The sequence below is a fragment of the Stenella coeruleoalba genome (genome assembly GCF_951394435.1).
Source record: "Stenella coeruleoalba genome assembly, chromosome: 3".
In the NCBI taxonomy this organism is placed as follows: Eukaryota; Metazoa; Chordata; class Mammalia; order Artiodactyla; family Delphinidae; genus Stenella; species Stenella coeruleoalba.
The window spans coordinates 155,986,182-156,130,360 of record NC_137148.1 but is presented as its reverse complement, the minus strand read 5'-3'; the positions used below and the strand labels follow the sequence as shown (position 1 = coordinate 156,130,360).

Genomic DNA, 144,179 nt, shown 5'->3' with positions numbered 1-144,179 from the left:
CTTGGCGAGATCCCTTGTTTATAAGGCAGGAATTCACCAATTAGGATGATCCCTGGTGCCAGGACTGAAAGGCCTTTAACTGACAACACTGGAGCCTGTGTTAGCTTTACTCAAAAATAATAAAATGAAGGTGACACCCCCCACCCCAAGTTCATGGACCTTTCACAGGTTAGTCCATAAGACTCTTCCTGGCTAAGTTTATGTGGTTTGGCAGTTTGGGGTATACCTGGTGGTGCCTGGGGTAGTATGACCCTAAGGAAATCACGGAGATGACGTGACACACACGAGAGGGCTCCTTTCTACAGGCCCCGGCCCCAGGGAGCTCTGCAGGGCAAAGGAGGGTCAGGCCACTTTTCGTCATCATTACCAAAAGTGAGGGATGCATGCTGGGTCACCAGGAACGGAAGGGAATAAGCACAGAGTGGATGCCTCTTTTGCACCAGGCACCGGCATTATGGGCCCCATTTGGTGTTTGAAATCCAAAGTGATCCTCGGAGTGTAAGAGCAGTCACCCAGTGAGGAAGCAGTGGGTTCAAACCCCAGTCTCTGTGACCTGGGTGCCTTGTGCTATCTCTGGTTCCCTCGGGAATCTTTGGGGGCCCTGCATGAAAGGGGCATGGTGGGGCACCTTTGCAGAAAAAGAGAACCCTCTGAGGTAGAGCCAGGCCCACAGGGCCAGGCCCAAAGGCCAAGGGTGTATTGACAGTAACAGGAAGGAGACTGGGAATGATGCCTGAAGGATGGGAAGGGAAATGGAGGCCAGAGCCTAAAATTTCCAGAGGATGCCTGACGAAAGCCTTCAGCCCCAGGTTCCTCAGCCTCTCCCCGCAAAACCCCTCCCCTCATGCTCCTGGCAGATGCCCTGGCCTCCAGGAGGGCACAGGACACACAGTCCGAAGGTGACATGCATCACAGTTGGTAATTTTAAAGCAATTTCAACCCAAAACAGTTAACCTGAATCAAGTTTTGAGAAAGGAGTCCAATAAACCCAGGTTATCAGAGAAAATTCATGTAGATCCTTCAAAACAACACAGGAAATATCAACCAAAAAATATGAAGAAACCATTGTGGATTAAACAGACTCTAACAGACACGACAAACAAGGGCAATACCTGATCACTGATTGGATCTTGGATATAAAAATAAGACCCATAAAACATCACTGGGGCAACTGTTGAAAGCTGACTATGGACTGTTTATGAGAAACGTGTTAATGTTAAGTTTCTTGAGTGTGATACCTGAATAGAGGTTTTGTAGGAGAACATCCTTGTTCTAAGGGGATGCTGATGTCTTTAGGCAAAGGGCATGATTCCAGTAACTAACTCTTCAATGGTTCAGCAAAAGTAATGAGCAATGAGATAAAGCACATGCTCCAAGATATTAACAAGTGAGGTATTTAGGTGAAGAGTACATCATTCTTTATGAAGCTTTCCAAGTAAAAAGTTTGGGGACATCTCTGGGCCCCCATAGTTAACAGCAATCAGCTAAATCCAAACCTCTCCATAAAGATGAACCAAAAGAGCAAATAAAAGCACCCACACCCAGGCCTGGAACATGATCAGGAGGCAGGCTGCTGCCTACCTGAAATTGGTATGAAAGAGACCCAACTTGCAGAGCCTGCTCCAGAGCCCGCTGGTATTGAGGGTCAGGCAGAGACCACGTGGGAAAGAGGAGCAGGGAGCTAGGTCCAAGACCTTAGAAAAAATAACACCAGAAGGAGAAAGTCCCACCTGCATGGGGAAATTCTGAGAGCAGGTCTGAGACCAGGGGGGATCAAGGCACTGAATACTAGGGAATTGAAAGGGGACAAAGTGTGTGGGACCAGAGGCGGCTGTCTTGGAACTGTCCTGCTTCTAGGAGATGTGGCTCTGAAGTAGAGGCCCTTGGAGGTTTGGTGATAGTAGATAGGAAGAAGTAGCATGGAAATTCAAGGACCTACAGAAGCAAAAGTAAACACAGAAGACACATAACCATCCCAAAGCCTTAAAGACACCAAGTAGGGATACTGCGCTTCTCTAAACCAACAGAAGAGGGAATTCTTGAACTAAGAAACCTGATGTTATCCATATGACCAACTCCTGCCTACATTCATTTTATTATTACCAGTCCCAGGTAACCTAAAGACATTTCTAAGTTAACAGAAGGTAACAGACAATACCCATACAAACCAATTTAAGGTTGACAACCATTTAAGAATGACAATCATTCTCCCCACAAATCAATTCACAGGGGAACAATTTAATAATGCCCCAACTTGAACTGCCTTAAGAAAAGATTCATATATGAAAAATAACATCTGAAGTATAAATTTGATACGGACCAAAAAATAGGTAAACGTGAAACTAGAGTTTCCCAAACTCAGGAAAGAAAATGAAAGACAAAATCAACTCAGAACTGAACACTAAATTAGAAGCTCTCTTAGGGAGAATAGATTTGACTGAAAATTTTTTAAATGCTCATTGAGGAAATGAATGAAAACAACCACAAAACAGCAGTGAAGAGAACCATAAAGAAAGTGATAGATATAGAAGACAGGCAAAAAAAAAAAAAAAGATCTAGCATACAGACATATTACTGGAAGAAAAAAATTTTAACATTTAAAATTATTATCCAAGAAAACTTTCTGGAAATGAAAGAAGACTTGACTCTGCATAGTCAAAGCCCCCACTTATACTTGAGAAAACATCTCAAATGCTCAACTCCAAGACTTTTCCTAGTAAAATGATTAGACGTTAAAGGTAAAGAAAAAAATAATCCTTTGGAGCTCTAAGAAAAATGATCAAGTCACTCACAAAGGGAAGGAAGGCATGTTTATTTCAGACTTCTTGTCAACAACATGTAAGAAATACCATCCAGAGCAGCATTTTAACAAACTCAAGGAAAGAAAGTGTAGGTCAGGATCCTATAACCAGCCAAGCTATCATTCAAGTATCAGGGTTACAGAAAACATATTGAACATGAAAGAAATCAGGGACTATTGAACTCATGAGCCCTTCCTGGAAAACCCATTAGAAGCTAAGCTTTATCAAACCAAGAGATGACTGGGGAAACTTTAGCAAAAAGAAATATTAGCAAACAGAATCCAACACCATTGTGGTGGACAGACTCTAGGGTGACCATGATTCCTATATCTCCTGGTATTCATGCCTTGGGTGCGGATGGAACCTTTGACATTCCTCTAGCCAACAGAATATAGAAAAAGTGATGGGATATCACCTCCTGATTCCCCTGCACAGGACTCTGTCTAGCAAATTTACTCTAGAGGCTCTCTTTGCTGGCCTGATAAAGAGGCCATGCTGGGGAAGCCCATGTGGCAAGAACCACAGGTGGTCCCCAGGAACTGTGGGTGGCCTCCAGAAGCTGAGAGCAGACTCCAACCACCAGCAAACACTTAAGCTGTCAGTCCTGCAACCACAAAGAACTGAAGTTGGCTAACAACCATATGAGTGGAAAAGCTAATCCATTCCTAGTTAAGCCTCTGGATGAAAACCCAGTCCTGGCTAACACCAGCAGGAACCCAGCTAAGCCACGCCTGGACTTCAAATCTACAGAAACTATGAGATGATATATGTGTGTTATTTTAAGCCACTACATTTATGGTAATGCATTACACAGCCATAGAGCAATAGATAGCTAATCCAACCATATCAAAATATATCATGCCTAGTGGTTTCTATTCCATGAATGCAAAGATGGCTTAATATTGATATTAATAAATTTTGTGTCTTATTGTTTGCCTCACTCTCATCCCAGACCTGATATTAGGAAATCCATTAATATCATTCATCTTATTAATTATGCTAAGGAGAAATATCATAATTGTCTCCACAGATGTCTTCAACAAAAATCTATACCCATTCCTTACTTTAAGAAACCACCCAATAAAATAGAAATTAATGGATACTCCATATATATATATATATACATATATATATATTCGTACCCTAAAGTCAGCATCCTTCTTAGTGGAATAAGTATTAGAGGTCTTTTTACTAAGGTCAAGAGCAAGGTAAGAGTCCCTATTATATCCAATATTTAATACTGAATTAGAGGGTTTTAGCTAATTTAATTAGATAAGAGAAAGCAATTAGATGCATAAAAATCAGTAAAGAAGTAAAACTATTTCAATTTTCACATGACAGAATATATGAACTATCTAACAGAGTCTAACAACAAAATAAATTTAATGAGGTAGATAGATATAAAATAATATACACGTAGACAATAAGAAGTTACAAGATATAATGGAAAAAAACCTTTTATAATAGCAACAAACAAGGTAAAATACTCATGAATAAACCTGACAAAGAATGTGAAGAAAACTTCTAAATGCTCCTGAAAGTGGTCTTGAACAAGTAAAAGGTTAAATAGTCTTGAACACAAAGGAAGACATTCCTTGTTTTTGGATAAGATGACTCAACTTCATAAAAACATCAATTATCCTGAAGTTATACATAAATTTAATACGATCCTAACAAGAGATACCAGCAACATGTTGGAATAGCTAGGAAATTCCTGAAATTAAAAGCAGTGGAAGGAGGATTAGCCCTACCAGATATCAAAACACAATAATGGGTATTGAGTTCAATCTCTTTCCTCTGTTGCAATAGTTGTAGATAGTCTTCCTTGCTGTTCATACACACACACACACACACACACACACTGTAATTCCTACGTGTGAGACCAGCATATGATGGGACAGAGGTGTGAGACAGACTAGAAAGCCCAGAAATAGGTCCAACTGCATTTGGATGTTTAGTATATGATACAGGTGTATTTCAGATCACTTGGAGAAAAGATGGCCTTTTAAATAAATCGTGTTGGGATAGAGGGATAGACATTTGGAAAAAGATTACATTGGATCTGTAAACTAAGTACAAAACCAAACGAGTATTGGAAAACATAGGTGAATTCCATTACAACCGAGTGTGAGAAAAGCCTTTCTAACTAGGATTCAAAATCTAGATGCAATAAATGAAGGATGATTAAATCAACTATCTAAAAATAGAAAGCTTTTAATGGCAAAACCCACCATAAACAAGTTAAAAAAAACCTGGGAGAAATAGTTGCAATATAACAAAGATAAAGCACTAAATAAATATCTCTAATATGTATTTTGAACAAATTTTTAAATCCAAGTTAAAGAATCTCCCCAAATGCAAAAGGAAATGGACAAAATATATGGACAGGCAATTCGCAGAAAAAGGTACTCAGATGACTCGTAAACAAATGAAAAGCTGTCTAATTTCACTCATAATAATAGGAATGTAAATTAAGATGCACTGAAATACTATTTACTGGCTCTTAGATCCACGAGGGTGTGGGAGAAATAGACACTGTGATACCTTGCTGGTAGGAGTGCAAAATTTGGGAAGAGGGGAATCGAGAATAGTTAACAAAATAAATATTTATTTACTCTTCCTTCTTGGAATTAATAATATGCTTCCACAAACACAAGCAACCTATAGGCAAGGTTATCCATTACTCCACTATTTTTAATAGCAAAGGCCTGAAAAAAACCAAATGCCCATCCATAAGACAGTTGAATAAGTAGGGAACAGCCTCAGAATGGAGTACTATGTGGCTCTACAAAAGAATGAGGGAAGTCTCTGTGAACTGGTAAAAAGATATTTTTAACTGAAAAAACCAAGGCACAAAAAAGATGTACATGCTAACTTTTGTAATAATGCATGAGTGGCTTATTTTGCAAAAGAGACCCAGCAAGAATAAACCAGAAATGATTTCAAATGATTACCCATGGTATGGGAACAAGAAGGAAGAAACAGGGATGGGATTGAGACTTCTAAGTACAGCTTTTCTTCTTTTCTTTTTCTTTTTTTTAGTTTTGACCTTTGGACCATGTAAAACAAATGTTTTACATATTCAAAAAATAAAAGTATATCATAAAGACTAAAGGGAAAAAAACCCACCAAACTGTGTGCAAACACAAACAGATGAAACTAATGGTATATCAAATTGAGAACATACTCACATAGTGATGACTTTAACAGCCAAAGAAATCCTGAACTTGACCTGGTAGATTTTGATTGGTAGTGGTTTGGATGTAGTGATTCTGAAACTATTCTGGGTGTATTCTAGGATTAAGCAAATTATTACATATATTTATATTCTGTGGGAACCAGGTTCTTACTGTGGGAGAAAGGACATGGAAACATTAACTTTTAGTTTTAAAGAAAGAGCTCTTGGCTCAGTCCACTGAGAAGGCCTAGAGCCAATGACGCCAAGGTAGCAATGAGCACATCTAATGCCCAGATACTGGTTTCTAACCCCACTCCCAAGCCCCACTGAAAGACACCAAGGCTTCTTGAGAAATGGCTGACTCTAGGTCTGAGTCAAAGTACAAGTGAGAGCTGGAATAATATTCAAAAACTTATGGGAACATGTCAAAGGATGCAGAGACCAACCTGAACACCCAGCCCAAACAGCCAGCATCTCTTCTCTACAAATTCGGGGCAGGCAGGTACTCCTTCCCCTGCCGGGTGCAGGGAGATCTGAGATTGGCGCCCAGAAGGATGCAGGAAGTGGGGCAGTGCTTGAGACCAAACCAGGCTCTCTTGTCCACCGCAGCTAACAACTCCACCACCTGCCGAAGACCCTGCCCTTCTCATGCCCCTGGCCTTGCCAGGATGGCAGACTCCACATCCAGCAGCCAGTTGTCTCATCCTTGAAAACCCCTGCTCCCTCTCCTGCCCCCTGCAGTCCTCTCCACCCACCTCAGGGAAGTCCTTTCAATACTCACAACTTTAAACCCTCCAGGGTCTGCCCACTGCACCCAGAGGAAAATTCAAACTCCACAGCTCACATAACTGGCTCTGTTCCAGCTCCTCCCACCCACCACCTGTGCCTGCTTCAGGGGTCTTGCACCCTCAGATCTTTTTGTGGGAGTTCACATCACAGCCAGTGGTCACTGCTCAGAGACACAGTCCCTGACCAGGATAAGGCTCCCCACCCCCCTCCCCCAGTCCCTACCCTAATTACCCGGTTTTATTTTCTTCCTACCACTTACCTTCTGCCATGACCTTGGTTTTTCCCTTGATTACTTGTTCAGCTTCCTTCTCCCACACCTGCTTGTAAGCACTCACTGGGGCCAGGAGCAGATACCATACAGTAGGAGCTCCACGGATGCTCTAGGCGAGTGAGCCAACAACCCCAGCCACTCCCCTGACTCAGTGGCTGGAGTATGGCTTTTGGAACCAGTCCTACCACCGTTGAAACCCCCGCTTTGCCACTTCATGGTCCTGAGACCTTGAATAAGTCCTGTCACCTCTCTAAGCCTCGGTTACTTCAACTCTAAGATGGGGACACAGCACCTGCCCTGCAGGAAAATCTTCCCAGGACACTTCTCTGACTCCTAAGGCTCAGCAGAACACCTGCCTCAGGGGCCCAGGAGGCAGGGGCGGGGGAGCAGGGGTGAGCCTCTCCACCACCCCAAGCTGGCTTGTCTGTCTTTTCAACATTTCTCCCCACGCTGAGCCTGGGGCAGGGTCGGGAGCCTCCCCTTGCCTCTTCCCCTCCCCGCCTCCCTTTCCCCACCTGAACACAGAGAGGAGTGGACTACGGGTTCCCTGGCCCTGCCTGCCTTCACTGAGTGAGGGACACACCCAGAACCCGGAGCTGACCCCACTGTCCCTGCAGGCTCTCTGGCGGCAGCATTGATCCTTTCCTCAATCCGATCCCAGCTTCAGAGACAACACCACCCTCTTCTCCCACAGACAAGGCCCTTTCCCTTCTTCGCAACCACTCGGCAGGTCAGCCTTACTGTTCCTATTTCGCAGCTCGGGAAACTGAGGTCTAGTGTTGGGGAGGCCTTGGGTCCAGGCTGGCTTTTCTTTCCTGACACCCGAACAACTGAGGAAGCTTGCTGCTCGCGCCGAGTCAAGTGGAGGGGCGCGCGCGGCACAGCCGGGTCTCTAGCCACGGCGGCTGGGGGTGTGCCCTCCGCCGGTCCCCTCCCGGTCGCCACCCCTGCCCACGCACCCGCGCCCCTCGGGGCACACTCCCCGCGCGCCTCGCAGCCCCTCCCATCTTCCACCACCACTGCCGCGAGGGCTGCACACTCCCGCGCGCCGTGGCTTCACGGCCGGCCGGCCGGCCGGCCACGCGCACTGTCACCCGCGCGTCCACTTGTGCCCCAGGTCAACCCTGCGCGTCCCCGCGCAGCGGCCCGGACACCCGCCGTCCCGTCAGGCTCGCAGCCCCGCACCTCCGCGTCGCGACCTACCAGGCACTCGCGCCCCGCCGCCGCCGCAGCCCCTCCCAGAGCCCCTGCCCGCAGCGCCCGTGTCCCGCCCGGCCGTGCCCCAACTCACCGGCTCCCGGTGCGCCCAACCCCGGAGCCCGACCCATGGGCAGCGCCCGCCGCGCCCGCTGCCAGCCGCGGCGCTGCGGACCCGGGCCGCTGCCCGCTGCCTGCCGCCCGCGCGGCTCCTGGGCGCAGCCCGCCTTGCGCTGGCGGCCGGCCCTGTAGCAGCGCGGCGCGGCGGCCCCTCGCGGCAGCAAGGGGAAGCGCAGGGCGGGCAGGGCGAGGGGAGGGGCTGCGGGAGCCCCTGCCGGGCGGTCCCATTCCCATTCCCTCCTGAGGCCTCCCATACCCGAGGTGTCCCTGCTCACCAGGCCTCTCCTCTGCTGCAGGCCTCAGGGTCAAGGCAACACGTCCAGACTTGCATTCAGAACCCTCAGCTGTGACTCGCCTCCCACCCCCGTGGAGGGGGACCCACTACAAGCATCAGATGCCAACCCCCTCTGCCACAGCATGGCTCCTGCTGGACTCTGCACCTGAACTGCCCCCCCACCGACTCCCTCACCTGGAAAACCCCTGACACCCTAAAATCTGGTTCATCTCTTTTCCTCAAGGCTAGGCTCTGGCCACCCCTCTGGACTCTGCTCCTGAGGTGGCTACTGAACTGTGGTTTGTCTGTGCCCCTGTGTCTGGTGGGCACAGGGTGGGCATCAAAGGGTGGGGAAGAGTGCTCATCAACCCCCAAGCGGCTTCTGTAGGGGAGGTGGTCCCGGGAACTGGCCCACTGGGAGGGTGGGTCACCACTGTGAAGACACTGGGCTACTAAGAGGATAACTAAGAGGATAACCGGTGTGCTATTTCACTTTTAGAATGGAGGAGGGCGCCTGAACAAGATCCAGTGACCTTTCTCAGCTGGCTCCACCTGGACATTAAATGTGTCCTGGTTTGCCCCAGTGTAGAGGTCAGGATAGCTGTCTTCTGCTTTAGTCAGGACCTGCCTGAGGAGATGTGGCAGGTCACCCAACCCAACTAGCTTTAGCAAAAATAATTTATTGGCTCATGAAGCATTAAAAGTCCAGGTATTCTGCTTTCAGGAATAGTTAGACGCAGACGCTTAAACATTATGAATAGGAATCCACCTCTCCCATCTCCCAGAGCTTCTATGGCAGAATGGCCCCTAGCAGCCCTGGGTTGACACCCTCAGAAAGAGCACACGTGCCTGATATTCCCAAGAGAGCCCAGAGCTGCCACACGGGCTCTGAGGAGGCCAGTTCTGGCTATTTCCAAAGACCTGAAGAATGAGGGTTACAGGCCTGGGTGTTGCTTCCCTGGAGCTGAGGGTGAAGTAGCCCTTGTGCTAAGCCTGATGATGGAGCAGGGCTCTGTTCTAGCATGCCCCAAGGGCTGTTTCCAGGAGACTGGACAAATGAAAACAACAGAGTCCAGCCAGTATCTTGCACAGTTGGCAAAACTGAGGCCTGGAGACAGCAGGCATCTGCCTGGGGCTCATAGATGTATTAGGGCAGGTGGGTTGGTTGGGCTGGGCAGGGAAGCAGCAGGGCCTTGTGACAAGGCTAGGGCCAGAGGCTGGTCCCAGTGAGGGTCATGCCTGAAACCAGTGCTGATGACCAGGCTGTGGTGCAGGGGAAGAAGAAACAGAGGCAGGTTGGGGGAGGTTCCCAGCACAAAGATTCACCTCAGGGCTTAGGCGCTAAGGCCAGTCCTGAGGCCAGTGGGTCTTCTCTGATTCTCACCCCATGCCCCAAACCCTCAGGTCAGGCCTCAGAGACATGCTGGGGTTCTAGGGAGAGAGGGCTGCATGAGAGGACTCAGAAGAGCTGGCCCACTCACCCGTGACACGCTGAGGCCCGAGCAGCACTTCAGGGCCCCCTCACAGACTGTAGCTCAGAGGAGGAGGGCCAGTCTCTCCCTATCCCACCCCACCCCTCTCTGTGAGCAAAGGCTTGGGGACCACTGAGGCACTGCTGTCATGCTGGGTGCAGGGTTGGGGCTGCTTGGAGTTGGGGCAGTGCTTGGTGTGGTGGAGGAACTGAAACCTGTGAACTTGCTTGTGGCCACAGCACATGTTCCAACTGCCTGAGTGAGGCAGGGCTATGCCTGGGACAGGGAAGAAGGCCATGTCTCCTGAGGTCTCCTGCATCCTGTCTCGCTGCTCCGGAGGTCAGGTATGTGTTGAGAGTACAGCATGTGCTGCAGTCACCACCTCCCAGCAGCTCCTTCAGCCGAGCCTCAAGGCCAGCAGGGAGTTCTGCTCTGAGCTGTCCCCAGCTTGGCGGACACTGGCTGCAGGTGCCGTGGCTAGACCCTGGGAGAGGTCTGGCCCCATGCAGGCACCACATTTTCCCGGGCCCCTCCCCAGCCTACCTGCATCCATCAAGTCCCTTTGGCCTGTGCTGCCCCAGCCTACCTTCCCACTCCAGAATATGCCCAGGGACTAGTCCCCGGAGTGTCCGGTGTTGGGACAGAGGGTGAGCAATCCCGAGAGCTATCATCTCAGTCTACTCTGCCCCAGCCCCGCCTGGGACACACCTCTGGTGGATATTTCCTGAGGGCCTATGTGTGCTCTGCACCATGCCGGACACTAGGATACCACAGCGAGCAGGACATGGGGTTCTTGCCACTTCAGAGCCCACAGTTTAGGGAGAGGAGACTGAAAACTAACCACACAAACAAAAGAATAATAAAAATGATAATTTCAGAGAATCCTAAGTGCCATGAAGTCACCAATACAGGGTGAGGTCTTTGAGTGTGTCCGGGGCTACTTTACATGGAAGGGCTCAGGTAAGGTCCCTCTTGACACATGGGGTTTGGGCTGAGACCCTAAGGAGGAGTCAGCCCTACAAGGTCTGTGGGAACATTGTTCTTAGCAGAGAGGATAGCAGGAGCAAAGACCCTGTGGCCAGCTTACACTCCTCTTTTGTGAGAAAGACAGGAGGCAGTTGTGCCTGGAGAGTAGGAGAGGGTGCGGGAGAGTACAGAAGCCCAGGCGGAAGGGGCCAGGGTCAGGTCGGGGCCTCCTGGGGGTAAGGAGCTGGGACTCTGTTCTCTGCGTGTGGCCCAGGGGCGGGCTCCACCTCAAATCTGTCAGCAGCCCCTCTAGCCGGAGGTGTACTGGTCGTGACGCCCATGAGACCTTTCCCAGCAGCCCCAGTCACTGCCTTGGTTGCCCATGGTCCAGATGGCACCTCCCACCCACATACGGCTCTGGGACCACCTGAATTTGTCCCACCAGCCCAACACTGGGATGGCGGGGCTGGGGTCCTTGTCCACTGAGGAGGCCACTGCTGGAGCTGCTGCACTGAAGTACACATGAGGGAGGGAGGCAGGCAGGGGACATCTGAGAAGCACAGACCCGGGGCAGGGGCAGGGGGCTGGGGGACTGGGTGATGGGAAGATGAGGAGAAAGTATGAGAAATCAGAGGCAGCTGGGGTCTGGCCAGGGTGGATGGGGGATTTGCTGAGACTACGGGGCCAGGGAGCTATTAGGGGACATCTGGAGGCAGCTGGATCTGTGGGTGCAGTCTGAGGTAGGCCCTCATAGGTGAAGGAAGGAGATCCTGTGGTCCCAGCTGCTGTAGACACTCAGGCAGTAGCCAGAGCCTGTGAGGGCCTCTGCAACATGTCGGCCCCAACTCTTGGCCCAGCTGGAGCAGGTGACTCAGGAACGAGCCTGACACCAAGCGGGCTGCCAAGCACCGGCACCAATAATCAGAGAACAGTGAGGACAATTTTGGCCTCTGGGCAGTGCATTTTATTAGTGAAACCCACAACTCATCCATTCTTGGATCTGGTGAAAACTCATCCTGTCTCGCTGCCCCGGAGGTCAGATCTGTGTTGAGGGTACAGCATGTGCTGCAGTCATCACCTCCCAGCAGCTCCTTGAGCCGAGCTGGCTCTGGTGAAAACTCTGCAAACTTACTATGAGGGCAAATCTCCAGGGGAAAGTCATCACATGGCCAGCCACTGGTGGGGGGTAACCGTTATGGACTGAACGTGTCCCACTCAAATTCATATGTTGATTGTGAATCTCTATATTGTACACCTGCAACTTATATAATATTGTACATCAACTATACTTCAATTAAAAAATCTACTATGGGGCTTCCCTGGTGGCGCAGTGGTTGAGAGTCCGCCTGCCGATGCAGGGGACACGGGTTCGTGCCCTGGTTCGGGAAGATCCCACATGCCGCGGAGTGGCTGGGCCCGTGAGCCATGGCCGCTGAGCCTGCGCGTCCGGAGCCTGTGCTCCACAACGGGATAGGCCACAACAGTGAGAGGCCCACGTACCGCAAAAAAAAAAAAAAAAAAAAAATCTACTATGTATCATATAAATGAACTGCAAGGATATATCGTACAGTACAGGGAATATAACCAATACTTTATAATAACTTTAAATGAAGTATAATCTATAAAAATTTGGAATCACTATGTTGTACACCTGAAACTAATATAATATTGTAAATCAACTATACCTCAATTAAAACACAGTTCATATGTTGAAATCCTAAGCCCCAAGGTATTTGGCGGTGGGGCCTTTGGGAGGTGAACAGGTCATGAAGGTAGAGCCCTCATGAATGGGATTATCACCCTTATAAAAGGGACCCCACAGAGCTCCCTTGCTCCCTCTGCCATGTGAGAACACAGTGAGAAGGTGGCCATCTGCAACCTGAAAGAGGGCTCTCACCAGAACCTGACCATGCTGGTACCCTGATCTCAGACTTCCAGCCTGCAGAAATGTCAGAGAGAAATTTCTGTTATTTATAAGCCTTCTGGTCTGTGGTACTTTGTACAGCAGCCTGAGTGGACTAAGACAGTCACATTTAATGACTGTGTATAGACCAGGGCCCTGACCATCCACTGAGTCTGGGCAGGGATCAGGGAGGAGAGAGAGAGTGTGTATGCATGTATGCGTGTGCTTGTAATATGTGAGTGTGTGTGGCATGTGTGGTGCATGTGTGTGGGAGGTGAGTGTAGGTCTGGTCCCCATCACAAAGCTCCAGGCTTGGCTGGCTGAGGACAAAGGCTGGCATTACAGATGGGGGGGGGGTCCCTGGAAGCGGGGCGGGAGATGAGGTGCAGGTGGTTCATGTAGGAGAGGATCCCAGGGAGCTGGGGAAAAGAGGGAGGGTGAGATAGGGAAGGGTGGACAGCCCATAAAGGGTGCATTGTTCAGATGGTTACTGTCATGGCTGATAAAGGCCTAGACCCTTTAAGGAACTGTACAGGAAGTGTCTCAGCATTCTCCTGCTGGGCAGAGAATTTATCCATGTCCCCTCTACTTCCAGGTTGCTCCTGCATGAAGGCTGAGTGTACAAGCAAAATTCCTGAGGCAGAAAAGCATGAGCTTGAGGCTGGCCACCCCAGCACACGCACAGTGCCATCCACCCACCTGTGCTGAATGCAAGCAGGTGAGACTGAGTCTCGGAGTACAAAACTTGCCTGCTACAGGTCCCCGTGGGACACTCAGATTCCCTCAGGTCACCCCCTTTCCCACCCCTCCCAGAGTCCCCTTGCCTGCAGGCAGCACTTCTGCCAGCTAGGTGGCATAGCTGGGGGTGGCCACCCCTGCTGACTCCTTTCACTGCCTACTGGTTCAGTGGCATGAGGAGCCCAAAGTGGCCCAAAGGAGAGACTGAGGTTCGGAGGAGGCATTATTGGGTCCTGGGGGCAGTGTCCAGCAGAGCCTAAATCTGCAGGCCTGGAAAACACCTCCTGAGGGTCCTCAGCTCCCAAGCTTAGGGGAAAGTATGTGACATGATGGGCCCACCAGGTTCTTGTCAGGGGACTGATGGCATAAACCTCCCCTTCCGTCCTAAGTGCCCTTGGCACCTGCCACAACTTGAGATCTCATTTATCCAAGATGTCAAATGTCACTGTGCTTAGGAATCACCTGGAGCACATGAGGAGAGGCAGCGCCCCAAGACCCCCATCAAGACTCAGGTTTAGGGGTCTAGGTGGCCCCACAGTCTGTGCTTGTAACAAGAGCCCCAGGTGATGCTGATGCAGGCAGAAGATGGGTCACACTTCAAGAAATGCTTATTAAAAAGGGTACAGAGTGGGGGCTTCCCTGGTGGCGCAGTGGTTGAGAGTCCGCCGGCCGGTGCAGGGGATGTGGGTTCGTGCTCCGGTCTGGGAAGATCCCACACGCCGTGGAGCGGCTGGGCCCGTGAGCCATGGCCGCTGAGCCTGCGTGTCCGGAGCCTATGCTCTGCAATGGGAGAGGCCACAACAGTGAGAGGCCCGCGTACCGCAAAAATAAACCAAAGGGTAGGGCTTCCCTGGTGGCGCAGTGGTTGGGGGTCCGCCTGCCGATGCAGGCGACGCGGGTTCGTGCCCCGGTCCGGGAGGATCCCACGTGCCGCGGAGCGGCTGGGCCCGTGGGCCATGGCCGCTGGGCCTGCGCGTCCGGAGCCTGTGCTCCGCGGCGGGAGAGGCCACAACAGTGAGAGGCCCGCGTACCGCAAAAACAACAACAACAACAACAACAACAAAAAAAAACCAAAGGGTACAGGATGATCCCTCCCATTTTTGGTGGGCAGAATAATGGCCCCCACAGATGCCCAAGTCCTAATCCCCAGAACCAGTGAATGTGTGACCTTACACGGTAAAAGGAACTTTGCAGGTGTGACTTAGTTAGGACTTTGAGATGGGGACGTTATCTTGGATTATCAGGGTGAGCCCCATATAATCAATGGGTGCTTAAAGGCAGAAGAGGGAGACAGAAGAAGAGTCAGAGAAAGATGTGAGTATGGAAGCAGGGTCAGATGCTACTCTGCTGGTTTTGAAGATGGAGCAAGGGGCCAAGAGCCAAGGAATGTGGGTGGCCTCTAGAGGCTGGAAAAGGCAAGGAAACGAATTCTCCCCTAGAACCTGTAGGAGGAACCAGCCTTTCTGACACCTGCTTTAAGCTCAGTGAGACCCATGTGAGACTTCTGATCTACAGAACTGTAAGAAAATAGACTTGCACTGTTTTGAGCCACTATTTGTGGTAATTTGCAATAGTGGTAAGGGGAAACTCGGACACCATTCCGCAAGAGAGGCATGGAGAAGGCAGGCAACTTATGCAGGTGGCACAACAGGGCGGGGGCCCAAACCCTGCATGCTTCCCATTAACTGCCCTGGGGGCGGGGTGGGAGGCAGGCAGGTCAGGATCAAGCTGCTGCCCGCCGAAGGGCCCACAACTGGGCAGAGTGGATGTGTTATGGACCCTCCCTGGGAGCTCATTTACAACACAGATGCCCAAGACCTTGGACTCAGAGGATCTGTGTGGGGCCCAGGAATCTGCATCACAGCATCAAAATGGTTTACCGACCTTCAATTGTTTAGAATTTATCAGCAGAAAAAGCACAGAAGGTGGTTTTAGGACATCCAAATATCCCAAATGTGACGCTGGCAACCTTGATCATGTAAAAGTGTGTGTGAGCAATGTGGCAGTGGAGCCCAGGTTTAACACCCATCTGGTCAAGTGGGACCCACAGAGGCTGCCACAGAGGCAGTGACGTGTGGTTACAGCTGCATTGTAGCAGGCTCACTCCAGTGTGGGGTAAAGGCCGGGCTGTGGCTGGACAAGAGTGGAAGCCAGAAGCCCCTCTAGGCCATCACAGCCACTGCTGAGCTATCTGTTGGAGATGGAGCCAAAAGGATTGGAGCCTCCTTTACCCAGGCAACTTCTTGTCCTTAGTTGTCAGCTCAGCTGGATTAAGTATTTGTGTCTTATTAATGGGACACGGGAGCCTCTCAGCAGGCGTTTGCTGAAAATGAAGGAGTTGCATGAGGGGAAGAGGGGACAGGAGGGGTCCTGGAAGTGGGGACCCCTGGGAAGCATCCTGGCCCAGCTGAGGAGTCCCGACATAGTCCTGTAGAAGGATGCATTTTGATTTTGTGCAGAGGCGGCAGTGTGTCCATGGGGAGTGGGGCTTTCTGCCTCCAGCTAGGCTGCTGGGCTGTTTCTAGACCAGTGGGTTTGGGAAGAGCCTCGGCCAGGCTGTCTGCCTATGCTCAGCAGGGCTCAGCCTCGTTCCACAGGCCCACAGCACACACAAGCCCCAAGTCCTCTCACTGCCACCACCACACTGCCTTAGTCTTTCCTGGTCTGATGGGTCCAAGGTGGCCCCTCACGGCTGTCACACCCTGAACTTCTCTGCTAGCTCACCCTCATGCGTTTGAAATTTGCTGCCTCCTGCTCTTCCCAGAATAAGCCCTGCCACTACCCAAAGGAAGCTCTTTTCTATTTAGTTTTCTGAGAGTAGTCCCTTAAAACCCAAACAAAAATATGTTATTTATTGAAACAGTTTCAATAAACACCCTGGCATTCGTGAATAAACAATACAATCTTGGATTCAGTTAGCATCTATGAAAAGGGCATAATCTTGATCTGTCTTTATTCAATTTTGGAATCAAGATTAATCCAGCCTCCTAAACTGAGTTGGGTGGCTTTTAAAATCTTGGATAAGTTAGTTTGTTTCTTGAAAATGAGTAAAAATTGATCTGTAAGATTATTTTTTTCTGGAGAGTATTTGGGGGTGGGAGGGTACCCTTTGATTACCATTTCACTTTCTCTGACAGCCACTGATCCACTCAAGTTTTCTGGAGGCCACCCAGAGCACACCCGCTCCTCTGGCCTCAGACCCCGTTTTTGCATGCTCTCTGGCTGTGGGAGCTTATGTTTTCTTCCTGCCTCCATTTCCCTGACTTTAAGATGGAGATGATACTGACCTCATGGAACTGTTGAGAAGATTAAATAAGCTCGTATGTGTGATGTGCATAGTACCATCATTCCTTGAGACAATTTCAGTGCTTTATATATCTATAGAAATTTGTCTACTTCTTGTAGATGATCACATTTATTAGAATACTGTATATTTTCTGTCTATAATAACTTCCCTTTTCCACTTTGTCACTTGCATATTATTTCTTGATCATATTTCTAGAAGTTTATCTAGCTTATTAAGCTTTCAGATTTGCTGATTTTTTTCTCTCATTTTTATTTTCTAGTTTCTTGTCCCTGTCCTTATCTTTATTATTACTCCTTTTCCGTCTTTAGGCTTGCTCTGTTGCTCTTTTGTCAATCTCCTGACTTGAACATTGAACTCATTAAAAAAAAACTGTCCTGTTTTTCATAAATGTATTTAAGCCTTAGCTGGGTCAAATTTGGCATGCAGTGTTTTTCTGAGGTCATGCACTTTTAGGAATTTCATGATTTTTCTTATGATTTCCTCTTTCACCTAGATTGCTTTTAGAGTATTGTTTAGTTCCCAGATATGTGAGATCTTTTCAAATTTATTTTGAAATTTATTGCACTATCACAGAAAAAGTTGTGTATTTTTAACTTTGGAATTTATTGAGGCGTCCTCTGTGGCCTGGTATATAGTCAATTTCCTTTAAATTCTATGTGTGATCAAAAGGAATTTGCCTATTGGGTATAATATTCCCTATGAGTCCAAGTTTAATAACTGTGGCATTCCAGTCTTCTAGATCTCTGCTAATTTTTCACTTACTTGACCTGTCAATTTCTGAGAGGAGTGCATTCAAATTTCCACTACATTTTATAAGTTATTTCTCCCCAGGGTACTGTCAATCATTACACACACAAACACACACACACACACACACACACACACACACACAGATTCTTTAGTAGGTTTCTCTGATGTCATGTGGACACATTTATCCACACGAATGCTGCCTATTATAAACACTACTAACATATCCACATTTAATAAAGTATTTATGTATATGTCTATGTATACTTCTTTGTCTTTAAAGTACATGCATATACCTCATTATACACGAGTTTACAGACACTAAAAAAATCTAGGGGACTTCCCTCGTGGCGCAGTGGTTAAGAATCTGCCTGCCAATGCAGGGCACACAGGTTTGAGCCCTGGTCTGGGAAGATCCCACATGCTGTGAAGCCACTAAGCCCATGCGCCACAACTACTGAGCATGTGCTCTAGAGCCACGAGCCACAACTACTGAGCCCATGCGCCTAGAGCCCGTGCTCTGCAACAAGAGAAGCCACCGCAGTGAGAAGACTGCACTGCAATGAAGAGTAGCCTCTACTCACCGCAACTAGGGAAAGGCCACGCACAGCAACAAAGACCCAATGCAGCCATAAATAAATAAATTTGTTAAAAAAAAAATCTGGTTGCATGTAAAAACAATCAATGGGGGGAAATTAGTGACTATATGCCAGCATAAATGTGTGTATACAGGAACATATGCATCTATATAAGCAAATGTGCATGCATGCATGTATAGCTGTATGTATGCAGAGAAGGTTCAAGCACATGTGGTAAGATGTTAACCTTTGGGGAACTGGGGTGAGGAAAGGTATACAAGAACCCTTTGGACTATTTTTGCAACTTTTCTGTCAGTCTGAAATTATTTCAAAATAAAAAGTTAAAAACTTAATGAAGTCAGTAGAAAGGACTGGAAGGAATCAGCTTTAAGGAACTTCCCTGGCCACAGTTACAGCAATTTAAGTCTCCAAAAGAATGACTGGAAATACTCAAAGAAAGAGAAAGTCAGAAATATAAACCTTCTTGTGATACCATTTGAGGTAGGGATTGAACCCACACCTTACTCTGAGCATGGTTGCTGAAGGTAAGGAACAACACATGGAGCCTGCCTTTCAGCCAGAGCTGATCTGGGAAGCTCTCCCTGAGAGCAGAGTGACAGCGAATGATGTCAGTGGGATGGCTGAACTAAGCCCTTGTAAAATTCCTGCTCATGGCAAGGATTATCATCTGGGGTTAACTGCACGAGATATATGGTGGATGGGGCCCCTGCCAAAGTAAGCCCACGTGGATGACTTTCTAGTCATGAGAAAAACACGACTGTGTGACAGAGGATTGGACTGGCATCATCCGAACCAGAGGTCAATTTTAGCATCGGTGACAGCGGGTCAAAAAGATATGAAATGTCTTCTGGTGTGAGTTCATATAAAGAACACACTATCACTTAAATGTATTATAACCAAAAGATGTGGGTGTATCTATCAAACCTTTGGATATGCATTCCAGATCCAAGAAATACTGGAGATGGACAGCATGGTCAATGCAACCCCGTGGAAGCAGCCACACAGAGCTAGAGAGTACACATCCTGCAGGCCAACCTGCCTGACAATCCTGGTGTCACGGAGGATTAAAAGATTCTTAAGAACATGACAACCAGAAACCAGATACCAGGAATGCAAGAGCTTCAACTAGATCCTGGCAGGACACACTAGTAAAAGGACTTTGGGGACACTAGGGAAATCCCAAGGCCCTGGGTATTAAACCAGATGAAAACTTACCGACATGGACAGCTGGAGACCATTAACTGAAAAATGTAGGTTATAAAATGCATGTACAGTGTGACCTCATTTGGGCAAAAAGCAAAACAAAAAATCATCTAGATATGTATGTGTCCATAGAAAACTATCTGACAGATATACAATAAAGTATCAAGTGGTCACCTCTGGATGGGGGAATATGTTGTGTTTAGTTTCTCATTCTTGATTGTGTTTTCACACATATCTTTTTTTATTTAAAAAAGGGAGCAGATGGGATGAGAGGAGGTGGAGAGAATGAGTATAGACTGCTCTTCATTTCTGTTGTGAAGGGGAGCAACTCAAGTTAAGCAGCTTTTTCTTTTTAACACAGGTGACATAAAGGTAGGAAGTGATGGAGCAGAGGTGGGGAGAGTGACGACACAGGACAGAGATGATTGTAGGAGTGAAGTTCCTGAAAGGGGCTGGGGGTCAGTTCCTGTGGGAGCAGGGAGGGTGGGTGAGGGGAGGAAGAGGCAGGCCTTCACTTGCTGCATTCTATTCCTTTGTCAAGTACCATTAGGGAGCCATCTTTGAGAATATCTGAGAACAAACACGTACAGCTGAGTGTTCTGGTCAAGTAGTTATTTTTTTAAATAGCATCTTTAGTATGATAATTTGCTGCTTAAAAACACCCAAGAAATCAACTTTAATGTGGAGAGGTGGACAAACTTAACTATTAGTGAAATTCTGTATGCAACTCTAGCCCAGATTAAAATCAAAAATAAAAACAAAGTAGCCTGACTGCTATTAGCTGAAAAAAGGCAAGGTATGTTCAAGGTGATAAACTGTGCTGGATGGACACAATTCTGTAATCAACAGGCTACTGGAGGGCAGCTTGGCCCCTTGTGGAATCACAGTTGCGTGCACTTCAAAACATCACTTCTTTATTCACGTGGAAAGAAAATAAGGCCAACAATTGTTTCTACCCTGCTCCCCTGCCCACTCACTCACTTGTGGACACTGAGACAGCAACTGGTCGCATTTCTAAGTGGCCACAAGATCTCAAAGGTGTAGACATGAAGGGGAAGATGGAGCTCACCACCTTCTCCTCCCAAGAGAAAATAAAAGAACGAACTCTGAGAACCAGTGCCCGGTGCCAAACTCACTTCTTTTCTTGAAGTAAGTACATCAGAGACACCTGCTGAAGTGTCTTCATGATTTCTTTGAGGTGTCCATTAAGATTCTTCTTCCTGACCTCATGGCAAGGTAACACTCCACATGAGCTGAATGACAAGCCATTGGGCTGAGAACCCTACAGAGGAGGCTGGCAAAGCGCTGGCCACATGGCTCCTGTCACTGTGACTGCTGGGTCTGCCTAAAGGCTCCATCCTGCCGCTCAAGGTTATTAGTCACCTTGTGGATAAATTTTCAGAAGGCCTGTTCATGCTCATAAAACTGACGGATGTCACAAGCTGGCAGACAGAATGCTTATGAAGAATGACAGAATCAGGATTAACTGCAACATCACAAAATCCAGTAATTTTGCTGGATTACAGGCTGTGAGTGTGATGTGGCTGTTAAAGCTAAGGCCACCTGAGACGGTGTTCATTAGTGGGGCCTTGTTTGGAGGGCGTGTGCTCAGGCTGTATCTGAAATACTACGTTCACTTCTGGGCCCATGTTCTTAGGGTGCACTGAGGTGGTGATGCTCTGGGGGCTTTTTCATATGAAAGAGGGTTGGGAGAACTTTGAGTTTAAGCTAGAGAAGGGAAGTCTTGGAGCTCACTTTTCCAACTAATGTATTAAAGCCTGTCTCATAAAGGTGGATCAGACTCACTCTATTTCACCAGAAGGAAAGACGTGGGACCAATGGGTGGAAGTTGTGGGAACCAGGTTTTGGTTCAGTTAAAGAAAGAACTTTCTAACAGTCAAAACTACAAAAAATTCAGTGGGAGGAGCATTCTCTTCACTAAAACCATCTGAGCAGAGGCTGGATAACCTCTTCAGGTTGATTCCTACCCTGAATGGCAGTATGAACTAGAGAACCTCTTCATCCATTCCCACTCTCTATGAAATCTAAGTGTGTAGACAAAATAAAGCCAAGAATTTATTTCAAAGCTCAGCACAGAACTACTTCTTTAAAATGAAGAGATTCATTTAATCACATCTGTGTTTCTATGAAGTCTGTATTATAAGCCTATAGTTCCTACCCTGCACCTAAGTTCCATGTGGAAGGAATACTGTAAATGATCCATTTCACTGAACTGAGACTCTATATGCTCTTTTTGACAGAACAAGAACACTGACTTGTGCTGGGGCTCAGAGTAAAAATGTCCCTATTTATACCCAAGATCTGTATGTAAAAGTGTCAGAACCACTAAGAGCAGAAAAGGCCAGCAGAACTCTCCTTCAGGCTCTGCTTCCCTCTAAGACCACAAAGCATCTAGAAGCTGCTTCTAGAAAGGGGCTCTTAACATGGTATCCACCAGGGTTCAGGATTCCTCAGAAAGTTTGGCAAAATTTTGTGCTCATGGCCTTTTTCTAAGGAGAGGATCACAGTTTTCATCAGACTCTCAAAGGTGTTCACGACTATAAGAGTAAGATCTGCACGAGTGTGACAGCGCTCTGAGGGCAATTCTGCTGCTCCCTTCCTGATGTGGGTCAGGGGCTGCAGCTTCCTCACTGTTGTGCAGGGGGTTAGAGAACTGATTCTGGATTTCCCTTCCAACACTAAAACCCCACAGCACAGAAATAGCACAGCAAACACCCTTGTTCACAAGGACCCCTGAGCCCTGAGGACACAGCAAATGAAAGGTTCCCAATGGCCATGACAGGCACATCCCTCTTAAATCATGGTCACATTTGGCTTCAAAGAGATGTCACTGGCCAATCTGTCACTGTTATTATGGATTTTATTACCACCTTTCCTGATTAAAGACCAAAAATATCAAATAACCACCTTATTGTCAAAGGTAAGCTTACACTTAAATTCACACAAGTAGCTACAGAATCTTCAGGAAAGTATATCCTAAGTTATTCTGAAATACTACCCCTTCTCCCACCAAAAAAAAATCCCACCCACCTACATGTACCATTTAAGTCAATAAATTAAAAGTATTTTAGTACTATCTACTCTGAAAGTAGGAAGGGGGTAAGAGAGAGAAATGGAACCTAGATCATTTTCAAGAGAAATGTTTTCCTTTTCTAGAAACCTTTAAAATTAAGATTGATACTCATCCATCTGGAATGATTCTAGTCCTTAAAGCAGTGAAGAGAGTGAGCCATTGTGGGCCCTTCTATTCCTATGGTTTTAAGTAGTAAACATCCTAAAGTGCCTCAAAACCAGAAGCAAAATGAAAGAGGCTCATCCATGCACAAAACCACAAGCACAATGCTGGAGAGGGTGTGGAGAAAAGGGAACACTCTTGCACTGCTGGTGGGAATGTGAATTGGTACAGCCACTATGGAGAACAGTATGAAGGTTCCTTAAAAAAAACTATAACTAGAACTACCATATGACCCAGCAATCCCACTACTGGGCATATACCCCGAGAAAACCACAATTCAAAAAGAGTCATGTACCAAAATGTTCACTGCAGCTCTATTTACAATAGCCCGGAGATGGAAACAACGTAAGTGTCCATCATTGGATGAATGGATAAAGAAGATGTGGCACATATATACAATGGAATATTACTCAGCCATAAAAAGAAACGAAATTGAGCTATTTGTAATGAGGTGGATGGACCTAGAGTCTGTCATACAGAGTGAAGTAAGTCAGAAGGAGAAAGACAAATACCGTATGCTAACACATATATATGGAATTTAAGAAAAAAAATTGTCATGAAGAACCTAGGGGTAAGATGGGAATAAAGACACAGACCTACTAGAGAATGGACTTGAGGATATGGGGAGGGGTAAGGGTAAGCTGTGACAAAGCAAGAGAGTGGCATGGACATATATACACTACCAAACGTAAAATAGATAGCTAGTGGGAAGCATAAGCATGGCACAGGGAGATCAGCTTGGTGCTTTGTGACCACCTAGAGGGATGGGATAGGGTGGGAGGGAGGGAGATGCAAGAGGGAAGAGATATGGGAACATATGTATATGTATAACTGATTCACTTTGTTATAAAGCAGAAACTAACACACCACTGTAAAGCAATTATACTCCAATAAAGATGTAAAAAAAAACAAAACCCACAAGCACACAAGCACCATTAACGATTTGAAGTAATACAAGGAAAGACTGACGGATTGGTGGATTCTTCTGGCCACAGCTTGTGAGAAAACAATTACTCCGAATACTCGATTTTGCACTGCATGTTTTTGAAAACTCAGATTCAGGAATCTGCAGAATATTTTCAGTAAGAGATCTAACAGAAATGTTTTGCTTTTCAATTTAAAAACATTTGCTAATATTGATTGAAATGATGACACTCCAATATCTACCTGTGTTCATGTTAAATCTGTAATCAGAGATGGTGATGTAGAAATACACAGTCAACTGTCACTTAAAAACACACCACAAAAATTGGACATGCTATACACTTCTCTTTTAAAATGTATTTGTATTATTTTCACCAATCAAAACACACATAATATATTTTATTATAAAACATTAGGCAATGTTACTTTTGAGATATGCAATCTGAAAGGTCACACCTGTGTTTACTACCAGTGTGAAACACCAGAGGAGTTACATTAGAAATCAACCAGACAAATTCATCATACATCATTACCATGACTTACACAGCATCAAATCTGGATTAAACCAGTATCCCATTCAGTGTTTCAACTATGGACTCTGGGTGTCAGTAAGGGGCCCTGCCAAGGGTTTTCTCCTTTCAGCACTGCGGCTCTGAGTTTCAGGGTGCAGAGATAAACACAGAGCCCTGTTTCCATCTCCTGTTTCCACAGCTGATCAACACTGAGCAGGATGTGTTTTGAGAATGCTCTCCTACTCTGACAGACTCTGTCTGCTCTCTGGAACCTGTACTTGAAATCAAGACCTGACATAGGGGAGGCAGTCACTTCCTTTTTAACAAAAAACTAAGTCAACAAACAAAACGAACCTAGTCCAAATTCCAGGCTAATAATAAATTACCTGGTTTATAAAAATATGTGTCCAAAATAGTTACTTCAGGGTTGTGTACAATATAAATTACAAAAATAAAATAGAAAAGATGAAAAATTGAGCATAATTTTTCAGTTCTTTATCCAACATCAGCATTTATCTATGGAGAGCAGTTTGAAACCATCTGCACTGCACCAGGGCCCTGGCACATCTCGGCTCAGGAGGGAGGACCCTGAAGTGGGGTGAGGTATTTCTATGGAGCTCGGCTGTCTGCAGCCCTGTGGCCTGTCCTAGGTGCACTCACTGATCTCTGATGGAAGGTGGTCTTGGCAGGAAACCCGTCCACACCATCACGGACTCCATCCGTGAACACACAGAGGAATGAGTGAGCAGAAAGCCAATCTGTGCGGCACCTAGCTCCACTTACAAATGACGCCTGGCTGAATGTACAATCACCCAGCGAAACCTTGATGCGCCCTCAGCATCCCTGTGCTGCATATACATAAGCCTAGGACAGATAATGTATTTTTAAAACTCTCACCTTTGTTTTTCTCTTTAAAGATAGATTTAGTAAAGCCTTTTTAAAGAATGTGTATTAGAGAGGAGGCCATTTTAAGATGTTTATATATGTATAGTGATAACTTGCTTCACAATACCATCAGGCCTCCAAAACCAAAATAATCCTAAGCCATGTAATAGGTGTTTCTGCCTCAATTCAAGTTAGTATTTCCATCTTATAGTTGAATGTGTCTAAACCTCACAATATAAAACTATTTATTACTTCAATATTAATTTTGTTCATCAAGGGTTCCAGTTTCCAGTGATAAGACCAATAAGATACAACTGGTGTAGAGATAATCATATATTTTAGATAATATTTATAATAAACTTTCTTATCAAAGTTCCTCCTCAGAACACATTCTAAAGAATGTGAACAATGTTGATTCAATAGCTTCCAAAATAATTAAACACAAGATATGAATTTGTAACAGAATAAGCTCAAGGGAAAAGCATTATGAGCACAGGTAGCCGTATGTGACCATCGTAACTCCATTTCTGCAATGACACTTCAATACCCAGTATTTTACTGAACTTTGAATGATTTCCATATGAGTCTGAAAGTATCAATTTCAGGTGAGCAGTTTAAAAATCAGAAAATGTTCAATAGTTAATTATTACCCTTTAGGGTATTTCCTCCATATCCCTCAGAAGTTTTTCCAGAACATTCATGGATTTCCCTTAGGAAAAGGAAATGCCTCCACAAAGTGGAAAACAAACCATAAACAGGCATTCTGAATCAGTCTGCTTCCTAAAACAGACCAAAGGGGGATTTATGTGGTTTCTTTCAGAGAAGAAAGTCAAGTAAGAATGCTGTGTTGGAAGAGGGAAACTCTGCCTTGTGAAATCACGTATCTCACCTTGAGTGACAGAAGGTAAGAAAGGACCCAGTCCAGGCTCAAGCAAAGCAAGCACTTAGTAAGTGACTGCAATCATCTTCAGTGATCACTTCATAAAATTCTACTCTAACAGCAGGTGATGGGTTCAAGAATCTATTTGCCATCATATTATTGACATAGGTATTAGGTGGCTAATAAAGAAGGTGAAGTTCTAGGTAGCATTTTAAATTAATAAGTCCAGAAGACCAAGAAAAAAGAGATAGGGAAGATAGGATTTTAAAGGTATATATGTTTTAAGCAGCACAAAACAAAACTTAAAATTTTATCATGCAGTAAAGCTGAATGTACAGTCACCTAGACTAAGACAATTTAGAGAAAACAAAGTGTCCTGGTCTTAGCAGTGGTAATTCTCAGCCCCAAACATGACAAATTTAAGAAAAGTTACATTTTAAATTTATAGATTTAATTATATTCCTTCTGAAATACGAAAGAAAATAACTCATACCCTAAAAGAAGGTAATATATGATAATATGATGGTGGCCAATTAATACACATAAATCTATTTTTCTGGACAGACACCAAATTACTTAAGAGGATTAAGAGACAATTCTAGAAGCAGCACTACCTTGAAGATTATTTGGCTTTATAAATACTGATTTCCAAAGTGCTAGAGGGCAAGTCTGAGCAAGCATTTGTGGTCACATGCATATAAGTCCCAACGGTTACTGAGGATGAGAAACTGTCACTATTACTGTACAACTTAAGAAAAAATTCATCTATTCTAATTGCTCACCTGAAATGACCTTGAACAAAATCTCTAAAAGTGTGGTTTGCACTTTTTTTCTTTAGACATAATCTGCTTCATTTTATAATCTAAGCAAGGCAAGCCTAGTACGACTGAGTAGGGGCAAGGCATCGTGTTTCTTACATGCAGAACATGGAGTTTTTCTATTTGGTTCCATCAACTCCCAAGTATTTCAGGCCCATGGAAGCGAGAGTTCCTTCACTGATGACAAGCTTGCTATTTCTAACTTATCATCGACAACCTTCAAGGGGTCCTGTTGAGGCATCCAGACTGCTGTCTGTGTCTGAGGCCAGCGTCTGCTCAGTGGACATGGATGAAATGTCATTGATAGACGACGACTGAGAAGGAGTGGCGTTGCTACTTACTGCTGCATCTGTGCTAAGAAAACCAAATATAATAAAATCTGAGGCACGACATTGCTGCAAATCCAGGCAACGAGACTTCAGGTCATTTCTCAGCTCTGTCCTTTTGTAGTTTCCTATACTATTAGTATAAGCAAGAAGTTACTTGACTATATATTTTGAACTTTTCCTGGAGTCTTTCTTTAGGCTCAAAATCCCAATTATTCCTCCGTCTTTCCCTGCAATATTCTCTTTCTTCCCAGTGGCTAAACATCATACATGTACTCATGTATAATCATGTTATTAACTTCTTTAAAAATACCTGCTGGTTTTAAAAAGATATTAAAAGAAAATTGCTGAATTTATCCTAAAACTATCAGTATCACAAAAGGCTTAAGCCCAAGTAGGATTCAAGTGTCATCAGACATTTCAATTATAATCATAAACACTTAGTCCAAGGAAAAAAGCATCAACCTTTGAAAAATTCTTTTGCAATAAAAATACCTTCTAAAAGAAGGATTACATGCAAATTAAAAAAGGAAAAAAAATTAGTGGACTCTTGTTCATTTTATTTTTGCTTTCTAAATCCCCAAAGCTGACATGTTAAGGCAAATGAAACTATCCTATTTCCTACTATCTATATTTTAGTCTGGTTTGAACAAAAACAAAACATCCAGGTTCCCAGAGGTAAGTCTTAAATTTGTGCTGAGTTAACAACGAGCACCTAAATTCGTATTGAAGTTATATAATCTCTAGACACTTGACACATTTGTCATGCTGAATATAAAATTCAAGAATAAGAAGCAGTCCAACATGTACTTACGTGTGTGTGTGTGCATGCACTTTCCAGTGGGAGTGGAGTGAGAAAATAAATATAACTAAAGAGTTTTGTTTAAGTAGAACCCTACAGGACACCATATATACTATGTCTTTAATACTCATACAATTACCTAATTGTCAGACTTCTACCACTAAGTAAAACATGTAGAAAGATGAGAGAATTATATGAACAATTTTCTCAAAAGAAAACCCAATTCCATTTTATCTAGATTCACATTAATTTTCGTTTTTAACTGGTTAGGGGCAGTACAACGAGGGTCATGCACATTGAAAAGGCTTTAAATTCAATTTCCTTATCTATTAACAAAACTGACAGCAGCTGTTACAAGGATGAAACAAGAATGTTTATAATATAGTTGGTTCGCTGCCTGGCACAACAGTAAAATGTTAGCTGCCACCACCAGGACAAACCGAAAAGGAGAAGACTATTTCACATAAGGAGTTTTCAAATCCAATGCTGGTCAAGCTGGCACTTAACACACTGTTGCCACTTATAAAAAATGAATAGGGAAAGAAAAATATTATGCAGTCAAACTATTAAAGCAATCACTAACCTGAAGGTTGATCTTTCACAACACCATTCTTGCTTCTTTCTTCCCAATCCATTACTTCTTTGTAAATTAGCTCTTCAAATAGAAATGCAAGTTAAAATGCTTCATCAGTTTCTTTGCATCTCAAAATACTGCTTCCAAATCAATTGGAACCACTCCAAGGGCACTGTGATGTGCTATTTTTAATTGTGATAGACAATTAAGTAATATAGTTTACCTAGACCAAAATATAATTTGATCCATTATATCTCTTCAACCCAGCTATTAAGACAGCCAGGGACTTCCCTGGTGGCGCAATGGTTAACAATCTGCCTGCCAATGCAGGGGACATGGGTTCGATCCCTGGTCCGGGATCCCACATGCTGCAGAGCAGCTAAGCCCATGTGCCACAACTACTGAGCCTGTGCTCTAGACCCCGCAAGCCATAACTACTGAGCCCGCGTGCCACAACTACGGAAGCTTGGACATCTAGAGCCCGTGCTCCACAAGAGAAGCCACCGCCTGTGCGCTGCAGCAAAGAGTAGCCCCCACTCGCCGCAACTAGAGAAAGCCCGCACGCAATCAAGACCCAACACAGCCAAAAAAAAAAAGACAGCCAAAAATGTATGGCAGCTCTGGATCCATGATGGGGGTTTTACAAAGTGGGGGTGAGGGAGAGAGAATGAGAGAGACACACAGAGGGAGAGAGGTGGGGAGAGAGGGAGGGAAAGTACTAGCAAAGTGGCTCTAACAGAACAGTTTAAGTACTGGATACTCTCACATCTTTTTGCACATGTTTTCCTCCATCTTTACTGTGGTTCTCCAAATATAACCCCTCCAGATTGGTCAGAAATTAATCTAATTACCTAAGTTTTTTCTTGGCTTCAATCTCAGTTTTCCTCAATTTTCATTTGTAAGAAAAACTAATTACCTATTAACTAAGCAGCTTCCTAAAATTTTGCTATTCATGAAATAAAATTAGCATATTGCAAGCAGTTAGTGAGGCCTATGGGTGTGTGCACATGCAGGTTGTTGGTATCCCTATATCCCGGGGAGGGGCTCTTGGGAAGGACACATCACCATGTTTGACTTGCGCTGACCATAGTTCTCAATTACTACTGATTCTTCTTTTTAATGAAAAATTTTTAGTTCAGCCTCTTTTTTACTGGTTTAGTTTGCTGTGGGTTGTTTGGTTAATCTTAGAGTGGTAATAATAACTATCTGCATATTTTTGATCTGCAATTTTCCCCAAACTCTTATTTTAAAACACATATATAACTACATGGCTTACAAATACAGCAGAAGTTCACATGACCCCAGTGGGGTCTCCCACGTCTGCTTTACAGAGACCTGTGAATTGGGGTTACTCAACAATTTGCAACATGTTGTCAAGGTAAGTGTGATACAATCACTGAGTTTAGTTTACAAACCAAGATTTGATAATGTAAGATTGTGTGAAAATGCCTTTATTTTTCTCTTTTGAAGCAAATAATATGCAATTCATACACGTTCCTCTCTAATTCTGTTATCTTCAAGTTCTTTTTCTACTGGGAAATAGGAAGAGAGAGGATAAATGGGCTTCAGGGTTTCTCAACCCTCTCTTAGAAAGGCTATTGTCAAAAAGTGCAGGCATGAAGCAGAGGCAAGTGTTTTTTCTTGATGCCACATCGAAGTGAAATTAGAACAGACTAAGCCACACAATGATTTCATATTTGCACAGTATAGAACACTTCACAGATACCTCTGCTTTGCCTACCTGTATACAATGTTGGCAACATACACTTTTTTAAAAATCTTGCCCCATTGCAAGAAATGTCATAAGTAACAATCAAAATAAGTTCCGTCTTTACCTTTCCATTCTTCAATTGCATGTTCTCTTTCTTCCAACTGGGCATCATAAATTTGAGGTGGTGGCTAAAAGTTAAATTACAGCTAAAGTCAATAGTTAAAAAAATAATGAGGCATGAAGAAAAAGAATCACTTTGTAAGACTTCTAAAATATTTATAATATGGATGTAGTTTCATTAAATACTTGGCTTATTAAAGATTTCTTTATAAGTATGATTTCCATCAGTTTCAGAATCAAAATAATTGAGGAAAAGTTAACCAAAAAAATAGAGCATTATAGTCCTCTTAATAATCACACTCTAAAGACATCTGCCCAAATGTAATTATAAAATTAGTAATCACAGGCTGCTTCTTAGAGATCCACCCTGGACAAGGTACTGTGCTATGAAATACAGAAGCTGCAAAACACATTTCAGGTTTATATTTCTTCCTGTTAGAACTCCCAAACTCAACCCCCAATTCATAAATGGACTGCTTCAAAAATTTGCTTAAAATCATGTGTTTATAAATCAAATTCTTTTCATATAAAACAATGTTTAAAATGGTGGTTAAATGCATAGGCCAAGACATAATAATGAGCATGCCACTATGTGGTTATTTCACTTCCAACTAAAGACCATCCATACCAATGCTGCTACAGAAAAATGCACATGAGCACCAAACTCAGAAGTGGAACCCCCCTAGCAGGTACCTCTGGGGAAGGATGAACAAACTTGTGATTTTCAGGAAGTTTCTTAGCCTGACTGGGTGCCTAAACAAGATGATGTAAAGCAAAGCCCAAGGCACAGTGCCAGGTACACAAATGGATGCCTAAAAAAGGTGATATTATGATCACACATCAGCATCTGCATAAATGAAGATAATTATATCACCACAGCATAAGCATGTTCACTCCTGAGGTATTCTGAGTAGAGCCCCACTAACAAGAGTCCCAAAAGGGGTTGTGAGCCATGTTACATGGCCTCGTTGTAATCAGGAGTCCTTTTAAATCTAGGACTTTATGTACCCATTCCAGACTAACAGACAGAAGGTCCAAGGAAATGTATGCCCTGCCTTTACACATAAGTCTTTTCAAAATAGATGCTTACCGCTTCTGCTTCAGCAGGGTCATACCAAACAGTGATATAAGGGTGACGCAAAGCTTCATCTACAGAGATTCGCTTGTCGGGATCTATCACTAACATTTTTGATAGTAAGTCTCTGGCTTGACTTGCTAGGGTAAAAACAAATATTAGATTAATAAAGTAATACCGTTAACCTGAAAATCACACAATAAAGAACTAAATGTGATAGCAGAGACAGAACAAAAATATATTAACTTTGAGAAATTGTTGATAGCTTCAAGATTATTAGAGTCTTTTTCTTTAACAGTAAGTCAAGCAGCCACTTCCACTACAAACCAGGCTTTCAAATGTGCTTTCAGCTTCTGAATTTGGAAGGGAGAAGGACAGGGCACAAGGCTGAGAAGCCACATCCAGGGAGGGTGCAGGAGCTAAGCTAAGGGTGTCACTGCCAAGAATGCAGGCATGAAGCAGAGGCAAGTGTTTTTTCTTGATGCCACATCGAAGTGAAATTAGAACAGACTAAGCCACACAATGATTTCATATTTGCACAGTATAGAACACTTCACAGATACCTCTGCTTTGCCTACCTCTATACAATGTTGGCAACATACACTTTTTTTTAAAATCTAGAGATTAGTAGTTAGAAAAAAATCCAACAACTTCGATAACTTGGTTAAATATAAGGCTCACCTAGGTTTTAGCAATTAAAATTCACTAGTATAGGCAAAGAAGAGATGGGGCTTTTCTGAATGAGGCACAGTTTATCTTGATGTAGAGAGAAACAAATCTATTCTTTCCCTTAAAACACTTAGTGATAAGCACAGGAGAAGGGGAGAAGGAGCCTTTTAAAATTTCTGACTGTTCAACTGGGCTAGAATCTGTATTCAAGTATTCTTTATACCTGAAAACTGTTTGAATTCCATTTGCTGTAATTAACATAAGAGTCTTTCAGACTGATGTAAATATTTTGACCACAGGCTTCAGTTACGTCACTTTATTGAGGACAAAACTTCTAGGTCTTTAAGCTTTCTTTCTGAAATGCCTTCATCTTACCTGTAAATGACTTTGAGGGTTTCAACTATTTTGTCTCTCAATGTTCACAGGTTTTAGAATGCAAACATAAAGTGAAAGCTTCACCCAGTATAAGAAAAAATGATATCTTACTTTTAATTTTGTCTCGTTCAGATTCTGATGGGAATATCCAATCTGGAAAGAGTTCTTCAAATTTGATTCCAGGATACTTTGGTCTGTTTTCTACGTAATTCCTCACAGTTGGCTGAAGTTTCTTCATGAAATCTGCAGATGGTGTTCCTAGCTGCTCAATAACTTTATTCCACTGATCAATATCTAAGGAGTCTCTTGAGGAAAATACAACTGAAATGCCTTATATTCATATTACATAAAGTAGCATCATTCAAAGAAAAACTTAAATTATATTTATACTTATCAACAAGTAATTAACCAGGCCACCTCACTGGGTCAGCAGAAGCATTCTGAAATAATATTCGAAAAAGGTTTGGGCTCCAAGTTAAGACTATTTAAAAAAAACTCTGCATCTTTATAAACTCTGATCACAGTTTATTAAATCAACACGATGAAGTCTATATGCCTTCCCATTCTAGATCAAAATAAAGTTATCTTGTAACTGAAGAATACCTATGACTGAAAGGCTTAAACATGAAATTAGGTAGTAATTATATAGGCAAATTGAAATCAGTTCTCATAATAAAACTATGTTAGATCTAAAGCTCCCTAAAGTAGAGAGACCTATCTGATTGCTCAATTTACAGCTGGAAGCCACCCCTGCGAGGCAGGCCTGGAGGGATGGGGTGCATGAGGGGGTGGGCAGGAGCCAAGGCTCTGGACTTTCTGAGCTCTCACCATGTGTTTTCCCACTGTAGCTGTGCTTACATTGAGCAGTGACAGCTTTGAGAGGTCATTCTGTTTTACTTGGCACTGACCCGGACCATCACTGCAATACAAAGGAGTGTGTTTCATTTCCTTTCAAAGTATATGACCTGGGTTTCAGACTCCATTGTGTATTAGACACTCACTAGGTGTCAGGCAGTCAATCTCCCTTGGGTCTCACCTTCCTATTTGTAAAATGCAGACAATACCAGCTTTGCCTCTTTCACTTGGGGCTTGAGATAACTGGCAAGATGAATGTGGAAAGGGATTCTATTGATAAAACCATAAAAATTATACAAGAGAACGCAAGCCAGAGGAATCAAATAAACAGCATCTTTAAAAAGTGACTAATTGAGGTATGTCTTAGAAAAATAAAATGACATCACTGTGAAAGAACCTAGGGAACAGACACATGTTCTTTAAAGAACAAAGGAGGAGGCCCTCTCGCTTCCTGTAATGTCTTTCTTCTTGCTGGTACACCATCCACTGGAGGATTCCATCACCAATCAAACAATTTTTTTTCTCCCTTCTTAAAGCAACAGCCACTCTCCTTTGGCTGAACATCGTAGCTTAGCTACCATTCCCATTTGCAGCAAAACAGAGTTGTCTATACTTGTAACTCTAACTCCCAGTCTCTCATATTCTCTCTTAAACATCCTCTCATCAGGCTTTTCCCCCATCACTTCATGAAAACTGCGCCCATCAAAGTTGCAGGTGACCATCCCTCAATTCTCAGTCCTCACCTTTTTGACAGTGTCAGTGAGCCTCCCTCAGTAACCTGCTTCCTGGCCTCCAGGGTCCCTTGCTCTCTGGGAGGTGCCTGCCTAAAGCTTTCTCTTTCTCTTAGGCCATGTTGGGACAGGAGTTCCTTTTCTACCTCAGGTTACGAATCTAAAACAAATCTCTGAGAACTGCAATCTGGTTTCTGGAATCTTTTTCTATCTAATGTTGGAAAAAGTTAGCAAAATTGTCTTTGGAAAATGATGTAATCTCTGTGTATGTTCTGAGAATGACAGTAGGTGACGTTATACATAAAATTATTATTACTGACATTGCAAGATGTTAATATGTAAATAAAGAATTTTAAATTACTTAATAGTGTACCAAAGAGTTCCTACACTTTTCATTTCTGTACTTTCTGAAGAAAACCTTTAATTAATTAAAGAAAGGAAAGTCACAAAATGAATTAAAAATTGAGACAAACTGAATGTTAAGTAGATACTTCTAATTATGTATCTTTAGGGCATTCCCTGGCAGTCTGGTGGTTAGGACTCTGCGCTTTCACTGCTGTGGGTCCAGGTTCAATCCCTGGTGGGGGAACTAAGATCCCACAAGACTTGTGGCATGGCCATCTATCAATCAATCAATCAATCAACCAATCTTTAGAATACATCAACTTTTCCCTTTTTAAATGAATTTATTTGCAAATTAAAGATCTCCTTTCTTACATATTGAAACAACTGAATCTAAGGTAAGGCTATGGAAAATTGCTAGAAAATTTATTATAACAAAATAAAATGCTGTATTTAACTTCACATAAAATCTGTGATGTGAAAAATGTCAAGGAAGGTAAATAAAATGATAGGAATAAAATCTTTTCATTCCAGGTCTGTGTTGTGAAGAATTTATATTACAAATAAACCAACCTCATAAAACTATAAAAAACTAAAATTACTTTAATAAAATACATATAAAACATGACTATATAACTTAATTTCTTTTAAAGATAACCATCAATCTGCCAGCAGAGACCACTTTCATAACAAAAAACAAAATCAAAAGACTAATGAAAATTTTAGGTGGTTAGAACACAAATGAAAAAGGGTATACGTGAAAAACCATGTTAGAGCAAAAAATATTGAAGATGGAAGAATATGAGGAATATGAGAAAAGAAAGCTATTGAAACTATCATATATCTATTCTCTTTTATGCTATATATCATTAATATGATTTGCTGACCACAGTATAAGTTAACCTTTTGCATTTTATATTTATTTAAATGTCTGTTAAACTTCCCCAGTGTGTCACAAAATAACCTAAGTGGATCTTCTAAAATTTTCTACAAAATGTCAGAAGAGTAACAAAACAAAAAAATGTAGCAAATATTGTTTCTCACAAACTTTTTACTTTAATCTTTTTCATTTAGGTCTTTATGTAGTGTGCTTCAGTTCTTACTTTGGAGGAAAATATTTTAATTCATCTTGGTAACTAATGAAATAGTATATTAAACAAATTAAACAAATTACAAATTATTGGCCTATTAAATTTAGACAACAACTTTCTAGATAGCTAAATTAACTGAATTAACTAAACAGAATTTTCATTTAAATATCAGAATACATTTGTCAAAGAGTAAATACATTTCTTATAAGCTATTTTTAATAAAATTAAGAACTAATATAAATTGGTTTAACTTAATTCTATGCCTCAATAAAATTGTTACAGGTAGTCAAGCAAAAAAGAAACATAAAATTGAACCATTTGGTGTGTGACACTAATTTAACAAACATAATCAAGACCCCCTTAGAATACAGTCTAGAATTATGACATTTTCCTTTTGACCTCCTGCTGCCCTTGGTATTTATGGAAAACATGGCCGGGAAGGTCCCCCGGGAAGGATACGATCAGTGCCTTGGAATATCACACAACCTTTCACCAGCTCTCCCATGATGCAACCCACTGACCAGATATCAACTGAAAATAAAGTGAAATGACAAAATTATGAAGTGCCATGAACAAAACAAAGGTGAGGAAAAGGATTCTAACAGTGTACTAAACACACAAACAAGGAAAATAAATTGCTAGTAACGGGTGAACTTTTTTACACAGTATGAAATATTGCTGACCTCTATTTTGGCCTTCGGTTTGCAGCAATCTGGGCTTTTAGTGCCAAAGAGTGCAATACTTTACAGCTTCAGAAACAAACAAAGTCCCAGAAACAAGAAGTGCCTGTCCCCACAAAGCTGTTTCCAGGCACATGCCCACCCGTGCCCCCAGCCTTCGTGGTTAGTGCTGGGTCTCTCCCTGTGAAGGATACAGTCTCTTCCTGGGAACAGGACTTTATGGAGGACCATTTCTGCCATGATGCACCCGACAGACCAGATGTCCACTACCAAATACCAGGTGATTAAAACCAGCCAGAGACCCTCCAACACATGTCCTTTCTCAAACCCCCTCCCAAACAAAGACAAACCCAGCTTGTCAGCAGGACTTTTGTAAAATATGAACACCACGCCTCCAGAATGATCCTTTTTAAACTGTCAAGTCAGCAGGGCCTCACAGGGACAGGCTTGTCTGGGCTCCAGGTGAGGGCCAGAGGTGCCCCAGCTTCTGGCTGTTCACCATCTTCTGTGGGGGCCCAGCTGAATTACAGGCCTCAGGTGACCAGGCAGAGGGCTATTTATTGCCCCTGCTGCTGGGGGTGGGGTGAGAGAACTAACAGGGGACCTAATTTTCTCTCATGTCCACAGAGGACTGGAAGCCCACAGAGCTGTGTCTCTCAGAATGGGAGCACAGGTTATAAAACATCTGAATAAACTTGAAGCACAACTCATTTCAGATGACTTAGGCAAACTTTCAGATTCTTTTTTTTAACACGTGAATGTGATTTAGTTCTTTTTGACAAATTTTTCAAAAGTTAAGCTTCAAAGAGCTCTGATATTGCTTGAATAAGTTTTGCTGTGAAAAAAATACCAATTTTACACACAAAAAGCACATGTTGTATTATTCCATTTATATCAAGTTCAAAAATAAGCAAAATCAATCTCTGCTGCTGGAAATCAGGATAATGGCTTCCTTTGGGGATTGAGACCCAGAGCGGGGCTGGGGAGGCCTTGGGTGCTGCTCGTTATGTGGGTGTGCTCCCATTGAGCTGCACACTCGGGATTTGCATACGTTTCTGTAAGTATGTTATACTTTGATAAACATTCAAAAATATTAACTTTAAAAGTGAATTTTTAAAGTGGATAATTTTAGCCAATGGAAATATAAAATTAATTATTTCTCATCTGTGAACTATGATAACCTATGTATAACACAGCCTCCACATTATACTTCATACAGTTCACAGGAAAGAGAAAAAAACTAGTGATGACGAACAGCACTATTTTTACACATCTCGGCCTCTTCCAGTTCTGTCTGTACTCACCGTTCTCTTTGTAGCCCATGCCCAGGATGACTTCAGGTGCCCGATAATACCGCGTTACCACGTAGGGGGTCATCATAAAGTTGGTGCATGCTGTGCGAGCCAGGCCAAAGTCAAGGATCTTAAGGGTACAGTCTGACTTTACTACAATGTTGCTAGGTTTCAAATCCTAGGGCAGAAATGATTTAAATTAATAAAAGGAACCAAAGCATGCTAAGTAAACAATCTCACATTGGTAAGGATTTGTGAGGTATGTGAGAGTGCTGGGAGAAGGAGGAAAGTTAGAATTGAACCCTGGGATTTTGGAACCATTTTGGAAAATCCTACTCTCATATTGAAACTAATACAAATCAGCCTAGAGAGGCCATATGGTTGCCCTTACCCCTGTGTGGAAACCTTCATGACACTCCTTTGCTTAAAACCTTCTGAGAACTTCCACAACGCCCTCTCCTCCCTCACTCCACGTCTGGTCATCCTTCAGTTCCCAACACTCTGGCTCTTCCCTGCTGTCCAATACAAATATAACTCAACCCACATGTGTAATTTACATTTTCTAACAGCCACCTTAAAAAAAGTGACTAGAAAAGGTAAAATTAATTTTAATAATATTTTCCTTTACTCCAATACAGTATATTTCCAGAATATTCATTTTAAAATGTAACCAACATATAAAAATTATTAATGAGATATTTTACATTCTTTTTGTTTGGTACTGTCTTTGAAATCCAGTGTTTATTTATAATTATAGCCACATTCTGAGTACTTAATAGCCTCAGGTGGCTAGTGGCTATAATACTGGACAGCACATGGCTAGAATTCTCTGACCCTGGAATCTTCCAAAGGCTTCTTCTTTCCTTGGAAGAAGAATCCCATGATTACCAACCCCAACTTCCCACCCTTCCCTGGGACCTACCACTCCCCACCACACATACTACCCTCAAAGTCCCTCCTCTGCCCCTCCCAGCATGGGCTCTGTAAGAGGAGGCCTCAAGGGTCTCTCTGTGCTTTCAGCTCTTAGCCCGGAGTTTGGCACAGCAAACTCTCAGAAAATGTTTGCTGAGTGAATGTACACATCATACTCCACCACACTCTCAACACAACCTATCACTTCTGCAGTTTTTTCCGTCATAACTCTAGGGACTTTCTCCACGGTCATCCCCCACATCCCAGACCCCTCCTCAGGCCACAGGAATTTGACTCTTGCCTTGGACTCCAGCCTGCAAACTCACCCTAGAAACTATGACTTTTAAACAATCCACATCTATTCTTTTCACAAGTGCTTTCCAATGTGTAGCTACAACGTCAAACTGCCAAGTCACACCACACAGTAAGACCGTCACTTTTAGTGACGTTTCAGGCCCAGCACCTGGCTGAAACTTTCCAATCGATGTGTCACCAACGGGCATAGGTGTGTCTTGAGTGATGGCTGCCAGGTGTTATTGGGATAAGCAGAAAAACACTTAAAAATTACATCAGCTAAAATTATGTTTCATTACTGCTAAGCACTCTCTTTCTAAACATCCGGAATTCAGTAAAATATAACTTATAAATATATATCGCTTAAAAACATAATTAAAATTCCCACCAAGCCCATGCAGATGCACTGGTCCCTGGCTGGCCCCAGAGCACTTCCGCTGTGCATGTCCCGATGTGGAGATGTGCTGTGGGGAGCACTGCCAACTCACCCACAGCTGCTATTCTGCACAAAGGAAAGCAAGCGAAGAATCAGCCCCACGCTCAAACCAGTGACCCCTTCCTGTGAGAAAGCAGTAATACAGCTAACGTAAAACAAACCAATCTGTTTCTAGATTCCTTTTTTAAAACCAAAGAGTATGGCAAGAACAGGCATTTCATAATACAAATTACTAACACATAAAATAATGCTCAACTTCATGAAAATTAAAAACCCAAATGACAAGGAACAATTTTTAGCCTCTCTTCTGGCAATGAGGAAAAGAATGGCAATATCCAGTGCTGGAGGAAGAAGCAGAAACAGACCCTTCCTTACACTGTTGGTGGGGACGTCAATAGGTGCTTTCTTTTTAGGAGACTGATGTTTTTAAAAATTTGAGACGTCTATACTTTACCACCAGCAGCCCCTGAAATCCAACCTGGCCCTGAACTAACACAGCGCCACATGAACAAGGATGATTAGAGTAGTGCCACCGGCCAGTCTGATGAACTGCTGTGTGATTAGTAGACATGCCCATTCCAGCCACCTCCACCTGTCAGAAAATTGTCCTCTTGCACTGATTTTGTTGGAACAATGCACTTTACTGCCATCTGCTGGAAAACTGTGATAATAAAATGCAAACCAAGCTGTCAAAGGTGTGGCTTGTTGTCCTGGCAGGACTGGGAGAGGCAGCCCCGCCTCCCAACGCTTGCGGATGGGAAGGTGCTTAAAGAGGTCTCAGGGCGCCTGAGGGCTCCCCACATGCACAGCCGCTCTCCCACCAGTCTCCACACACAACCAGAAGAAGCTTTCCACAAACGAACTGGACTTGTAGTTTGAAGATGGCAGAGTAAAGACAGTTCTGCCCCTTCAAATCTTGAAAACCACTCCAAACAAGAAACACACATTAAAATAAAAATGACACCTAAATTTGGGGGCTTGACCCAGAGTGCGGGGATGGCATCACTGGGGCAGCCAATAAGGGTGCACAAAATATCTGCAACCAAAAAAGGGCAAGAGCAGAGGAGTGGAAGGTTGAGGCCGTTGCTATTCCTGGTCAGTTCTCGGTATAGAACCCACTGACTGAAGAGGTGTCCCTGCACATTGTAACAAGCGTCCACTGCCTTGATTTCCCCACAGGTACCTATGACCCCTTACTCAGGTGACTGTACCTGGGAACAGCAGTCATTTGGAGAAGTGTTAGACACAAGTTCTAAGTGGATACTGAAAGTCAAAGACCCAAAGCAACATCATGCCTCCTCTAGCTGGTGGTGGGGGGTGAGTTGTGGAGGCCAGGTAATAAATGGAGACTGGTCCAGATCTCTTCCAGCTATATTATGACACAGGCCTAGGGCAAAACTGTGAAAGAATATTGCTGTTCACCTCACATGAGTGTGAATGGTTTCTGATCGTCTTTTCTAATCAGTATGGAAGAATGCATCTGCCCAGTCAAAGGCTACATGCCACACCTGAGGCCTTATTAATCTGCTCTAGCAACGACACCGTGTCCAGCACAAGCAGCTGCAATCAGGACTACTGATCAGCTAAGGCTCGATGGTCTACATTCTCTAGCATCCATCTAGTTTCTTCAAGGGCTGGACTAGTGAATTAAACTGAGCTATGAGGGACCACCATCCTCGCATTCTTTGGGTTTTAATGGCAGCATTAATCTCCTCCATTCTCCCCCACCTCCCAGAGTTCAATAATGTTTTTGATGTACTATCTTGAGGGGGGCAGTTTCAGGTTTCCACTTGGCCTTCCCCATCATAACTCTTACCTCACAGACCAGAGAACCAATGTAGGGGTCACTCTGCTAAGAGTACCAACTGCCAACTGTATCAGTTCCAATCACACACTTGAGGACTGGGGAGATGACTGTTGGGTGGGTCCATGGACCCTGTGGCCCATTGTGAGCCACCAGACTTAGACCCCTCAGGAATGAAGGTCTGGGTCACACTCAGGTAAGGCACAGAGACCTGCCAAGGTGATGGCTGAGGGTATGAATAATGGAGAATGGAGAGAATGAGTACCTGTTGTGGCTCCAAGGTCAACTGTAGTGAAAGGGGCTATAGTTGGTCCCTTCCCCTCAGGAAGGGAGGCCCACAGGGAGCCTGAGGGGGCTGGTCCTGACCTGTGTGGAGAAGCAGAGCTGAGGGGGGCAAGGGTGGATGGTGGTAGCCATGAAAATGCGTACCTGGCTCTCTGCTGTGGGACTGCAACTGACAGACACCCCACTGAGGTACCCTGACCCTCCCCTTTGCTTATGACAAGGCCACACACCCCACAGTGGCTCTTGGCTAATGACTGCATGGGGAAGGAGGTCCATTCTTATGAGACACCAGATTCCTCGGACGGGCAGCTCCCAACCCTCCTTCGTGCCCTCTCTACTCCAAGGGGTCAGACTGGGCTGACCCCTGTCAGCTTCCCCACCTCCACTGACTCACTCCCTCTGTTCTTCCTCACAGGCCTTCTCCCCATGCATCTCTTGCATGTCTAATGCCATCGTGCTACACTAATGCCTTCAATGAAAAACCCCACATGCTCTATGGGGAGGGAAGGCAGCAGAAAGGAATAAATGACTTGGCTGAGTAGAGTAAATTCCAACCTCAGTGAGTGGCCCACAGTGAAATAATGTGGACCACAACACCTGGGAAGGGCTTAGGAATTGAACGACAAGTACTGTGGAAGGCAGGATGGGGCAGGGAGCAGGACACTGAGGGATCTGGGGTGGGGGAAGGTTCACAGAAAGGTAAAGGTAGACCTCCCAGATCCACACAGAGGTGTTGGTTCCTCCTTTACTCCTACTGGCCTATTATCTAGAAAAACTGAAACCAAGTTTCCAGACTCAGGCCTCAAGCACAATACCAACAGATCTGCTGGTATGAGGCACAGGAAGGGCATGGGTGAGGGGCTCAGCCTGAAGACAGGGTGCTGTAGCGAAGGTCTGCATTTTGCCACATGAGAACTTCAGCCCCACCCCACACAGCCTTTCATACCAGCAGCCAGACTGCTCTCCCTCAGTCAAGAGACCGGAGCCTTTTCTAGAGAAACTAAATGATGTCCAGAGAAAAGACCTGCAAACAGAGACACCTGTGGCTATGTGTTGCTCTAAAGAAAAACCCCTCATTCAACAATCCCAACCCATGCACTTCCACTTGGCCTTCTAATCCTTCAGTCTTAAATAGGACCAGTGACAAAAGGTCACCAGACGTTTGAGGAAAACCTCACACGTGACAGCGAGAGACCAAATGCACTAAAACAAACAAACAAAACAAAACAAAACAAAACCTCAGGGGAAAGGAAAACACTGCAGGCAGCAATAAGAAAACTTCAAAGGGACTTCCCTGGCAGACCAGTGGTTAAGAATCCCAATGCAGGGTGCATGGGTTCAATCCCTGGTCGGGGAACTAAGATTCCGCATGCCACACAGTGTGCCTAAAAACAAACAAGAAAAACCCAGAAAACAAACTTCAAAGAAATTCTAGCCCTGTAGAGATGATAGTGTCTCCATGCAAGAAGAATAAAATGCTATTTACCACAGCCAAGACATGGAAGCAACTTAAGTGCTTATCAACAGACGACTGAATAAGAAGATGTGGTATGTGTGTGTGTATATGGAATTACTCAGCCATAAAAAAAGGAATGAAATACTGCCATTTGCAGCAACATAAATGGACCTAGAGAATATTATACTTAGTGAAATAAGTCAGAGAAAGACAAATACTATATGATATCACTTGGAAGCTAAAAACTGATACAAATTAATATATATACAAAACAGAAACAGACTCACAGATATAGAAAACAAATTTGTGGTTAACAAAAGGGAGAGGGGGGGCTTCCCTGGTGGCGCAGTGGTTGAGAATCCGCTGGCCGATGCAGGGGACACGGGTTCGTGCCCCGGTCCAGGAAGATCCCACATGCCGCGGAGCAGCTGGGCCCATGAGCCATGGCTGCTGAGCCTGCGCGTCCGGAGCCTGTGCTCCGCAATGGGAGAGGCCACAACAGTGAGAGGCCTGCGTACCGCAAAAAAAAAAAAACAAAAACAAAAACAAAAGGGAGAGGGAAGAGGGGTATGGGATTAACAGATACAAATTAACAGATACAAATTAGGGGTATGGGATTAATAGATACAAACTACCATATATAAAGTAGGTAAGCAACAGGGAAATACTGTATAGCACAGGGAATTACACCCATTATCTGGTAATATGGAATGTAATCTGAAAAAATACTGAATCACTATGCTGTACACCTGAAACTAACACAATATTGTAAATTAGCCATACTCCAATAAAAAAAAGAACAAAATGCTATAAAAAGGAACTTTTAAAAATAAAAAAGAGCTCCAACTAACTCGTACTTCAGAGAAAGACAGAATAAAGAACACAGTAAAGAAGGCATTCTGAAAGAAATAATAAAAAATTTTCCAGAACTCTATGGCATGTTCTTCCAGACTGAAGTGCCCACCACAATTAACGAAAAAAATTTCCATATCAAGGCATATCATCCTAACATTTCAGAATACAAGAAATAAAGAAACTTTAAAAAATATTTCCAGAGATAAAACAAAACCCAAAACAGGGCACTTGCAAAGGATCAGTAATAAGAATGGCATTAGAAAGTTCAAAAGCCATACAACACTACACAACAGGGTACTGTATTTACACCTTAGAGGGGAACTGATTTGTAACTAAGAATTTTCTATCCAACTGAATTATTAATCATGTGAGAGGGCAGAATAAAGAGTTTCAGCTATCTGAGGCCTCAAAAATTTTACTTCCCATGCATCACTTCTGGGGAAGCTATTGGAGGATGTGTCCCACCAAAACAAAGGAGAGATAGGGATCAGGAAGTGGGCTCCAACTCCAGAGAGAGGTGAAGGAAATCCCCAGGAAAACGCTGGAGCGAGGTCCAGGATAAGGTCTCTGCATCAGGTATGGGGGCAGCCAGTCCAGATGTGAGCAGGGCTGAGGCGCCAGGAGACAATCAAGGTGATGGAACAGCTAAGACATTTGGATACAGTGAGAGAAGACTTAGATACCTGGCAGAAACCTTAGGGTTTAATTAGCAATAAGGATGTGGAAAACTGCTCCCTCCTTAAAACAAACAACAAAGACCAAAACTCTAACAAATAAAAGACAAGTGTTGTTAACTCTAGGGACAAAAAGTTGAAAGGAAAAGAAATATAATCATGGTGTAAATATAGGCTTAGCTGTGAAAAGCGTTTATAGGGTCATGATGACGTAAAACACACTATGGACACTGATCCAAACCAATTACATTGTAACTATACTGGGAGGACAGGGGGACAGGAAAGGTGGCAGGTGAGGGGCACGATTGGTGAAAAAGAGCTAAGTCAGTACCTTATGTCCCAAACTGAAGAAAGATCAACAAATAGAGATCTCATCATATTATTTCAAGATATGGAGATAAACACCAAAATAACAGCTAAAAGAACTGAAAGAATTTGTTCTGGGGAGAGAGAAATAACAGGGAGGAGGTGGGGGCTCTTTTTTAGTAAGTATTTGTAAAACTATTTGATCCTTGATAAAAATACAAAATTCAGCAAGTTGCAGAACAATATATGTACAAGATGATCCTGTTTTTGAAAAATATAAGTTAAAAAGGACGTTAGTGTAGACAGATATGTTGGTATTAGCATCAGTAAGAAAATGTGTCAGTGTAAAGTTAGGAAGGAAACACACCCAACTGCCATCACTGGCCTCCTCCAGGTGACAGTGGTGGGCTGGGGACTTCCATTCAATTTTTTGAATTATACAAGGTAAAAATTGGTGGGATTACAGGTGTTTTATTTTTCAAGTAATTAAATTTTATGTTTAGAACGAAACCATCTTAGTAAGCAAAACCGAATGTGTGTATTTATGCCTATCGTATAGTATACAGAAAAAAGGACAGGAAAAGTTCACAGAAAACCGTTAACAGGCTTAAAGGGATAACTGCGGTTCATCACCTCTTGGGACCTGGAGGGGTGGTGGGTGTGCAAACAGGTGCCTTCTCTACCTTTCCCACAATGACCACGTGGTACTTTCACAGCAGACACAAAGTCTGGCAGACCCACAAATGTGTGAACAGGAGGGCATAAGACAAGGGGAGGGAGACCCAGTGGGGAGGTAAATGGGATGGAGAGGTGGCTGGCAGAATCATGCTGGGCAAACCAAAACTTTCTTGGACCTTCTGGTCCACAGGTATGGGCCTAAACCGCAGGGACGGAACATCGCCTAACACAGGCACGTGCATGCTGCAGCTCTTACAAGACCCCCTAAAATGGGAGGATATTGCTGCCCCATGTATATCTGGGCCCAAGAGGGGAGATACAAGCAAGACAAACTGTTTCCTTTTACAAAATTAATAAGGCCTAACATAATGAAGCCTAATAATCTGGGAACTTATTCTCAGTTAAGACTTTAATACAAAATGTATTTAAGAGAAATTAGGAGTGCCTTAATTTATATAAAGGTCTGTAAATATTTTTGAAGAGAAATAGAATGTTATGCTGGGAAATCTTTATTTTTAATTAAAAAGACCAATGTTACTATTTTTAAAGCAAGTTTGTCAACAGTATTTATATAATTTAAACTGAACACTTGGCGGCAGCAAAGGCTGTATTTTAAATGACTGAAGCCTGGTCAGGACTCTTTGTGCCAGGCACCCAACAGGCACTGGGAGGGCCAGGACTGGCCTCAGGCTACAGACCTCACTCAGGCCTCAGGCCTCATGCTCACAAGGGGCAAGAGTTTGGCCCTCTCTGGATTGGTGGGCTCTGCTACTGTGTTACGTCTCTGATCAGTGGCTGTGATGGAAACAGTCTTTCCTGGCACCCAACAGATCCAAAAGAATTACTACTACTACACCATCAAAAATCTCTCTATTCTTTTTTGTATGAAAAGGCTTCATTGTTTTTGTCTCACTATCTTCTTCCCCCCACAGATTTCAGTTCAGAGAAAATACAACTTCTTGCTGTTGAAACATAATATTGAAAGACAGTCTGTCAACAAAATTAGTATAGTAATAATTTAAGGAATGCTAAGAATGTTTTCAATAAAACTATCTCTGCCTCTAGTCTCACTCAACATTATAGTTGCTAAAAAAACAAACAAACAAAAAACCAAACAAAAAAACACAACTCTATCATAATCTGCCCACACAGCAGTACAAGTGAAGAAAATAACAAAAACTCATAAAACCAGCTTAGAGAATATCTCTCTGGTTTTTAAATATGTACCCCCTGACAGGCAACACCATCATTCAAATTCCAGCCTTGGCCTATTCAAAAGATCTGCCTGGAACCTTTCCGAAAGCTCCCACCAGTATGGCTGGGATGCTGGAGTGGTAGAATTTTACGATGTAAGCAATGAACACTTGGGCCATAATTCACATAAGACTTCTCAAGCAACTGTATCATATACTACTTGGCCTCTAACTTTCCCCCACCCCAAATCCAAATTCCTTGCTCACTAAAAATGGGATTTCAAATATGGAAAAACTATTAACACCAGGTAAATCTGGGTAAAGAGTAAAGTTCTTTGTCCTATTCTTGCAATTTTTCTCTAAGTTTTAAGTTACTTTCAAATAAAAACTTAAAAAAAAAAGAAGTATTTTTCTGCAGCACTAGTCTGAACAGCTGGCTCATGCCTGCATCCAGGGTGGCTCACATGGGCCCAGGCAAACCAGGCATTCCACAAATGTCTTCTAATCTCAACTATATTTGGAAGAGTAACATGATCCCATAGTTTATTTGGATTTTCGACATTGACAAATTTTTAAAAAATATTATGTTCTTTTGTAACTGGAGATTATGACAACGAAATGATTGTGATTAAAAAACAAAACTAAACAATATGGTATCACTACTTACTCTATGAATTATACCAGCTGAATGTAGATGTTTAATACCACAGAGCATCTGGTAAAGAAGGTAGGACATTCTTTCATGGTCCAACTCCATATGAATAACCTGACATAAGTTAGCATCCATTAATTCCATAACCAAATACCTGGGGAAATAAATGATCAGCCATGTACACATGAAAATTATCCAAAATTCCTTTATGGTTATTAAACTAGAATTTTTATGAAATAGTAATAACTTACCACCTAGTCACTGCACTGGCTAAAGTAAAAAGATAACTTGTTTTCCCTAAACATTTATAAGGTATCTTGAAAAGAAGCAAATGTATGATGAAAGTTTGTAAAAGTTTTCAAAAAATGAAAACAACTAACAACAAAATGCCTTTCAAGTTAAATACAAAACAATTTTTATATCATAGTAAATAGAATCTCAAACATTCAAATTCTCCTATATTTAAACATTTTTGCTATTGGATCATTCTTACCAATATAGAAACCATGCTGTTATTGCTCTCATCTTAAGAAAACTTTGACCTTACTTCCCCCACCAGCTACCATCCTATATTTTTGCTCCCTATGCAAACAAAACTCCCCAAAGAGGTGTCTATACTTATCATCTCCAATTTTTTCTCCCATTTTTCCTTAATCCCACTTTAATCAGGCTTTTGCCCCCACCACTTTGCTGAAACTGTCCTCAAGGCTCCATGTCGGCCTTCCGTGTTGCTAAATCCAGTGGCCAGTCCTACAATCCTGGCTGACTGTGCCCTTTTCCTATCCCCAGCTTCTTACTGTTGAAGTGCCAGCACTCGGTCCTTGGTCTTCTTTTCTCTAACTGTACTTACAATCTTGGTGATCTCTGGTCTCTGGTCTCAAGACTTTAAATACCATCTATAGACTGACAACTACCAAATTAATACCTTCAACCCAGACCCCCTTGCTGAACTCCAGGCTCATTTATCTAACTGCCTATTTCACAGTTCCACTTGGGTGTCCAACAGACATCTTGAACTAAAACTGAGTTCCTTCTACCCTGCCTCGCAATCTGTTCTGACTGTAGCCTTCCACATCTCAGTTGAGAGCACTTTTATCCTTCTGGTGCTCAGGCCAAAACTCCAAGTGTTGCTCTCAGCTCCTCTTTCTCTCATACCACACATCCTCTCTAGGAGCAAACACTGGGGTTCTACCTTCAAAACAGTGTCAGCATCCTATCTCTTGCCTTTACCATCACTATCACCCCTCTGGTCTAAATGCAGCCATCATAATCTCACCTGAATTGCTGCAATAGCCTCCTGACTGGTCTTCTGTGTCCTACTTCTAACAGTGGGTCCTCGACCCAGAAACCAAAGTTATTCTTTTAAAACATAAGTCAGATAAGCTTACTCTTCCTGCTGAAAGTCTTACTGACTTGTAAAGGAAAATCCTTACAGTGGCCTAGAGGCCCAGCAGTGTCTGGCCCTGTCACTTCTTTGAACCCACCTCTTCAACTTTCCTCTGCTTCTTCTGATCCAGCCACACTGGCTCTTGCTGTTCTTATAACACACCAGGCACACTCCCTCTTCTGCTCCTTTACACTGCCTGTTCCTTCTATCTTGATACTACCTTCCCCCAAATATCTGTAGGACTAACCTCCTCACTTCCTTGAAGGCTTTCTTCACATGTCACCAATCCAGTGAGGTCCTTCCCTAATTACTCTACTTAAAGTTGCAACCTGACTCCTAACGCCCAGCACTTCTGAACCCCCTTACCCAGCTCCATTTCTTCTACAACATTTGCCACACATCCTAATGAATGACATCATTTCCTTATTTGTTATGTTGACTGTCTATCTTCCCTGGCTTTCCTGCAAGCTCTAGGAAGAAATATGACCACCTGCGATTCTTAAAAAATGAAAGGGATTTTTGCTGTTTTGGTCACTAAAGTATGCCAAGTTCAAGAGACTGTCTAGCACACAGTTGGCAATCAAATATTTGTTTGGTTTTTTTTTTGGCCTCACCGTGTGGCTTGCGGGCTGAAAGCATGGCGTCCTAACCACCACACTGCCAGGGAATTCCTGGCAATCAAATATTTGTTGAATGAATGAATGAATACATGAATAAATTTAGGATAAAGTTGTGTATTATATCTCAATAATAAATTAATATCTCATTTCATCATTACTAAGATAATTCTATTTCACATTTTGGAAGTTTAATGACTTACCCATTTCAAATAATAATTATAAACACCTAAACCCTACAATCTTGGGGACTAGAGAAAAACATGTTATATTTTATATTTCAGTAAAGGAAATCAGCAGCATTAATGGCACTGTCTGCTCTGAAGAATTATTTTCAGTCATCCTTTATCTGTTGTAGAAATGATAACCATCTAGGCACAAATAGTTGAATACTATTATTCATTTTCCTTAATATTTCTCTTCCACAGAGAAAAGTGGCTAGGATATCATTTAAAAATGTGTTCTCACCTATATTTCCTAAGTAAAAAAAGGAGTTACTTTCTTTTCTAAATTTTCACTCTTTGATGAGCAGTGTATTACTGAATAAAAATTATACTTACACATCTTGAAATTCTTCTAGAGTTTTCTGTGGTGTAAACACATTTAACAAACTAATTATCTGAAAAGAGAAAATTATATCTCAGCATGTCAAATGACTCTACTTGATTATAAAAATTAAGTTTAACATTAAAGTGTGTTAAAACTAGAAAAAAAATCACAGCAGAGCTTTGTATTTATTATTATTGTTATTGCTTTTACCAAAACATTCTATTACACAGCATTTGAAAAAAGCTAAATGATTAGGATTCTCAACTTGGAAATAATATGCACTTTTAATCAAATCACTTTTATGTGTCCCCAGTAACTTATTACTATAGAATTTTAACACATAATGTCTTTCTAGCTCTGAACATAAAAAAGTAGCAATTACAAGTAGAAAAACACTAAATAAAGCAATATGTTAACTCTGAAAACTTAAATACAATATCCAAATTTCTAAAAAGTTTTGAAATGTAAAGGCTAAGCTTATATTTTTGGTATGATAAAGATGAAATGCCTCATAGCATTACCTATTAACATTACCTTTATGTAAGGAGGATTCAAGAACGGACCCCACCACAGGCCTTGGTCCTGGCACCCCAATGGTTAAACAATGAATTCTGCTGCTTGAGCATCAAACACACGTCCTCAATCATTTCAAATGACTGAGGGAAAGATGAATTATTCAGTATATAGGATTGGAGTGGCTGGCTAGCCAAGGGGGAAAAAACTAGATTCATACTTCAATCTTTACACCAAGATAAACTCAAAATGGAACAAAAATTTAAATCTAAAACATGAAACCATGAAACATTAAAATATGAATAAACATTTATACAATTCTGGTGTAGAAAAGCCTTTTCTAAGCATGACAGGAAACCTAGGAGATTTGATTATGTTAAACACAACAACAAAAATCAGTATGACAAAAACAACCTAAATTAGGTCAGATGGAAAAGTGAGGGTTGACAGCTTTAATATACAAAGATCTTCTATAAATGCATAAGAAAGAAACCAACAGTCCTAGAGAAAAATGGACAAAGGCCATGAAAAACAAACTCTCAAGAAATAAAAATAAATGGCTAATAGAGATATGGAAAGAAAATCAACCTCACAAATAAAAATAAGGTATCATTTGTCATCTATCAGTTTGGTAAGGTAAAACAAATCAACAGTATGTAGCTCTGGGGTATTTTGAAATAAAAGACATACTCAGATACTCAATAAAAGTGTAAAATTGACAGTCTTCCTTGAGGTTAATTTGTCAGTATATATTATTAAAACCAAAAGTGTGCATAGTCTTTGACCCAGCTATCTTGGCCAAGGAATTCACCTGGACAAGAGTGCAAAGATGCAACGTATAAGGATGTTCACTGCAGCACTGCTTATAATAGCAAAAAACTGGAAACAATCTAAATATCTGATAATAGGTGATTGGTTAAATGAATAACTGTGCATCTGTACTATGTAGCCATTTAAAAAATGGTTTATATCTATGTTCATTAATGTATATGAGATCTAGCAACATTCCACTAGGGAAAAAGCAGGATGTGTAATAACATAACTGAGCTTATTTATGTATGTGTGTATATATATGCATAAGAATGCTCACCAAAATGTTAATGATAGTGGGTGGTGGGATTCAAGGATTTTTCTTTCTTGTTTATACTGTTTGAATTAAAAATAATAATAAACATTTTTTTGTAACCTGAAAAAAAAACTTTTTTACTTTTTGTTTTAAACCTGTAAAATAAAGCATGCATTGGAGAATTTAAAAACAAACTCAAACCACAGACTCAAAAGATTGAACCTATCTTAGTTTTGTGTTTAATGTCCCTACACCAGAAAAATCCAGCATAAATGTTACAACAAAAGGAGCCATATAGAGTTGAGTGTACTTTTAAATACTTATCCCCCCCACCCCGTAACAAAAAGAGGTCACATGGGAGGGGATCTCCAAAGCCCCTGCCAGACTTAACATTTTATAATTTTATAACATGGCAAGGTTATCAAAATCATGTTCAAAATAATGCTCAGGCATCAGTAGTAGAACATAAAATGGGCCTGAGTACCTCATTTTCTAGAGATATACTGTTTTTCCTTAAAATTTACAATGCTTTGATTTCTGTAGAGATGCCAAGTACAACTATCTTGAATATAACATCATCTAATAACATTTATTTAAATAAATGTGAATATGTAAAAGCTACTTATAGAACAACGTTTTTCTAAAAAGTATTTGGATATTTCTCAATTTGCCAGGTCAATACTGTTGCCATTTTATACACAGGGAAACAGTGAAAATCAAATGGTTACAAGGTTAATTGACATTCCCATCTGTGTTGAGTGACCTAAATTCCTATGGACAATGATGCCTCTTGCTGACTTCAATATCTCCAATGTTGATTGAAAATTCTGTCAATAAAATATAACCATTTAAATAGTATTTTTATCACTAGTTTACCCTAGGTCTAAACTCATTGTATCTCCAAAGACCCAGATGATTATGGCAGCATTGACAACATTAAAGTATTAGAGGAAATATAGACATAACTTACATTTTTATGATTGACACATTTTAAGAGGACAAGTTCACGATAAGCTCTCTTTGCATGAGTCTGATTCTGAAAAGGACGGCTTAGTTTCTTGACTGCAACATTTATCCCAAGAACTGTATCAAAAGCAGCACTATAATTAAGAAATATAATAGGCAACCCATTAGGATGATTTTGGAATATACAGCAATGCAGAATGTACATTCAATGTATTATCTTTTTAAATGAATAACAAATAAGGAAAAATCTGCTTGCTTCCACTCTGGTACTTCTGCACATTAAGAGCAAGGTGACTTGGCTAAGCGTGCAGGACGAACGGACTCCTCTGCAGAGGCGCCACCATGGCAGCTGAAGCTAGGATGGGATTCAGCAATCTTTGCACATGGACGTCTCATTATATTAGTTGAGATTATTATGTTCAGAACCAAGTAATTTAATACAGAGCATGTAAGACTGCCCAGAAAACAAAATCTTCAGTTTAAATATGCCAATAAGTTGAAAAAAAGTCACTGGTATCACAGAATGAAATATAAGTATATTTTGGAGTATCACAGTGGAGAAAATGGTTTGAACTCATGAGACGGATATAATAAATCTAGATTTTGATTGATTGTGTTTTTCCCAGATGTAAGAATCTAAAAGGAAAACAGAAGCCAAAATCTCAGTTCATGGTAAATCCCCAAGATACAAAATCCCTAACATAAGCAATTGCTATACATAAAATTCTGCTAGAAATACCTCCTCATACTACTATGGTTAAGAAATAAAATCTTCTAGGATCTTTGTTTCCAGAATCTCAAGTTCCCAGCTGAAATTTATGATTAATTTTCCTCCAGAAAATAGACAGGAAAAATTGAGTACCTTCTGTACTAGTTTCAAGCTAGCACTAACAGTATGATTGCTGTCACTGTTACCTTTTGGCTCCTCATCAGGGGTTAAAAGCTGCTAAAGATCATCTGAGAACCTAAGCACCATTTAAAATACTGTTTCTATTTATTTATTCTATTCAGTTTATAACACTGTTTACACTTATTCACTTCTATTAATTTTTTTTTGCCAAAAAACCCAAACTTAATTCAATTTTAACTTTTTAAAATTAAAGGCTGTCTGCTGTAGCATTTGGTTAAGAATTATTAGAAGCTTCCTGTTACTTTGGAATTACTTTTTCTTTAATTCACATTATGTGTTCATGTATACACAGATGTAAAATCACATGCCCAGGGACTTCCCTGGTGGTCCAGTGGTAAAGAATCCGCCTTCCAATTCAGGGGACTTGGGTTCAATCCCTGGTTGGGGAACTAAGATCCCACATGCTGTGGGGCAACTAAGCCCGTGTGCCACAACTACTGAGCTCACATGCCGCAAACTGCAGAGTCCATGTGCTCTGGAGCCTATGGGCCACAAGTAGAGAGAAGCCCGCATGCCACAAGGAAAGATCCCACACGCCTCAATGAAGACCCTGCGTGCCACAACTAGGGCCTGACGCAGCCAAAAAAAATAATAAAGAAAATTAATTAATTAATTAAAATCACATGCCCATATGCAAATGTAATATTCATATGGATTATAAAATGTCAAAAATAAATCTATTTGTGAAACAAATCATTAATTAATACATGCACATGTGATTTGTACATATATATATATATATCTATATATCTATATATCTATATCTCTGTCTTGAGAATTTAAAAACAGACACACCTTTTTTGGTCTCAAAAGTTTTTGTCCAATGAGCCAAATGGACCAATTCTGAATATCTGAGCAGACTCATGCTTCCCCATTCCTAGTTCCAACTCCAGGAGGAGCTACCTTCAGTTATTCCTGGCTTTACTTCTTTTAGTAATATCTCAACTCCAAAGAATATACTTTTATCACTATTTCCTCATTTATCAACTTCAGAAATTAGCTATTTACTCCCCATTACGAACACTGAGGATTTAGTCACTTCATTGAAACCCCCAACTCCTCCTAGTTTTTTGTTCTCATGTTATTGTTATTATTATTATTATTTGTTGTTGTTGTTGGTACGCGGGCCTATCACTGTTGTGGCCTCTCCCGTTGCGGAGCACAGGCTCCGGACGCGCACGCTCAGCGGCCATGGCTCACGGGCCCAGCCGCTCCGCGGCATGTGGGATCTTCCCAGACCAGGGCATGAACCCGTGTCCCCTGCATTGGCAGGCGGACTCTCAACCACTGCGCCACTAGGGAAGACCTCTCATGTTATTTTTAACTTTTCCCTTGGTCACCCTTGTAACTTTAAATAACATGCCTAAACTTGCTGCATCAACTTTCAAAGGAACCTCTTGCTCCCCACTATGTAAAATGAGAATATTACACTTCATCTCCTTTTTCCTCCAGCTCTCTAATCTCTTTTCCTCCAATTTCTGTCTTAAATGGTCAAGTTTAATAACACATCTTTCAATCCCTATAATTAAATCTTCTGTGTTTCTTCCTTAGGATGTGTCTAAAAGTTGAAAATCGACTTACAGAGTGTATGTATGTATGTGCACACATGTAAACATTACTAATTTCAGAGCGAGGATTACATTTCATTTCTAAAGATCACATGACCCTTGCCACTCATAAGAGAATGTGATTGTTTCCAGCATTAAGGTTAAATGGATTCTCTTCTAACATTCCGTAAGTTCTCAAACATCATGCTGCTTTAAATTTGTTTTATTCTTAGATCGTGACTTTTTCTAACTTTTCTACCACAAGTTTCTAATAAACTTTTTTTTTCTTATTAAGAGAAGACAAATATACCTCTTTAGAGCTGTCACTAGTACTTCTTACCTCCTTACTCACATTATCTATTGTTTGGAATCTATTCCATTTTTCAGAAAGACATTTTTCTTGAGGTTTCAAGGCCTGATGTGTACCTATCGCCCTGGGATTTCTTTTCTCTGGCTTCCACTGTTTCTGGTGTTACACGTTCTTGTATTCTTTCTTGTTGGAGTACACTCTCAAGGAATTTCCTCAGAAAAAAAGGGCATGGAAGATAAATTATCTTACTCTTCCTTTATCCTTGATTGATAGTTTGTCTTCTAAGCTCGAAATCAATTTTCTCTCAGAGCTCCAATGATTTCCAAAGTTGAGTGCTGTTGGTGAGAAGGCGTATGCCTGTCTGGTATTCATTCTTTTGCTTCCTTTTTTGTTCCTCGTCTTAATGATTTATTACAAAGAACCATGTTTTGTCAACAACCCCAAAGTGCTCCCCCCCACTAATCACTATCCTTCCTGCCCCCCAAAGACAATAACTACTTCTGACTTTATTTTTATACTATAATTAAATATATTTATTTGGCTGTGCTGGGTCTTAGCTGCTGCACGCAGGATCTTCAATCTTCATTGCGGCATGCAGGATCTTTTAGTTGTGGCATGTGGGATCTAGCTCCCTGACCAGGGATGGAACCTGAGCCCCCTCCATTGGGAGCATGGAGTCTTAGCCACTGGACTACCAGGGAAGTCCCCTACTTCTGACTTTTATCATAATCACTTCCTTGCTTTTACCAGCTAAACATGTATCTTCAAGCCCCTGCATCATTTATTTTTGCCTGGTTTTTGAAACTGTCTATGTCTGACTTCTTTCACTCAACATTATATTTGTGAGGTACATCCGTTGTTGTGTGAAGCTATAACTCATTCTGTGTCATCGCTATAATACTCCTTTGTTATGATTATATGACATAATGTTGATAGATACATTGGTTGTTTTCAGTTTACAAGCAAAAAACATGGTCATAAACATTCTTGTACATGGTTCTGGGCATGCATTTCTGATGAGTAGATAGCTAAAAGTGGTATTACATATAGTTTATTTTAGTAGATAATGCCAAACTGTTTTCTGAAGTGGTTTGTTCTATCAATTTCTAGGCATTTGATTTTTTTGTTGTATATTGACCCTGTGTCCTGCAAGAGGGCCAAGTTTAACAAAAGGGAGATGACAAGGGAAGGGGTGGGGGGGCACTAATCCAATCACGAGAACCCTTTAGAAGCAGAGTTTGTTTTGGTTGGTGGGAAGAGGGGAAAGTCAGAGAGATCTGAATCCTGAGAAGGACTAGACATGTTGTTGCCTTTAAGATGGAAGGGGGGTCACGTGAGAAGGAATGTGGGAGCCTCTAGGAGCAGAGTGGCCCCTGGCTGATAGAGAGCAAGGGAATGGAATGGAGACCTCTGACCTACAGCTGCAAGGAACTGGGTTCTGCGAAGAATCTGAACGCACTTGAAAGCAAATTCTTCCCCAGAGCCTCCAGATAAGAGCCCAGTCCAGTGACACCTTGATTTCAGCCTTGTGAAATGCCAAGCAGAGAACCCAGGGAAGCCCACCCAGATTTCTGGCCTACAGAACTATGAAATTATAAATGGTTGTTGTTCTGCTTTAAACCACTAAGTTTATGGTAATTTGTTACGCAGCAATAGAAAACAAATACATCCTCTCTTCCATATTTTTCTACCCTTTTGTCTCCCCAGGCTTCATTCTGGATACTTTTTTCCTCACCTATCTTTCAGATCACAATTCTCTCTTCAGTTATATTTAATATGCTTTTAAACCCACCCATTAACTTCATAATTCAATTACTATGTCTTATAGTTCTATAATTTCTATTTAGTTGTTTTAAGTTTTCATTTTCCACCAAAACTTTTTCATACTGTCTTTTATCATCCTGAACATAACATCATAACTCTTTGGAAGTCTGGATCCAATAATGCCAATAACCCCTGTGGATCTGTTTCTTTTCTCTGTTGTTTGTGCTGGATTTTGTGAATGTTGTCCAATCTCCTTGTGTGACTAGTTATTTCTGATTACGTCTTGCACCTTGAACTTGCAAAACTGTTTGCTATCTAGAAATAATTTGATATCCAGTATGATCTATCTTCCTCCAGGTAGAATTTACATTTATTTCTGCAGGGTACCTGGGGGCACTAGCAATTTGGGCTCACCTCACTTTGGGTTCAGCAAATGAGATGATGTGAAGTTAAGTGGCAGTTCCTGCAAGGGCCAGTTTCTTTTTGGTTCATCCTTACTTCTAGGATGCAGCCCTTTATCGGACCCAGTTAAAGCAAAGGAAGTTCACTAAGCCCCTTTAGAGGGCCCTGGACGCCAAACCCTGTCTCCTATAGCCCCACAAGGCAGTCCAAAGGACTCTAAGTCTCTCAGCTGCCCACTCCAGAATTTTCAAATGCCCTCAAGGGAAGGAACACCCCAAATCCTGGGCTCCTCTTACTAGGCTTCTCCTTCTCCAGATACTGGCCTAATAATTCTTCATTTACTTACTCGCTCTCTAGGGGCAAATGCTGAGCATGGGGGTAGGGGTGGGAATGTTGGGAGCCAACTAGCAAAACTGTTTCATAGACACACTTTTAATTAACATCCCTACTTCTAGCCACCCGTTTCATCTTCGTTTTTTGTATCTGGCATCTGTATACTCACAACCTCTTTGGAGTTCTACTATAGATAGGTTCTCTTCTTTGTGGCAAATGTCTTACCTACTTATTCTCACTTCCTCTGCAGAAACTTGTTAAATGCTCTCATATCCACTGATTACTGCTCTCCTGTCTCTTTGTTTAGGTGTCTGATCTTAAATTAGAAGTTCCAAACTATACATTTTAGAGGTGTAACTATAAAGACACAATGATTTGCCCAAGGTCACTAAGAACTACTGCTATGAGGATCTGAGCTGGACTTAGAACTCAGTTCTCCTGAATCATAGCCTTCCTATGCCTTATAGCATATATCTTCTTTATCACAAAAATTTTGTTGTGGACATTATGTTTATTTATATATACTAACAGAAAACAAAACAGTATAAGAACAGGCCAACATTCATGCTTGTACAGAACTAGAGGAAGCAAAAAGGGATAAGAGCTATACAACCATTTCATGTTAAGGTTGTAACTGTCACTTCTAAGCATTGTCAGATCTAATATTACACTTTTTTTTTAAACACTTCATAAAAGATGCTCAACATTGTTGATTATTAGAGAAATGCAAATCAAAGCTACAATGAGGTACCACCTCATAGCAGTCAGAATGGCCACCATTAAAAAGTCTACAAGGGACTTCCCTGGTGGCACAGTGGTTAGGAATCTGCCTGCCAATGCAGGGGACACGAGTTCGAGCCCTGGTCTGGGAAGATCCCACATGCCGCGGAGCAACTAAGCCCGTGCGCCACAACTACTAAGCCTGCGCTCTAGAGCCCGCAAACCCCAACTACTGAGCCCACCCGCCTACAGCCCATGCTCCACAACAACAGAAGCCACCACAATGAGAAGCCCACACACCACAATGAAGAGCAGCCCCTGCTCGCTGCAACTAGAGAAAGCCCGCACGCAGCAATGAAGACCCAATGCAGCCATAAATAAATAAATAAATTTATATATATATAAAAAGTCTACAAATAACAAATGCTGGAGAGGGTGTGGAGAAAGGGAACCCTCCTACACTGTTGGTGGGAATGTAAGCTGGTACAGCCACTATGGAGAACAGTATGGAGGTTCCTCAAAAAACTAAAAATAGAGCTACCATATGATCCAGCAATCCCACTCCTGGGTATATATAAAGACAAAACTATAATTCAAAAAGATACATGCACCCCTATATTCATAGCAGCACTATTCACAATAGCCAATACATGGAAACAAAGTAAATGTCCATCTACAGATGAAAGGATAAAGAAGATGTGGGACATATATACAATGGAATACTACTCAGCCATAAAAAAGAACGAAATAATGTCATTTGCAGCAACATGGATGGAACGAGATTATCATACTAAGTGAAGTAAGTCAAAAAGAGAAAGACAAATACCATATGATATCACTTATATATGGAATCTAAAATATGACACAAATGAACCTTTATGAAACAGAAACAGACTCACAGACATAGAGAACAGACTTGCGGTTGCCAAGGGGGAGAGAGGTGGGAGAGGGATGGATTGGGAATTTGGGGTTAGCAGATGCAAACTATTATATGTTAGAATGGATAAATGACAAGATCCTACTGTATAGCACAGGGAACTATATTCAATATTCTACGATAAACCATAATGGAAAAGAATATTTTAAAAAAAGAATGCATATATACATATAACTGAACCATTTTGCTGTACAGCAAAAATTAACAACATTGTAAATCAACTATATTTCAATTAAAAATTTTTTTAATAAAAGCAGAAAAAAAAAGTTAAGCACTTCGTAGAACTGTTTCATAAAACAAATAGTCCTTACTACTTTGGTTAAACAGCTTGACATTTTAGAAGGAGAGAGAAAAAGTGAATATATATATATATGAAAGAAATGTACACATATTTTCCCCGTAGAGCTTTAAAACCTTGAATTACTTAATTCTACTAATAACTTAATTTTATAAATACTTCAAATGATAAACATTTTAAAACTTACTTCCTAATTATTTTACTAACAGTTTTAATGAACAACAAAAACATAGAAACAAATAAATCAGATAACTGTAAAAACAATTCAAAATTAGGAGTCAGAATATTTTATTTGGACCCCAGCTCCTCCTTTTAATCCTGTATCAATACCTGCACTTTGGTTTACCTGCACACCTGTCCCTATATCTTTATCAAGCTCTAGTTTAAATAGATGATTAACAAGTTTTGTAAACCATTCATTATTGCTACTATGATATTTTACTTCTCAAAAATGTAAAAACACATGTATATTAGTTTCCTATTGTTGCTATAACAAATAAGCACAGATTTACTGATTTAAGACACAAATTTATTATCTTACAGTTCTGGAGTGTGTGTGTGTGTGTGCACACATGTGCACGTGTGCATCAATCAAACCAATCACATACTCCTTGGTTCGATCAGAGAGAAGGCTCTATTCCAAGCATGAGGTAAGATTATCTGAAGTTCCACAGGTAAGTCTCAAAAGATCAGGGATAGTGTCAGGACAGGGACAGAAGAGCAGGGTTTCAGAGGAGACTCCAACCAGGAGATGCAGTGGGGACAAAAGTGATGGGCGTGGGAAAGAACCTGTCATATTTGCAGAGAAGGGACCATTGGAGATAAGAAGTTATCTAAAAGTTAGGGCTTGATGGTGGGTATACTCAAGCCCTTCCATCACTGATGAGGAAGAAAGGAGTCTAACTGGCACCATTCATAGTTTCTTGCTCTATCTACACAGCAGAACAAGGTAAAAGATCCTCTCCTTGAACCGTGTATAAAAAGAACACTCTTCTTTTAAGGACCTTAAAGCATAATGCCAATATCCAAGACTCTGTGCAAAACAGAGCCAGGAAAAAATCCTCTGAAGACATGTGGGGGAAGTATCACAGGAAACGTTTCTCTCTTGTCAGTCTGGGACTACCATTGCCTGCACCACCACTGCTGCAGTTCAATGGTACCACAAAGCCTCAAGCCTAGAAGGAAGGTGAGGAGTAGTCACCCACCTTCCCGGCTGAGAGGAAGCCAGCACAGGCTCTGGTAGAAAGTAGCAGTAAAGTAATAATGGAAACCAGGTCTCCAACCATCTAGGCCCAGCTCTCGTGATGGCACCTCCTCTAAAAGCCAAAAGAAAACATCCCAGAAGTCTAAGAATAATTTTCATAATTGCACAAACACTTCTAAAAGAAAGTATCAATAATTTGAATCAAGTTAACTAACCTCTTTTCCATGCATCAGTAAAGTTAACCCAACTAAAAGGTTTTGATCTGGTAATGAATAACTGGCTTGGGTTACAAAGTTAAGTGACTAATTACATCAAAGATCACAAAATAAACTCTAGCTGTGCAAAAGGCTCATTAAGAGCTATTTTAATCAGTTCAAAGACTTCTTTCTTGAGCAGAAAAGCGTGAAACCCAGTTTTTGATCCTTCCTTAAAATCAAAATTCAGGCTATGGAAGTGGGAATTTGCAAGACGTGAAATTTAGGATGGTGTTAAAATTTTAGCCTCTACATGTATGTGAGGTGAAAGTTGCTCATACAAATGTTAATAAAATTGTCATAAAATTATTTAAATGAAAATACTAAGAGTTAAGTGAAAGTACAGTTAAGGCTATATCAATATGTAACGTAAGTTACAAGAAAATGACAACATATTTTAATGCATAATATAACATGAAAATATTACATATAATACTATAGTATCAGGGGTTAAATATCCATTAAAAATGACAAATATCCTTAAGTTAAGGCACCTTTCAGTTTACATTTTTTTTCAAAAAAAATTTTTTTAAGGGGGGATTCACATAAACATAAAATGAACCATTTTAAAGTGAACAATTCAGTAGCATTTAGCACATTCACAGTGTTGTGCAATCACCACCTTTAAGTAACCCCAAAAGATTTTCATCACCCCAAAAGGAAACTCCATACCCATTATGAAGTTGCTCCCCATTCCTCTCTCCCCCTTGCCCTTGTTACCACCAATCTGCATCTTTCTCTACGGATTTACCTACTTTGGATATTTCACATAAATGGACTCATATAATAATACTACCTTTTATGTTTGGCTTCTTTCACTTAGCATGTTTCTGAGGATCATCTATGTTGTAGCATATATCAGTGCTTCATTTTTTTTATGAATAATATTCCATGTATGTATATAACACAGCTTGTGTATCCATTCATTTATTGATGGACATTTGGGCTGTTTCCACCTTTTGGCTATTGAGAATAGTGCTGCTATGAACATTTGTATACAAGTCTTTTTTGAACATCTGTTTTTAATTCTTTTGGGAATATATCTAGGGATATTTACTGGGTCATGTAATAATTCTATGTTTAACTTGTTGAGGAACCGTCAAACTGTTTTCCACAAGTGGCTGCACCATTTTACATTCTCGCTGGCAGTGTATGAGGGTTGTAATTTCTTCACATCCCCGCCAATCTTTGTTATTTTCCATTTTGTTGATTATGACCACCTAGTGGGTATGAAGTAGTACCTCACTGTGGTTTTGATTTGCATTTCCCAAATGGCTAACAATGCGCATCTTTTCATGTGTTTATTGGCCATAAATCTTCTTTGGGGAAATGTCTATTCAAGTCCTTTGCCTGTTTTTTTTTTTTTTTTTTAATTGGGTTGTTTGATGAGAACCTACTGTATAGCACAGGGAACTCTACTCAGTGCTCTGTGGTGACCTAAATGAGAAGGAAATCCAAAAAGGAGGGGATATATGTATACGTATAGCTGATTCACTTTGTTATACAGCAGAAACTAACACAACATTGTAAAGCAACTATACTCCAATTAAAAAAAAAAAAGATGCTTTTACCTAAAAATAAATAAATTGGGTTGTTTGTCTGTTTGCTGTTGAGTTGTAGGAGTTCTGTATATTCTGAATATTAGACTCTTACCAGATACACGATTTGCAAATATTTTCCCATTTGTGGGTTGTTTTTTCACTCTCTTGACAGTGTTCTTTGATACACAAAAATTTTTAATTTTGATAAAGTCCAATTTCTTCTTTTGTTGCTCATGCTTTTGGTGTCATTTCTAAGAATTCAAAGTCATGACGCTTCCCCCTTTGTTTTCTTCTAAGAGTTTTATGGTTTTAACTCTTACATTTAGGTCATCGATCAATTTTGAGTTAACCTTTTACATGATGTGAAGTAGGAGTCCAACTTCATTCTTTTGTATGTGGGTATCCAGTTGTCCCAGCACCATTTGTTGAAGAGACTGTTCTTTCCCCACTGAATAATCTTGGCATCCTTTTTGAAAATCAACTGGCCACAGATGTATGGGTTTATTTCTGGACTCTTAGTCTTTAAAATTCTTTAAAAATTCAGAACTTCCCATCTTATAATTCTACCACTGCTTTTACCAGAGGAGGTTTAGCTTATAACTGTTTATTTGGGAACTTTCATTTCAAAACTAGAATTTTTTTAATGAAAAATATACACCCATAATGAGTAAATTCATTATTAAACATTTCTTTAAAAAACAAAGATAGGAAGTAGGATATGAAAACTGGAAATCAAAACTAATCTCTGAAAAACAGTATTTTTTAAAGTAGCATGTAATTTTATTGTCATTTACCATGCTGTAATGAAGTCATTAATTTTAACTGCAAAACCCTTGTAAAGCTCTCCATTATACAATTAATTATGAATTTCTAGTCAAGCTCTTAATGTGGTTATTACATTAAATGTCCTTGATATCAGTCTTGCTTAATTCCCTATGTCAAATTACCATCCAGTTCCAAATAAGAGATGGGTTATAAATCAAAAGAATATTTTACTGTCTAGAACTTTTTATTAACATCAAAGTATCCTAATATGAACCATCCATTCACTTTAAAACTTTCCTGGCACACTGGATTTAAGTACCAATATAGCATGTTATCAATTGGAAGTTAAGATCACCACTATTTTAGATGCAAGCCAGGCATTCCTTCCAAACAGCCCCTTCCCCCTCATTAGTTTTTCTGGGAATCTCTGAACTACCACCTCCTCTCAGCTTCCAGGGCCTCTAACTACCTAAGCCAAAGAAAACAACTAACTTCCCTGATCACATATCTCTACAACAGAGGATCAATTACTAACCACTGATGCAGATTCTCTAAACTCAACATCTCTAATAAAAATATAAACTCTCCTACCAGACCATCCAAGAGTTCTCTTTTATCTTGAATCCCCTTTACCTACAAGCTGTAATCATTGGGTGTTTAGCTTTACCACAGTTCCTTTTAGATGCAAAGACAATCTTGTTTTTACTAACCAAAAAAAGAAGAAAAGATTTGCCAAAAAACTAAGGGATAAAAAGCTTGGGAAGTGCTGATAACTGTAGTCTAGAAAACATGTGAAAAACTTTACCTTTAGCTGGCCAGTGATGTCGCGGCAGCTGACTGTCTTACCAAGCAAGAGACTAAGGTTCAGGGTCAGACCAACGGTTCTGACGTTCTGGGCTGGACACATAGTTGAAGTGAGACACCAAGGAAGAGACGGCCAGCCCAACCCCTCATACGGCATCCCTTCCTGGTTAATCCATGGGGTGATAATGACACTGACTGGCCTCATCCTGCCAATGAAGGGCAAGGCACTGCAATGACGGCGCCTAGAAATGAATAGGAGTGATTGGGAATAAAAGGGGGAGGGGGGAAAGGTGGCCAGGATGAAGAAATGAATAAAACTCCAAATTTCTGTTACAACTCACTGTCATACCTATTACTCTAATATCATAATGACAGGGGGAATGGAAAAGAAAAAAAAGAGAAAAGAAACAAAGAAAAAAGAAAAATTGCTACCTATTTAAATTTACGCAGCATTCTAAGAATTTGAGTTTGTATCCTACAATCTGACTATATGTAACTAAAGCAAGAGGTTGATTCAATTTAGCTTATAAACCTATAGCAAAGAAAAGGGTATTTTTATCATCAGTTTTTCTAAATTCTGACGACTTAGATCTATTAAGTTTTTATTACAACAAAAACTCAATCTACACTACTGAAACAGACCATACTTACCAGACAATTCCTTGGGCTCCAGAACCAATTGGTTTCAACTGCTGGTAACGTTTTAGGACAGTGAAAGTTGAATCTGCCACTTGTACACTGTAAAACTGACTATCACATTTACTGTCACTCATGATGTAGTGTCATATAATATTCCGAAGAGCTGGTACAGTCGTCAGATTCCTTGAAAGAGAAACAGAATGAACATGGATTCTTACTGAAATTATACATGCATAGCTCACTTAATAGTGTTTCAAATTCATTGGTATATAAGACAATGTGGCTGTAAGTTGGTAAACTGAGTTAGACCAAGTTCTGAACTTAAGCAACATGCAAAAAATGCAAAGACATTTTAATGGTACAAGATTATCATGAAAGGAAGGAATTCTGAGACCCTGCATGACCACATCTTAAGGGATTGGATTAGGAAATAACCACCTTTGGAGAAAAGAATTTGTACATTTTTATTAGCCATGACAAGACTACATCACTATGTGATTCCCATCAGCTTGCTTCCTGTGGGACCAGATTACACCGTGCTGTCTCAACCAGATATGGAGGCACTCTGGAGATGCTGCAAAATGAACGTCTACAATTCATTCATGCAGAAAAACAAATGGACCAGTCTTCTGCTGTGTCCACAAATTCAGGTTAAAGTGACGAACTAGAAAGCAAGTCCGATGCCAAAGTGATTGTAAAAGTGGTAAGTTAAAGAACAACGGGGTGTTGGAGGCCTGGTGACACCTGTGTGTGCCGTGGATGCTCGTGAGTGCGCTCCTACCTTGTGAGGTGGTCCCGGAGCCGGCCTACATTCCCTAAACCCTACATCACTAGTGGGCTTCAATACAGACAGCCATAGACGGAGAACTCTGTCATAAGCTACAGTCAATAACATGGACACTATGTTATCCACGAGGCATGAATATAAACTGGAAGCCCCAGAGCAGCCTTTCTGTGGTTTAGATAGTAGGCTGAGATTCCTACGCTGCAGGAGCCTGTATGATTTTATATAGAAAACAAAGCAAACAGAAATCGGCAGGCAGCTACCTTTACTCCGTTCCCTGGCTCTTGTCTGATAATGTTTATTCAAAAGTTAGCAAGCTATTTATATTGGTCATTTCTTAAAAATTAAAAAGCCAACAATAAAATCATTTAGGTAAATATTCTACACTGCTTACAAACACAGAATTTAAATTTTATTCTACAGCTTCCCCAAATTCCTGCTTGTTTGCTCTAACACCTAATATTTAATATCTACCCACTGAGTTTTTGGAGTTATGATATGTGTTTCAACACAATGATGTCTAGGACTTCCATTAAACATGGAAATTGATTAACAACAAGACTGAACAAAGAATTTAAATCAAATGAATAGTTTCTCCAACTGACTGTTGCTTCATGTTTTACCATTCTCAGGGCAGTGGCTGAGGCACAGCTGGTAGGCACAGCAGCCATTTTGACCAAGAGCCATTGCACACTGGCTGGGGATTGTGTCTGGGAGGCCAGCGTTGCACTAGATAAACTAACACACTGCTCACAACAACCGACAGAAATTATCAGCCCTGTGTTACACTGGAGTGACCCAAGGCTTAGTGAGCTGGCCAAGCCATGCTGCTGTGAGAAGGGGGCCCTAAGCTCTAGGAGGGGAGGCATAGGTCTGTCTTGTTCATGGTGGCACCCTGTACTCCCAGGATAGGAGGACAGGGAGGGCCTGGACCCTGGGACAGAGTGACCATTCAATATACCTCTGCTGATCAGACCCATAACACTGCAGCTAATGATTCCCTCACGATGCTGCTCTATTTTACTGACATCTGAAGGAGCATCTTTTTCTTAATTTATTTATAGTTTTTAAGAGGCCGAGACAATTCATCTCAACATTTACGGGGTACCTTTGTACAAGAAAGTGATAAATAATATAGAAGACATATATCAAGATCAAACAGGTATTGGTCTTGAAGCAGCCCCTACTTCACTATTTGGGGGAGAAGTGTGAAGAATGAGTCTATTATCTACATTGTAATATAAGTTATAAAGAGGTAAGGGCCATAATCAAAATAGAAACAAAGCTGAAAGGCAAAAGAGGTCCTACCCACAAGCAGGGGTGCAGAAAACAAGAAGAGCTTCATGGAGGAGGTGGCATTTGCCCTGGATAGTTTTGCCAGAGACAGAGTAGAAGCACAGAACTCAAACTGACTGTGCTCAGACATGGTGAATTGCTCAGCTTGACTAGTGGAGTAAAAATGCAAAGGATCAGAGACAGACTCAGCGAGAAGGCAGGAGCCACTACAACCTGCTATTTCTTGGCCATGTTGTAATGCACCAGCAATACTGGTCATTCATAAAGCATTTCTTGAGCACCACTGTGGACCAGGTCCTTTGCCAGAACCTGCCTTCTGCGTTTCAAGCTTACAGAGAGCGTACACTGCGGGTATACTCAGAAGAGATCGGATGCAAGGAGAGCCCTAAACCCAGAAGAATGGAGGTTTAGGGTGAAGGGATAGGAAGTAGCATGTGCAGAGAGCTGGAGGTGCCTTCTAAGCATGACAAATCATTTGAGATTTGATTCTGCTGGGTCATGGGGGGAAAAAACTGGAGAGAAAACAAGGCCAGATCACCCCAGGCCCTGGAAGCCGCTCAGAGCCATCTGGGCCTGGGCCTGAGGGCTGTAGAGCCATCAAAGCACGAGAGGCATGGGTTCACACTTGCTTTTCAGAGAGGTCATTCGGGAAGCTGAGAAAGGGTTGGATTCGAATGGGTAGGACTCAAAACAGGCAGACCTGACAAAAATGGCAGGATTGTGGCAGGTGGGGAAAAGAAGGAAATGCACGGCTTGGAGGAAGAATGTACGTGACTTGTTGCCCTGCAGGAGATGGGGAGAAACAAAGGTGAAACAGCTGGAGGTAAGCAAGAGATAGCTGAGTTGGAAAGTACGGCTTGTTAAGTTAAGTCTGAAGTGGCCAAGGGACAGTATGACAGGCCTAGGCTGCTGACCTACTCCAGGATCCACTCCTCCCTTCATTTTAGTAACAGAAGCCACCCTGTTCCAGCTGGACAAATGGCTACCCAACTAGAGATGACATCTGGTCACTTTCCTGGCAGCCAGCTGTGGCCAGATGACTAACCTTTAGCTAATGAGATGTGAGCAGAAGTGATGTATGCTACTCCCAGATCATTTTTTTAAACAGAAAGCTGCTTGCCTTTCAATCTATCTTTCTCCCTTGCTGTTGGCTGAGGGATCAGCAGTCATAGATCCAGAGATGGAAGTCACATGCTGAAGATGCTAGAGTCACCCACCAGCCTGAGTCTGGAATGACCTTGTGGCACTGAGGTGGGCCCCATTCTGGTCCACCTGCCCACATTGAGATTGGCACAAATTAATCTCAACCTTGTTGAGCAACTCTGGAACTCTCTCTGCTACAGCTGTTGTAACCTGTACTCAGACTGGTGCAGTATTAGGTTAGCTTTTGTGAATTTGGGGAGTACATTACATTATTAGGTCAATAATTAACATAATTTCATCTCAAGATTTTAAATAATTTTAAAATTAAAATAAGTTTCCCTTATTAGGCAGAAAAAAAAAATCACCTAAGACAGAATCTGTCAAAGCCACCTCCTCTGTCAATCTTGGGCTTCATGGGCTTCATGAGAGCAAGAGAAAGAACCCCAAACCAAACTAAGAAAGCATGTAATTTAGCTATTAATGAAATCAACTCTCTCTTGAGATTGTATTTCAACAAAATGGACCTCAACCTGGTTTCAGAAGACAATTTACAAATTGAGAGGTGTTAAGAATTCTTCATGCAACCACATTACCAACACATTAAGAATTCTTCATGCAACCACATTACCAACACACTGAAGGTGCAGTCCCTGCCTTAACTTCCCTCACCAGAAGATGCTGGTTCCTCACCTCGGTTCCCAGCAGTGGGACCCAGTGCCTACCGTGTTCACTGTCACTCGGCTTCTGCAGGTCTGCCTCTGCCTCCCTCTGCCAAGTCAGAAGCTCCTCAAAAGCAGGGAGGGCCTGTCTTCCCTCTCATAAGACATTGTTCAATGCCCACCATTTTTCCACTGAAAAAGCTCCTAGAAGAACACACTCTGCTCCTACAGACCTAACTGTGGTGAGTGGGTGCCTTGAGGTTAGGAATTGGCAAAGCCTTTGCTAAAGGCATCTGGCTCATGTCCACACTCTCCCCACTTACCATACTGCTTTGATGAATGCTTGTTTAATGAAATGCTCTAATCGAAAATCTCTATTTCTCCAAGACTGGAGACCTGTAAAATCTACCCACTCTATAAATAAACATTGGGCAGGAGAAACCTTCCTACCTGTTTAGAGCCTAGAATAAGAAATGCTTTAAAAAATTTTTTCTCTACCTCTCGTATTCTAAATATAAGCAATTCAGGTACTATAAATATTAAATCTGATTAACTTTTCTAAATAGAAAAATTAGCTCTAACTACAGCTTTACATAGTTATAAAATTTTAAAGTGGGAAAGAACAGTGGAGAGCATACAGTCTGAGTCTTGTGGAGATGACAGCTACCATTTACTGAGTTCTCCTAACAAACTCCTGACGGCCTCCTGTGTGCCAAGCATGAGGTACCAGCTGTCAATGGAGTACTAATTGGACAGTCCCTTCCCTCAAACCACCAACTGCATATTTATCACACCACGTAGGAGGTGTCCTAGGGGAATGCACAGGCTGCATGGCAGAAGCCCAGCAGAGTAGTGTCCAGAGGGCAGAGTGAGAGAACAAGTGGAATGTGTGAGTGAGAGACGGATGTAAAGGAAGGCTTCCTGGAGGAGGCAAGACCTGCGTGCAAGTTAAGTATCAACCTAGGTGTGATGAAACAGGTACTTTCACACATGATGGTGAGAACTATAAATTAGTAAAACATTTTTTGGAAGCAAAATAGGTAATACCTAAGGAAAAATTTAAATGCACAAGACTCCTAACCTGGCAACTACAATTCTATAAATGTATCTGACAAATACATGTGTACAAATATTCAAAGATATTTGTGCAAGGATGTTTGTTGCACTGCTTGTAACAGGCAAAAAACTAGAAATAACCTAAAAAGTACCCTTGGAATGACTGAATAAATTACGGCACAAAAGTATAATAAAGCCATTAAAAACAATGCAGGGACTTTATGCATTGATATGGAAAGATGTCTAAGATATATAAGGAAATAAAGCAAGTTAAAGAAGACTGCATACAGTAAATTCCAATGTATGGAAAAATACACAAACACATGCACACACACACACACACACAATATGCTAGCAAGTGCAGAGAAACAGTGGGAAATGAGACTTTCATTCTTGCCATTATAACTTCCTGTTCTTTTTTTTTTAAACTATGCACATATTTCACATTTTAAAAACTAAACAAACATTTTTAAATGAAAAGTTGCAAAATGGTAACTCTGACACCTTTACAGAGAATGGATTTGAGGCAGATGAGACTGGAGGCAGGAAGGCAAGTGGGCCAGGCTCTGAGTACACAGTTATACACCTTCTCCTAACAGCCTGTGAGGTGCGTGGTACTGTCCTCACTCTGCAAATGAGGAAACAAAACTGAGACAGTAAGGAACTTGCCCAAATTCTCAGCTGGAAAGTGGCACGGCCTGGATTTGAATTGAGGTGTATTTGACTACTATATCCATGTTTTTCCCAATATACTACTGTAATATCTCTAATTTTACTTAGAAAGTAAAGTGACTGTCCAAGGCCTGGTCAAGACCAGGCCAGAATAACGCAGATCTTCACATCTCATCTTGTTGTCTTCACCCCACTAAGACACTTTCTTCTGATGATGAAGATAATTCAGTGATCCATAGACTCAAACCTTTAATCACACTAATGTTTCAGAATACCCAGGACATTCAATATTTAAATTAACTGACTGCTGTGATTAAAAGCAGATTTTCACAATCACCCTCTTTGTTTCAATGCTTGCTGCTGAAAGTTTTAATCAAATTGTTTTTTCCTACTTTAATTCATATTAAAAATAGCATAGCACAACAACTTAATCTTTCTTGGATAACCAAAATTTTCACAGCACCGCAGGGCCATTCTTCTGAACATCAGTTCTTAAGTTACAGTACATACTATGATAGAGAATTGGTTATTATGTCACTCACAGGGACGTGAGTGACTCCAGCAAGGATTCTTCCTGCCAGCTCCTTGTAGTCGTCAGTCTCCCCATCTCCAGGCCCAATGCCCGATACCCAGTGTTGTGAGTAAAGGCCTCATTGCTCCCCAGACATACCAATAGCCAAAGTGCTCTCCCAGCCTCCATTCCTGATACCTCCAAACCACTGTATATATACCACATTAGAAAGAAAGATCTGTCCACTTGAAAACCTTTACATGAATGCTTATAGCAGCTATATTTGTAATAGTTCAAAACTGGAAACAATCCAGATGTCCTTCAGTGGGTGGGTGGTTAAACAAATTGCTGTATGTCAATACCATGGACCATCACCCAGCAATAAAAATGATCGAACTACTGATATACATTACAACTTGGGTGGGTCATAAGGGTATTATGAAATTTTAGTGACAATTTTTAGTGATAAAAGCCAATTTCACAAGGTCCATAGGACATAATTCCATTTATACAACATTCTTGCAATGAAAATTACCTATATTATAGAGATATAGAACAGGTTAGTGGTCACCAGGGGTTATGGATGGTGGGGGGCAAGGCAGGTGGTGTGGTTATAAACGGGTAGTACAAGGGAGATCTTTGGGATGATGAAATAGTTCTGTATCTTGATGGCAAAGGTGGTGATTATATGAACCTCCACATGTGATAAAATGACATAGAACTGTACAAGCATTGTACCAATGCTAACTGCCTGATGCTGGTATCATACTATAGTTACATAAATATACAACCATTGGTGGAAACTGGGTGAAGAGTGTACAGGACCTCTCTGCTATTTTTGCAACCTCTTGTGAATCTATAATTATTTCAAAATAAGGAATTAAAAGAGATTTGTTGAAAATATGCAGTCATCATACTGCTCTCCTGTTTAAATTCCTTCAGTAGTGACCGACTGCCTTGACAGTAAAATTCTAATTCTTATAACAGCAGAGGAGTTCTGCAGGGCCTCTGGCCCACTCTTCGGCACTATCAAACCACCTGGGAGCAGCAGACCCCAGCTACTGCATACCTCAGGTCTCTGCCTGAGCTGTCCCATCTGCCTGAGATGACTTCCCTCCCCCTTTTGCTCTCCTGGCCAAACTTCATCCTCCAAAGCCTAGTGCAAGCACCTGCTTCTCCTGCAAGTTCTCCTCTATAGGCTTTCCTTTCAAACTGTGCAGGGCATGTCCCTTTTTTGGCACCACATCATGTATTCATTTGCATTGCAAGTCTATCTCTACTTCTACCTGTGAGCTCCTCAAGGGCAGAAAATGTGTCCGATCTACTTCTCAATCCTTTACTAAGTACACAGTGGGTGCCCAGGAAATATACGTTAAGGCAAAACTAAGCAGGAGAGTAAATGTGGTAAGGCAGCTTCGTGCAATGGCTAAGATTAGGACTCTGGAGTCAGAGAGCAGTGGGTCTGCCATTTATCTGGGTGAGTGAACTTGGGCAAGCAATTACACTCATGCGTAGAACGGGAATAACTGCAGAATCAACCTCAGAGGAAAACTAGCACAGTGTCTAGCACAGGGCAAGGTCTCAACATCAGCTGACCTTAAGACACCCATTCTACTTATCCCAACAAATGTCTGCATTCTGCAAATGTGAATTAAAATCTGGTAAGTGCAAAAGCTGATGACGTGGTTAATACTGGTGAGCACCTCAGTGAAAGACACAATAGACAGGAGGCAATGCACAGAATTTACTTTTCATTCTAGCGTGTGGTAGGCAGATGATGTTTCAGGAAATTTTTGAATTTTTTTTTTTATACAGCAGGTTCTTATTAGTTATCTATTTTATATATATTAGTGTATATATGTCAATCACAATCTTCCAGTTCATCCCACAACCATCACTCCCCCTCCCTGCTTTCCCCCCTTGGTGTCCATATATTTGTTCTCTACATCTGTGTCTCTATTTCTGTCTTGCAAACGGGTTCATCTGTACCATTTTTCTAGATTCCACATATATGTGTTAATATACGATATTTGTTTTCCTCTTTCTCACTTACTTCACTCTGTACGACAGTCTCTATGTCCATCCATGTCTCTACAAATGACCCAATTTCGTTCCTTCCATTGTATATATGTACCACATCTTCTTTATCCATTCGTCTGTCAATGGGCATTTAGGTTGCTTCAATGACCTGGCTATTGTAAATAGTGCTGGAATAAACATTGAGGTGCATGTGTCTTTTTGAATTGTTTTTCTCTGGGTATATGCCCAGTAGTGGGACTGCTGGGTCATATGGCAATTCTATTTTTAGTTTGTTAAGGAACCTCCATACTGTTCTCCATAGTGGCTGTATCAATTGACATTCCCACCAACAGTGCAAGAGGGTTCCCTTTTCTACACACCCTCTCCAGCATTTGTTGCTTGTAAATTTTCTGATGATGCCCATTCTAACTGGTGTGAGGTGATACCTTATCATAGTACTGATTTGCATTTCTCTAATAATGAGTGATGTTGAGCACCCTTTCATGTGTTTGTTGGCAATTTGTTTATCTTCTTTGGAGAAATGTCTACTTAGGTCCTCTGCCTATTTTTTTATTGTGCTGTTTGTTTTTTTAATATTGAGCTGCATGAGCTATTTATATATTTTGGAGAATAATCCTTTGTTGATTCATCTGCAAATATTTTCTCCCATTCTGAGGGTTGTCTTTTCGTCTTGTTTATAGTTTCCTTTGCTGTGCAAAAGCTTTTAAATTTCATTTGGTCCCATTTGTTTATTTTTGGTTTTATTTCCATTAATCTGGGAGGTTGGTCAGAAAAGATCTTGCTGTGATTTAAGTCAAAGAGTATTCTGCCTATGTTTTCCTCTAAGAGTTTCATAGTGTCCGGTCTTACATTTAGGTCTTTAATCCATTTTGAGCTTATTTTTGTGTACGGTGTTAGGGGGTGTTCTAATTTCATTCTTTTACATGTAGCTGTCCAGTTTGCCCAGACCACTTATTGAACAGGCTGTCTTTTCTCCATTGTATATTCTTGCCTCCTTTATCAAAGATAAGGTGACCATATGTGCGTGGGTTTATCTCTGGGCTTTCTATCCTGTTCCATTGATCTATATTTCTGTTTTTGTGCCAGTACCATACTGTCTTGATTACTGTAGCTTTGTAGTATAGTCTGAAGTCAGGGAGCCTGATTCCTCCAGCTCCGTTTTTCCTTCTCAAGAGTGCTTTGGCTATTCGGGGTCTTTTGTGTTTCCATACAAATTGTGAAATTTTTTGTTCTACTTTTGTGAAAAATGCCAGTGGTAGTTTGATTAGGATTGCATTGAATCTGTAGATAGCTTTGGGTAGCATAGTCATTTTCACAATATTGATTCTTCCCATCCAAGAACATGGTATATCTCTCCATTTGTTTGTGTCATCTTTGATTTCTTTCATCAGTGTTTTAGTTTTCTGAGTACAGGTCTTTTACCTCCTTAGGTAGGTTTATTCCTAGGTATTTTACTTTTTTTGTTGCAATGGTGAATGGGGCTATTTCCTTAATTTCTTTCTTATCTTTCATTGTTAGTGTATAGAAATGCAAGAGATTTCTGTGCATTAATTTTGTATCCTGCAACTTTACCAAATTCATTGGTTAGCTCTAGTAGAGTTCTGGCGGCATCTTTAGGATTCTCTACATATAGTATCATGTCATCTGCAAACAATGACAGTTTTACTTCTTTTCCAACTTGTATTCCTTTTATTTCTTTTTCCTCTCTGATTGCTGTGGCTAGGACTTCCAAAACTATGTTGAATAAAAGTGGTGAGAGTGGATATCCTTGTCTTGTTCCTGATCTTAGAGGAAATGCTTTCAGTTTTTCACCATTGAGAATGATGTTTGCTGTGAGTTTGTCTCATATGGCGTTTATTATGTTGAGGTAGGTTCCCTCTATGCCCACTTTCTGGAGAGGTTTTTTTATCATAAATTGGTGTTGAATTTTGTTGAAAGTTTCTCTGCATCTATTGAGATGATCATGTGGTTTTTATTCTTTAATTTGTTAATATAGTGTATCACATTGATTGACTTGCATATATTGAAGAATCCTTGCATCCCTGGGATAAATCCCACTTGACCATGGTGTATGATCCTTTTAACTGCTGTTGGATTCTGTTTGCTAGTATTTTGGTGAGGATTTTTGCATCTATATTCATCAGTGATATTGGTCTGTAATTTTCTTTTTTTGTAGTACCTTAGTCTAGTTTTGGTATCAGGATGATGGTGGCCTCATAGAATGAATTTGGGATTGTTCCTTCCTCTGCAATTTTTGGAAGAGTTTGAGAAGGATGGGTGTTAGCTCTTCTCTAAATGTTTGATAGAATTCACGTGTGAAGCCATCTGGTCCTCGACTTTTGTCTGTTGGAAGTTTTTTTTTTTTTTTTTTTGCAGTACACGGGCCTCTCACTGCCGTGGCCTCTGCCGTTGCGGAGCAACAGGCTCTGGACACGCAGCCTCAGTGGCCATGGCTCACGGGCGCAGCCGCTCCGCGGCATGTGGGATCTTCCCGGACCGGGGCACGAACCCATGTCCCCTGCATCGGCAGGTGGACTCTCAACCACTGCGCCACCAGGGAAGCCCTGTTGGAAGATTTTTAATCACATTTTCAATTTCATTACTTGTGATTGGTCTGTTCATATTTTCTATTTCTTCCTGGTTCAGTCTTGGAAGGTTATACCTTTCTAAGAATTTGTCCACTTCTTCCAGGTTGTCCATTTTATTGGCGTAGAGTTGCTTGTAGTAGTCTCTTATGATGCTTTGACTTTCTGCGATGCCTGTTGTAACTTCTCCTTTTTCATTTCTAATTTTATTGCTTTCAGTCCTCTCCCTCTTTTTCTTGATGACTCTGGCTAAAGGTTTATCAATTTTGTTTATCTTCTCAAAGAACCAGCTTTTAGTTTCATTGATTTTTTGCAATTGTTTTCTTCATTTCTATTTCATTTATTTCTACTTTGATTTTTATGATTTCTTTCCTTCTACTAACTTTGGGTTCTGTTTGTTCTTCTTTAATTGCTTTAGGTGTAAGGTTAGGTTGTTTATTTGAGATGTTTCTTGTTTCTTTAGGTAGGATTGTATTGCTATAAACTTCCCCCTTAGAACTGCTTTTGCTGCATCCCATAGGTTTTGGATCGTTGTATTTTCATTGTCATTTGTTTCTAGGTATTTTTTGATTTCCTCTTTGATTTCTTCAGTTATCTCTTGGTTATTTAGTAACGTATTGTTTAGCCTCCATGTGTTTGTGTTTTTTACATTTTTTTCCCTGTAATTTATTTCTAATCTCATATTGTTGTGGTCAGAAAAGATGCTTGATATTATTTCAGTTTTTTTAATTTACCAAGGCTTGATTTGTGAACCAATATATGATCTATCCTGGAGAATGCTCTGTGTGCACTTGAGAAGAAGTGTAATCTGCTGTTTTAGATGCAATGTCTTATAAATATCAATTAAATCTATCTGGTCTATTGTGTCATTTAAAGCTTGTGTTTCCGTATTCATTTTCTGTCTGGATGATCTGCCCATTGGTGTAAGTGAGGTGCTAAAGGCCCCCACTATTATTGTCTTCCTGTTGATTTCCTCTTTCATAGCTGTTAGCATTTGCCTTATGTATTGAGGTGCTCCAATGCTGGGTGAATATGTAATTGTTATATCTTCTTCTTGGATTGATCCCTTGATCATTATGTAGTGTCCTTCCTTGTCTCTTATAACATGCTTCATTTTAAAGTCTATTTTATCTGATATGAGTATTGCTACTCCAGCTTTCTTTTGATTTCCATCTGCATGGAACATCTTTTTCCATCCCCTCACTTTCAGTCTGTATGTGTCCCTAGGTCTGAAGTGGTTCTCTTGTAGACAGCATATATATGGGTCTTGTTTTTGTATCCATTCAGCGAGACTGTGTCTTTTGGTTGGGGCATTTAATCCATTCACATTTAAGGTAATTATCGATATGTATGCTCCTATTACCATTTTCTTAACCGTTTTGGGTTTGTTTTTGTAGGTCCTTTTCTTATCTTGTGTTTCCCAGTTAGAGGAGTTACTTTAGCATCTGTTACAAAGCTGGTCTGGTGGTGCTGAATTCTCTTAGCTTTTGCTTGTCTGTAAAGTTTTTGATTTCTCCATCAAATCTGAATGAGATCCTTGCTGGGTAGAGTAATCTTGGTTGTAGGTTCTTCCGTTTCATCACTTTAAATATATTGTGCCATTCCCTTCTGGCTTGTAGAGTTTCTGCTGAGAAATCAGCTGTTAACCTTAGGGGAGTTCCCTTATATGTTATTTGTCGTTTTTTCCTTGTTGCTTTTAATAATTTTTCTTTGTCTTTAATTTTTGTCAGTTTGATTACTATGTGTCTCAGCGTGTTTCTCCTTGGGTTTACCCTGCCTGGGACTCTCTGCACTTCCTGGACTTGGATGGCTATTTCCTTTCCCATGTTCGGGAAGTTTTTGACTATAATCTCTTCAAATATTTTCTCAGGTCCTTTCCCTCTTTCTTCCCCTTCTGGGACCCCTATAATGCGAATGTTGGTGCGTTTAATGTTGTCCCAGAGGTCTCTTGGGCTGTCTTCATTTATTTTCATTCTCTTTTCTTCATTGTGTTCTGCGGCAGTGAATTCCATCATTCTATCTTTCAGGTCACCGATCCATTCTACTGCCTTAGTTTTCTGCTATTGATTCCTTCTAGTGCATTTTTCATTTCAGTTACTGTATTGTTCATCTCTGTTTGTTTGTTCTTTAATTCTTCAAGGTGTTTGCTCTTTAATTCTTCTAGGTCTTTGTTACACATTTCTTGCATCTTCTCGATCTTTGCCTCCATTCTTTTTCAGCGCTCCTGGATCATCTTCACTATCGTTATTCTGATTTCTTTTTCTGGAAGGTTGCCTATCTCCACTTCACTTAGTTGTTTTTCTGGGGTTTTACCTTGTTCCTTCACCTGGTACACAGTCCTCTGCCTTTTCATTTTGTCTGTCTTTCTGTGAATGTGGTTTATGTTCCACAGGCTGCAGGACTGTAGTTCTTCTTGCTTCTGCTGTCTGCCCTCTGGTGGATGAGGTTATCTAAGAGGCTTGTGCAAGCTTCCTGATGGGAGGGACTGGTGGTGGGTAGAGCTGGGTGTTGCTCTGGTGGGCAGAGCTCAATAAAACTTTAATCTGCTTGATGGGTGGGGCTGAGTTCCCTCCCTGTTGGTTGTTTGGCCTGAAGCAACGCAGCACTGGAACCTACAGGCTTGAACTTCTGCTGCCAGTGTCCTTGTCCCTGTGGTGAGCCAAAGCTGCTCACTGCCTCTGCAGGAGACCCTCCAACACTAGCAGGTAGGTCTCGTTCAGTCTGCTATAGGGTCATTGCTTCTTCCCCCTGGGTCTTGATGCACACACTACTTTGTGTGTGTCCTCCAAGAGTGGAGTCTGTTTCCCCCAGTCCTGTTGAAGTACTGCAATCAAATCCCAGTAGCCTTCAAAGTCTGATTCTCTGGGAATTCCTCCTCCTGTTGCCGGACCACCAGGTTAGAAAGCTTGATGTTGGGCTCAGAACCTTCACTCCCGCGGGTGGACTTCTGTGGTATAATTGTTCTCCAGTTTGTGAGTCACCCACCCAGCAGTTATGGGATTTGATTTTATTGTGATTGCACCCCTCCTACCATCTCACTGTGGCTTCTCCTTTGTCTTCAGATGTGGGTATCTTTTTTGGTGAGTTCCACTGTCTTCCTGTCAATGACTGTTCAGCAGTTAGTTGTGATCCCAGTGCTCTTGCTAGAGGGAGTGAGCACATGTCCTTCTACTCTGCCATTTTCTCAGGAAATTTTTAGAAGACACCCACTTTCCAACATATAATAGTAGTTATGTTTCTGAGAGTTAAGAATTGGAAAAATGGATTTTCTTTTTTCCGGTACGCGGGCCTCTCACTGTTGTGGCCTCTCCCGTTGTGGAGCACAGGCTCTGGATGCGCAGGCTCAGCAGCCATGGCTCACGGGCCCAGCCGCTCCGCGGCATGTGGGATTTTCCCAGATCGGGGCATGAACCTGTGTCCCCTGCATCGGCAGGTGGACTCTCAACCACTGCACCACCGGGGAAGCTCGGAAAAATGGATTTGGTTCTAGAATCAGAGCTGGAGGATTTACTACCTGGGTTGCACCCTCATGCTTAGATATGCTGAAATCAAACTAGTAGCAGCATCAGTTTAGATATACAATATTTAAATAGTCAAACAAATTAAATCATTTACAGTTCTGTAGAAATACATGTGTGTGTATGTTTATGTGTGTGTATATATATATTTTTTTCTTTTTTAAGGAAAAGGAGTTTTTTAAAAGCAATCATTCTCAATTATTCTTTCTCTTAAAATCATTGTAGGGGAGTGGAGATATGTTTTTTAAACAAATTGTTCTAAAAAAACCATATGTTTTTAAAACGAATCCCCAAGTTTTTCCTACACTGGCCTATGGAAGGACAAAGTAACAGGTGGTTTTCACAGTGTTCATTCTCCTAATAGCTAAATAATTCAGCTATAGAAATATTCAAATAACAACTTCACAATGGGCAAGAACCTGTTTAACATAATGAGAGTTAATATTAATGTCTCTCTTTTTTTTTTTTTTTTTTTTGCGGTACGCGGGCCTCTCACTGCCGTGGCCTCTCCCGTTGCGGAGCACAGGCTCCGGACGCACAGGCTCAGCGGCCACAGCTCACAGGCCCAGCCGCTCCGCGGCATGTGGGATCCTCCCAGACCGGGGCACGAACCCGCGTCCCCTGCATTGGCAGGTGGACTCTCAACCACTGCGCCACCAGGGAAGCCCCGCTCATTATTTTTATATCTATTAATTTACACCCCAACATTTTCCAAAGAGGATTTGAGGCACCTTTTAACAATACTTTAACTGGCAATCCAAAGGCCAATAAAAAATGTGAAAAGATCTACAGTCCTTTCTAAAAAATGAGTTCTTGCCGGGCAAAAGATATACAAACTTGTCCCCGAAATAATATGCCCTCTTAATGAATCAATGGGTCCAGGCACTGAGCATCAACAGCGGCTAACATCATAGTGTGAGCCAACCAGGACTACTTGCCTCTAGAGGAAGCGTGCACCCCCTTAGGAAGGCACCCTGGATCCAACCAAACCTCGCCTAGATCCAACTACAACTTTTCAAGAAATACAGAGGAACAAGAAATTACATTGGAGAGGTACAATCAGTAAAATCCCAATAATGGAAAAGCTATTGCTTCAACAAATAAGCTACAAGGAAAAGAAAAAAAGAAATAAAGGGGGATCTACAGATTAAAAGAAATTTAAAAGACATATGAACTTATCACAATGTATGGACCTTATCTGGATCCTGATTCCAATGAAGAAACTATTAAAGAAACTATAAAATTTATGAGACAACTAGAAATTTGCATGCTGACTGGCTATTTGATGATATTAAGGAATTATTGCTTTTCAAAGTTTAAAAGACTCCTTATCTTTTAGAACATAAACTGAAAAATTCATGGATGAAATGACATCATAGTTAGGATTTGCTTGAAAATAATAGGTGGGGTGAGGTGTATGGATGGGATTAGGGACAAACAAGATTGGCCATGAGTTGGTAATTGTTAAAGCCAGATACTACTCTGTCTACTTCCGTATATGTTTGAAATTCCTCATAATAAACAGTTAAAGACTGATGTTGAAACTAGTTCATACAATCACAGAAGGCCAAATACAAATTTAATTTTCCTTAATTCTTAGGGAAAATTATGTAAAAATGTCACCTTCTTAACCAAGTATAACTACATATTTAGATTGGAAATAGCTGCCCTACTGCCAAATCAATAGTCTTAAGAAAAAAATGTGGTTTTGTTTTACCTTAGGCATCATGAAATAAATTGGCTTACTCACTGTTAATTGCTTCATCTGGCACTTTTCTCTATCCAGAAAATTAAGAAATTTGATTTTAAATAGACAAATTGAGGTGTATCCTCTAACATTTATTTAGGGAGGCCAAATAAACATATTTTAATCTGTCAACAAATTATTTAAAGTGGTATCCTGAAAATTAAATCCTCAGGAGTGGATTCTCCTCAGGAGACTCAGGAGAATCAAAACTTTTCAGAGAAGACTATGCCAAAATAGTATTATTTTTAACCCTGCAGAATCCTTTTGAAGGGGAAAAAAAAGGGTTAAATGAAGGGAAACATTATCTAAATTGGATGTTGTTCTTCCAGAACAAATGAAGAGCCAAAAGAGAATACTCAGAGCTCAGGGACCCAGGAAAGAATGCTGATCTGGGGGATACCTGGGTTCAAATTTCACTTTCCAGCTGCTTGCTATGAAACAAGACTGCTGAAACTCTGGGAGCCTCTGTTTCCTCCTCTGCAGAAATGGGCTTCATAGCTGCTATCACAGAGCTCCAGTGACAATTAAATGAGAGTACCTGGACAAATAGGGCCTAGCTCCTCTGGCCTTGGGCTACCTTTCCAGCTCATTGCAACTCTTCCCTCCTATACAACCTGCACTGGAGGTCGACAATCCTGCAACAAAGCTGAATGAGGTCTGTATTTTGCTTGTTTCACAGCATTTAAAACATTTTAAAATTAGCTACTGCCAACATTTCAAAATCAAGAGAGTGTAGATACAAACGTCGAGTTCTGACTTCCTTCTAAAAATTGCTGGGTGAGCTGGGTCTGGTTCTCCAGGGTCCCCACTACTCCAAGCTCTCTTACACCTGGCCCAACAGGCTGATTTTGACCCCACATTGGTCTAAAGTTCTTCCTTCACCCTGCCCTTTCCCACTTCTTGCCTCCCCCACCTGACAAGTTTCTCATCACCATTCAAGGCTCAACTCCAGCACCAGCCATCACCTCCTCCAAGTTTCCATGGCACAGCCCCCCCTCTACAGCCAGCTGTCCTAATACTCTCTACATGTCTGCCTTCCCTACTGGGCTCTTGGGCTCTCTGGAGGAAGGGACCCTGTTGCTATTGCCTTTGTGTCCCCAGGGCCGAGCAGAAAGCCTGACCTAGATAATGTAGAATTCAGTAAATGTCTCCTGAATGTGTGGAAGGAAGTTACAGCTAAAACATTACAAAAATGTAAGATTTTATATCACAGCTTGTTCTGACAGTTACCAAATAAAGGGGTCAAGGACATTAAAATGTTTCACAAAATGAAAGCAAGTTTCCATCTGCATACTAGTTTCACAAGTTAGTCAGAAGTCACTAAACAAACATAAAGGAAAAGCAACAGGCGGGCAGGGTCATTCATTCATTCACTGGACTGATATTACTGAGTACTTACTGTGTGCTTTCTAAGCACTGGGGATAAAGCAGTGGACAAATCAGACAACTACCTGTTTTCATAAAGCTACATCCTAGTGGGAGAGACAGAAAATAAACAGGCAAATCAATAGAATAGTTTCAAACCAGATACTAGGAAGAAAATTAAACAACATAATGAGAAAGAATTACTAAGGGAAGAAAAAGGGTGGTCAAGGAAGGCATTGTGTAAAGTGAGACATCTGACCAGAAGAAGAACCAGAAGGAGCCAGCTGTGCAAAGATCCGGGAGACAACGCCAATCACTGCACACAGCAAGTGCAAAGGTCCTGAGGTAAACAGAACGTTCAAGGCAAGTAAGGTGGGTGGGACAGGAGAACGGTGCTCTGGGTTGGGGGAGTGGTGGGGGGTTGGAGGGGTGGGTTGGTGGGGTGGGGTGGGCAGGGCCCGCTCTGGCGTTGCTGGGCACTGAGTGTGCAATGACAAGGCATTGGAGCAGCGTTAGTATGGGGGACTATGGGCGAATGGGGAGGGGGTTCCTGCCACACTCAAACCAGCAAGGAGCAGTATGCCGCCCAATTTTTCACAAATGTGCACTGGGCTCCTGCCCAGGCGCTTTCACACACATTCATATAGCCTGACAACAACACTGTCCCAAAGGGCAGACATTTCTCCCACTTTGCTGAGGGGAAAACCGAGAAACATCAAGTGTCAGTGCCTTTGCTAAGGTCGCAGGAACCAAATCCCAGGCTTCTGAGCATCCCGGAGCAGGTGTGCTGCTGTGTGCCAAACAATCGGGGGGGGGGGGGGGGGTGGCGCCCGCAGACCCTACGGTAGGTCTGCCAAGGCCAGACTAGGGAGCGGGCCCTCAGCTTTGGGGTGCTGACAGCCGGTAGGGAGGGGTGACTGCGGCAGCCCGGGGGACGAGGGGCTGCGGCCGGGGTCACCAGCACCCCGCAGACCCCGGTCGGCCCCACAGAACCCGGTCCTCCAGCCCCGCGCTCCCCCTTCCCCGCGGATCCCGGCCGCGCGGCCCTCCCGCCGTCCCTCCCCAGCGAGGCTCGGCCCGAGAGTCCCCGCTGGGCCTAACCCGCCCGCCGGGCTCACCTCGCCTCCCCGCCGCCGCGCCAAGAGGAGAGGGCAGGCGGGCGGACTGGCGGCGCTGCGCGCTGGCGGCTCGCGGCTCCGCTGCCCGGGGCTCGGCCGGTCGCCCCGCCCCGCTCTGCTCCGCTCCGCCCCGCCGCCGTCGCCGCTGCCGCCGCCGCCGCCGCCGCCGCCGCAGTGGGTGTGAGGGGCGCCGGAGCGCTTAGATCCCTTCCGGTCTGGCTCTCTTCTCCTCCGCCGCCGCCGCCGCAGCGGCGCTCGGCCTGACCGACCCGCGCGCCGACCAATCGGCGCGCGGTAAGTCGGACTGGTGCAGCCAATCGCGCGCGGGGTGGTGGGGACGAACTACTGCCGGGCGGCTCGGGCGGGGCGGCCGGCGGAGCCAGGGCCCTCAGTGACTGGTGAGCGGCGCTCGAAGGTAGCGCAGCAGATCGGATCCGCGCCTTATTGACGCAGGCACTGTTCGGCGAGCTAGCTGAGCTCGTTGCCCCCACAGGGGCCCACGGCGCGGCGGCCGAACACGGAGCCGGGAGACGGTGGAGAGGGCGGGCTGGCGGGACCGAAAGCCGGGCCACAGGGCTGCAGGTGCAGACTGGCAGCGGCGAGTCGGCCTGGAGGGAGACGGAGCCGGTCCATTTGGGGGAAACCCGGGGTGAGGGTGAGGGCGAGGGCCAGCCAGGGCGAGGGAAGCTGGGGCCTTGGCGTCCAGGACCGGGAGGCGGAGGCGGCGAGGGAGTGGGGACGAGAGGAGAGGACCTTGGATTCCTCTGCTCACCGTGAACGAGTTTGTAGGGGTGCTCCCAGAAGTCGGGGACGGAGATGCGAGGAGGTGGCCATGTGCAGACAAGTATCCTCGGCAGGTCAGCGACAGGGCAGGAGAGGACAGGCTGGTGCTCCTGGGGCAGAGTTCAAGCTTCTGTCTCAGAGGAGAATGGCAGAGTCGTAAATGGAGGGAAGGGAATGCAGTGCTGAGGGCCCCTAGGACCTGGGGTTTGTTGACACTGACCTTTTTTTTTTCCCCCTTATCCTGATCACTTCATTTATTTATTTTTTAAACATCTTTATTGGAGTATAATTGCTTTACAATGTTGTGTTAGTTTCTGCTGTATAACAAAGTGAATGGAATCTTTAAAAAAATGGTTCTGATGAACCTAGGGGCAGGACAGGATTAAACACGCAGACGTAGAGAATGGACTTGAGGACACGGGGAGGAGGAAGGGTAAGCTGGGACGAAGAGAGAGAGTAGCATTGACATATAGACACTGACCTTCTTTTGAGGCATCTCCCACAGCCCTCTAGCCTCTGGATCTGGTTCCAGCATGTCTGAAGTCATGTGAAATGATGGGAGAGGTGGTGTCGGATCTGTGTTTGGATGAGCAAGGCTGGAAGTGAGGCAAGGAGGCTGGACACAGTGGGGAAAAGCTCAGAGGTCCGTGGATGGGGTGAGGGGAATTGGACTTTGCAGATGGGGAGACTGGTGGACTGTGAAGGAGGAACAGCCCTCACAGGGTGGCCAGGACCACAGGGTGGCCAGGGCAGGGGCCAAACTTGGGGGAAGGAGCAGGACTCTGCAGAGGGGGCAGGTTAAGGGGCTGAGGGGCATGGAGCAGGGTGGCAGAACTGGGGGAAGCTGGCAAGCCTGTGACCCATGGCCAGGCTGGGGGCACCAGGACCTCAGAAGAGAGGTAGGGTAGAGGAAGGGATCCAGGTGCAGTGTCCCCCTTAGGCCACCCCTACCTTGGCTACCAGAACAAGTTTTCTAAAACTGAGTATGGCCCATCCCTGCTTGAAATTGTAACTCCTGAGTGTTGCCTGATTGAGGAGGGCCCACCTGATAGGCTCCTGCCCACACTCAACCTTACTGCCACCTGCCCCAGGTGCACAACAGAAAACAGGGAGCAAAAATTACCACCATCAAGGATTATGGGAAACCGTCGGAGCTGTGGTTTTACGATGGAGCACTCATGGGTGCTTCTTCTCAGATTAGGAAGGAGCACCCATTCTCACACACAATCCAGCCCTGACTTTGCAGCACTCATCCCATGGAAAGTGAGTACCAAAAATCATTGTACACACATACAAACCTATATACATTTCCTGCTGAGTTTTCTGAAAGGATTCTGCTTTTTTCTGGCTTATGAAGTACAGGGAACATTTATGGACATAGAGCTGAGGTTACAGGGTGGGGGCCAGGGAGCTGGTCTGTGCTTGGAAGAGTGCACAGGATTCCAGTTGAGGCCAACAAGAGAGAAGATCCTGTCACAAGTGTGGTGAGAACTGCAGGGGTGGGGGAAGGGGGAACACATGAGCACTGACAGCTGATCTAGCCTGCCAGGTGGAGAGGAGCAGTTGAAGAAGGCCTCCTGGACAGGAGGAAGCCCCAGCTGAGGCTGGAAAGCCAGCAGGAGTGTTCCGGGCCAGTGCTTTAGGCAGAAAGCGCACTCAGACCCAGAGATTCAGAAGTGAGGACATGCATGCTATATTCAGGAAACCACATATCACCTAGTCTTGCTGGAGATGGAGAAGGGCGACTGGAGAGTTTTGAGGGCTTTGAGGTGCGTGGACTGGCACAGCTGACCGGAGGCCCATTGGCTGGCTTCAGCTCACTGATATGCTTTGTTTAACCCTGAGAGTTGTTTGTTTCTTTGTTTTTTAAGTTTTTTAGTTGCCAACATTTAAAAATTGGGCGCTTTCACCTTGGAAACACTCAATTGTTGGTTTCTCTTGAATAGTTAAAGCTCTGGCAACATGGGGCCCAGATTCGCATAGTAGTCAGCTGGAACTGAGTGGCAGCTGCCCCTTTAGGTGAGACCCCTAGTTCACCACAGTCTCCACAACTCCCTATTATCCACATCTGCCTGCAACTTCACTCACCCCTTACCTAATAGGCCTTGGGGCATCGCAGGGTGGAGACCTGGCTGTGGAGGTAAAGGGCAGCTGTTGTGGAGTATTAAGAAAGGAAGTGAGCAGAGTGATTAGATGTTTATTTTGGAAAGATCACTAGGGCACATGAAGTTTCAGGGATGAGGGGCTTAAGACCACAAGACCAATTAGGGAGCTATTGCAAAGGTCCCTGTAAGAGAAGATGAGGTCTGGTCTGGGGCCAAGGCAGCAGGTGTCAAAAGGAAGGATCTGATTTTAAAACTGTTTCAAGACTTTAGGCAAATTCAAATTAAATTACAACCCACTATCACTACACACCCCACTAGGATGGCTGTATGAAAAAAGACAATAGCAAGTGTTGATGGTGATGTGGAGCAAATGGAACTCCCAGACACTGCTGGTGGAAAAGCAAAATGGTTTATCCACTTTGGAAACAGTTTGATAGTTTCAGATAACATTAAACACATAGCTGTCATACCACCCAGCAATCCCATTCCTCGATATATACCCTAGAGAAATAAAAGCATGTTCACACAAAGAGCTTACGTGAATGTTCATACCAGCCTTACTCAAAACAGTTAAAAACTAGAAACAACCCATGTGTCCATAATTCAGTGAATGGAAAGACAAACTGTGGTACATCCATGCAGTAGGATATTACCTGACACAGAAAGGACTGGCCTGGTGGCGAGTGCACAGCACAGCATAGATAAGTATTAAAAACATGGTAAGTGAAAGAAGCCAAACATAAAACTATACATGATTCCATTTATGACCTTCTGGAAAAAGCAGAGTCACATCAGTGGTTGTCAAAGCTCAAGTGTGGGGAGGGGAATGACTCCCAGGGGCCATGAGTGAATTTTTGGGGATGATGGGCATACTCTGTTGTATTTTAATTATGGTGGTCCTCATATGACTATATATGTGTCAAAACTCAGAATTGTGCACCTAAGAAAGGATGACTTTTAATGTGTGTAAATTATACAAAACAAACTTGATGTAAAGGAAAAAAAAAACTGTTCAAGAGGTGGAATTGTCAGGTCTTACAGGTAGGATGTAGGGGTGAGAGAGGAGGAGTAGTCAGAGAGAAAAACCTGGCTTGGTTCTTGGCTGGGGACTTCTGCCCTTGGCCTGCTCATGCTTCTGCCAAGCCTCATTAGAGCATTTCTGGCTGCCCTTCCCTGCCCTTGATGCTGCTGCTGGCAGACACTGCCCACCTCCCCATCCCATGTGGGCCTCTTCACCTGGGTTCCAGTCAGGCTCTCCACTTAGTTGTGCTCCTCTGGGCAAGGGATTAGGCTCAGAGAGCCTCAGTTCAATGGGGAATGGGCATCGGTGGTGAACCCAACCTGATGCGAGGACTCAAGGAGCAAAGTACCAAACGCGGGGTGCCGACCTTACACACAGGGTATGTGAGTGTTCTCATTCTGGCTGCTTTTGGCCCCCTCCCTCGACTTTGCCTGCTCTCCCCGCAGTCCATTAACCCCTCCTCTCTCTTCTCCCCAGCCCTTACCAGGACCAGAGATGTGCCAAAGGATTCAAGTTAGGACTGTTTTAGTTGTGTGTTATAGAAAGCCACATTGCACTTAAACCAATGGGGACAATTTGGGGGAGTTTCCTGCACTGTTGCACCTGAGGGAGAGCGGGGGTAGAGCTGGCTTCAGTACTGCAGGCTTGAGAGCCAGGCTGAGGCCTTGAAAGCCAGAGGCAAGCTCTCTACCCATCCCATTCCTCTGTGTCAGCTTCCTTCTCTCCATGTCACCTTCTGCTCTTCCACCACCCAAGGGGAGTGACCCTCTGTCTCAAGTCAAGTTTGAAAACCCCCATGGGAGGACTCTGATGGCTCCCCCTTGCAGGGCTCCCACTCTTTGCTGGTCAGTCAGGCTCATGTGAGGACGTGGCAGGCGAAAGGGCAGAAAACAGCTGGGAAAGACAGAAGTCTGGGTTTTATTCTCTGGTAATAAGAAACAGGGTGTCTTATATACACTACCAAATGTAAAATAGATAGCTAGTGGGAAGCAGCCACATAGCACAGGGAGATCAGCTCGTGCTTTGTGACCACCTAGAGGGGTGGGATAGGGAAGGTGGGAGGGAGACACAAGAGGGAGGGGATATGGGGATATATGTATACATACAGCTGATTCACTTTGTTATACAGCAGCAACTAACACAACAATGTAAAGCAATTATACTCCAATAAAGGTGTTAAAGAAAAACAAGCATGTCTGAGCTGGGGGCACAGCTGAAGGCATGGGAGCTGTATGAAAATGGGGTTGATCCATGACTGTATGACTGAATGCAGTGACCCTCAGCCCTCCTCTTCCAGGTTTCTCCCAGAGCACCAGCCATTGGACCCTTGCTCAAAGGCAAGGGACTGGAAAGCTCTTCTCTGGGAGTCTGACCAGCCCTGAAGCCTAAAGCAAAGGCTTGACCTCCATCCCCCCACAAGCCCCCTTCCAGATTGACCGGCAGTGAATCTTGGCATCAAAATAAGCCCCACTGTGTGCTCAGGACTTTCCACCTACCTTGAATCTGACTGGACAGCCCAAGGTCACATGGCAAAGAAAATTAAGACAATCAAACAGAAAACTGCATCTTGAAAGAAACAGAGACTATGTAGAGAAGAAAATTCCAAAGGAAAAAAAAAATCATTGCAGGCTTCAAAGAGTATGAAAAAATATTGCATCCTAGTAACAAGAACCACCATTAAAAAAATTCAGCACACAAGTTATGTCTTGCTCTCTCAGCTGAGATGGCCTAGAAGCAATGACATCCCAGGAGTGAAAACACAGCCAGAGCCCAGGTCTTGTTTTCTAATGCCATTCACAAATAAAGGAAACCAGGGGTCCTTGGAGCAATGGCTGATTCTAGGGCAGGGGCAGGGAATATACAAGATGAGCCTAGCACAAGTTGTAGTGCAAGAAAGGGAAGTGCTTACAAAGTACACACACAAACGAGGGGTCATGTCACAAGAGCCAACTGAAAGAGCTCCCAGTAGCCATAGCTGGAACAATTCAAACAACAAAATAAGTAACATAGCACTGGGTTATGACTCAAAGTGTAAAATAAATATCCATGAGTTTCATAGTAACAGAAATAAATGATTTAACAAAAAGATGGAGAACAGACAAATCTGTACTGAGTTCCAAATAATTTATGTGGATACTCCCCTCACGGAGGTGAAGCATAACTCCCTACTCTTTAAGTGTGGGATAGGCATGATGGCTTCCTTCCAAAAAATTCAGTATGGAAAGGGGGGAAAAATAGAGTACCCGACAAACACTACCTCAGTCAAGGGTCACCTGACATAACAGTGATAAAACATGTTGATAGTATGTACCCTTGATATGAAGTGATGAGAATGGCATTTTACTTCTGGGGTCTTCCTCCCCAAAACACAGAGCGCCAGTCTAACCACAAGAATAGCACCAGGCAAATCCAAATGTAGGACATTCTATCAATACAAAATACCCAGCAACAGTCCTCAAAACTGTCAAGGTGGGCTTCCCTGGTGGCGCAGTGGTTGAGAGTCCGCCTGCCGATGCAGGGGACACGGGTTCGTGCCCCAGTTCGGGAAGATCCCACATGCCGCGGAGCGGCTGGGCCCGTGAGCCATGGCCGCTGAGCCTGCGCATCCGGAGCCTGTGCTCCGCAACGGGAGAGGCCACAACAGTGAGAGGCCCACGTACCGCAAAAAAAAAAAAAAAAAAAAAAAAACTGTCAAGGTAATCAAAAACAAGGAAAGTCTGAGAAACTGGCACAGCCAAAAGGAGCCCAAGGAGACATGTGATGTCCTTGAATAGGAAAGGGGAATTAGATACAAATTAAGAAGATATGAATAAATTATGGGCTTTAGTTAATTTAAAATATTATATTATATATATATATATATATATATATATATATATATATATATATATATATATATATATATATATATTCAGAGCCAAAAAAAGAGTTCTTGGAAATTAAATCATTTGGCAGAAATGGAAAATCTTGGTAGTAGACAGGTTGGGAGAGAAAATTGAAGAACTCTCCCAATGAGTAGAGAAAAAAGATAAGATGGACAATAGAAAGGATAAGAAATTACAGGCCATTCCAGCAGCTTCACCTCTGCAGTCCAATGCTCTACCCCTGAGCTATAACCCTCAGCAGCTTCACCTCTGAATAACGGAGAGGCTAGAGAAACAAAAAGAAATCCATAAAAAAGTAACTCAAGAAAACATCCCAGACTTGAAGATCATGAGTAACCAGACTGAAATCAACACTAAATGAAAAGAGATCCAAGGCACCCTTGTTGTGATATTTCAGAACACAGGGAACAAAAAGAAGGAAATAAAGAGGTCACTGACAAAGGCACACCAGAGTGACTTTGGACCCCTCAACTGCAATACTGGGAACAAGGTAAGGGAGCATTACCTTTATGATTCTGAAAGAAACATTTTTATCTGACCTAGAATTCTATAATTAGCCAAACCCTCAATCAAGTGTGAGGCATAAAGTCATTTCCAGACATGCAAGGTCTCAAAACATTTATCTCCCAGCATCTTTACTCAAGAAGTATGTGCTCCACCAAAACAAAAAAGGACTCAGAAGAAGGAAGACACAGAGACAGGAAGCAAGAGACATGAGAGATGAGGAGAGAATCCCCTGGAGGATGGTGAACGGTGATCCCAAGGTGACAGCTCTGCAGCAGCTGTGGAGGGCAACTGAGCCACACTGCAGCAGTGTGACCTGGCACATAGACTGTCATCACCAAGACCCCCCTTCCATCAGTCCATCTTCTTAACCTGAGGACAGAAAGCCCAGGAGAACTTGGCCCAGATTCTCATCAGTACTTGGCTTGTCTTGACCATGTGCTGATGAGGGTCTCTCCCCTCAGGCTCTGATGAGGACACGCATATAACTCACAGAAGTTTCCAGCTTTTCCCTGAGAGCGGAAGGTAGACCACGATGGGCTCAGATATAGAAAGGACAGAGCAGCCCACTCTCACTGACCGGACTTCTGCTGCATGTCCAGCTCCTGGTCTACACTTCAGTCTTGCCAGGCACCTGACTGTGGAGAGCCCAGTGTTTTCCAAGACTCACTTGTGACCTTGCTCGTGAGTTCCCCAGAAAGGGCCTTGTCACCTCCCAGAGAAGCGGAGGTCAGACCATGACCGAAGACTGCTCCACTCACCTCCTCCTGGAGCCTCTGCCCAGCGGGGACAGTGCTGCCCACTCCTTGCATGAATGGTGTGTGCTTGCCCTCCGATTTCAAGACTAGGCAGTATTATTGTTTGAGTATTATTGTATGGGGTAGATACACAGGTAGAACTATAAAGAAAAGCAAGGGAACAATGAGCACAGAAGTCAGGATGGTCATCACCTCTCAGGTGTTAAGGATGAAATACATTTTTCTGGTCCTTGTTCAGATAAAAATGTTCTGGCTAGTTTGTAGTCTCCTAACCTGAAGTTGTATTGGTCATTGTTTGGTCAGGAAGACAGAAACCAGAGCAGGCATTTCCAACAAGACTTACACACTTGTTAATTTGTGAGAAGGGCAGGAGGAAGGTCAGAGAATGCCATCACAGCCCCTTGGGTTCCTGCCAACTCTCCAGAATTAGGATTTTGGAGGAGCCACAGGAAAGCTCTGCTGGTGGCCACCACAGCCTGGAGCACTGAGTGATGGGTGAGTTGTAGGGAGCCCCACCATAGAGGATATTTTGGGGCCAAGGGCCACAACAGGACCTCCTGTCTGCCTCTGCCAGCACAGAAATAAGTTATATGAATGAGTGATATGAATTTCTCATTGAATAATATAATTTCTAAACTGTCTTTCAAATCTCCCAGAAGTGTCTCTCACTGGTGGAATTTAACCTGGAAATGTAGTTCCCAGGTTTCCAACCCCTGTGATACAGAGTAGAGCATAGAATAGGATGAAAAAGGTCACTGAATAGCCCACAGGTAATCCAGAACAAAGATCTGATGGGATTCTAGAGCTACACATACCAATTAGTTGCCATGAAGACACCACTCGAGCTGTCTGGGATAGCACTTTCATAGGGAGCCAAACTCCAACTCTACAAGAATTCTGTCTCTGGCTTTCTATCTTCCTGCCTGATTCTATTAATAAAATTGGTGACTTTATAGGCTTACTGGGGGAAAAAAGTACAAATTTGAGTTTCACCTCTGTATGCTTCATTCAGGCTCTGGGCAACCCCCTCCAACAGCTATTCAGTGGATTCTCATTCCAAAGTCCCAAATCTCCTGCATTTTGTTCCATTCTGTTAAAATAGTGCTCATTTTCATCCTAGAAGCACATAGGTCACGGGTGTGGCTACCAACAAACAGGGCTGCCCCCACGAGACACTGCTGAGTTTGTTTTGAGGAGCCTTCAAAAGCATGCGAAAAGAATGAGAATAACAAAAATCCACACGCACAAGACAAAAAAATTGTACTGTATTTATTGTCTTAAAATTGCATAGTACTTTGATTGTGCATGCTTTTAAATAGAGGGCAAGTTAGCCCTCTTGAAACTACTCTCTTGCATGGGATTTTTCAGGCTGTTTTACTATGGGCAGGAGCAGGGACCAAAATACTGCCTGATCTTAAAAAGAACCATGATCAGAGAGAAGTTGTCGGAGAGATTTAGATGAGAAGACACTGATGAAGGGAGTTGAGATTTGACAGGACTTATAAGAGGCATAGGAAGATGGTGGGAGGGGGCTTCCCTGAAGTCAGGGGACAGGACTCAGGAGCAGCCAAGAGAGGATGGGAAAGGAGAAAGGAGTCCAGAGGGGCAATGCCTGGTGCTCAAATCTGAGATGAATGCTCCCTGCCAGGACACTGGGTGCACTGGGTAGCCTGAGGGTATGGTCTGGGCGTTACCTTGGCTACAGAAAGCCACATACTAGAAAAATAACTTAAAAGCTATACAATTGTCATTATAAATATTTTGTCTTTAAAACTAACTAGTGTTGGTTAAAAAAGGTTCACAGTTACTCTGAAGAGAGCTGTATCTCTATTGCACGGTATTGGAAAAGTCCACTCAGATCCCATGTGTAAACAATGATTCCCTTCTCCTCTGGCAACTTCAGGACACAGAGAAACACTATCTGCTGTAAGCAAAGCACTTGGGTACAAGGCACGTCAAAGCTGTCAAGCTCTACTGGAATCTACTCAGAACACGCAGAATGCCAGCTTTTCTTCCCACTTGATGTCACTGGGAAAGGTCTTAAATCAGATTAAAGGTGGTGATGGTCTTCTCACACTCTTGTTCTCATTCCACGGTTACAGACTTGGCCAGATTTCTGGGGAAGTCAACCTAAAATGACAGAAAGTAGCTGCTCAGGACCCCACAAGTCTCAGCAACACACTGTGTTTATAAAGCCTACTCTCAGAGTACTTGACGACAAGGAGACAGGTGTTCCTGGGCACCTCCAACCATGAGCTCCTTGAGACCTGCATCTTGGAAGCAGTTCCTTATTCCAGAAACTTCACTGAACTGTACAATGTTTAGTTTATGCAATAAATATTTATGGGGCACCTGTGTCACGCAGTGTTAACACTATTAAAAGGATATGATTCATGCTATTAAAAACAGCTAGCTCAATTTGTACTGTTAAAAATTCACTTTTCTTGGAAGTAGATGCACTAAATTATTGGTTAAGGGTGGGGACTGGGAAGGAAATGTGACTGAAGATGGTTGATAAAGTAGCCTTCAACTTTATCTACAGGGTCTTATTTCATTTACAATAACATTAAAAAAGAGAAGAAACAAAAATGACAAAATGTTGGCAAATGTCAATGCTGGATGGTATATATACCATCGGATGTTTGTTATATTGTTTTTGGTATTGATATATATTTTTTAAAGCTTCTCAAAATTGTAGTAAAACTATTTCTTTGCACACATACTTTCTGGTGAGATCATAAACTGGTTCTTTTCTGGAACAGAAATCGACAATATAGGAGTTCCAAAATGTTGAATGATTTGCTAGACTGAGGATAAATCTTCTAATGTGGGAGGAAGATGTATATACAAAGATAATTCACTGCAATTGTTATTTATGCAGATATTCCAAAAAATTAGAAACAGTTTAAATAATAGAAGACCGGTTAAGTAATTGTTAAAATCTGTGTTGTAAGACTGCAGTGGAATATTGTGCAATGATCAAGTGTTGCTTACAAGTTCAAGATGTGAGAAAATATTTGTAATATGTTAAAAAGGAAGTTATAAAAGTTCATCCTTGATATTATCTCAAAAAAATCTTTAAAAATGCACAGGCACAAGGAAAAGACTGGAATAAAATATTAAATTTGCTAATTAACATTGCCTCTGGGTGAGAAGCTTATGGTTTAATATGGCCTTCATACATCTTGCAGTTCCCATCTTGTTTTCAGGGGGTATAAGTTACTTTAAAAACAGTTATTTTAAATGTAAATATTTCTCTTATGAATTTTTATGCCAAATAAGTATTTAAGAACCAAATGGAACTCTGGGTTATGTCTCTCCCCTTTGCTGGGTGATGTGCAATTTTTAGACGTACGTCATATCCTCGGAGTACAGCCAGGTGGAAGGAGAGGAGCTGTAGTGGAATCACACTCAGGATGCCCTGGAGGCAGTCCACGGTGTGGGGCAGCTCGATTGTTTTATATGCAAACTTGGAACTTTCAGTGTCGTCCTTGGAGCACAGTATGATTGGGCGACCCTAAGACAGAGAAATGTGATCACAAGATGCAGATCATCTCTGAAAGAAGCAATCCCTCACACACAGCAGAGTTTCTGAGATAAACATATTGCAATCATAACAGTGATCTTTTGCTTTTGCTGGAGTTATGGATGAGGTGATGTATCCGATTTGTGTAAAGGACAAAGAGTTTGGAGGCTTTTTTGGTGAGGTTCGTATTCTTCCCTGGTAGGGGGTTGCAGCACCCATTTGTGAGTGGCTCCAATGTGCTTTGCAAAGAGCAGGAGCTCTTACCCCTTACTCCAGGGGCTCATAGTCAAGTGGTAAGAAAACAAAAATGTAAATAAGCAAACCGATAAATAACAATGAATTTCAGATAAAAGCCACCTGGGAGGTAAAACCCCGTAACATGCTTGGGAGACAGTGGTGAGGTCCGAGGAGCTCTCTAAAAAGGAGACATTTGTATTGAGACCTGAATGATGAGAGGCCAACTCCCCGAAGAAGTGTGGGAAGAATGTTCGGGGCAGAGAGAGCAGCCTGTGTTCTACAAGTTCTAGCGAATTATTGAAACTGAGGGGGTGGTGGGAACTCCTGAATTTGGATCCAGTTGGTCAGAAGTGTGGGTGGCCTAGGAAACCCAAAGATTGTAGCTAGTGGCTGAAGTGAGGGCGGTCTTGTGGAGGACAGTGCCCTTCACCTGTGAAATCTGACTAACTCTGGGTGGCCAATATCAGAACTATCCCCAGGGCTCTCCACCAGACCTCCTCTGGTCTCCATGCCTGGGATCCAGGACCCCTCTGGGCAATCTGGATCACTGGGCCTCACCTAAGAGCTTCTGTGGGCATGGCCGCAGGCTGGCCAGTCCCTTTCTGAATGTGCACCACACATGAGGGGCCCCAGGAGAGAGTGTGTGCTCATGCCTACTCCCCAGCAGGAACACCCATAGCTGATGCCGGCAGACGGTGGGTGAGGCGGGCATGTGTGGAAGAGAACAGGAGGCATGTGTGGCAGAGAGCCCTCACCTGGCGGGCTGTGACCTGTTGCAGGGCATTCTGGCATTTGGCAAAGCAAGGATCCTTCATGATGACCATGATGACGGGCATCTGCTTGTCAATCAGCGCCAGGGGTCCGTGCTTCAGCTCCCCAGCTAGGATGCCTTCTGAGTGCATGTAGGTTATCTCTTTAATTTTCTGGGGAAACACGAGGTGGGATCATTGTCACACTGGGAAGACAGGGAGCAGATCAGCCAGAGGGGAGAAAGGGGAGGCGGGAAGGAATGATTCCAGGAAGCAGGGAGCTGAGGGCCAAGAGGCAGATGGACACATGGAGCGGTCAACAGCACTGAGGGCAGCCGAAAAGGCCAGGGCCAGGGGAGAGGGCTGGCTGCTGTCCAGAGCATGCACAAAGCCCAGCACACAGCCTGTGAACCCAGACCAGCTCTGGGACACAGTCACCCGCCTTGGATGGACAAGTCAGTGTCAATCTAGCTTTCCCCCTTCCCCTCTGTAGCCAGCCACATGGCCTCCCTAACAGTTATAATTTGTAATGATGGCATTTTATTCTACACCTTCATTCAATTATCTGATTAATCACTTCCCCAATTCTAGATCATTAATAACTTCCAAAGGGTTGCTCCAACTTAACTATCAAGCAAAATCACACACACACTGGGGTGTTAATGGAGTTTTCCCCCTATGTTTAGAGAGACACATTTTTTTTCAGTTACCATTAAACCCATGTCATTGAACTGGTGAGAGTGTTGAAGAAAACATTTCTCAACTCCCTAGAACTATTTATTTGGGTCAGGGAAACATTGTCAGGAGTGTGGCTCCATCCTGGATGCCGCAGACGGCTGAAGTGCTGGTACCCAAGTCACCACAGAGGGGCCACTGACTTGTGCCAGCAGCAGCGTAAAAGCTTCTTTCTTTCCCCCAAGACTAACTTGGAGACACAGCTGAATACTCATCTTTCACCAGCACACTCAGGAGCTGCAGCTGAGCACCCCACACCAGATGGCAGAGGCACGGGGCTGGGGCGCCAAAAGTGTGCCCCACCGAGGCATTGCCTCTATTACCCCTGAGAAGCAGTGTGCCTGGCCTCTCACTTCCTTTGACAGGGGTCAGAATATCCACTGGAAGGATGTGGGAGTTGAATCTCACTGCAGTCAGGCAATTCATGGCTTGTACCCCACACCCACTCCCCACTTCCTGTAATACTGTGAATGTTTCCCACAACTGGCATCGTTCTTCCAAATGGGGGTGGTGGTGGGGAGCAGCCACTTGTTCCCACGGGGAGAGAAGGGCAGCCAAGCTGAGTTATAGATGATACCCATGTGTGGGTACCAAATGCTGCCTCACCCTCCCCTCCCCTAGCACAATGCCCTGCCCTCCTTCCTGCTGGTTTCTCGGGGTGTCTCCTGTGACAGTCTCCCATTTACCTTGCTTGTTGATCCATAAACAGCAGGTGGATAGTGAGTAAAGGGCAAGCACTAGGCTCGGGTCCCTGGACATCACTTCCCGCCCTCTCAGTAGCCCTGTGGTCCTGGCATCTTACCCCTACTCCAACGGCTTTCTCTCAAGCCGGTATGGATCTTTATAGCTGCAGTGGGCAAAACAGCCAATCACTGATATAAAAAATACAGGAATTTCAATGCTCATTCCTGAAGGATCCCAGCTCCCCTTGGAAGTTTGAGGAGTAAGAGGGACACTCTACAGAGACCCAACCCTGCAACTCTGGTCTGCCCAAATCCTCCCATGCAGACTGCTTGTGGCAGTGGAAAAAAGCAAAGTCCAAATGGACCTGATTTCGAATCTTAGGCTGATCACTTCCACTATGTAATTTTGAGCAAGATGAATTTTTTGGAGGCTCAGTTTGCTCCTGGGTAAAATGTAAACAATAACTGCCAGCCTCTCAGAAGATACTCATGAGGTAAGAATGAGCTATTCCAGATGGAGCCTGGTGCAGGTTGACACCTCAGGGGCTCTCATAAGGTTGCCCTGCCCCCTTTGTCTTCAGGAGATCAGGAGCCCTCATCTCCGTGTGGCCAGAGCTAGAATACCTGGTCAGTGAGCGAAACCCTCCCCTCCCCTAGCACAATGCCCTGCCCTCCTTCCTGCTGGTTCCTTGGGGTGTCTCCCATGCCTGCCATCATGCAGGGGCCAGTGGAGGTGGGGGTTGGTCAGAGGGGGCTCACCAAGGCTCCTTCCAGGCACGTGGCATAGTTATAGCCCCGCCCCATGACCAGGAGCGACCTCTGTGTGTAGAGCTCCAGGGCGAGGTCGTGGATCTTCTCATCCAGTGACAACACTTCCTTGATCAGCTCTAAGTGAAGCACATAGCAGAGGGGGAGAGCCAGTCACACCAATTATAAAACAAGATTCACAAAGAAAAGTCATGGTGTATAAGACAAGGTTTTAGAACTCACATCACTTACACACTTGCCTTCCTTGTATTAGTTTCAAAGGACTTTAAATGTAGATTATGGGAAATAGCTTGTGTTATCGGCCAGGATTTTATTGTGATGGTGATTCGTATTTGTGTTTATACTTTCCTGAGCACATAAGTAAGTAGGGAAGTGTTATTTCTAGCTCCATTTTACAGGCAAGGCAACAGAGGTTCAGAGAGGCTAAATCCCCAGCTGACCAGCCACACAGCTGACACTCCATACTAATGCCCCTCATCTGGGCCACATGCCATGTCTGGAAACAAAGCCAGTGTAGGTTGGACCAGCACTTCTCAAATTTTTTGGTCTCAGGACTCCCTTACGCTCTTAACATTTACTGTGAATTTCTAAAAACCTTTATTTTTGTGGGTTATAGCTATCAATATTTACCAGAATAGAAGCTGAGAAAATTAAAGATACTTATTCATTCATTTAAAAATAATAATAAACCCATGAAATGAAAAAAATCAGTGAGAAGAGTGGCACTATTTTACATTTTTGCAAATCTTTAATGCCTGACTTTTTCATAAAAGACAGATTCTCCTATCTGCTTCCCCATTCAATCTGTTGTGATATGTTTTTTGGTTGAAGTACAGGAAGAAAATCTGGCCTCACAGAGATTTGTAGTTGGAGAAAGAAGGCATATTTAAACAACTTTTTCAAATAATTGTGAATGTTCTTTGATAGTACACCAAACTTAAGAAGTGACAATTTCTTAAAAGGGTAGGTGCAAATGTGGAATCTGAGATCATATCAACAAACTTTTCCTACCTTGTTACATTAAAATGTATTTGTCTATCTTGCACTTACCTAAATGGGTCTTTTACACGTGCATAATTTTATAACACTGCATTGGCCATTTGCAAAATATTGGTTCACTGAGTTACCCAAATCTTCTAAAAATGGACACATTTCATTATAAAATATTTTTTAAAAAAGTCATATTTGTTAAAATCACTGTGATCTCATCAGAGATGTTTCTGAGTATTGGGAGGAGGTCAAACTCGAGCTGACAGCTACAAGTATTCCAGATCATGTTTCGGTTGAAAGCTCGAAGGTTATCATTAGCAACAAAAACTGTTATCAGGGGCTTCCCTGGTGGCGCAGTGGTTGAGAGTCCGCCTGCCGATGCAGGGGACACAGGTTTGTGCCCCGGTCTGGGAAGATCCCACATGCCGTGGAGCAGCTGGGCCTGTGAACCATGGCCGCTGAGCCTGCGCGTCCGGAGCCTGTGCTCCGCAACGAAAAAAAAAACAAAAAAAACCCCAAAAAACTGTTATCAGTTGTTTTTCTCAAAGTGTCAGGATAACTTGGTTCACTTTTGAGAAAATGTCTGCCAAGTACCAACTCAGCTTGTTAATCAATCATAGGGCGTTTTTCTCTGGAACAACCTCAGGGTGCTGCATACCTTCCATTTGTCACATAGAATATTAAAAAGTGTTGCAGTTTAATAAGACTAATGCATTTTACCATATCATCAAAGACATTCCTAAGTGAAGCTATGTGCATTTCTGTCATGGGAATAGTGTGATGCCTCTGCCTTGAAATGTGCTAAAGTGCCAGCGGCGGCCATCATTGCCTTTGCAGATGTTCACACAGAGAGAAAGGCAAAAGCATCTTATTCACTATAAATAACATATTACTAAGAAAATAGTTTTGACTGAAAGGGACCCCAGGACCTTTGGGTTTACATCTTGGTAACTGCCTAGCAGAACAGAGTCCTGTTTTTGCAGGATTATTATCTGGCTTAAAGTTAAGAAAGTTTTTCTTGTCAATAAATTTTCAGCATGTTGTCTTGGTCAGATTCAGACCCCTAGAGCTTGTATGGTTACATGGTGGCTTTCCCTCACTGCCTTCTCTGAGGTTTGCCCTTGGTTCCAGAATAAAGTCTGGTGAGACTGTGAAGGAGCAGTTTGGGCCAGGAAGAGGTGTGAGGCCATTCACTCCTTCTTATGTATTTCCTGAGCAACTACTGAATGTCTGCCCTGGCTGGACACCTGGCATCCAGCAGTGACTCTGACAGACACGGTTGTGTGCTCACTGAGCAGACACGGTTGGGGAAGACAAGCCAATTCACAGGAGGACAGGTAATTTCAGATCATGGTATGTGCTATAAAGAAAAGAAATGGGCTAATGTTTTTTAGAGAGATGGGCAGGGGATTAGTGCCCCTATTAGGGTGGCCAGGGAGGGTCCCGGAGGTGACATTTGAGCTGAGACTTGGGTAATGGGAGGCGTCAGTCATATGAAGAGCTGGAGGAAGAGGGTTTTGGTAGAGGAAAGAGCCAGTGCAAAAGCCCTGTGGTGTAAAGAGCTTGGCATTGCTGAGGATCAGAAGGTCAGTGAGGCAGCTCAGGGAGGGGGAGGGAGCTCGATGAGGTCAGAGGCACAGGGGCCCAGAGTGCAGGGCTCCGTGGCCTGGTGACAAGTGCGGACTTTAATCTTGGCCCAGTGGGGGCTGCTTCAGGGATTCAGTGGTAAGTAAAAGTTTTGAGGAGAAGGGAATGATTAACAGCATTGTTTATGGGAGAGAGTCAAGTAAGAGAGCAGCCAGGAACAGTCCACAGGATTTGATAATGAGCAGTTTAGCTCTGGAACATACCAGGTAAAGATCTCAGGCCATGGATGATCTCTCGCCTTCTGTTTTGTAGTGAAATGCGGTCTTCGGACATCATCAAACCAAACATCACCAGGGAGATGAACTGACTGGTGTAAGCCTGAGGACAAAACAGTGGTGCTAGCAGAGCCGGGGTGATGTACATGTGGTGACCACTCAAGACGAGACAGATTCCTGGGCTCCCCTCTTGGCCCCCTGTCCACCCACCCAGCAGAGGCCCTCCTGCGGGTGCCCACATGGCTCCTTCTACCTTGGTGCTGGCCACGCCGATCTCCGGTCCTGCATTGATGTGGACTCCGCAGTCAGTCTCTCGGGAGATGGAGCTGCCCACAGTGTTGGTGACACCCACGGTCAGGGCCCGGCGGTCCTTACAGTAGCGCAGTGCCAGGAGGGTGTCTGCGGTCTCACCTGCCACACAGGTCCTTCTTTTCAGCTCACAGGTATGTGGGCTCTGCCAGCCTTAACCCCCAGCCCCCAACTCATTTACTTCTGGCCCTTAGGCAGAAATTGATGTCCAGACACAGTTGGTGTGTGCTCAGAAAGGAAAATGCATGCTCAACAATTTTTCTGGTTGATTCTTTTTTTTTTTTTTAATGTAAGATGCTCTTTATTCAAGGGCTATGAATACCAAAAACACAGTTAGCACTCAGATCTTGAAAAAGGAGAGTTCTTTAGGTTTAAAAGTAAATAGGAAAATAAAACATTCATAGGGATTTGAATTTGAAGGTTGAAATTAATTTATCACTTCTCATTTTACCACTCAGTGTGAAGTGCATGTTCTAGGGGATGTTAAGACCTTTCTCATGAAAGTTGGTAAACTGTTCAACTGGATGGGGCCTCCATGTGGGGACCCTGACAGCACAGACATATGGGAGTCACTCGATCACTTGGGTGTTTAGTAATGCAATTAATGTGGTTCATTGTGATCATTTATGTAACTAGAAGATGAAAGCTGATTAGTAAGTGGAACTAATTTGGAAGGAATTTATTAAAAGTTTGTTCATGATTAAGTGTTGAATAGAACATTTAAGTTCTACAATTGATGTTTTCATGAAAAATATGTGAGATTATTTTTTCTAAAAATGGTTCAAGATTCTCTTGTCCCAGCTCTTCTCTAATCTAATTTCTCTTGAATATTAAGACAGAGTGGTTTATAAATACTTCTCCACTTTCTCACTTCCCATTTCCTATTCAACACACTACAGCCTGGCCTTGTGCCCTGGTTGATTCTCAGATTCACGATTTTGCTACTATTTATGTGGCGAGTGCTTGCTCATCCACTGTCTCACTGAACTCTCATGACAACTCTGTAGGGGGCATCATCCCCATTTTCCCTTGAGGATGAGGTACTCAGAGATGGAGCAAATCAATGCCTCACTCACTCAAGGCCAAGTAGCTGTGGGTGATAGTGTGGGCCTGGCTCCCAGTGCCCTTTCTCGGACTCTAAACTGCCTTATTCAGAATGGGCTGAGATTTAAGTTAAAAAGCAAGAATGCCCCTAAATGGTGTTTCTCAAACAGATCTTGTTTTAAAGGAAAACATTTCTTGTCCTAGTGTGTACTCAAATTATTTTTATAAAAAAGCTTAAATAGGTTCATGCACAAACCAGCACAAACTTCCTATGTTTGTAAGTCCTAAAGAACTCAAGCTAAATTAAATATGATCCAGAACATAAAACCAAACATTCAATGTTCACAGAGCCACCACTCTTGGCTGTGCTGTCCTAACTTCTCTGCAGTGCAGGCTGGTGCTACTATGGCCCAATTCTCCTCTCCTGTTTCTGCTCAGACTTGCGTCTAGTGAACTGCGGTGCTACAAGGCCTTCCCTTAGCGCCTATGGGAGCAAGGGAGCTCTATCTTCATGGGGTGCTCTATCTTCATCGGCAACATCCCCATTTTTGATACAGTTAAAAAAATTTAATGTAAAGGGGTGAACAAAGTGAAACTTTAAACCCCTTCTATGAAGTCACTCAGGAGGTGCCACTGCATTATTTTCACATTAAAACCACTTCTGTTCTTTGGTTAGTGGCTTCCACCAATTCATGAAACATTTTTAGGCTCTGATGGGATTGTAAACCCAAAGGTAACAGTGGCAACTGAAGTCAGAGGGCAGCACCTGGGTACGAGGTGGTCAGCTAGATGGTGGCTGTGTCTGTGTTAGTTTTTCTTAGCTTGTTACTGAAATGGAAATGGTATTGAAACTTCATAATGAAAGCAGTATAAAAAGATATTAGGGTATTGCTGTTAATGCTTCAATTGCGATAATGACATTGGTGTTATATTTTTTCTTTTATCATTTAGAGATACGTTCTGCAATATTTATGGATGAAATAACATGATGTCTGAGACTGACTTTAAAATAACACAGTGAAGGGGAGGGGTTAAAGTAGATATGATGACACAAGATGGGTGAGTTATTCCATAACATAACTGCTGAGCCTAGGTGCTTCTTTATGCAAGTCTCTCTTTTATAAAAGTTTGGGATTTTCCATAATTCAGTATATAAAAATCCTCCTAGAGCTCATGGGGACTCCAAGCATATGGCCATGGATCATCTCCCTGACCCTCCGTCCTGCCTTGAGCTGGAGCAAACACCCAAGCCTAGTGTTAGAATGCCACCCAGGCAGAGTTTCCTGAGCTGAGGGCAGCCTGGGCTCTCTACACCTGAGTAATGTCTCTCCATGCCTCGCACTGTTGGGTTGCGTGAGCACTGTATGGTGCCCACACAGTTCTTGAAGTGACTCTCAACTAGCAGAATTAAACTTTCCTCTAATTTAAACCCAGCACACATTTCTGAGTATCTCGGTGAGTGGTCCCTTAAGTCCTGGACTTGGAACAGCAGGAGGAGGGAGAACCTGGCTGCATGGCCCTCCCCATAAAATGGGACAGTAGCTGATGGCTCTGAGGGTTGAATGACCCTGGGCATGAGAGACTGTGGCACATGGTCTATGTGCAGAGAACTTCATGGGATGAAGGAGGGAGGGAGCTGCATGGTGTGTCACTGAGAGGACAGAGCCCTGAGATGAACTAGTGAAAACCTGTAACCCTTACCTGACTGGCTTATGAAAAAGCAAACGTCATCCCTGAACACAGGTGTGTTCCTGTCCAGAAAATCACTAGCAAGTTCAACCATCACCGGGAGCTCGGTCAGTTCCTCCAAAACTTGCCGCGTCTGAAGCCAACAAGAATGGGGACTAAAGTCAGTCATGAACAGTACAGGGACAAAGGTGGCTGGGCTTCTAAGACAGTTGATGAAATGGAACCTCTGCGTCCAGGTGAGCAGGGAACTTCAGGCATTCACAGGCCAAACTGCTGGAGAAATGGCTCCATGCCAGTTCTCGTACTGGCTCATGGCACCAAATTTGGAAGGCCAAATGCATGACAGCATTTAAGACTCATCTTGTCCTAGCCAACACTGCCTCCCAGGCACTATCAAGGGCCCAGCATGTTGCACTTACGGCCACAGCAGCATGGTAGCTAGTTCCACAGCCAATCACAATGAGCCGGCGACATCGTCTGATCTCCTTCAAGTGGTCCTTCAAGCCGCCCAGAAGCACTGCAGGACACATGCAGTGTGTTAATGCTGACATGACACAGGGATTGTGCATTGGCCCAGGGCTCGGACGAGGGATTACCTGTGTTGGTCTCAAAATTCACCCGACCTCTCATGGTATTGAAAACTGATTCTGGCTGTTCAAATATCTCCTTCTGCATAAATGCACTGAAGTTACCTGGTCAAACAAACATCAACAGGATGTCAATTTTAATGTTGTTACACTTTCACTGCTTAGCTTTTAATCAAGAACAGTTGTTATGCAGTTAGTCACAGTGACACATGTAAAGGCTACTGCAGATTACAAAAGGTGTCTCCAGGTATTGTCCCACCTGATACTCATGGTGACAAGCCAGATAAGGTATGATTATTATCTTCAATGTGCGTATCAGACCCTGCAACTTGAGGGAGGGAGGGATGTAAGTAACAAATGCATGGCTGGCCTTCCTGGGCCACGCTCCTCTTAACAAGGCCAGAGGAAAGTAAAATGTTTTACTTCCTAACACCCACCTACTTAGGGAAGTACAAATTAAGCGAGCCTAAGGAAATAGGCAATTTTTTTTAAACCAAATTCCCTCCTATACACTGTATTAAAACAAAAAACCAAAAATCTTTTTAGCCACATATTTCTAGGGCTCTGATGTGAATGAAACCGGATGACATCTAAGACCCCCGACGGGTGCTGTGCCTGATGCCTGTCGACAGGTGTCCACAGACAAGGCGGGAGTGTCCTCTGGGATACACACACACATGATGCCAAGCATCACAGTGTCCCTGTCTGCTGCCCTCGGCAGAGAACTTGTAGAAAGAGTGCCACGAAGCAAACAGAGCAAGTGAGGAGGGGTCGGGCCATTGCAGATATGGATCAGGGAAGGCCTCTCTGAGGGGGTGACGTTTCAGGAGAGATGATCAAAAGGAGCTGGTCCTGTGCGAAGCTGAGTGAGTGCGATGACCCCCAGGGGAGTAAGCACTCCGCCTGTCTGAGTAACAGTGAGGCAGCCAGGGCGGGCAGGGAGGGGCACAGTGGAGAAGGGTTGTGCAAGGTGGGGCCAGGCTGTGTGTGGATGGCTGTGGGCTGTGGCAGGGAGTGTGGGTTTTATGCTGAGAACAGTGGGAAGCCATTGGAGGGCTTTACACAGCATGATAAGAGGGTATGATTCACGTTCTTAAACGTTTACCCAGGCTGCCCTGTGGAGAGGAGGGTGTAGGGAGACAAGTGTGGGTGCAGGAAGATAGACTCCCCTCACAAGGAGAAAGTAGTCCACAGTCCCCCGTTACTGCAGGCCTCTCATCCAGAGAAGAAATGATGCCTGGGGTGTAGGAATGTGTCCCAGAGAATCTGTAAAGGGAGGTAGTTGATGGACTGGGGTCAGTTCAAGCAGGGAGACCTGGTGCCGGGGCATGGTCAGAAGCCCCTTTGGAGTAGCCAGGCCAGGTGCCCCACATCCCCTGAGATGTATGAACCACAGACCACCTGCAGCCCCACTCCGGTGCTCACAGCAGGCAGGAAGGCTGTAGTGCCCACCCATGACAGGGCAGAGAGTCTCAGGAGCTCCCCCACAGAGCACCTGCCCCATGAGGCTGCTGCACAGGGACCCTCAGAGGACACCTGCCTTTCATGATTTGCTGCAATTCCATCTGCAAGGTCTGTATGGCTCGAGATGGGTCATCACTAGCCGAACGCTTGACCCGGTGAATAGAGAGTTTCCCATCAGCCACTGCAGCAATGTCATCATCCTCAAGGAAGATGACCCGGTTGGTGTGTTCTATGATAGCGCTGGAGCAAGGAAAATATGGGTGTCAGAGATGGGGCCTGTCCTTGACAGTTACAAGACGTGGGTCCATATCAGTAACACTGAATAGCATTTTAGGATATGGCATATAAACATTGATTCATACCTCCCGCCCCTCCCCTCCACCCAGAATTATTTTGAAGCCAGTCCAGACATCAAATCACGTGTAAACATTTTAGCTTATAGCTCTAAAAGACAAGGATTATTTTCACCCTACTACAATACCATTATCACATCTAAGAGCAATAGTTTTTCCTTCATATCATCAAGTATCCAGTATGTTCAATTTTCCCCAGTAATCTCATAGATGTCCTTTTATAATTGCTTTCCTCGAATCAGGATCCAAACAATGTCACCTTTGGAGAATGCTCAGGAACCAACACATTCTGAATAATAAAGCGAAAGAATGAAACATTTATCTTGCCTTTCCAAATGACCTTTCAGAATAACCACAGTTTATGAAGGCAAGTTTCTCTTTATAGGAGAAATATAGCTAATAAAGAAGGAATGATAGAATTATAATAATCAACTTACGAATTCCTAATCATTAATAGCCCTAATCAAGGTCCATCAGTGGCTACTGAAATGAAGAAATGAAAAGCTAAGAGCAGCTTTATAATGGATGGATAAGGCTTCTGATCTTTGAACCCCCTGATCAATTTTAACAGTACTACAAAAAGACAATGAGACATAGTGCCTCCTGATGGAAGGACACACTACCTATTAAATAGTCTTGCCAAAAAAAAAAAAAAAGCAAACCTGAAGATCAAGCTTCTAGACACCTATAAACTTCTGTTTGCAGGAAATACGGTGAACAGAAGAACATGGAGGAGGCACTCAACAAAATCCATATAGTGGGAAACTCATTAGGACAGATGACTCCTTTTCTTACATACACACACACACACAAAGCAAGAAAAAGCAGGGGGACTTAAAAGCAAACTATAAGATCTATTCACTAATGAAATGTGCAGTCATTGTGTTTATTTTTATAGTAACTTTCTCTGTGTGGAAAAAAGAATTTTTCCCTTGAGATGGAAACAGAAAGTTTCTTTTAAAAATAAAATTGTTAGAAAAGTTGGTAAATGAAAAAGAAAGTTAGGTAATCAATAGTACAGGTGGTACATAGATATGGTAAAAACCATGAAGGTGGTACCTGAAGGACCATGGGAGAAAAAAACCCTCATTCTACCAAGTGCTACACCGACATGTGCCCTGTGCAGAAAAAGGAGCATTTAAAACTCCTGATGCAGAGTTAAAAAGAGAAATAATCAAGTTTTATGGTTCTAAGAGAGGTGTCTCCAGATCCTAGGGAAGAAAGACAAAGAAGGATGGAAAGCCACTGCACTGGAAAAAATATTTTAAACAATATACATTCTTTGAATAAAAAGCAGAAAACACAGGCAACAAGAGGAAGAAGTAAAAACGGCCCGATTCAATCTCCAGTAGATAAATGCTACTTACAAGTATTGTCCTTCAGACAGTGCTTAATACGTGTGTTTGTATTCACCTGTGTGTGTACATCTGCATGTTTAAATATAATTACTGTTTTAATTTACAGAATGGATGGCAGTCATCAAAATTACTGGCCCAGGAATTAGACCTGAGGTGGAATCCTCATCCCTGTCTCTTACCAGCCTGTGCCCTCGGGCAACACAGACATGACCCCTCTGAGCCCATCTCGGGTTCCTCTGCTTTAAACTGGGAGATGACCCCTGTGCCTTCACTAGAGGTTTGTTGTGATTATTAAATGGGATAGTCTTGGTGAAGCCCTCAGCACAGTGCCCAGCCATAAGTGCACAGCAATGCTGGCCACTGTTGTCACGAGAGCTCTATGTGCCTTCGTACCTGAAACGGTCACCTTGGTCACTCTTATTTTTCAATATATGCTTTTTCATCTACACACAATACATTATAGAATCACTTTATTAAGTTCCAAAAACCTAAACAAACAAAATAATGTCAAGGATTTTAATTATAGCATCGAATTTACAGATTAAGAAGTCAATATCTTTAAAAATAATTTTTAATTATTAAATTAACTTTAAACCAATTAACGTTTTCAGAATAATATTAAGGCTTCCTACCAAGGAATGTGGAATCTCTCCCTTTATTCAAATCTCTTCTTATTTCTCATGGTAAATTTCTGTAGTCTTCCCCAAACAGGTTCTTGGACTATTTTTATTTAAATTTATTTTAAGGGATTAAAACTTTTTTTTCAGCTCTGGTAAATAGATTACTTTTTTAGTTCAACAAAAGTTTGCTGAGAGCCTACTGTGCCAGTCACTTGTGGAGACATGAGGGGGAACAGGGTAGATATGGTCCCCTACCACCCACCTCACTGAGCTGACAGCAAAGTGACAACTGCTGGAATGTCGAATTTCTATACCTTTATACTCTGACCAGCCACAAGTATAACTTCTAACAGCCTTTCAAGTGGATTTTTTTTTTTTTTTTTTTTGCGGTACGCGGGCCTCTCACTGTTGTGGCCTCTCCCGTTGCGGAGCACAGGCTCCAGACGCGCAGGCTCAGCGGCCATGGCTCATGGACCCAGCCGCTCCGAGCATGTGGGGTCTTCCCGGACCGGGGCACGAACACGTGCCCCCTGCATCGGCAGGCGGACTCTCAACCAAAGAATGCTTAGATTATTATTATTTTTTTTTTTTTTGCAGTACGCGGGCCTCTCACTGCTGCGGTCTCTCCCATTGCGGAGCACAGGCTCCAGACGCGCAGGCTCAGCATCCATGGCCCACGGGCCTAGCCGCTCCACGGCATGTGGGATCTTCCCGGACCGGGGCACGAACCTGTGTCCTCTGCATCTGCAGGCGGACTCTCAACCACAGCGCCACCAGGGAAGCCCTGGATTTTCAAAGTATATAATTGTATTGCCTACAAATAATTCTTTAATCTCCTTTCAAGCATTTGTCTTTTTTTTTTTTTGAGAAACATCTACCATACTTCATTGAATATAAGGTAACATTGATTTTTTTTTTTTTACATAACAATTTTTCAATTTAATCAAATCTCATTTTTATAAGTAACTACTTCACAACAAGTTAACATGCTAAGGCAACATCAATAGATGAAAAAAGGTAGTCCCTGGCCCCAAGGAATGTTGCCCAGGAGAAGACAGAGATATGTAAAAAATACAATACAGTGTAGCGAGTGCAACAATCAGGCATGCAGAAGTGCAAGGGTAGCAAAAAGAAGCATGTGATCACAACACTAAAAAGAAGTCTGCACAAAAGACATAATATGTAAACTGAGTTTTGAAAAATGAAGTGGGTTTCCCAGATGCCCCATAGGGAGAAAGGAATTCTTGGAGGAGGGAAAAGCATAATTCAATTCATATAATCCTAGAAGTGAAGTAGTCTATGGCAGGAGAAATGATTGGACACAGGCGTCATGAATACTTGTATGTCTGCATTTTACCAAGTCCATTCTAAAGGAAACTTTGAGGATCAACTCGGGGGTGGGGGGCCACGGGGGGACAGAACTAGTCATTCTTGTAAGAAACACTGGAACCAGTTTCTACCAGCCCACCAAAAAAACTACTTCAAAGGCAACATGGTATCACAGAAAGGGCTTGTTTTTAGTTCATTAGGCCTCACTTAAAATTCTGATTCCACAATGCACTTGCTTTGGGATCTTGAACAACACTCATAACCTCTGCAAATTTCAGTATAGTAAGTTTATGTGGTTACCTTCATCTGTAATATCCCTGCATTGCAATCTTAATGGAAACTCAAGTTCAGGTCAAAGACAAGTTTCTCTGTGACTTCTCCTCTAAATTTTTTTTTAACGTCTTTATTGGAGTATAATTGCTTTATAATGGTGTGTTAGTTTCTGCTTTATAACAAAGTGAATCAGTTATACATATACATATGTTCCCATATCTCTTCCTTCTTGCGTCTCCCTCCCTCCCACCCTCCCTATCACACCCCTCTAGGTGGTCACAAACCACTGAGCTGATCTCCCTGTGCTATGCGGCTGCTTCCCACTAGCTATCTACTTTACGTTTGGTAGTCCATGCCACTCTCTCACTTTGTCACAGCTCACCCTTCCCCCTCCCCATATCCTCAAGTCCATTCTCTAGTAGGTCTGTGTCTTTATTCCCATCTTACCCCTAGGTTCTTCATGACCTTTTTTTTTTCTTAGATTCCATATATATGTGTTAGCATATGGTATTTGTTTTTCTCTTTCTGACTTACTTCACTCTGTATCACAGACTCTAGGTCCATCCACCTCACTATAAATAACTCAGTTTCGTTTCTTTTTATGGCTGAGTAATATTCCATTGTATATATGTGCCACATCTTCTTTATCCATTCATCTGTTGATGGACACTTAGGTTGCTTCCATGTCCTGGCTATTGTAAATAGAGCTGCAATGAACATTTTGGTACATAAGTCTTTTTGAATAATGGTTTTCTCAGGGTATATGCCCAGTAGTGGGATTGCTGGGTCATATGGTAATTCTATTTTTAGTTTTTTAAGGAACCTCCATACTGTTCTCCATAGTGGCTGTATCAATTTACATTCCCACCAACAGTGCAAGAGTGTTCCCTTTTCGTCACACCCTCTCCAGCATTTATTGCTTCTAGATTTTTTGATAATGGCCATTCTGACTGGTGTGAGATGATATCTCATTGTAGTTTTGATTTGCATTTCTCTAATGATTAATGATGTTGAGCATTCTTTCATGTGTTTGTTGGCAATCTGTATATCTTCTTTGGAGAAATGTCTGTTTAGGTCTTCTGCCCATTTTTGGATTGGGTTGTTTGTTTTTTTGTTATTGAGCTGCATGAGCTGCTTGTAAATTTTGGCGATTAATCCTTTGTCAGTTGCTTCATTTGCAAATATTTTCTCCCATTCTGAGGGTTGTCTTTTGGTCTTGTTTATGGTTTCCTTTGCTGTGAAAAAGCTTTTAAGTTTCATTAGGTCCCATTTGTTTATTTTTGTTTTTATTTCCATTTCTCTAGGAGGTGGGTCAAAAAGGATCTTGCTGTGATTTATGTCATAGAGTGGTAACATTGATCTTAAGATCATGATTATTTTATATACTTCTAAGAAGTATATAAAAACTGTAGCAAATTATAATTCCCAGATGCCACTTACAGATGCTAAAATCTATAGAATAATTGCATGTCCTAGAATCATTGAAATAATATTAGCTTCTCATTGAAATGGTGCCCTAAGGAACACAGTTTGGGAAATGCTGACCTTTCGTATCAGCATTAAGTACAATGCTGGCTGTCGGCTGAAACAGGCCTTGCAGCCTGGGCTGTAGGTTCCTGTTACTTCACGTGTCCCAGGAGACCTCACCTGGTGTCCTCCCTGCTTCACAGCAAGGCCTTACCAGAGGCTGGTGGGAAAGAGGCATAATAAAGGTTTGGATAAAGGAGGTAGTAATGGTGGTGTTTATGGTGGTTTTCTATTTCAACTAGCAGGAAAGTGTTTTGGTCTTTTCTAAGTGTATGTGTGTGTATACATCTTTTGTACTAAAATGGGCATGAAGCCTACTTTCTCAAATTTCAGAATTACTGTTTGGTGTATTGATGAGAACATGGACTTTGGACCAAAACCCTCAATCTTGGCTCTGTCTTTTATGAATGGTCAGACTCTGGCAAAGGCAGGCAATGTTCAGGAAGGACCAAAGGTCTGGAGACACTTGCCCCATCTAAAGGGAGCAGACTTTGAATGGCCCCAAAGAGGGTTGGGGGGAGCAGTCTGGTGTGCTCAGATCTGCTGGTTTTTTAGAAAAGCTAGAAATTCAGATTTTTATGGGAAATTTCCCAGTTTTAAAATGTTGGCAACGAATTCCTTTATTCTGTACAGGCCCAAAACATTGTGTAGATCAGTAGACCTTGCCTTTGGCCACCAGGGCTGCTGATGACAGCCATGTAAAAAGTGCTCAGTGGGCAAGGATTCCCTCAGGAGGGCCACCGAGAGCTGAAATCTACCATCACCGCTTCGCCTTGCTGACCCTTGAGAAAACAGCTCAAACGGGGGAGTAAGTAAGAAATGGGGGTGTTTAGCCAGTCATTATTGATTACATCATCCTAGGAAAGACAGGAAACAAGGTGTAGCTACCTTGCATCAGAAGCAAAGAAGAATTCCACTGCTTTATCGCCTACAGCATGAAGGCAGGTCGAGCTGTCCAGCCTCTTCATCCTTGTTTTACAGATATTCTTCACATTCTCAATATTGCCTAGCAAATGAAGGAAAGGATCACAAATCCCATTAGACTATTTTCTTGGAACAACACGAAGAAGCCAATTTCCCCTTTGAATATGTGTGGGAGAAATGGGCAATTTTTAGCTTTGGCTGCATCAGCCAAATTGTGTAAAAGATCCCCAAATAGTAAGAGCACTGACGGCTATGAACAAAACAAACCAAAGCAACACTCCAATCAGGGCTCAGGTGCCTTTATATAACAGAACCATAGCAGCAGCTCCCTCAACTTGGGTATGTGCTTGAAAATATCCACAAGAAAAAGCTTTTGAAAAAATGGAGCCAAGTCCCAGTTGCAGGAAAACCTTTTGGACCTGGCCCTAGCAGAGTGAAGGAAGGCATCCTGCCTCTGAGGGGAGCTGCTGGCACCAGAACAGTGCTGCGCTGTTCAAGTCCTTCTCAAGAAACTTACGTGTCCTGTATAAGATGGGGATCTGTTCTGTGGAGAGTTTATATTTGCTCCTCACTCCAATGAGCAGGGGGCTGCCTCTCCTGTAGGGACAAGAGGGAATCGAGTTACCCATTGCCTTGACACCCTGGGCCTGGCTGGATGTCCTCTGAGCACTGAAGAGAGGGTCCCCTCATCTAGCCCTCTCCCCAGTGCAAAGTGCTCCCAAGACATGCCAAAGTTTGTCCCAGAATTTATAGAGCCACTAATTATAGACATTTTAGAAAAGTAAAGCTTTACTGCTTCTTCACACTATCTTCTTCTGCAAACTAGTAATAACATGGTAATAGATTTTAAAAGGAGTTTCAAAATTTGATAGGGACCAACTGGCATTTTATAATTCTCTGATTTGAAAGACTTAAATTCCAAATGGTAAATTAGTTCCTGTCCCAGAAAAAAATAAAATCATAATATATTCACATAATTTCCTGCCTAGATACTATGACAGTCTGGTCCACAGACTGCATTCTCAATGGCTCCCCAGTGTCTTCACAATAAAGCCTGCAACCACAGGGCAACCTAGATCCTGCAGAGCTGGGCCTCTGCCCACCTCCCCACTCCCCACCAGCTCTCGAGTTTCATAGGGCAGTGTCCCTACAATCTTGTTTGCTCTTGTCACCCATGCCTGGTACACAAAAGGTGTCAGTAAGCACACACTGAGACTAGAAGAGCCTCAAGTCCCACCAGTGCCCCTCCCCATCACCATCCTGGCCTAACTGCAGATCCCTAAAGCGCCACAATCACTCTGGGCTCCTTGTCTTTGCTCACGCTGGTTTCTCTGCCTGCCTTCCCCAGGCTGACACCTGCTTCCCCTTAGGCCCCCCGTGCACTGCCTCCCAACCCCCATCACAGAGCATCACCATCTTCTGCCCTGCTCTGTCCTCCTGCACAACTGTCCAGTCCTTAAGTCAGGGGTCCCCAACCCCTGGGCCACAGTATCGATCCGTGGCCTATTAGGAACCAGGCCACAGAGCAGGAGGTGAGTGGTGGGTGGGCAAGTGAGCGAAGCTTCATCTATATTTACAGCCACTCCCCATTGCTTGCATTACTGCCTGAGCTCTGCCTCCTGTCAGATCAGCAGTGGCATTAGATTCTCATAGGAGAACAAACCCTACTATGAACTGCACATGCGAGTGATCTAGGTTGCCCGCTCCTTATGAGAATCTAATGCCTGATGATCTGAGGTGGAGCTGAGGCAGTGATGCTAGCACTGGGGAGTGGCTGCAAATACAGATCATCATTAGCAGAGAGGTTTGACTGCACAGAGACTGTAATAAACCAACTGCTAGAGACTCATATCAAAATCCTATTGGTCACACAGAAACGAAGACCCAACACAGCCATAAATAAACAAATAAATTTAAAAAAACAAAACAAAACAAAACAACCCTATTGGTGACTGGCAAGTGAAAACAAGCTCAGGGCTCCCACTGATTCTGCATTATGGTGAGTTGTATAATTATTTCATTATATATTACAATGTAATAATAATAGAAATAAAATGCACAATAAATGTAATGTGCTTGAGTCATCCCGAAACCATCCCCCCTGCCACTGGTCCGTGGAAAAACTGTCTTCCATGAAACTGGTCCCTGGTGCCAAAAATGTTGGGGACTGCTACCTTAAGGGTAGGACCAGGTTGGGTGTCACTAGGTCCCCAGGGCTCAGCACACAGTAAATACTCAACAAATATTAGTTGGATGGATGGATAGATAGATGGGTAGATAGATGGTCAGATTGATTGATGGATGGATAGACAGATGGATAGATAGATGGACAGATAAATGGGTAGATAGACAAATGAGTGGATGGACAGACGGACAGATGGGTGGATAATCCACCCATCTGAATATAAAATTATAGGATGGCACTCACATGCCCACTTATGTGAATCCACACATTGCTGGGGGCCACAGGGCTCTAACAGAAGGACATGTGGGCTGACCCAGGCCCTCTCAGCTGATTCCTGGATCACACCTGGCATGAAGGTGATGAAGCTTGAGCTCTTGGCCTTCAAGGCCTCTTCTTTACTGGATTCAAATCAACATTCATTTTTGTTCCTAATTTCATGTTCATAATTTTGCATGCTTTTTCTAAAGGGAATCTCTGAAGTTGACCTGAAACCTGGACCTGCCCTTGCTATACAACTTTATTTTTAGTTTGAATTTGTTGTCAATTTCTAAAAAAAAGTCTAGAGATTTCAAATAAAAATCCAACTTTCTAGTTTCTCTTTAAAAAAATCAGAAGCTCCAGCCACAGAGCTGGTGGGGTACATTCTCTGTGGCTAAGCCACAGTTGTCCCTTAGATAGAGTGAGCACCTTCTGTTTTGCCAGAGGCCCTTGTGCCTCAAGCTAAGTGATTTTATTTTATTTGTTACTGGAAATGTCAATGAGTTCTGCCTCACCTTGTGGCCACGGCTTCTCCGGGGTAGTGGATGCTCTTGAAAACCAATGCAAATGCGCCTTCCTGAAAAGACGGGAAAGGAGAGTGAGGAACAACTTACTCTGGCTAAGCTAGGTTGCTGCAGCTCAGCCCACTACCCCAGACAGCTCTCCCTGGGAGCCTCTTCACTGCGGGCAGTCCTGGGGTCACTCACTCAGGGTGCTGAATGTAGGACAGCTTGCGCAGGGTGATGTCAGGAGGGGAAAGTGAAACAGGCGGTACCACAGTCAAGTATCAAAGACCAGAACTTGTGGATTTCATTGTAAGCAATATAAACCTCCCTGTCCAGGCCCACAAGGAACAGTTCCCAGCTCTGTGATGACCTGGGTGGACTGCTGCAGTTAGAACCTCAGGAAATGAGAACCATAGTCAGGGGTCCTGCCCTGGGCCTCAGGGATGGTGCCTACTCAGGGAGCAATTGTGAGGATTAAAGGGGCTAATCCACGACCTAAGTTTAGCTCAACACACGTTAGTGTCCGGGTTCAAATCATGGCTCCACCCCTTAACTGGGCAATCACTGCAGCCTTCTTTGTGTCTCATGGTGAATGGAAATGAGAATAGTCCTACCTTGTATGGCTTCTGTGAGCTAATGCATTTTAAATGCTTAGAACAGTGCCTGACATATAGAGACACATCAGAAGTATGAGTTGTTACAATTATTCCTATGGCAACGACTGCCATTTGTGCTCTGTGCCTCAGCTTGTTGGTTTGTGCAAACCAGAGTTACAATATAGTTCTCCTAACTCAAGACTCCAAACGCTCTTCCTATTTAAAAGTTCAATGCAAAATTCTCTCCTACATTCTGACCATCCTGTACTAATCATGACCCTACTTGACTTTATGTACAGCCAGCTATAAATCTGGATTTACAAGGTTTGGAAAACTTGGCAGACCTCATGGCCTCATGCTATGGCCAGTTTACCAACTCAGTAACACAACCAGAGAGACCCCAGGGCCAGCATCTCCAGGTCCCTAAGGGCCTTTCAAACTGCCCAAAATGAAGGGGCTTTAGACAGAACCTGAGGAGCCTGACATTCACCCTGCTGGTTTTGTCAGCAATGAAGTAGGACTAAATAGAAAAACTCTTCCCGTTCTCTGCCAAAAAGAGCCCTGTGTTGCTTCAGATAAATCACTGAAGTTTAAAAGTGCCATCACTGAGAGACATTCCCAAAATTTAAAATTACAAATGGAAAAGAGAAAGTACTATGCTGCAAAACTATATTGGTTTACTGTATATTAGTTATGGGACAGGCTTTTATTTATAAATATGTCCTCTAAATTAAGGTCCCCCAAAATGAGAGTCATAGGGCAAAGGGTTTGACTTACTTTTAAAAAAAGACTGAAAACACCAAAGGGTCATATATTTTAAACCACAGTGTTGTACCCAAAGCAGCCTCTGACCCCAGATGTTCTAGATTCTTGGCCCTGAACAGTCTCCAAGCTGTCTCCATCTCAGGGGAGCTATTGGACAGCTTTGATGCTCAGAAGGATGGATTCTAGTAAGTCTGGAGCCCTCTCCTCCTCCCTCCACCGTCCCATGGCGGGCCTGGGTCTGCTCTACCTCCTCCTCCAACGAGGTGTCTCTCTTGGACAATCCCTCCACAATATGCCTCTTTGCAGGGACCTTGTTCCATGGATCCAGCCCTCCGGGACATCACCAATCTCTTTCTCCCACCTGGATCATTCATTTCAGCACACAGACATGATCTGATATCTCCTACCACAAAAATACAATCCTGCCTCAGAACTGCAACCCTCTCCCTTCACTGGGCCATTTCTTTGCACCCTTCTTCTTCTACAACCAAACTTCTCAAAAGTCCACACCTGCTGTCTTTATTGCCTCTTCCTTCCTTCTAACTCCACTCAGTAAGGACTTGTGGGCATTTCTCCCACATGACGAATAACTGCTTTACTGAAACAGGAGGAAAGACTACAATTCTAAGTCTCCAACATCAGTTAAATTCATCTTGGGTATGTATGCACACAAGTCAACAATGCACACAAGTCAACTGATAAGATGACAACATGAACTGCCACAATCAAGGTCCCTTGTGCAACACACCATTGGTAGAAGCCACAGATCAGAAGGCCTATCACCATTTCAGAGATGTTAAAACAAAGCAAAGCAGTTTCTATTTGATGTTTACTACCAAAACCTCAGAACTTCTCCCAATTCTACAAGGATGTAACATTTTAAGGCCAGGCACTGTAGATGAGCCATCTTTAATCCTCAGGTACTTGGTGCAAGTTTGCCTAATAAATGTTTATAAAAACTGAAGGAATGAAGGGATGATTTAGATAAGTGAGACTTGTAACTCACCAACTGCTGAATGACTCTCTCAACCAGTGTTGAAAATGTAATGTCCTCAGTTTCTCTGTTGTCGAACACATATTTAATCAGCTTGGCGATGGTCTCTGTATCTGTTTCTGACTCAAACTCATAGCCTTTGCTTTCCTGGAATATTTGGTTGGACAGAGTGTCAGATAATGGTTGTTGTGCAATGCTGGCCTGGCCAGCTCCCTCTCCTCCCTTATGATTTGTCCTTGGAGTGACTTAAGGCAAGAACAAGGAAAACGGGGAAGGGATGAGAAATGTTTGCCTGAATCCCACAGCCTAACACAGCTGAGTCATTGTAGTCTTCCCTGAGATCATCCCGCCTCAGAAGCTTGTCCTTGCCATTAATCTGGACATTGCAAAATAACAGCAATCAGAATGATCAAATACATTGAGTCAAATCCACCCACCTCCCAACCAATACCACAACCTCTTCATACCTGAAACTCTCGCCGCCTGCATTCCCACCCCACATTCCATTTGGTGTATGAGTTGGTATGTTATTCAGTGCAGATACTTTAATAAAAAGAAGTTCATGTTCTTTTGATTCTGCTCTGACTCTGCAACGGTCTTTGAGGTAAATGAGAATGCCCTGCTCTCTCCTCCAGCAAGATTTGGGGAGGAGCCTGAGCTGGGGATGAGTTTTGGGTCTAATGTGGTGACGTGGCCAAGAGTGGACCTCAATCAGCTTCTGCCTTTTTTTCTGGAGGGAAATGAGCTGGTTGGAAAGTTTCTGGGAAAGACCAATACCACTTGACTTAGATGTTACCCAGGGGAAGTATCTTACCAGAAATTTCCTCAGGTCTTTGTAATTTGTAATGATCCCATTATGGATGACCACGAATTCTGGAAGAAAAGTTTAGTCAAGAGAGAAATGCTATGAAGAAATGAAGTTCAAGTCAGATGTGAAGAAAGACAATTTGACAGCTTGAAACCTACAAACTCTGCTCATACAGACACTTGTGTTAAGCAAACTGCATTTACAGGGATTAGAGCTGACATCTGCCATGACTGCAATTTAAACCCAAGGAAATAACACATTTCTCTTTTGATAAAAAGCATCCACCAACCTGGCCACGCACTGAGCTCTGACTTGTGGCCTACAGTAGCATGAAATAGGCTTTGGTATTTATGTCAAAAGGGATGATTAACCCTTCATTATCTATTAACTGTCTTCACAACCATCCCGTTCTCCATTGTTTTCATATCTATTGTGACTTTATTTCTTCACATTATTTTCTTAACCCCGTCACATTTTCTTTCATCTCAGCCTATTGTCTTAACTTCTCATCATTAATTTGTTTCCTAGAATCTGTGTTTTCTTTGTGAAAACTTCTTTGTGTAATTTTCATATGCAGTGTAGTTGCTGGGTATAAGTCTTCCTTAAAAGTATGCTCTGGGCTTCCCTGGTGGCACAGTGGTTGAGAGTCCGCCTGCCGATGCAGGGGATGCGGGTTCATGCCCTGGTCCGGGAAGATCCCACATGCCGCGGAGCAGCTGGGCCTGTGGGCCATGGCTGCTGGGCCTGCGGGTCCGGAGCCTGTGCTCCACAGCGGGAGGGGCTACAACGGTGAGAGGCCCGCGTGCCGCAAAAAAAAAAAGTATGCTCTTCAGATATCACTGATAAGTCGTTGGAGAAATTTTACAAATCTTTTCTTATTTCCCATGTTTTATTTTCAATTACTCATCCTGAGTCACGGCAGGCATTTCCAAATTTGGGTGTGGGGGCAATCTCCTTGGAGCCTAGCTGCTCTGGGGACACAGAATCATTGTCTGCAGTGAAGCGGGGGTTCACCCTATCATCTCAGTGGGCAGGAGGCTGAGGTTGAGGTGGCGACATTTCAGGGCACATGGTCTCGGTACAGTGTGTTACCTCAGCCAACACTGTTGCTCCAGGGACCAGCCTCTGCATCTGGCTTGGGGTTTGGCTGGATGTATATCGTAGGTCCTCAGCACCGTGGGGTCTATTGTCCCCCTCCTGGGTGCAGGGTGCCTGATCCTGTAGTGGGGCGTCTCATGGCTCAGGGCATGGACCAGATGCAAGGAATGGTCCCCAGCAAAGAAACCTCACTACCCAAGTCTCTGACCATGTAGGTGTATGTATAGCCTGGTCCCTGTGCTATCTCTGGCTGCTCTGATGAGAGAGGTGCATGGGGCCCTCCTGTTCTCTCCGGGAGGCTTTCCTTTCCAAATTGGGCAGGGTGAGCTGCCTCCAGGCACTGCAGTGTCCACAGGGACAAAGGACACTGACCAGGGAGGTGCTGCTCTCTCCTGTGGCCTGACTTCCAAGACAATTAATGGCAGTGAGGCGTGTCAAGTGTTTAGCTAATAGTAAATACCCTACAGCTACTCTTACTCTAATATGAGGCTTGGCAAGAACCTGCATTATGCCACATTCTGGAGTCGGCTTGGGGTGAAGGATCCCAGCTGACTCCAGAAATCACTCTCTCCACCGGACACCCTCTCGCATCATGCCCAGGTGTGGGTCATGGGTGCTTCTGACCTGACCAGGCCCAACCCAGAGTGGAGACCCACTAGAAGGCCCAGTCTCCATCTCATATGCCCATGTGTCCTACTGCCAGAGGCCTGACACCCCTGGGTGCTGACCACAGAGTCCCTGAGAGCTACCAGTGGGAGCTCCAGACCTAAGTCCTTCCCCCATGAGAGGAGACTGGGACATCATTTAAGAGAACCACCACATAAAGAATTGTCCTGGGGGCTCAGGCAAGTGATGTGGACCCATGAGCTGGGGCTGACATGGTGAGGGGGGGAATTGGGAGAACTGGGTGGCCGTCGTTACAGGGACCAGGATTGGAGCAGGCACCTCAGATGTTAAACAAGATCAGCACTGCCACCTGCCCTGGCTCAGGACCACTCTCTTCAGGGGCAGGGATGGGTATAGCTGGACGAGGAAGGAACCCCAATCTTTCCTCAAGTGCCCAGCCCTCTGGAACACTCTGGTCCCTAACTGAGGAGCAGTGCCCAGGCCTTCAACCCTTTACACCACCAAGTCCCACTCAGGCTGGGTCCCCAGAGCCAAAGGCATTCATGGGAAGTGCCACTGTTTTCCTGTGGATGCCTGCAGGGTCAGCACTACCAGGGTCCAGGTTGAATTTGCCTCCTTTCTAGGGCCCAGTGCCAACAGTTTGGATACTCGGGGAAGACAGGGATGCTGAGAAGCCAGTTGGTGGTGGGTGTGGATCAACCCTGGCACAGGTCAGGGCCAGGCACAACCACTAGGACAGGGGAGCAAGGCTATACTACATACCGTTGCCTTTGTCTGAGCGCTGTGGGTGGCTGTTGACAGCATTGGGAACCCCGTGGGTGGCCCAGCGTGTGTGGGCAATGCCAAAGTGGGTCTCAAACTCCACTTTTAAGTCCATGCTGTCCTGTTCTAGATGAAGGAAAAATAAGTTTGCCGCACTTTAAGCATTGACATGGTACTGTTACATGAGGTGACTTCATTACATGAAGACACATCAGCTACACCAAAAGTACATCCCACCATCAACCACAAAGGCCCCATTCTGGAGAATTCTGCCAGACCCTTGCTTTAGTTAGTACTTATCAGTAATCTAACTCACTTAACTGAAATAAACTTACTTTAAAAAGAAAATTACAGGTCCCTACCATAAATGGAAAAGCAGTATCATTTGCCAGAAACATTAAAATACATAAGTACTAAATATTGAAAAAAAACCTCTCAGCGCACCATCACCTGAAATAAACCATCCCACATTCTGGGAAACAGTTTTGCAACATGGACTTAACCCTCCTATTTTTCCATGCTTGGGTAGGTTAATATTTTTAGTCTCCAATGCTGTTGGAATTAAAGATTTTAAAGTGATCCAGGCTGCGATTATTACTCTGACTTGGAATGTCTTTCACATACTGTAAAGTTCTTCATCAAGAGCCTTGACATTTCCTCTTTTCTTGACTAGCTGGATATGTCTTTCTTTGACTTCGTTATTATTTCCATCGATTGCCACACCTGTAACATAAACATGATTTTTTGTACTGGAATTTAAGTTTTGTCTCCCATGCTTCATTACAGGGAATGACCCTGGGTGAGGGCTATACAGAACTGTGGATTTATTAGTTCTTATTCCCCAGGCTTGCTACCCAGAAGAGAACTAGACAGTGTTAGGATATTGACTTGGAAAGAGGAGGCTGTGACTGTGACAGTGCTAACCAGCAATCAGGGAACATGTGCCTAGAACCCAGGCTGTGGCTGCCTCACCCCGGCTTCTAACCAGGGTAATTCTCGGAGTTTGCCTGCAGGAGAGGTGCCACCACGTCTGCCATCAAAGGCAGTGGGCTCATTTAAGGACATTTGTGCACTTTGCATTCTGCTACTTTAGCTGGTGTTTCCATTGCACTAGTGTTCCTGCAATCTTTCATCTGACTTGCTTTCTATTAAGAATTTATAGGAATATATAATTATCTGGCTCTCCTTTTTCTCCTAAGGCTGCTTAATTAAAAATGGGAAACAGACTAAATATCCACCTGTTATGTGGATGAAGGAGTAAACTCTGAGATAGGCATCCAGTGGAGGACTGTGCAGCCACTTAGAAAGATTATGTTAGGAAGTGTTTAGGATAATGGAAAAAAACAATGTAAGTGCAAGAAGAAGAACACAAAATTACAGAATTGCATAATTATAATTAGATAAAACAATAAATATCTGCATGACACCTCTACCATCCCCAGACCCCAGACAACCACAGGAGGGACACAGATATTGATGGGGGGTGCTTGTGATGGATATTTTTTTACCTTTGTTTTTTCTTTCTACTTTTCTATAGAAATTTTCAAATTTGTTTAATGAACAAGTATTATGTTTATATGGCAGCAGCCTGCAAAGCCTACCTGCTGAGTCATAGCCTCTATACTCAAGCCGCTGCAGTCCCTTGATGAGGGTTTCAAAAATCTCCTTCCTTGTCCGGGGGACTCTGTAGTTCATGTAGGCGAAGATTCCTGTTAAAAGAGGGAAAACCATATGTTTATAAAACACTTGGTTCGTGTTTAGAAGAAAACACTTCTGGGGAAACAGATACCAGTGGAGGCGCATCGCTGAAGGGCTTCCAGGTTGCCTGCAGAGGAAGGTGTGGGCTTCCCCAGACATAATGGAAGAAGAGCAGAACTCCCTTCCTGCTTCTAGAAGGACATTGTATGCAGCCCTCCTGCAGTGACAAAAGGACTCACAAAGCATGTGAAGAACACACTCACACACCATGGCCTTGCCATTCCACTGTGGAGAATTTCTCCTATGGACATACTCGAAGAAGACGCCTTTCATTGTGGCAACATTTATAACAGAAAAGATCAGCAAAACAAAACAACCACCTAGGGCCATCTGGAAGTCCCCGCTATGTGTACTCCTTGGTTTGCACAGAACACACCTGAGAAGAGTCAAAAGGAGGTCACCCCAGCCTCCTGTGACAGGTAGGAACAGGGGCTGGGGCCTTTGCTCCACTTTCCACTTGGCCCTACTGCTTGGAGTATTACCATCAATAAGCACTACTTTTACGACAGCAAGCATAAAATCATCTCTTGGCCTCGTAGAGAATCCTTATCTTCAAGGGAGGCCCACCAGCCTAGAAGATTTTGTTTGGCTTTATTTTCTGCATTCATATATTAAAATAATATTTTCCCAAATAGGAAGAAACAGTCATCATGTTGGTTCTTTCCAAACTCCTCCACTTCCCTGCTTGAGACTACAGACCCTTGGTCTGTCTCTATCCTGCTCTGTGAGTGTCCCATCCCATTACCCCTCTGTCCTTTTGCCCTACACAGGAAAACCTCCCTTCTCAAAGTTCAGCTCCAACCCCACCTCCCAGGGCAGGCTTGTCCAGGCCCTGGCCAGAAGTGTTCACCTGCTCTTACATCCTGAGACATCTACATCTCCTAACAAGGTCACAGGCGTCTTGGCACATGGTCCTTGTTCAATAAATGTATGTGGATAGAATGACCATGAATCTGTATTAAGCAGGGAAGCAACAATATGGATCGTGAAAAGGAACTCATCTTATTGAGAACTCACTATATGCCAGGCACTGGGCTAAGCACTGCTACACAGGTATCAATCAAAGCTTGAAGCAGTCTTAGAGGTTGGACCTGCCATTACCCTCCCCTTACCTTCTGGAACTGGGCCAGAGTCAGGAGTGGAACCAAAGAGACCTGATTTTAGGACTTAAATGATACTAACCTCTGGGCAGCACTGCCTCGGGGATGAATAGGGTTAAAAGAAGGTTTATTTTCTCAATTTTAATTTTTAAATTTTATTATTTTTAAATTTTCTCAACATTTTTCTGGTATGACAGAAAGGTCAGCAAAATTTTAAAATTTCCAGATACCTGTACCTGCACTCCCATGTTCATTGCAGCATTATTTACAATAGCCAAGACATGGAAACAACTTAAGTGTCCACTGATGGATGAATGGATAAAGTAGCCATGGAATATATATGTAGTATTATTTTTATTAATTAATTAATTTTATTTATTTATTTTTGGCTGCATTGGGTCTTTGTTGATGTGCGTGGGCTTTCTCTAGTTGTAGCGAGTGCGGGCTACTCTTGGTTGCAGGCTTCTCATTGCAGTGGCTTCTCTTGTTGTGGAGCACGGGCTCTAGGCGCACGGGCTTCAGTAGTTGTAGCACGTGGGCTCTGGAGCGCAGGCTCAGTAGTTGTGGCACATGGGCTTAGTTGCTCCACGGCATGTGGGATCTTCCTGGACCAGGGCTCAAACCCATGTGCCCTGCATTGGCAGGCAGATTCTTAACCACTGAGCCACCAGGGAAGCCCTATATATGTAATATTAATGGAATATCATCCAGCCATAAAAAAGGAGGAAATCCTGATGTTTGTGACAACATGGACGAATCTTGAGGGCAATACGCTAAGTGAAATAAGTCAGACAGAGAAAGACAAATACTGTATGATCTCACTTTTATATAGAATCTAACCAAAAAACTAACTCATAGATAAAGAAATCAGATTGGTGGTTGCCAGAGATGGGGGATGAGAGGTGAGCGAATTAGGTGAAGGTGGTCAAAAGGTACAAACTTCCAGTTATAAGATAAACTCTGGTGATGTAATGTACAGCATGGTGGCTATAGTTAATATTCTATTGTATATTTGAAAGTTGCTAAGAGAGTAGATCTTAAAAGTTCTCATCACAGTGAAAAACTTTTAACTACGTGAGGTGATGAATGTTAACTAATCTTATTGGGGTAATCATTTTGCAATATGTATATACATATACACATACATATGTAACATATACCAATACATATATACATATACAAATCATTATGTTGTATATCTTAAATTTATACAATGTTATACATCAATTATATCTCAATAAAACTGGGAAAAATATTTGCCAGATATAAACCTTGGAGAGGGCAACCTGCCTGCAGATAACTAAGGGATGATCGTGATTATACAGCAAACCACATGTCATATCTCTGTAATATCTGTAATGACTCTAGGTTATATTCAAGTCAATATAGTATTTTTGAATGAATGATTAATCTAAATGATTTAAATTAAATGATTAAAGCAAATATTATACTCCTAAGCAGTAAGTAGGGTCACATCATAGAAATTTAACTTGCTAAAATTAATCTAGACACAGTCAAAAAATAGGCGATGAGATTATACAGTGCTAAAAATTATATTTTGCATTCTTAGGTACTGTATGCTACTGTACACAGGATATATTTGCACACAAGTATTAAGGGTCAGGGTTTATATTTAAAAACACGCACACTGTGGTTTCTGAGCAGTTACAGATGTTTTCTTTTAAAAATGGCCAAGGATAATTTTGGCAGTCAGCTATTTTTGTCTTCTAGGTCAGGTGAGAAGCGCTTCCCCAGCTTAGCATCTGTGCTTCAAGAGCTCACAATTTACCCTACGCTTCAAACCTAAACACTTCTGGTCAGAGGATGTATTTTTGTCACCTTACATATATATAAAAAAAAAGACAGCTACTTTTTAATGTAAATTTTTTAACAGCTTCATTGGGATACAAGTCACATACCATAATATTATCCCATTTAAAGTGTACAATGCAATGGTTTTTGAGTATATTCACAGAGTTGTGTAGCCATCACCATAATCTATGCTTAGGTAAAACTTTCTATAACATTAATTTTTCTGCAAAAAATCAGGAAGTTCCCTGGAGGGATATGGTCAAATTCCAGTCAATGTAAAGAGCACATAGCTATGGGAGGTGGCTATATGAAGGATGGAGCAACTCACAAACCATTTTTGTAGTCTTTTAAACTGCAAAACTCTCCTGGCACCTTGGGAATTATTCTAGAATTATACCTGCACCCTCACAAAGGGGAGCTAACAGGCATTGCAGATGACACAAAGGCCCATACACCAACTCTTGTTTTTCTTTTGGTGGGGGGGGGGGGGGGCTGGGTGGAGACAATGTATATTTCCAAAAGTCAAATTATTGTCTATTTTTCTCCCATAAGCATGGAATAAAAGATATATATTTTTTTATTCTATTTTGTTCAGTGGCCTTGTCTTCTTTGTTGGCTTTATGCCTTAAAAAAATAATACACAGTTTTATATACAATCTACTGTGTTCTTCAACTTCTTTTTATTTATTTGTTTGGCAAGAATTCATCCTCTTATTCATTCTTTTGAAAATATCTAGAGCCTTTTTCCTACATGGCATTCACTCTGTTATGTCTTACAAATATCAAGGAAAATAAAACATACATGATCCTTATAGTCAGAATGAGAGGTGGTCATCAAACAAATATATGCATAAATTATTTTAAATGTTTTGAATGGAAAAACACCAACTCTTTCAAATCCGAAATTCTTTTACAAGAGCGCTGTATGTTTGCCGATTCTCCCCTGCAATTCCCCGTTCTCTGGGCCAAACTTCACTTCTATGTTTATTTTTTTATTTTTTATTTATTTATTTTTTACATCTTTATTGGAGTATAATTGCTTTACAATGGTGTGTTAGTTTCTGCTTTATAACAAAGTGAATCAGTTATACATATACATATGTTCCCATATCTCTTGCGTCTCCCTCCCTCCCACCCTCCCTATCCCACCCCTCCAGGCGGTCACAAAGCACCGAGCTGATCTCCCTGTGCTATGCAGCTGCTTCCCACTAGCTATCTACATTACGTTTGGTAGTGTATATATGTCCATGCCACTCTCTCGCTTTGTCACAGCTTACCCTTCCCGCTCCCCATATCCTCAAGTCCGTTCTCCAGTAGGTCTGTGTCTTTATTCCTGTCTTACCCCTAGGTTCTTCATGACATTTTTTTTCTTAAATTCCATATATATGTGTTAGCATACGGTATTTGTCTTTCTCCTTCTGACTTACTTCACTCTGTATGACAGACTCTAGGTCTACCCACCTCATTACAAATAGCTCAATTTTGTTTGTTTTTATGGCTGAGTAATATTCCATTGTATATATGTGCCACATCTTTTTTATCCATTCATCCGATGATGGGCACTTAGGTTGTTTCCATCTCCAGGCTATTGTAAATAGAGCTACAATGAACATTTTGGTACATGACTCTTTTTGAATTATGGTTTTCTCAGGGTGTATGCCCAGTAGTGGGATTGCTGGGTCATATGGTAGTTCTATTTGTAGTTTTTTAAGGAACCTCCTTACTGTTCTCCATAGTGGCTGTACCTATTCACATTCCCACCAGCAGTGCAAGAGTGTTCCCTTTTCTCCACACCCTCTCCAGCATTTATTGCTTGTAGATTTTTTGATGGTGGCCATTCTGACTGGTGTGAGATGATATCTCATTGTAGTTTTGATTTGCATTTCTCTGATGATTAATGATGTTGAGCATTCTTTCATGTGTTTGTTGGCAGTCTGTATATCTTCTTTGGAGAAATGTCTATTTAGGTCTCCTGCCCATTTTTGGATTGGGTTGTTTGTTTTTTTGTTATTGAGCTGCATGAGCTGCTTATAAATTTTGGCGATTAATCCTTTGTCAGTTGCTTCATTTGCAAATATTTTCTCCCATTCTGAGGGTTGTCTTTTGGTCTTGTTTATGGTTTTCTTTGCTGTGCAAAAGCTTTGAAGTTTCATTAGGTACCATTTGTTTATTTTTGTTTTATTTCCATTTCTCTAGGAAGTGGGTCAAAAAGGATTTTGCTGTGATTTATGTCATAGAGTGTTCTGCCTATGTTCTCCTCTAAGAGTTTGATAGTTGGAAACACAAAAGACCCTGAATAGCCAAAGCAACCTTGAGAACGAAAAATGGAGCTGGAGGAATCAGGCTCCCTGACTTCAGACTATACTACAAAGCTACAGTAATCAAGATAGTATGGTACTGGCACAAAAACAGAAATATAGATCAATGGAACAGGATAGAAAGCCCAGAGATAAACCCACGAACATATGGTCACCTTATCTTTGATAAAGGAGGCAGGAATGTACAGTGGAGAAAGGACAGCCTCTTCAATAATTGGTGCTGGGAAAATTGGACTGGTACATGTAAAAGTATGAGATTAGAACACTCCCTAACACCATAGACAAACTTCACTTCTGAACTCACGTCAGGCACTTATGCATCTCTGGCTCTGAGACCCAGAACAGCCCCCTTGGTGGGAGGTGCTGCTGCCAGAGCCCCTGGTGGGCTGGAACTGGCTGGAACGGCTAAAGGGTCCTTGCCATCAGGACCACCAGCTGTGTCCACACCCAGCTGGGAGGCTTGGCAGCCACTCAAGCACCGTTTGGTTGATTACTGTGGTGAGAGGGGCTGCCAAGAAGTGGTTTTCAAGGTCTTTGTGCAAGAAGGCATAAATCTAATTTTTAACATGAAATCTCTTGCATACCAACCTCTTTTCAGTAAATTCTTTTAAGCACTGTCTCTCTCCTCTCTCTTGGCTGGATTCTCCCTGCACACCACCACATGAAAGTGAATAAAGCAGCACCTATACTGTGCTCTTATTATTTAAAAAAATAATGGAATAGAATAAAGCTGCTTTCCCAGGAATTTTGTTTGCTATTCATATCAGAATTCCCTTCTGGAATCCCATTCATCTGCAATAAAAGCTGCAGTGAGAATCCATTTTTTACCTATGAAATCAGTAAAGATCCACCAGTTTGACAACAAGTGAGAGTTTAAATTTGTACACTCTCTTTGGAAGGCAATTTGGCAATCTCTCAAATTAAAATGTACACATCTGTTGCACTTCTAGGAATGTCTCCAACAGATATCTGTGCAGAGATTCAACTGTGCATGCATTAGGATAGTTGCTCAGCGCTGTCTGTGATAGCTGAAGACTGGGGACAGCCTGATGCCTGGCAGGGCCCAGGTAAGTGGTGGCACGGCCACACGTGGCCACTGTAGGGCCACATGCAGGCAGCCCTATACAGAGAACAAGGTGAAGCTGTGTGTTCTCTTGGAAAACAGGCTACATCTCCAAGATGTGTCAAGGGAAAAAAGTGGCCTGCAGAACATCTGTAAATTACCCAAGGTGGGGCAGGGAGACACATAGCGTGTTCCTGGAAGACCCAAGGAGCAGTGGTTGCCACTGACGAGCGTGCTGGACAGAAGGCAGAAACTCCTCTCCCACTGCATGTGTCCCTTTTGTACAGTCAGGATATTTTGCCATGTGCCTGTATGTAGTATGTTACCATGTACCGCTCTATGAATTTGGGTACAGGATTGTCAGCTAGCCCAATCAACTTCACCGTGGCTCCCCAGCTCTGCTCACCTGGAGGGACAACAGCCATGAGAAGGCAGAAAGCAGTCTGAGCACACGGTCCAGTGCGTAAAAAGACAGGGTCAGGGGCACCCCGCCTGGGTTCCTCCTCCCTCGCCTGCTCACTAGTCTGTAACAGCAAGAAGCACAGAGGGTGGCAGCTATGGCCTACCACCTTCGCCAAATATCCATTTCAAATCCCAGCCCACTCCTTGCTTCTGCGTGGCCTGGAGCAAGTCACTGAACTCCCAGTGGAGCGTGGTGATGGCAGCACCTACTTCCTAGGGTTGTTGTGAGAATTCATGGGAGTCTTTGTAAAGCAAGAGGAACAGTGCCTGCTGCATAGTAAGTGTCTGTATCTGTGAAAATGGAGCAGGCAAAGAGCTTCCTCCTCCTGGGGAGCATGCAGCACAAATGCAGGTATGTATACAGCACAGAGGAAGCCCTTGAGAAATTATCATTAAATAAAACCACAAGGAAAATAGTACCAGTTTACTGGTATTTATTTTTGGCTTTCTACTTGGGGAAATGATGATTAAACCAAATGTGTGATCTGGTTACAGATTGATTAAGATGTAAATCATCCCATAAACATTTCTCTGGCCCACAGGGGCTTCATCACTGTGCTGCGTGCTGCGAAGTGCCAAGATAGACCAGTCAGGGGGCCTTGCAAGGCGAGTCATGAGAGAACATGATGCACAGGGACCACCCGACCCCTCAGGAGACTTGCAGGCAGAGAGGCTGAGAGCTGAGAGGTGGGAAAGGGGCAGAAGGCTCCTGGACCGGCTCTCTGCAAAGGTGGCCAACAGCTCACCCACAGGCCTTCTCCTCTCCCGATTTTTAAAAAGTTACATGGCCCTGTTTATTTCCTATATAGCACTTCCCTTCTTGTCTGTTGTCTGACTCCCCACTGGATTGTAACCTTCATGAGGATGGAGACCACACGTGTCTTGTTTATCTGTCTTATTCCTTGCTATATTCCCAGAACCCAGCACAGAGCCTGGTACATTTTAGGTGCTCAGTAACTACTTTTTGAATGAATGAATACATGAATAAATGAATGGATTTGGTGGGGGGCGTTGATCAGAGAAGGTGACCTTTGAGCTGGGCTGGAGACAGCCACCCTCAACCACGGACAAGCAGAGAGAACCCCCAAGTGTAAGCACGAGGGACAGAAAGGCAAGAGAGGTGGGTAGTGCTGAGTCTGGTGTCCCTGAGTGTTAGCTCCTTTCACCAGGGCAGTGAGGCACTGCTCTAAAGGTAACCCTAAGACACTCAAGCACAAAGGCGTATATGCCCCAGCATTACCCACCCCCAACCATCATGCACTGTGAGGACCCTAGGAATAGAGTGGAGAGCCTTCTAGATAAATGAACCAGGTCCTGGGGAAGGATCCCGGAACTCCACTGGGTGGGATTGCAAAGTAAATCACAACCACCACTATCACCACTCATGAAGTCTTTCCATGTGCCAATACTTTCATAACCTCATCTTGTCTAATCCTCACAATGCCTATATCCAGGCTGTGGTTCCCATGGACAGACAGGGCATCTCTGGCTCCAGGTCCAAAGAGTTGAGTAAATCACAACCAGGTCCACCTGATTGCAGGGGGCTCATCACTGCTACCCCCAAATTAGCATAAGACCTGTCTTAGAATCCTACTCCAAGGGATGAGAAATAGCTTGCAGAGGGGGCCTGGCCCGTGGGGAGATGCCCATCTGGCCTCTGATGGACACACTCAGAGCTCCCCTGGTGAGGTCCAGGCCATGTTGATACACCCTTCCCTGACCCCTGGGAGGTCACTCCTTCCCCGGGACATTCCTGCTTCTAACTCCACCTTTCTCTTCCCATGTAGGCCCCTCCTCACAGGGCAGAGGCAACCACAGCAAGGCTGGCTCCCACTACACACCTCCCTTGACCAAGAGGGATGGCGAAATACCTCCAAGCTGGTTGGAGAGATGCCCAGCCCTGGGGCAGAGGCTGCCTTGGCCCAACCACTGCAGCTCAGTGTATACCCCTTGCCTACACTGCCATCCTAGCATCCAGAGCTTCGAAACAGCTTTTCAGGGTCCCACTCTTAAAACTGATGGGAAAAGTGAGTGAGAAAAGGTTCCAAAGGTAGAAAAATCCAGATAAATTCAGAGGGACTCCAGAAGAGACTGTAGATGTGATGCAGGATGGACACGAGCCCTTTAAGAAGGGACTGTGGCTCCTTAACCCAGCCCACCTTGGGGGGGTCTGGGAATTCTAATGTTCCCTCCAAATATGGCTTGAGAGATCATGTAGGAACTCAGGACCAAATGCACCACAGAGGTCCATCCATGCAGGTAGGGGAGCTTTGACCTTCAAGTGACAGATAATGACAATGACAAGATGGAGGGGCAATGTTTCTGGATTCCCAGCCAGAACTAGGATCACTGAACTCCTGGAACCTTCTCTACAACCCCTGGGGTGCTCGGGGTATTGGATGGGGGGAGGGATTGTTTGGGGCCTAGAGGATGAGGGAAGAAGGTCTAAGTTTACAGTGGGTGGGCTAGGGTCCACATTATGATTCTGTGGCTATCGTTTTGGAAAACTTCTCCATCTTTCCAAGAATCAGCTTCCCAATGAAAGACATTGTCCTCACTGTGACTGAGGGTGAACAGTCCCAGGCAGAGATACCACCTGTACCTCATACAGAGTAAGGCTCACTCCACTGGAGCTATGTCACCACCCAGCCAGGATGGGACCCTCTCCAGACCAAGGTCACTCTTTCCACCACCATCCAATGCTTCTCAGAATTGAAGAGGTTGACCTCCTTAGTCCGTGAGTCTACTAGAGATTAGGTAATATTCTAAGTCCCAAATTGGAAGACATGGCCAGTTGGATTTATGCCTCATAAAATTCCTGAGTGTGTGTGTGGCATGCCAGGGGAGGCGGGCAGTATACCCTTCCAGGTGAGGCCCCGAGGAAAGGGAGGCCACTGGGTCAGGAGCAAGGGCTGCAAAAGGAGGCTGTGGCCTCTCTGGATGTCCAGGCCTCCCTTGTGCAGACTGGGGAAGGCCACTTTATTCATGAAGTGGGAAGGACAATTTCTGTTGCTTCCTCACAGAAGTAAGAGTAAAGGTGGAGATCGCTCAGCTGGGTCCTCTCACAAAGGCAGAGGAGTCCCCAGGCCTGGCTCAGGGTCAGGAGGGGGTTGGCTCTTCTGGGGACAGACTTACCCTGTTTCAGGCCTCCTTGGGACTCCAAGGGTTCAAGTTACCACAACACTCTAATCCCTGAGATAACAGGGGACTCTGCTTCCTGCAGTAAATGTGGGCAAGGCATTTTTCTTTTTAATAGAAAATTCCTGGTGTCCCTGTCCCGTTAGGGCTTCACCAAAACAAAGGGGAAGCAACATACAAATACTCTTAATTGTACTTAAAAAAAACTTTCAAGAAAAAAAAAAGAAGTTCAAACTGCCAAATTCAGCTATGAAAAAGCCAGACTTTTTTTTTCCAGTGAAATATTTCCTTTGAAAATTAAAAAGAGGCAGATGACTAGATTAAATTACTTGGCTTTGCACCTAATGAATCTTCAGAACTTTCTCCCAAGAGTGTTTGTAACCTCAAGTTACTACTCCTTTATAAGCAAATTTTGCTAAATATAAAAATAACTCCTCAATTTAAAAGCACTATTTACTAATCTTATATCACAAAATGTCCAGAAGGTTTCTCAGAACTCGGGAAACCCCTGATGAATAAGACTGATGGGGAAATGGCATGATGATGCGGCGGGGGGAGAAGGAGGATGTGGAGGAGGGTGGAGGCCATGCTGAGCCCCTGCCTGGCTGGCCGCCCAGCTGGCCTCTCTGCAGCCCTCCAGAGAGTGCCATAAAAGTCCCATAAGTAGGGGCAGGGGTGTTAAAGAGCTGCTAAGACTGGCTCCAAAGAGCCAACTGTGTGCATCTCTTCCCAACTCCATGCTCAAGGACCTCATGCTGGTGACCTGAAATTAGCCACCGTGAGAGCATTCACACCATAGAAACTGGCAAACCAAAGAGCCGGTTGTTAAACATTTATCTGCACACTACTGTGTAGGGGGCTCTGTTTCTCAAGGCTCCTATGGCTTGGAGAGGCAACAAGCTAGGCGTCCTGACCCCAGAGTCTGTGCCCCATCAACTCCAGTCCAGTCTCTTCTGAGGCATCCATCCATGAACTGAACTGTTATAAGGAGGAAGGGAGTGTCAAATATGACAGGGTTCTGAGAGCCAAAAGAAGTTTGGGACAAAAGGATGAGCTTTCCCGAGCCAAGTAATCTCCCTGGATTGCTGTTTCCTCACCTAAGACGAGAGGCAAGCGAGTCCCCGTAAGCATTTGACAAGTTCTCCTGAAAGACTGCTGTGCAGTAAACACACTGTGTGTGGGTGCGGGTGTGTGTCCTGGCCCCTCTTGATTCTGGGGAATAAAACCATGCCTGTTTCTTGCAGAGAAGAGATGAGTGGGAAGGGTATCACGTACACACATGGAAAGCAAGATGCAAGATATTTATATGACATGGGAACTGACTTTTAGAGAAAGTATGAACACTATTTGGTCCATCTGGGTGTGTGGCATGATGCCAGTGAAGGAAGGGGTATTTAACTGATGCCTACATTCACCTTCTGACTGGGACCAGAGGAGTTGGGTGTGTGTGGTGCAGATGCTGGTAGCCCTCTGGTCAACATTCTTGTAGCCATCTGGGATTGGCAACACTGGACTATTCTTGCAGAAGGCATCTGAAAGCAAGAACCCAACTGTAGCAGGATGAATAATCGTCCTCAAAAATATTAGGTCTTAACTCCTAGAATCTATCTGTAAATGGAAAAGCGTCTTTATAGATGTGATTAAGTTAAGGATCTTGATATGGGAGATTATTCTAAATTATACAGATGGGCCCTAAATGAAATCACAAGTGTCCTTATAAAAGGGAAGCAGAAGGAGATTTAATATGGAAGAGGAGAAAGTGATGTTACCATGGAAGAGGAGACTGGAATGAGTAGCCACAAGCCAAAGAATGCCAGCAACCACCAGAAGCTGGAAGAGTCAAGGAACAGATTCTCCCCTAGAGCTTCCGGAGGAAGTGGGGCCCTGTTGGCACCTCCATTTTGGCCCAGTAAAACTGATTGTTGGACAACTAGTCTTCAGAACTGTGAGAAAATAGATTTATGTTGTTTTAAATCAGCAAGTTCGTGGCAATTTGTTACAGCAGTCAGAGGAGCTGATACAAAAGATGATGAATTCAAGGCAAGGGCTTTACCTTCAACAAAAACTAAGAATTTTTTCTTCTTCAAGTCTTTTTTTCCCACCTCATAGATGACTAAGTGTAGTAATGAAGGACAGGGAAGATTTAAGAATTCATAGACGGGACATGCAATCCTTTTTGTCACATCCCCAAGCACGCATGCCGCCATGCCCTTCCATATGCTGTGCCCTCAGCCTGGCACACCTATCACCCTCTTCTCTCTGTAGAGCTCATACTTGAAATCAGGCCTGTGACACTGTCCCAGGTCCCTCTCTCTCTTCTGGGGAAAGTCAGTGTCTCTGCTTCCACTGTGCTGGGGTCCCAACCTCAGACTGCATGGGGGCCATCAGGTACCATCAGTGAGTGGGGCAGCTGGGTCAGGGTGGGAGAAATGGGGAGCTTGCACCTGTCATCCCAGGGATCACTGTAAACTATTCAGAAACATGGACTCAGAGTTGCTCATCTTCGATTTTTTCAAGAGAAGTCAAAATCCTACCTATTTAATGTGAAATCTCCCAATTGTGTTATTTGGTAACTACAATAATTTAAAAAAAAAAAAAAGTTTAAATTCTGTGCACCAAACAGAAAGGTGTCTGGCTGCCGGTTTGATATGGGGCTGCCAGGCTGCAGCTCGTGCCCTAGGTCTTCCCTCTATGGCAACATTTACCTCATGCGTTACTCTATCCCTGGTCAGCCTCTGGACTGCCCCTCCAACTACCTGCCCCTTCTCTGAGGGGAGGACCATGCCCAAAGAGCCCCAGGGCCTGGAAAACAGGGCCTCTCCAGGAGCAGTTATTCTCTAGAGTGGGGAAAGTAGGGAGGGAGAGGGAATATAGTAACATTTTCATCAGCAGAAAGTCAGCAAAATGCCAGCAATTCCCAGATGTCAACAAAAGCACCCATGAGTACCTATGTGTTGCTTCAGATAAACTCTCAGTTCATTAAAACTTTGAGGGTGATCTGCTTAGTGTGTGGAGGATCAACTAGAACTGGGTCCAGCTTCCTGTGGGAGAAGCAGCAAAGACAAGGGAGAGCAGGAGGCACTGTGAGCCCGGTCATCAGGAACTGATAAGGAAAGGCCTTTAGCTCAACCCCTGCTGACCACTGCGGAACCAGCCCCAGAGATCTGAGCTCTGAGGTGGCTTCAAGCCCAGCAGGGCTACAGCCAGTCCAGAGAAAAGACCTAAAACAACTGCTCAGACAAAGGTATGCACAGACCTCTCTGGGCCTCAATTTCCCCAAATGTAAAGTGAAGAGGTAAGTGGTTTATTCCAGGAGCACCTTCACAATTTTTGTACTATCCTTGTACCAAAAGCACAATCATTTCTTTAATATTTTTCTATAAAACTGACCAAAGTTTTTAAAACTTAAATAAATTCATTACAAAAGAAAACAAACATAAAGGAAAACTAGTATCACTTGCCATATATACACAGATCATAATCCAAAAAAAAAAAAAAAAAACCCACAAACAAACTACACCAATGGGTTCAATTTTAGCCATCTGCTGCTCTGAGCTCTGAGCCCAGGACAGCTTCCTCCGTGCAAGGGGTGCTCCAGCAAGTGTCAGAAAGATGTTAAAGGCACATTAGCACCCAGCTGAGACTTTCTCTTGGCTACTTGAAAAGGAAATAACTTTCCCATGCAGGAATTCCACAAGACTCCCAGACTTCACTGAGGACTGGAGGGTGGGGTGTGCCAGCAGGGAGCCCTGTTGGGAGGACACAGGTAGTTACAAACCAAAGCTCATCCTTTCCCTAGGGGCCAAAAACACAGCAGCCCTTTAAGAAAGCGGAACAAACTCAGAATTGAGAGTCTGAGCGCCCCCAGGCTCAGAAGGACAACAGAGAAAGGTGGGTATACATAGGAAGCAGGATGGCTAGGGTGGTGGTAGGGGCGGAGGGCATCTGAGAGGAGGAGGGAGGGAAGCTGCTCATGCTGGAGGGGCAGACCCAGTGGGAGGGTCTTGGTGCACCAGTCTGGCTCTAAGACCACCAGGTGGCCAAGGGCCTTGAATGCCACACTAAGGAGTTTGGAACCCAAAGCTTCTTGGCAAAATTGCCACCTTTGCCTTATCTCTCTCCCCAGGAATGCCTACCGGCAGCCCTATATGTACATTACCAATGACACTCAGGAGTACTGACATTTTTGCTGAGGGTTCAGGAATTTAAATTGATGTCTGCTTGGCCTGGGGAAGGCTGCACCCCAAAAGTCAGCTGCCTGCTCCTTGGTCAGTCTGTCCTTTTTCACTTTTTCAGGAGCGCCTGGCCTCAGAAACAAGGCCTGTACAGACCTTGGCCCACGGCTCACTGCTGGCACACCCGACCCCAGCAGCCCTGAGCACGGTCAGACAGAGGCCTTTCATGGCTTCAAAAGTTCCACCAGGTCCTCCAGCCACAGGAGGCTGGAATGGGAAACTGAATCCCACTCAAGGAAAAAAAAAAAAAAATGCACAGTGACCTTTTGTCCCAGCAGAAGTTCTCGGCCCTCTCCCCAGCCAGCGGAGGCGGTCCAGCAAGGAGAGTAAGGAATTGCAGATGTGCGCGCAGGGCCGGGCCGCCCTCCCCACCGTCCCGCAGCCTTGAGGGACCGCGCCTAGTCACCGCGGTATTCGAGACGCCGGGGCCCGACCCCGCTCCCAGTCCAGGGCTCCCTCTCCCAGATTCCGCCCGAAGCTCGGCGGTAGGTGCTGCTTCTTCCCCGCGCCTCGCCGAGAGCTCTTTCCAGCGAAGAGGCGGCAATCCGGAATCAACCCTTCTAGGGACAAGAAGTTCATTTTGGGACGCGAAGAGGACGCACAGGCCCTTCCCGAGAGCACGAGGGGCTGCTCTCGACACCACGGGGACGGTGCAGGTGTGGTCGCCTCTCATCGGTGTTCACGATGGGCTAAGAGCCGCGTTGGGCACCCCGCGCCCGGGATGCGCGCTAGCTTGCGCCTGGCCGCCTTGTGGGCGACTTGGGGGCGCTTTCCTCACTGGACATGGGGTGCGGACACACCTCTGTGTTTCGAGGGTCCAGGCCTAGGAGAGGACCAACTCCCTCCCCTCTGTGCGTTCGAGAACGGGGTTGAGCACCCTCCCCTTCACCCCTCCTTGGGACACCCACTCGGCGGCCGGGGCAAGGGGAAGCAGGCCCAGTCCGTGAAAGCCCCTCTGTCGGGGACCAGGGCAAATCGACGCCCCCATCTCGCGCCGTCTCCAGTCCCCAGGGCCCGGCTCTTGGGCCCAGGCTCTGAGAGGCCGGGGCGCCGGAACCCGCGGCCGCCACGGAGGGGGCCGCAGGTGGGCGCTGCACTCACCACACATCTTGGCCGCTCCTCACACCCTTCCCAGCTCTGGGCCTCTACTCTCAGCTGACACTGCACAGCCCCGTGCGCACCTCGCGCTCCTGGACTCTAGCTCCCGCCGCTCGGCCTCTGGCCCTTATAGCTCATAGCCCTCCTCCAGGGGCGGGGTCGAGGCGTGGCCTCCTCCCGCCTGCCCGCTTCCCATTGGCCCCCGGTTGTCGTGACAACGGCGGGCACTTGGCCCCCAGGAGTCTGGGCAGCGGGCTAGGGGCGGCTCCCAGGCGCAAGTCCCGGCTGTAGCACGTGGGCGTCCGGCGTTAGATTCTGGAAACGGGCCGGTGGGGGCAGCACGCTTCCTGAGTTCAGACCCAGACTCAACCAGTGAGTAGACGTGGGACCTTGGGCAGGGGACTGAATCGCTCTGCGCTTCAGCCTTCCTGTCTGTAGAATAGGGATAACAATGGAACCTACCTCCCGGGTCGTAATGTTGTTTAAGGCAGTCTGTGTAAGTCACAGAGTACAATGTCGGGCATAATAACACGTGTTCCGGGTGTGCACCCCTCTGTGTGCCAGACTCCTCTCAGGGCACCAAAGACGCAGCACAAGGTAGGCCCAGAGATGGATAAGGGACTTTGCCAAAATTGGGCAGCCGAGGCGGTGTCAGAACTCGAACCTGGGATTTATTGCAGAGCCGGAAGTCGGAGGCCGGAATTCCCCAAGTTTTGAGCAAAGCTGGGGGAACCCAGGAAGCCGCCTCCTCCCAGAGGGGCGCTGGTTGACTTCTCCGCGCAGCTGGCCTGCGCTCCGCCGGCCTAATCTCAGGAGCCCTAATCTGGCCCCGCCGTGAGTCACAGAGGCCTGCGTTCCCCCGCCTGGTTACCGGCTGCCCCCTCCCCTTCCCCCTGTACTTTGGGCTGGGTCTCACGAGGAAGGTCACGAGAACTGGCCCAACATTTGCGTACTTCGAAGCCATCTGGTGTTTTTTATTTTACTTAAAAAAAAAAGTCCTGAAATTCTAAACAGATACTCTTCAGTTGTGTTAGAGAAAAAACGAAGCTTTTTACGTCTTCTCTAGAGCATTTTTCCTAATGTAATCCGTCTCTAGCTTCACAAGGCTCTGCAGGCCCTGGCAGGAGTAGGCGTTTATTGCACACATTGGACCTTTGAGGAAACTGAGGCTCAGCGACAGTAAGGAGCGGGTTGGTTGAGTAATCCTGCTAGGAAACAGCAGAGCTGGTTCAGGAGCTGCCGCATTTGCTTCTCAACCTCCACAGTGCACTGTCAACTTTCACTCACTCGTTCCCTCTTTCCTAAGCAGCCGGCTTCATGCCTGTCCTGGTACTAGGGACCTAATGGTGAGTGAAAATAGATCCAGCTTGGGCCCTCGTGGCACTTAAAAAGTGGTGGGCAGCAGACACTTAGTCTAGTGTCACAGAGAGCCGGATGGTTCCAAGTGGGATATAGGGAGGAGGGACAGACCTGGCTGATGGGGAGGGTTCCAGGCTGCCTGGAACTTGGCTGGGCCTGAGGGTGGGGCTGGTGAAGGTCAGTATAGAGTCAGGGCAGTTGCCAGAGGAAGTTAACAGACTTGAAAAGGGAGGTACTGGTATGTGCAAAGGTCCCATGGCTGAGGGCTAGAGCTTGAGTTGGGAGATCAGGCTGTTCTGCCCCAGGGCCTCTACCCTCTGTAACTGCGGTGGGGATAGGATGATATTCTTAGGCCCTCTTCTAGCACCAAGACAGCAGGAACCCTGAGGTCCTAGCAGGGTCCACATCTGCCCCCTATCCTCCTCGGGGATTCACAGCTCTCTGGTGCAGAGGAGCATGAATGCTAGGACCCCTGTGGAGGTATCTGCAACTGCTGCCCTGCCTTGGGGACCAGCCCCTGAGAGACCTTTGGGAGGACAGTGGCCTGGGCCTGGCTACATAACCACTAGATACCCCTGGCCCTGGCATTGGTTCAGGGATTAGTGTGTGGCCCATGCTGGGCCCTTGTCAATCTGCTTATGGACATGGGAAAATCAGCAGAAAAGATGAGCTTGTCCCTTGCCCAGTGGCACAGCTGGCTAGAGGGTAGAGTGGTGATGCCGGGGACCTTCTTGTCACCTTTGGGGTTGGGTGGGTAGAGGCTGTCTGAGAGTGAAGAATCCAGAGCAAAGCAAATCCCTAAAATGGAGAAAGATAAACATTTTTGGAGCCCTGGGTTCACCCGGGCCTGAAGCCAGGATCTATCGCTAGGCTTCTCAGTATCAGAGCTCAATAAATTACCATCTTCACTTGAGGCACTCTGAAGTGACTTCTATCATTTGCAACCAAGTAGAGTCCTGATTCCTTCAACCTGTCGGAACTGGGATCTGAGGCCCAGGGGAGCAATTAGGCAGCTGGTGGCCCCAGCCCATAAGGTCTTGCTGGCTGGAGCCCCTTCCTGCTCTCGCCTTGTGTCTGGGACCTGTCTGGTTGCAGCCCAGGAGTCCCCTGAGGTTTGATGAAATTAAGCAATCTGACCAAAGTCACAAAGCCAGGAAGTGGGGGGCTGGTCTGGATCTGGAGACCAAGGCTTGGTCCCTCTCAGAGGAGGGAGGATGTGGGACCATGCATAGACACCTTCCCCAGCCTGGCCCCATACCTGTGCTTCCAGAAGGGTGAGCCTGAGGAGCTGGAGCCAGAAGCCCACAGGGCGTGGTGGAACAGGGCTCTGAGCTTACTCCCAGTGGGTGCTAGGTGTCTAGTGCCCAGACTGATCACCCTGGCTAGCTCTGACCCCACTTGTTAGGAGTGACCTTGACCCCTCTGGCCAGCAGGGTGGGACCTCACACTGGGATTGCAAACTGCAGCCACAGACATGGCTTCTTCACCTGCACATTTTTTCCAACCTCAAGCCAACTTTTATAGTCAGAAGATTTGCTCATTGATCTAGTTTCTCCCAAACAACCCAAAGATCTCTCCTGCACCCCATACACAGTACAGCTGAGTCCCATGGCTGTTCTGGAAGACAAAGAAGGTGACTGCTATCTCCTGAAGGCTGATATAAGCCCTGTTCAGCTGTTTTCCCTTTGACATTTCTGCTGGGGCATAGGGAGTGTTACAGGGTCGTGGTATGGTGAAGGCCACTCTCTACCTCCTGCAGGAGTTCTGGCTGGGCTGTTACTAGCTCCCAAGGACTCCCATCAGGGGCCTTGCCCCCCGTTTCCAACTGCCCCAGCTGGGCTGTGGCCACTGGGCAACCTGGGATGATGACCTGTTTTTCCTTATCTCTTTGTACCCCTCTGGGAGCAGAAATGCCAGGCAGACCTCGATATTGACTCCTTTTGTCCAGAGACCCAGCCCTGCCCAGAGCTGTGGAATACAGTGCTTCCCAAGCCTCGGGAGGGTCCAGGGAGCTGGGGATGCAGGGTACTGGTGCTTGCATCTGGGAGCCCTGTATTGGATCACTGCATCTGGGGGCAGGCACAAGATTCTAAGGGCACCTTGAGTGGTCCCCACAGCAGATGAGGTTCAGGGAGCCTGGGCCAGACCTTAGATGTCATACCTAGATGGAGTACCCTGACTCAGGACAGCTGGGCCTTGGCTCAGACTTGAGATGGGGAGAACAAGGAGCAGCAAAGCATGAGACCAGACCTGGTTGTGGGGCAGGAAGCCACGCTCCAGCCCTCCACCCCCTCCCTCCTGGGAGCTGGGGTAGGTGGATGGGGGATGAGTGGGGTACAAAAAGCCCATGGCTAGGGAGAGTCTGAGAGACTGGCCAAGGGCCAGGGTTCAAGGACAGCCAAAAATGGTGAGCTGGGTGGGAAAGTGAGGCAGAAATCCTTCCACAGAGGGAGGGCCTGGGGGAGGAAGGCCTCAAGCTTGGCTAGGGCATGGGAAAGAGGGAGGGTTGTGCAGCTCAAGTTTTGGCTGCCAGATGGTTCCACTCCACCCCCACCTCACCCCAGGTCTGAGGCAAGAGAAGACCACCCTTTCAGCACAGGCTGGGGCTGCACAGAGGTGACCTTCCTGAGGAGTTCCTTGGAGAACTTTTTTCACCTTCTCTCTCCTGCAGGTACTGAGGAGGAGGTCTGCCACAAGGCTGAACTTGTGTATTCTTTTATAATTGTAAGTTAATTTCTTTAAAAATAGGGCTAATTATAAATCTTTATAACTTCATTCTTTGGAAGAAATACATATCCATTTTAGGAAATACAGAATAAAAAAATTTTTAAGGGTTGATCACTGTCAACGTTTTATGCCACCTCCCCCTGCCCCCACTACAAACGCTCTTTTTTTTTGCATATATAGTCATTATTTAAACAACAACATGGCCCTATGTTGGGAAAACTAGTAAAGTAGTCTTGTTCAGGCTTCAGAGGCAGAAGTAGGCCTCTGACCAACCTGTGACCCTGCCTGGACTGCGTGCCTGCTTACACACAATTGTTATAAACAAGTCAAGCAGCACTTACGATAAGAAAGGGAGTGGGTCTTAAAACTTCTTGAGCCCTGGGGACCTGGCCAGTCCCCCCAGGTCTAGAAAATCTTGTGACTCACACGTTGAAACCAACAGCATTGTTATGATTGAATCAAAGATGCGTTTTTGCGCGCAAACTGATGATAACAGTTTGCGACCTGGGATTATAAACGGAAGTCCCGAGAACTGCAATTTGAAGTCTCACCTGTGGGGTGGACGCACCGCCCAGGATCCCTCCCAGTTGGGACTCCAGATTGCTGTTACGCGGGACTTCCCAGCTGCTGTTTGAATCTGGATGTAGGTGTCAGCCCAATCTGGTGATTTATACTCTGTTATGTCTCTCATACGTTTTCCCCTTCTAATGACTGTATATTGAAGTTATATAAATTAATAATCTTCTATTAAAAAATTAATTAAATCTGTTCAGTTGTGTGAAACGAGTGGTTATTTTGCCAGCAGATCCAACAAACATTGAAACCAAAGCGGGCTTTTGGCAAAACACCTTACTGCAAAAATTGTTTCATAGCTGATGCTTGAATTCTGATTAGAAAGAATTTCAGATTGTCCTGTGAAGACTGGATTTGACCAGGGATGCCAGCCTTGTACCCGATGTACCTCTGGTGCCATTGCACCCAGAGAAAGCTGGGTCTCTGCTCTGCTTGGCCAGGAGAGGGTGTGGGTCTGTGCGGGATGAGCAAAAATCTGAGGTTGCATCAAGCATTGGCTGTGGGATGGCAGTGAGGGGTGAGCAGCAGGTCCACCCCACAGAGTGCAGGCCTTGGAGGCTCTCTGGCCAAGACACAGGAGCTGGCGATGGTAACGCCTGCATGGCACTACCAGAGCTCAACCCACGCCAAGCAGTATATCATTTCAGGCAAGCATCTCAGAGACAAAAAGGCACCAGATTCACTCTTCATCCCTCCCCCTGCTCTGTGCCCTGGGAAGCTGGCCTTCATCTGGGGTCCCAAGCCCTCTGACTTCTGGTTGGCTCTAGCCAGGGGGAGAAACTGAGCAGGAGGCCTGGGGTGGGGGGTACGGTCAGGATAGCCATCCTCTCCCCAAGGCCTCAGGTTCTGTCTGGTGGCCTCTCCCATAGCTGCCCTCTCTGGCTCCTGACAGAGTGGTTATGCTTGGGCTGAGTACCCCCTGAAGCTGACCCAGCCCTACTGGTCTCCTTAACCCTGCACATTCCCTTCAGGAAATGCTCTGAATCCCTCTGTCCAAGGGCACAACCCAGGGTGACCTGGGCTGTTTGAGTTTGCCTGGGACTGTTGTGGTTTTAGCACTGACGTTGCCACATTCTGGGAACCCCTCAATTCTGGGTAAACTGTGACAGTTGGTCACTCTAGCTGCCACCGATCCCTGCAGAGACTCTGATATGCATTCTTGTCTCCTTGCTTTCCCCTCTACTAAACCGAGATTTAAAAGGGCCCAGGCTGTGCCCTGGATTTCCAGTTTCTTGTGACCAATTAGAAGAGCTGGCCATCCGGGCCCCACGCTGAGGATCAGTTGCCCATCACTGAGTGTGGCAGTGTCCTGAGAAGAGGTTGACCCCCACATTCTCCCTGTCTCTCCTCCTAGGCTGGTGCTGCCTGTCCTACCTGCCTGGGTTTCCTGCCTGGCCCCGAAGGCAGGCGGGCCAGATACTCCTTCACACTGCTGATATCCTACAGCTTCCCAGGTGGGGGTGGGGGAGTGAAGAAGGGGGCTCTCCAAGGGTTAGTGTCCCTCCAAGTCGTTCAGTCTAGCAGCGGCATTTGGCTGTGATTCTTAGAGCCCCGAGAAAGGACGGAAGGTGGAGGTGCGGGGTCCAGGACTTCCCAGGTGCGGGGTCCAGGACTCTCCATGGAAAGTTTCATTGATGGTTTCCCTCTCCATCAGTGGAGAGGGGGTGCTTCTGGGTGGGCCACCCTGCAGGGCGATGGAGGGCATCCTACATAAGGGTCAGTCCAATCCCACCAGGCAGGGGACCGGACCCCAGGGCATTACTGGAGCTACTCCTGACCCATGTGTGTCCTCATTTACATGTTTGT

The 144,179-nt window shown here is 43.9% G+C and overlaps 2 protein-coding genes across 5 annotated transcripts; both read right to left on the bottom strand.

Moving 5' to 3' along the window:
* Positions 1–23,679: 23,679 nt before the first annotated feature.
* MAPK9 (mitogen-activated protein kinase 9) lies at positions 23,680–83,257 on the bottom strand. 3 transcript variants are annotated; one of them, XM_079917081.1, is made up of 12 exons: positions 64,567–64,698; positions 63,917–64,157; positions 52,131–52,260; positions 49,593–49,651; positions 47,044–47,182; positions 37,496–37,661; positions 35,971–36,042; positions 32,604–32,786; positions 31,464–31,588; positions 30,378–30,441; positions 28,552–28,623; positions 23,680–27,189 (listed from the first exon to the last, which is right to left on the bottom strand). In XM_079917081.1, the coding sequence occupies exons 5-12, from the start codon at positions 47,170–47,172 to the stop codon at positions 27,047–27,049; spliced, it is 954 nt and encodes a 317-aa protein (XP_079773207.1). In that variant the 5' UTR covers positions 47,173–47,182; positions 49,593–49,651; positions 52,131–52,260; positions 63,917–64,157; positions 64,567–64,698; the 3' UTR covers positions 23,680–27,046. The 3 variants fall into 3 exon arrangements, with proteins under 3 accessions (XP_079773207.1, XP_079773205.1, XP_079773206.1); XM_079917079.1 differs by lacking the exon at positions 63,917–64,157 and adding an exon at positions 83,049–83,257 and having other exon boundaries at positions 23,681–27,189; positions 64,567–64,737; XM_079917080.1 differs by lacking the exon at positions 63,917–64,157 and adding an exon at positions 83,049–83,257 and having other exon boundaries at positions 27,047–27,194; positions 64,567–64,737.
* An 8,742-nt stretch (positions 83,258–91,999) lies between these two features.
* GFPT2 (glutamine-fructose-6-phosphate transaminase 2) lies at positions 92,000–137,807 on the bottom strand. 2 transcript variants are annotated; one of them, XM_079915788.1, is made up of 19 exons: positions 137,718–137,807; positions 122,332–122,439; positions 121,355–121,453; positions 120,731–120,856; positions 118,250–118,308; positions 117,448–117,582; positions 115,090–115,151; positions 112,649–112,728; positions 112,096–112,213; positions 105,824–105,987; positions 104,293–104,388; positions 104,116–104,213; positions 103,709–103,829; positions 100,908–101,065; positions 100,643–100,757; positions 97,794–97,921; positions 95,623–95,790; positions 94,460–94,621; positions 92,000–93,234 (listed from the first exon to the last, which is right to left on the bottom strand). In XM_079915788.1, exons 1-19 carry the CDS (start codon positions 137,722–137,724, stop codon positions 93,190–93,192), a joined length of 2,049 nt encoding a protein of 682 aa, XP_079771914.1. In that variant the 5' UTR covers positions 137,725–137,807; the 3' UTR covers positions 92,000–93,189. The 2 variants fall into 2 exon arrangements, with proteins under 2 accessions (XP_079771914.1, XP_079771913.1); XM_079915787.1 differs by having other exon boundaries at positions 100,643–101,065.
* Between the last annotated feature and the right edge of the window lie 6,372 nt (positions 137,808–144,179).

What these genes read in the sequence shown, in the direction of transcription:
- MAPK9 (XM_079917079.1), bottom strand. Translation starts at nt 64,688, where the DNA reads ATGAGTGACAGTAAATGTGATAGTCAGTTTTACAGTGTACAAGTGGCA. An exon ending in CAGCTGGTATAATTCATAGA is followed by an intron (nt 37,662 to 47,043) that starts GTAAGTAGTGAT and finishes TTTCTGCCCTAG; the next exon opens with GATTTGAAACCTAGCAACAT. An exon ending in CATGGGCTACAAAGAGAACG is followed by an intron (nt 36,043 to 37,495) that starts GTGAGTACAGAC and finishes CTTTATTTTCAG; the next exon opens with TTGATATCTGGTCAGTGGGT.
- GFPT2 (XM_079915787.1), bottom strand. An exon ending in GAATTTTGAGACCAACACAG is followed by an intron (nt 104,214 to 104,292) that starts GTAATCCCTCGT and finishes TGTGTCCTGCAG; the next exon opens with TGCTTCTGGGCGGCTTGAAG. An exon ending in GCTACCATGCTGCTGTGGCC is followed by an intron (nt 103,830 to 104,115) that starts GTAAGTGCAACA and finishes TGTTGGCTTCAG; the next exon opens with ACGCGGCAAGTTTTGGAGGA.